Source organism: Triticum aestivum, chromosome 4D, assembly GCF_018294505.1.
Source record: "Triticum aestivum cultivar Chinese Spring chromosome 4D, IWGSC CS RefSeq v2.1, whole genome shotgun sequence".
NCBI lineage: Eukaryota > Viridiplantae > Streptophyta > Magnoliopsida > Poales > Poaceae > Triticum > Triticum aestivum.
Window position 1 is genome coordinate 157,786,958 of NC_057805.1, and position 144,179 is coordinate 157,931,136.

Consider the following 144,179-nt stretch of genomic DNA (forward strand, 5'->3'; position numbering starts at 1 on the left):
CGTCATGAATTTTGCTAGGGGCCACGACCGAAGTGGCGGCCCTGAAGAAGGCGCTGTCCGAGGCCGAAGACAAAGCGGCCAAGGAGCGCATCGAGCGAGAGAAGCAAGACGCCCGAGTAGGCGAGGTGCGGCAAGAGCTCCAGGCTCTCGTCAAGAAACACGAGTCCTTGGAGCGTGACTCTAAGATGCAAGGGTCTGAGCTTGCGAAGGCCCTCGAAAACGCACAACATGCCAAGGCCGAAGCCCAAAAGGCCCTCCAGGAGATTCAGGCGGTTAAGAAGATAGCGGTGGGTAAGGCATTCATTATGCAAAGCAAGCATGTGAAGGAAACTTTCCTTTTACTTACCAGAGTTCGGAGCTCTCCAGGAGCGTTCGCAGATCTACCCCGCAGTGTGTCGGATGCCACGGAGTTCTATCGGGCTGAGGAGGGGAGCTCCTCGGAGAAGTTGTTCTGGTCTCAGTATACTGGGACCGAACATCCGGTGCCCCTGAGCGACCAGTTGAAGCAACTGGTCGATATGCACAAGGCGGCCGAACTGGCCATGAGGGGTCTCATAGTCCGGATGTGGCCTAGCGAACCCCTGCCTGGCAGCTACTTCGGCCTGGTGAGCCGGCTTGTGAATGCCAGCCCCCGGTTTGAAGTCATTAAGCGGTCCGTCTCCATTGAAGGTGCGCTCAGGGCTTTCACCCGGGCGAAAGTGCACTAGGCGAAGCTGGACGATGAAAAGCTGGTGAAGGAGGGGCCGCCGGAGGGCAAGGAGCATCGCCACCCCGAAAAGTATTATGAGAGTGTCCTGAAGGGTGCTCGCCTTGTGGCGGAGGAATGTGCTAAGGATGTAATATTTGAATGAATGTACTCATGTGATCCTGTAATATGAAACGAGTTCATGTGCGCTATGTAATGCTTTATTAATTTAAAATATTACCTTCTGTGCGGCCGTTTACAAAATCTGAGAGTTGGCCAGTCGTCGGCTTCTGCCCCCATGTAACTAGTACTGGGGTGTTCGGGATAAACCTGATCACTCTTTATCCCAGTTTTAGGTCCTTCGAAGGAGGTGTTCAGCACAACGAACCAGGCAATCGGACTATAAGGATGTATCACTCCCACTTAGCCATAGAAGTCTACAATTTTAAATTCTGGCGAAGCCCCTAGTATTCGGAAAGCCGAACTTGGGGTGCTACGTACACCTAAATCGGACAAAGCCGACTCCTCGCCCGAAGCGGAAAAAATCTTTAAGTATTTGAAACCTCTCGAATAGCGACCAGCTCTCACCGCATCATGATAGTGACTTTTCGGCTTTCTCTACTGAGGTGCTCGTAAGGAAGAACCGGGACACAATCGCAGTAGTTCTCCCAGTGCTACCTTAGCCGATATAGCGGAACGTAAGGTACCAAAACATGGGAGCCGGGCAAACCCAACTATTGACCCAAGACATGATTCCGAGCTGATGCATATAATGCTATAAGTTCGGGGTGCCGCACTGTCGAAAGTGTTCGGTCTTTTCACGCCGTGTTATGGGGTACACTGAAGCCCCTGGCGCACTCGTCGTACCAGAATGTACAGGTGCAATTTGTCATAAATAAGCAGACAAGGAAAAAAAGGAAATGCAATAATAGGCTAGTGCTATGCATTGTTATTAAATAATACGTCAAAGCGTACGGATACAAGTAGTGCAATAAGGAAAAAAATAGGACTATTTGACATGTCCTATCCAAGGGCAAGCTGCGTATGGGTATGTAAAATAGGTATATCGATCGTTGTCAGAGACCACCTGGGGATTCCCTTGTATGTTAGAGCGTCTTGCTTCCTTGATATTTCCTTCCCGCGATGGGTCCAACAATCAGACTGCCGGAAAGGGCTTCTAGAGAGTAAGGTTCTGAAAGAGAGAAAATGATAAAGGTATACGGCCCCTGGGGCGGTTGAGCCGCATTGTGGGACGGGCCGTAGTCGTGCCTCCGCCTATGCCCATGGTATCTTGAGTGCGTAGTTATGTACGCGTGGCGCAAATTTCGCCGCTTGACTGGGACTAGGACGGAGGCCGAATTGCTAGGCGAGCTCAAAACGTGCCTCGCGATCCTCCTGCAGGGTACTCTGGACTCGCTTGAAGGTGTCCGGGGTCTTTTTCGCCGAATTGGCGGTTTGCCTAATAAGGCTGCTTTGCGCTTCTGCTGTAAGGGCCGCAGTGTGCTCCTCCGTGCGGAGCAAGCGCTATGTGTTTCCATTAACTGTTATAACCCCTCGTGGTCCTGGCATTTTGAGTTTGAGGTATGCATAATGCGGTACCGCATTGAATCTGGCAAATGCGGTTCGTCCGAGCAGTGCGTGATAGCCGCTGCAAAAGGGGACGATATCGAAGATTAACTCCTTGCTTCGGAAGTTGTCCGGAGATCCGAAGACCACTTCCAGTGTGATTGAGCCCGTGCAACAGGCCTCTACACCTGGGATGACACCTTTAAAGGTGGTTTTGGTGGGTTTGATCCGCGAGGGGTCTATGCCCATTTTGCGCACTGTATCCTGATAGAGTAGGTTCAGGCTGCTGCCACCATCCATAAGGACTCGAGTGAGGTGAAATCCGTCAATGATGGGGTCAAGGACCAATGCGGCAGAACCGCCATGACGGATACTAGTGGGGTGGTCCCTGCGATCGAAGGTGATCGGACAAGAGGACCATGGGTTGAACTTTGGGGCGACTTGCTCCATCACATAGACGTCCCTTAGTGCACGCTTCCGTTCCCTCTTGGGAATATGGGTTGCATATATCATGTTCACCGTTTTCACTTGTGGAGGAAACCTCTTCTGTCCTCCTGTGTTCGGCGGCCGAGGCTCCTCCTCGTCGTCGCTATGCAGCCCCTTGTCCTTGTTTTCGGCATTCAACTTGCCGGCCTGCTTAAACACCCAGCATTCTCTGTTGGTGTGATTGGCTGGCTTATCGGGGGTGCCGTGAATTTGACACGAGCGATCGAGTATGCGGTCCAAACTGGACGGGCCCGGATTGCTTCTTTTGAACGGCTTTTTCCGTTGACCGGATTTAGAGCCACAAAATCCGGCATTGACTGTCGTGTCTTCGGCGTTGTCGCCGTTGTTGCGGCGCTTGTGTCTATTGCGACGTGGTCTGCCGTTAGTATCTTTGGCATCTGAATTGCCAGGATTTCCTGATGTGTTGTTGCTGCGAGCAAGCCAGATGTGCTCACCCGCGCAAAAGCGGGTCATGAGTGTCGTGAGGGCTGCCATGGACTTCGGCTTTTCTTGGCCGAGGTGTCGGGCGAGCCACTCGTCCCGGTTGTTATGTTTAAATGCCGCTAAGGCCTCGGCATCCCGACAGTCGATAATTTGGTTCTTTTTAGTTAGGAACCGAGTCCAGAATTTCCTGGCCGATTCCCCTGGCTGTTGGGTTATGTGGCTCAAGTCATCAACATCCGGTGGTCGCACATAAGTGCCCTAGAAGTTGTCAAGGAATGCATCTTCCAAATTCTCCCAACTGCCAATGGAGTTTGCTAGCAGGCTATTCAGCCAATGTCGAGCTGGTCGTTTGAGTTTTAGTGGGAGGTACTTGATGGCATGTAGATCGTCACCGCGGGCCATGTGGATGTGGAGGAGGAAATCCTTGATCCATACCGCGGGGTCTGTTGTACCATCATATGACTTAATGTTCACGGGTTTGAATCCTTCTCGGAGTTCATGATCCATCACTTCATCGGTGAAGCATAGGGGGTCTGCGGCGGCTCTATGCCGGGCTATGTCACGACGCAGTTCGTACGAGTCTTGTCTGCTGTATTCGGCCCGGCCGGATTTGCTTTTAGTGTATCCGGCGTGACGATCATCGTCATGCATTGGGGCACGCCCCTGTGATCCGTAGATCGATCTTTTATGTCCTGCTTTGTTTTCCAATACATCTCACAGGTCCCGCGTGTTGCCCCGGGCCTTGGTATTTTTGTTTGAATGGCGGTGGGGTGCGGGCTGGACTTCGGCCTGATATGCCACTCTGTCTCGGCCACGAGGTGGCCGATCAGACGCATCATACGCTGGTAATGTAGGTTTTAATGCTTCCTCCTCGAGTTGGGGTAGCAACCTGCGCTTTGGGTAACTCTTGGTTGGGCGTTCAAGTTCGTATTCCTCGGCCGCCAGGACCTCAGTCCATCAATCAGCTAGCAGGTCTTGGTCAGCTCGAAGCTGTTGTAGCTTTTTCTTCAGGCTATTTGCTATGGCAATAATCCGGCGCTTGAAGTGCTCCTGCTCAACGGGATCCTCAGGATTGATAAATTCTTCGTCGCCGAGGCTCACCTCGTCTTCGGAGAGAGGCATGTAATTGTCATCCTCTGATTCTCCGTCTGCTGCTTGTTCTTGAGGGCTAGCTTGCCCATCCTCCCGCTCGAGGCCTGGCTGGAAGGGATTGTCTTCGTCTTCGGCACTATCCGGAGCGTTATTGTCTCTTGTGCCGGTATCGCTGCTTTTGCTATGGCGGGATTTACAGCGGCGCCGCTAACGCCGGTGCTTGGATTGCTTCTTGGAGGGATTATCCTCTATTGCCTTATCGCCATCGCCTTCTTTGGGGGTGTCCACCGTGTATATATCACATGATGAGATGGCAGTCCAGCGCCTTGTGGGCGGTGGTTCCTGTTCGTCTCCTGCATCGTCGTCCATACCGTCGATGTCTTCGGAGCCGAAATCGAGCATGTCGGTTAAGTCGTCGACAGTGGCTATTAAGTGGGTGGTGGGTGGGGAACGAATTTCTTCGTTGTCTGCTTCCCACTCATGCCGGACATAGTTCGGCCAAGGGTCTCCAGACAAGGAGAGAGACCTTAATGAACTTAGCACGCCGCCCAGTGGCGAGTGCTAAAAAATCCGCGGAGGAAAACTCCATGATCGGTGCCCAATCAGATTCGATAGGCGTGGACGCAGGCGGTTCGAAGCCCATGGCCGGGGACGAATCCAGGTGTCCGGCAACACGGGTCTCATAGGGGGTGAAGTCAGTATTCGGCTCTATCACCGCTGAGTGTACGGCCTCCGTGGCGGGGTCCATCCACCCATCCTCGAACGGCGCAATCTGCTCCGGATTGAGGGCCGGAGTAGCCACAGGTGTGATCTCCCGAACACTGTCCGGCGGCTGAGCTAAGTCATGCTCGTCGTGACTGTGCGGCGCACCTGACATGGGCTTGAATCCGTCGAAGATCAAGTCTCCGCGGATGTCGGCAATATAGTTCAAGTTTCCAAACCTGACCTGATGGCCATGGGCGTAGCTTTCGATCTACTCCAGACGGCCAAGGGAGTTGGCCCATAGTACGAAGCCGTCGAATACGAAGATCTGTCCGGGGAGAAAAATCTCACCCTGGATCGCATCGTCGCCGATGATCGAAGGAGCCATCAAGCCTTTATCATGACGACACAGTGGAACTCTCAATGAAAGCACCAACGTCGGTGTCAAAACCAGCGGATCTCGGGTAGGGGGTCCCGAACTGTGCGTCTAAGGCGGACGGTAACAAGAGGCGGGGGACACAATGTTTACCCAGGTTCGGGCCCTCTCGATGGAGGCAATACCCTACTTCCTGCTTGATTGATCTTGATGATATGATTATTACAAGAGTTGATCTACCACGAGATCGTATAGGCTAAACCCTAGAAGCTAGCCTATGATTATGAGGGGGCTAGGGTTACACAGAGTTGGTTATAAGGGAGGAGATCTACATATCTGAATTGCCAAGCTTGCCTTCCACGCAAAGGAGAGTTCCATCCGGACACGGGATGAAGTCTTCAATCTTGTATCTTCATAGTCCAACAGTCCGGCCAAAGTATATAGTCCGGCAGTCCGAGGACCCCCTAATCCAGGACTCCCTCAGCGATCATCACAAGGGGTTGGACAAAAGTAGTTCGTGCCTATGGCATGCAGGAAGGCACATTATGGGCATTCCGCTTCTTCAACACTGTCGGCAGTCAAAAGGATTTACACTTGTCTCTTCACCTTTACCGCCTTTAAATACTACGGTTCATCATAGTTAATTGCTGCCTAATCCTGTAATTACTGAACATATTGTACTGGCAATTTTATTTATGGATTCGTTGTTCAACCATTGTGCTGAGAATTTGAATTGCATGTTTCGTATTTCAAAATTTCCAATTAGAATAATAAATTATAGGCAAAAATAAAAATAGAATAGACGGTCATGGACTTCTGCAAACGGTTCTAGCAGTAAAAGCGCTTGCGATGGATAGCCCAATGCCACACAGTTTTCTACATCAAATCGTGTGTGATGTAGTTAATGAAAGCAAACAGTTAACCAAGGCAGAGCGTGTGTGATAGTTACACCTTTCACACACGAGTGTATGCATTAAACCGTGTGGGATGTACATCCGAACGGAAACGTTTTCCCTGGATTGACTGTGTGGGATGTACATAAGAACGGAAACATATTCCTTGGATTGACTGTGTGTGATATACATACGAACGGAAATGTTTTTCTGGGATTCACGGTGTGGGATGTACATGCCTACGGAAATGATTTATGGGATTCACCGTGTGGGATGTACATACCTACGAAAATGATTTCTGGGATTCACCGTGTGGGATGTACATACCTACGGAAATGATTGGCTTTCGATGCCTCACCCGATCGCACACGGCCCCAGCCTGGGTCCCGGAAGGGCCTATCCTCGACGATTTCTGGGTCGTGTGGCAAGGACACCCTATCACACCCGTGTGGGGTTTTAAACCGTTTGTTTAGGACCGACGCGCACCAGTGAGATTTGAGTGTTGGGGAGACTATCATTTGAAGCACAAGAGCAAGGAGTTCATCATCAACACACCATCTATTACCTTTTGTGAGAGTGGTGTCTCCTAGATTGGTTAGGTGTTACTTGGGAGCCTCTGTCAAGATTGTGGAGTTGAACCAAGGAGTTTGTGCGGGCAAGGAGATCACCTACTTCATGAAGATCTACCCTAGTGAGGCAAGTCCTTCATGGGTGATGGCCATGGTGGGATAGACAAGGTTGCTACTTCATGGACCCTTCATGGGTGGAGCCCTCCGTGGACTCACGCAACCGTTACCCTTCATGGGTTGAAGTCTCCATCAACGTGGATGTACGATAGCACCACCTATGGGAACCACGGGACAAATCTTCGTGTATACATTGCGTTTGCTCCCTCCAAACTCCTTCCTTTTACCTTCAGATGCAATGATTTACATTCCGCTGCTATACTCTTAGAATTGCATGTGTAGGTTGATTGCTTGACTTGTGTTAAGTTGCTAAAACCTGCCAAGACTTAAAATTGGGAAAAGGCTAGATTTTTATTTGGTCAAGTAGTCTAATCACCCCCCCCCTCTAGACATACTTTCAATCCTGCAAGTGGTATCAGAGCTTTGGTCTCCTTTTGCCTTGACTTCCATAGCTTTGGTGATCATAGCATTGGTTTCACAACCTAGGAGAGTATGGCGTCTAACGAGGGAAATTACCACCGTGGAGGTCCTTAATTTGATGGTACTAATTTTGCTAGTTGGAGCATAAGATGAAAATGCAAATTCTTGGACATAACCCTGCCGTTTGGGCTATTGTGTTTATTGGCTTGCAAGGTGAATTCTTCGATGGGAGAGAGCTAAATCGTAAAGCTACCGCGGAAGAATTGAAGATGTCGCAATACAATGCTCAAGCTTGCGATATCATCTTCAACGGATTGTGCCCGAAGAATTCAACAAAATCAGCCGCCTTGAGAATGCAAAGGAAATTTGGGATACTTTGATTGATATGCACGAAGGTACTGACTCCGTCAAGGAACCCAAATTGGATGTGCTTCAAAGTCAGCTTGACAAGTTCAAAATGAAGGATAGTGAAGGTGTCGCTGAAATGTACTCTAGGCTTGCTCTCATCACAAATGAGATTGCCGGCTTAGGAAGTGAAGAGATGACCGACAGATTTGTTGGATCTCGGGTTTCGGCAAAACCCTCAAGGTTCGAACACTGGGCTGCACACGAAGATCTCCCCCTACCAAATCACGCCCTCAGCCTAACCAGAATCTCCAAGCTTAGCTCGACGAACTCGCAACACAAGAGACACAAGATTTATACTGGTTCGGGCCACTATTGTGGTGTAATACCCTACTCCAGTGTGGTGTGGTGGATAGCCTCTCGGGCTGAGGATGAACAGTACAAGGGGAAGAATAGCCTCCTGAGGTGAGGTGTTCTTGTGCTTGGTGGGTGTGAGATGCGTTGGATCTAGTCTCCGATGGGATCCCTCCTGCTGTGGTGGCTAGCCCTATTTATAGAGGCCATGGTCCTCTTCCCAAATATTGAGCGGGAAGGGATCCAACAATGGCCAATTTGAAAGGGGACAGCTAGTACAAGCTATCCTGACTAAAGGTGGTCTTCGCCTGCCAAAGGCTCTGGTGGTGACGCCGGCTTGGGCTCCACGATGACCTCCGTTTTGCCGTCCTGCTGGTCTTGGTCTCGTTGCACCAATATGGAAAACTTTGCCTGAGGCCTCGGTACGCCTCCCATGCACTTGCCTCCTTAGCACCAAAGAGGAAACAAGGACACTGTGCGTGCTGGCGCCCGCCTGGTCTCGATCGTCATGGCTCACGTCATGAGAACCTTGCGAGGTTTTCCTTGCCTTGGTCTCTCCGCCCCTCGCGAGCCAGCCTGGTGACGCCGCTCCCGAGGAGGTCTTGTGTCGTCCGCCTCGCGAAGCTTGGCCCCTCATGAGGGTCTCGAATGCTTGTTGGTGAACATGGGCCGTACGGGCCCGCTCGCAGAGCCATGCCATGGGCCGCAAGTAGGCAAGTCTGGGGACCCCCGTTACCAGAACGCCAGCAGTAGCCCCCGGTCCCAAGGCGTGCTCAGGCTTGGCTTCGAGGTGAAGCCAAAGGGCAAGTGCGGAGCGCCGCGGGCCCCAACGGCCTGCGGCCTTGGTCGACACGTGGCAGTTCATTGGACTTGGGCGTCTCCGCTTCCCCACGCTGCCTCGGCAAGTGCCCGACTTGATGAGTCCCTGCTGCATGCAAGGAAAAACCATCATTACCTGTGATCGTGGGGGCGCTGGTTGGCCTTCTCCTACTATAAATGGGGAGGGGGGCAGAGCCCCCGTCACCCATCTCTTCCCATTCCGCTCGCTTCTCCCCCTTTGCTCCATTGCCAGTAGTAATACCAATGGCACCCATCCAAAGGTTTTCTGCTGCGGAAAAAGGAAATACCCCCCGTGATTAGCCAGGGTCGCTTCCGCCGAAGAAGTGGCCGGTCCACTGCCGTGACGTGGTGGTGATGCAGGAGGTGACAAGGCCGTGGTGCGAGTGGCCTCCTCCGTGGTATCCGCTACCCCTGTACTCCCAAGCCAAGGACTCAGGAGGAAGAGGCAGCGAGCAGCGCCGCGTGCGCCGCGGCCATGGTTGCCGTACCACGGTGGCACGCGTCGCCGCCCCCGGAGTCCACGCCGCGGACTCCTTGCGCGAACTTGTGCTGTGGGCGGCGATGCCTCCGAGCACTTGGTTCCACTTCCCTTCCTTCTTCTCTGCCGAGATGCCGCCAATGGGGGCCCTAGAGCTTTGCCTGCAGCACGCCGACTGCGACGCACCAGCGATTGGAGTGGAAGTTGAGGCCGTCTCCTTGGGCAAGATCTTCATGACCCGAGGCTGGGGTGAGGTTGCTCGAGTGTGCCGTGCGGCAGGCGCCCTCGCGGCCCACTTCGAGTATGACGGCACCTCCACACTGCCTTTCAAGGTGTTCGACGCAGAAGGGCGCCGCCTGGAGTGCTGCTCCGGAAGGGGCCGTCAGGACGGCGTCGCAGCAGGGGCAGGGCCTGCCGTCCGCGTCGCCAATGTCTCCTCTGGTAGCAGCAGCGATGCTTGGGAGTCCAGCGATTCTCCCGAGCTCTACGAGACTCCGGAGACGAGCGATGATAGCTATGTGCCTCCAAGCTCTCTCCGCGCCCAAAGCAAGGCTGCAGCGGCCGGCCGTCGCCACCGCTCATCTGGATGGGGTTGGCGCCAACCTCCCGCGGCCCACTGTTGATGATGGCACAGCCACTGTGGCGTGTGTAGATAGGACTCCTTGAAGCCCTTTCCTTTTGTTCCCTGCGAGGAATCGAGAAGTACCCCGCGGGGGCGTGTAAAGGGTTCGCAGTGTCCTTTGTTGATATTATCCTTATTATGAAATTGTGTGTGTGCGTTTCCCGTTCCGGCTCGGTTTCCCCTTTCCAACCTCGCGATGGCTTGGTGCTCTACGCTGACTGGTCCAGGTCCCCAAGCAGGCTTCAGCCGTCGCTGGTATGCCAGGTCGCGTTGCCGTGGTCAAGGCCAGGAGGTGAGCGGCCCGAGGTCAAGTAAGAGCCCTTAAGACACGATGCTCAGGAGGTCCCCTTTAGCGCGCAAGCGACTGCCGAGAGGTAAGAAAGGGAGATTATGTTGCCGTAGCGAGGCAACACAAATGAGAACTCTATGCCGTAGTGATTGGTTGACCCGAGTGTGAAACTTATCTTGGCAGTCCAAGGTCAGTCCTTCGTGAGGCGCCAAACTCGCGCGTAGTTGGTTGTAGCATCGCCAGGTCAGGCCCGAACGAGTCTCCTCCTCTTCCCCACGCTCTCCTTCGTGCTCTACGTCCTCAAGTCCCGGCCCTCGAGCGAGCTCAGCCTCCGCTGGTATGCCAGGTCGTGATGCCGTGGTCAAGTCCAGGGGGTGAGGGCCGGAGAGCCAGTAAGAGCTCCTGAGTCGCGATGCTTAGGAGCCCCCCCTTTCAACGCGCAAGCGGATTACATGGGAGAAGAGGGAGCCCGCGGTGCCGCCTGCCATGGTCCTCATGAGGTTCCTGCTAGTCAGCACGAGGAAAGGCGCAGATAGCCATTATAATCGCCGACCGGCCACTAGTCACTCCGCAAGAGAATGAAGGCATTGAGGGCCCGGTGAGGTGGCGCATGCGGGGCGTGCCGCGGCCAGAGCTCGACCGCTTAGATTTGTCGACGTTGCAGGGACGGACCCATGCGCAAGCGCCGTGCCAGCGTGTGCAGCTCCCGTGGTAGGTGACAATTAAGCAGGTGATAGTCATGGATAGGTTAAGCATGGAAAGCAAACTGGCTCAAGTAAACGCAGGGGAGATACATGCCACTTGGTCAGGCCCGAGCGACTTGGGGATGATGGAGCCCAAGGGGCGCCCCCAGCAAGGTGAGCGAAAGACATAAAAAGGGATACATACCGCGGAGACGGACCCACGCAGCCTGGGAATGATGCAGCCCTGAGGGTGCTCCCAGCTAAATAAACTTGGAAAATGTCACCTGGTTCCGTTGCTGAAGGGGTGCTGGGGCAGTTGAAGGTGCGCGGCGAAGGGATTGCTCCTCACGAGCCACCGGGGCCCTGAGCCTCGGGAGGCTCCGGGGGTCCATGCGGTTCCTTGAGGACCGTCTCCATCATCGCCAGGACTGCGTGGTGCCTGGCCTTCTGAGCTTCCAGGACGCGCCGTAGGTTGCGTTGGTAGGCAGATGCCACGCTCGGCAGGCCGAACAGCATGCGAACGTAGCTATGCGGTGGGCCCTCGAAGCGCCCCACGCGCGAAGGCCAGAAGAGCTCCTGACACGCGGCCCTGTTGAGCCCTGGGACATTGATGCAGACGCGCAGACCAGCATCCTCACCTGGATGGGGGGCTATGCCAGGTGAGCGGCGATCGCCGCGCATGGCCCTCGCATGCTGTAGTTCCTGAGTGGTCTTTGTAATGATCTCCTGAGCGATGGGCGCTCCTCGCCATGTGTCCTCCTGAGGGAAATGTGCCACGAAGCACGCCTCCTGATGGTGCCCGAGCACCTCCCTCATAATGCTGGCAAGGTCGTGGCCCTCCAGAAGAGAGCCCCCGAGCCTTGCCCGAGGAGGGCGCCGGGCACGCCTTCCTATGCAACAGAGGGAGGCGCCCCAGGCGCGGGCACTGACCTTGATGTGGCACCGCTTGAGGCGCCGCTCCCTTGAGGCCCTGTGCGGGGCAACTGCTTCTTCTTCTTGGGGATGGCCTCAGGAGGGTGCTCGCCCTTGCTGTCGGGGTCTTCGATTGCTACAGCTTGGAAGGCACGCTCGAGGCAGCACACCGCATCCCTTTCTTTGCAGGGGACTGTGATGATTCCACCGCTTCCTGGCATCTTGAGGACGTTGTCGTCGTGGTGGGTCACCGCCATTAACTTGGCCAGGGCTGGATACCCAAGGATGGCATTGTACGGCAGACGGATGTGGGCGACGTCGAAGTCGATGAGCTCGGTGCGGTAGTTGTCGCGCTGTCCGACGGTGGCTGGGAGGCGGACCTGTCCTAGATACTCCACTGTCACCTCAAGTACCCGTGGGTATGATTATACGATATGCATCACACAATCTTAGATTCATCTATTCAACCAACACAAAGAACTTCAAAGAGTGCCCCAAAGATTCTACCGGAGAGTCAAGATGAAAACGTGTGCCAACCCCTATGCATAAGTTCACAAGGTCACTGAACCCGCAAGTTGATCACCAAAACATACATCAAGTAGATCACGTGAATATCCCATTGTCACCACAGATAAGCACATGCAAGACATACATAAAGTGTTCTAAAATCCTTAAAGACTCAATCTGATAAGATAACTTCAAAGGGAAAACTCAATTCATCACAAGAGAGTAGAGGGGGAGAAACATCATAAGATCCAACTATAATAGCAAAGCCCGCGATACATCAAGATCGTGCCGAATCAAGAACACGAGAGAGAGAGAGAGATCAAACACATAGCTATTGGTACATACCCTCAGCCCCGAGGGTGAACTACTCCCTCCTCGTCATGGAGAGCACCGGGATGATGAAGATGGCCACCGGTGAGGGATCCCCCTCCGGCAGGGTGCCAGAACAAGGTCCCGATTGGTTTTTCGTGGCTATAGAGGCTTGCGGCGGCGGAATTCCTGACCCAGGTTATTTTCTAGAGGTTTATGTATTTATAGGATTTTTTGGCGTAGGTCTCACGTTAGGGGATCTCCGAGTCATCCACGAGATAGGGGCCCATGCCCAGGGGGGTAGAGCGCGCCCCCACCCTCGTGGACAGCTCGGGACTCTTCTGGCCCAACTCTTTTACACGGGGGCCTTCTTTTGGTCCATAAAAAATATCAAAAATTGGCACGTCAATTGGACTCCGTTTGGTATTCCTTTTCTATAAAACTCAAAAACAAGGAAAAACAGAAACTGGCAATGGGCTCTAGGTTAATAGGTTAGTCCCAAATATCATATAAAATAGCATATAAATGCATATAAAACATCCTAGATGGATAATATAGTAGCATCGAACAATCAAAAATTATAGATACGTTGGAGACGTATCAGGCAACGCTCCGCATTGCTTGCCGAGCTCGCTCGTGCACTTGGGACAGCTCTTGCAGCAGATCGCCTTGAGATCCGGACATTTCCTCTTCGGGACGGCCAGTCAGCATACGTGCAGACATAAATCTGTCAGCTCATTTCTTCGCTGAATTACACGAAGGTAAGTTCAAAAGCATACTGAATATGCTGCATCGTAGCCTCCCATTTTCCTTTACGGCGTCAGCTAGCTAGGCTCGTACATCTTTTAGCTCTTTGGCCAGCAGGGTGTTGGAATCCTGCAGCTTGTTCTTATCATCCCTGACCCGTGTCAGCACACATTTGCCTGCGGCCAGTTGCCTTTCGGCCTGTTGGTTACCCACATGCGTGACTTTCAGTTCCTCTTTCAGTTGATCTACTGACCCTATCATCGGAAACGCAACAGTATTTATGTTACTTGTACATGATTATACTTTTTCTGGATGGAGAGGAACATTACCATGCGGTGCCTCCCTGGACTTCTCCAGTTCGGTGGTAACAACAGCTTGCTAAGTCCGGCACTTTTCCAGCTCATGAGACAGCATGTTGTTCTTCTCTGTGAGTACCTGGTTATACAATGATCCTTAAATCTGTTGTTTCAACTGTTTCAAGTCTCGAGGGCTACTGGTACATGATTACCAGATTTGTACAATGCATACTTACCCGCATATCTTTCAGATACAGGTCAGTGGCTCTGGTAAGCCCATCCCGAGCAGCTCGGATGTACGCATCAGCCGAGCTGAAGGCGTCGAATGCCTCTTCAGCAAAGCCAGGGTCGCGAAGAGCGGCCCTCCGGCACCGATGATTCATGACACTCTCTACTTCAGAATTTATGACAGACACATTATCTGAATCCTCTGAAGGAGGACAATCCGGCATTACTCCCGTGTCTCCCCTTGCCCTAGAAGCAGGGTCTTGAACCTGACTGGTGGGGGCATGACCGATAGGCTCCTCGGACACGGTCCGACAAACGCTCTTCCTGATAAAACACAGCGGACAATGTCATGGTTCGATGTGACTACCATAGGGCATATTTAAAGCCATACCTCTTTGAGGAAGGTTCGGTCGTGTTGTCATTTGCCTTTCTCTTTGAAGACCCGCCCGGCGCAGGCGCCGCTCTCTTCTGAGATGCCTCTGGTGCAATATGACGCATCGAGCGCCTCCCCTTTGGAGCACAAGATAGTGCGGCGGGTGAGGCAAATGAAGAAACTCCTTTGGAGGAAATGTCTCCTGGTTACTTACACATGAGGCAAGAAGGAGGCCGGGATAATCGGCCGTGATGGCCACTTTTGTGCCATCATAGCTCGCCTGGTAGAAGACTCCCTCCTTGAGATTTAGGAATGTACGGATCTTCTTCGAATCCAGGATCGAGGTCCCGGTTATGGTCCTCCGGCTGTGGAGCGGTGCTATGAATCCCCGCGGCGACCCTCCGCCATTCCTATTTGACGGACGGGTTAATGTCGGTTAAACATGACTCGGGGAGAGGATTGAATAAAGTGGTGGGATTAAAACTCACCCAGCTATGAGGATTGTACATGGAAAATCCCTCTCGGCCCGTAAGACGAGTGAACTCCTCTTTCTCCCCTTTATACAGATCGGCCAATATTGCGACCAGCGCGGTGAGGGAATCCGGACGCTTTCGTCCGCAGCTTGAGGCGTCATCTTCCCCATTGTAGTGCCACATAGGGAGCCCCCTGAATTGGAGCGGCTGAACACCTCGCGCTATGGAAGTTGCCATTACCTAGATTATTGATAATCTGGACTGGGCAAGTATCCTTATCTTGCCCATTAATTGTTGGACTTCTATGCTGTCTTCCTCCTCGAAGCTCCGAGGACGCCAGCTGTGGCGTTACCTCAATGGAGCGCTGGAAAATTCGGGAAGGCCCATTCGGACTGGGTCGGGGAGAGCGACATCTTCAATATAAAACCACTCTGAGGGCCACTCTTCGGATGCCTTCTTCGGCATGCCGGACAAGTATCCGGTCCCGGCTATGCACCATATCTCGGCACCGCCCACCTTGAATACAGATCCCTTTTTGGTACGAGGGACGAGGTAGAAAAGTTTCCTCCATAAATCAAAGTGGGCCTCGCATCCCAGGAATAGCTCGCAAAGAGAGACAAAACCTGCGATATGCAGGATGGAGGCTGGAGTGATGTTGTGCAATTGGAGGCCGTAGTACTCCAGTAGACCTCGGAGGAAGGGGTGGATTGGAAACCCGAAGCCTCTTATTAAGAAGGATATGAAGCACACTCGCTCCCCCCTGGTTGGGTTAGGGAAATTTTCCGCCAGGGCTTCGCCTGTAAAAGAGGTTAATCCTACCCGAACGGGGACTAGATCCACGGGGGGAAGGAATCCCTGCGTTTGAAGCTTACTCAGCTAGTCATGGGATACTAAACATTTCTCCCAATCGCCTTTTTCGGAGCCATGGGGGCGGGTGGAAGAACTGGGAACGCTAGCCATGCTGGAATGGTTTCTCCTAGCATGCTCTAAGGATTTTCCGCCTGGTGTGAGATGGCATCTGAGATCCAATCCACTTAAATATTCACCTTTCTTATACGCAATGGAGGCGCAGAAGCCAATGGGTACGACATTAAATGGAAAGCCGAGTATAACTCTTCGGATCAGACGCTTGAAGTATTCGGAGGAACAACTCGCCTTGCAATGCCGAAGACTATCAGCGCGCCAGACACATCGTCATTGAAGTCTGGTTCGGGGGCTACTAAGTGAGTCCTAGATTAAGGGGTCCTCGGGCGTCCGGCCTGTGTGACGTGAGCCAGACTGATGGGCCATGAAGATACAAGATAGAAGACTTCCTCCCGTGTCCGGATGGGACTCTCCTTTGCGTGGGTGGCAAGCTTGGTGTTCGGATATGAAGGTTCCTTCCTCTGTAAACCGATTCTGTACAGCCCTAGGCCCCTCCGGTGTCTATATAAACCGGAGGGTTTAGTCCATAGAGCAAAATCACAATCATACAGGCTAGAGATCTAGGGTTTAGCCATTACGATCTCGTGGTAGATCAACTCTTGTAATCCTCATATTCATCAGGATCAATCAAGTAGGAAGTAGGGTATTACCTCCATCAAGAGGGCCCAAACCTGGGTAAACATTGTGTTCCCCGTCTCCTGTTACCATCGACCTTAGACGCACAGTTCGGGACCCCCTACCCGAGATCCGCCGGTTTTGACACCGACAGGAGGCTCTAAGTTTATCATTTGCATAAAGCCAATTTTTCCCTACATCAAAGGAAATAGATTTTTATTTAACTACCAAGTTTGTTTGATAATAATGAGAAGTTTCTTCCAACTCAATCCCAAAGTAATAATTATAACCCATCAAATTGATTAAGTAATGTGATGAGATCAAATCAATAATTCAAGTACCAGATACTCAAGATGTCCATAACCGGGGGACATGGCTAACCATGATTAGATTATCCACTTCGCAGAGGTTTGCGCACTTTTCCCCACAAGACTCGATCTCCTCCATTGAATTTCTCGCACTACATGGTGTTTGAGAAATGGATGATCGAGACACAGTCTTTCCGAAGCATTAACTCTTTACTTTGCGTAGACAGTACCACCAACTTTCCCCTACATCTTCTAGCCTACCACTGAAAGAGGTCACGCAACATAATCAACTATGCCAGAGCCCATAATGGCTTGTGGCTGCACACGGAAGTTTCTAGCATGAATAATCTTATGATCCCTTTGAGCTTGGGTGGCATTCCATAGGATGATCACACTGGTACTCTGGGATATCCTAGGACAACATTGGATTGCTCCAGGTGCCCGCAACCAATCTACCTAGATGTGTATTAAAGTAGCCACCTTAAGTTATCCTTAATTAAAATTACTCTCGCAACTTTCATGAATCTCACATACCAAACCACGTCTACGAGCATAGCAAGCAATAAGAGCATAACGTATAATCCCAGGGTTGATAAAGGACAATCGGTTCCTACCTCAGCAACTACTGCCCAAAATACACACAACCAATCCTACTCATGCAATGTTAGGGGGTTGAAACTAATGCATAAAAACTGGGTAATAGAGGGATATGATCAAAGTGTTAGTTGCCTTGCTGACGATCGGAAAACCCTAGAGATTCGTAGTAGCAAGCCTCGCACTCCGGATACTCTATCGTGAACAACAATAGCATACATAAGCACTCAAGCATAAGATGCAAAGGTAAAACCAAATAAAGGATCTAAACATAAAGATCAAGTGAAGAACTTTGATTTGCAAGAAGAATCAATCAAATCGGAATTACGAAACTCAAACTACGATCAAAAGAAGTTTGAAATCAAATCTGCTTGAAACCAAATTTTAAATTTTCAAAATCATGTTCAAGTTGTTTATCTGAACAGAGGGGAACAAGGCGAAGAATTTGGCGTTGGTTTCGTTGGATTTGGATAAGCGAGCAAAGAGTTGTGAGGGTTTAAAGATCAAGGACTAATCTATAAGAAAAGTAATCGTGGATAGGTCCCTGGCCGGAAATAGAATTAAAAAGAAAAATCTAACGAACGAACGTTCGCTGCTGAACCTAATCTAATGAAAACTGTTCGTTACTGAGAACTAACGGACGAGCGTCCGTTAAATAAACTAACCTAATAATAATAATAAATTAACCGATCGAACCGGGAAAAACCGACAAAAAACCGATCTAGTGTTTATACCGGAGAAACCGGCGAGATCCGGCGGCGGCTCCGGCAGCTTCTGCGGCGACGGCGGGCTGGGGCGGTGGCTATGGCGGTGCGGCTACGCGGCGGTGGAGTGCGGCGGCGTCGGCGGCGAGCGACGACGGCTGCGGTAGTCTGGGGCGAGGCGGCGGCGGCGGCTGCTTCGATCAGGAGAGGGGGGGTCGGGCGGGCTTTTAAAGGAGGCGGGGAAGGCGGTGGCTTGGGCAGGGGCAAGGCGGTGACTTCGGGAAGGGGCAAGGTGACAACGATGGGGGATTCCGAGCCGGACTCGGCGGCGGCGGCGAGCGGGAGTCTGTCCCGGGGACGGGGACGAGGCGGTAGCGGCTGGGCCGCGGCCTGGCGCTAGCTGGGCCGGCCCAGTTTCGGCGGAGTCCTTTTTTAAATAATTTCGCCACAGAGAAAATCCAAAATAAAATAAAATAGAAATCCTAAAATTCCAGAAATAATTTTCACCGTCCTCTCCTAATATTTAGGACAAAGTGAACATTTTTCTGGGCTAAATGCAATTTTAAAAAATGCATATTTTTCCCAAATTTAACCGAATAAAATTTTGGATAAAATCCAAATAAAATATAATTTTATTCAAGATTGAATTTCCAACATTTCCAAGCTGTTTTGAAGAAGTCATATTATCTTCTGTCATTTATTTAAATTGAAATAATTGGAAAATTAATTTGAATGAAACCACTTTGATCCAATTTACAGTTTTTAAAAAATTCAAAAATGGATTTTTGTGAAAGCCTCCAACTCTCTCAACTGGTCCTTGAGTTGCTTAAGGTTTCTAGGATCAAAATTAAAACCAATGCAAAAATGCACAAATCATGGATGCATATGATGACCTAATGAATAACATCCAAATTGAAATTTGGGATGTTACAAACCTACCCCCCTTAAGATGAATCTCGCCCTCGAGATTCGGGTTGGCTAGCACAAAGGTGTGGGTGGTCTTTCCGGAGGTCTTCTTCTCGCTCCCAGGTGGCTTCCTCGTCGGTATGGTGGCTCCACTGAAATTTGCAAAACTTGATGACCTTGCTGCGTATAACTTAGTTGGCAAACTCGAGAATCTTGACGGGTTTCTCCTCCTGGTTTAGGTCACTCTCCAACTGAATTGCTTCCAGGGGCACTATATCTCTCAGAGGGATATCGGCCATCTCTGCATGGCACTTCTTCAACTGGGAAACGTGAAACACATCATGAACGCCTGACAAACCATCGGGTAAATCCAACTTGTAGGCAACTTCTCCCATAGTTCCAAAACTCTATATGGTCCTACAAATCTTGGGGCTAACTTTCCTTTGACTCCAAATCGTTTAACTCCTCAAAGTGGTGACACACGGAGATATGCTCTGTCTCTGACTTCATAGGCTACCTAGTTGCGTTTAGTATCAGCATAACTCTTCTGCCTAGACTGAGATACCTTTAGTCTATCGCGAATCAACTTTACTTTCTCCTCAGATTCTTTGATTAAATCTGGTCCGAACAACTGTCGATCTCCAACTTCATCCCTCATCAATGGTGTCCTGCACCTCCTTCCATACAAGGCTTCAAAAGGGGCCATCTTCAAACTGGCTTGGCAGCTGTTGTTATATGAGAACTCTGCGTAAGGTAAATTATCATCCCAACTAGATCCATAATCTAGCGCACAGGCTCTCAACATGTCCTCTAGAATCTGGTTGACTCTCTCGGCCTGTCCATCTGTCTACGGATGAAAGGTTCTACTAAAATCTAGCCTGGTACCCAAAGTCTGGTGTAACTGATTCCAAAACATCGAGGTAAACTGTGTTCCTCTATCTGATACGATGGTCCTCGGAACTCCATGCAGACATACGATCCGGGTCATATATATCTTGGCCAACTTCGCGCTTGTATAAGTGGTTTTCACGGGGATAAAGTGAGCCACTTCGGTCAAGTGATCCCCTACTACCCAGATGGAGTCATAGCCTGATCGTGTCCTGGGTAATCCGGTGATGAAATCCATGCCAAGCTTATCCCACTTCCATTCGGGTATTAGCAAAGGTTGATGTAATCCTGCTGGCTTCTAGTAATCTACCTGAACTCTCTGACATACGTCACATACCGCTACATACTCGGCAATATCCTTCTTCATACCTGTCCACCAGAAACGTTCCTTCAAATCCAAATACATCTTGGTGTTTCCTGGGTGAATCGAGTATGGCGAATCATGAGCTTCCTGAAGAATTAACTTCCTGATCTCTGGGTCATTGGGCACATAAATATGATCCTCAAACCATAAAGTTTCATGGTCATCCTCATGAAATCCCTTGGCCTTTCCTTTACTCATCTCCTCCTTTATCTCCGCAATTTCCTTATCGGTCTTCTGAGCTTCTCGGATCTTTCCCAACAACGTGGATTGAACTTCCAACGTTGCAACAAAACCTCTCGGAACTATCTCCAAGCGAAGTTTTCTGAGATCGTTGGCTAACTCCTGAAGTAATCCTCTGGTTAGGAGAGTATTGACATAACTCTTGTGACTCAAAGCGTCTTCTACAACATTGGCCTTTCCTGGATGATAATGCAGTTTCATGTCATAATCCTTTATGATCTCCAACCATCTCCTCTGCCTGAGGTTCAACTCCTTCTGCGTGAAAATGTATTTCAAACTCTTATGATTTGTGTATACATCACAATGGTTTCCAATGAGAAAATGTCTCCAGGTCTTGAGCGCATGCACTATGGCTGCAAACTCCAAATCATGTGTGGCATAATTCAACTCATGAGGTCGAAGTTGACATGAGGCGTATGAAACAACTCTTCCTTCTTGCATAAGAACACCTCCAAGTCCCTGGCGTGAAGCGTCGCAATATACTTGGAAATTCTTGCGTATATTCGGAAGAATTAGCACTGGGGTTGTAACCAAACGTTTCTTCAACTCCTGGAAACTGGCCTCGCACTCCTTGGTCCATTTAAACTTGGTGTCATTCTTCAATAACTCCGTCATGGGCTTCGCAATCTTGGAAAACTTCTCAGTGAATCTCTGATAATACCCTGCGAGTCCAACGAAACTACGTATCCCTCCAACTGAAGTGGGTGCCAACCACTCGGTGACAAGGGTCTACTAATATTCCTTCTCCAGATATAACATGTCCGAGAAATCCAACTTCCTTCAACCAAAACTCACATTTGCTAAACTTGGCATATAACTGATGTTCCCTGAGCTTCTCGAGAACCAAGCGCAAATATTCCTTGTGTTCTTCTTCATTCTTCGAGTACACAAATATTTAATCAATGAACACCACAACAAACTTATCCAAGAACTCCATGAATACCTTATTCGTCATACTCATAAAGTAGGCAGGGGCGTTAGTCAAACCAAAAGACATGACCGTGTACTCATATAGGCCATACCTTGTGGTAAAAGTTGTCTTAGGTATATCCTGCTCTCGGATCTTCAGCTGGTGATATCCTGATAAAAGATCGATCTTGGAGAATACTTTAGCCCCCTGCAGCTGGTCAAACAAATCATTGATCTTCGGTAGGGGGTATTTGTTCTTGATCGTCACCTCATTCAATGCACGATAATCAACAACCATTCTCAAGGATCCATCCTTCTTCTCAACTAAGAGCACTGGGGCTCCCCACGGTGATGAACTTGGTCGAATATAACCTTTCTCCAATAACTCCTTAATCTGCTTCTTAATTTCCTCCAAATCATTTGCGGGCATCCGATATGGTCTCTTCGATATTGGTCTGGTGCCTGGCAACATTTCGATCAAAAACTCTATGTCTCGGTCCGGTGGCATGCCTGGTAATTCCTCCGAGAATACATCGGGGAAATCCTTCACAACTGGCACCTCCTCTTGAACTACTCCCGAGAGTGAATTTACTTGAGTCCTCCTTGGCGCATGCCTGGATACATACTTGATCCGTTTCCCTTCTGGGGTTGTGAGAAGAATTGACTTACTCGCACAATCGATGTTTCCTCCATACTTCGATAGCCAATCCATGCCTAGTATTATATCCAATCCTTGTGATTCGAAAATAATGAGGTCTGGGGGAAAATGTGCTTACCTATGATCAAAGGCAGCTGAAAACACCATCGGCTAGCCATATATTCCGCTCTTGGTGAGCTTACTAACATGGACGACCTAAGGGCTAGGGTTTCTAGCTCAAACTTATCCACAAATCCCCTTGATATGTATGAATGTGATGCACCAGTGTCAAAAAGAACAAGGGATGTAAATGACTTATCAAAAACTTACCAATAACTAAGTCAGGCATCTCTTCAACTTCCTCCATGTTGATGTGGTTCACTTGACCTCTAGAAAAGGGGTTTGGCTTCTTTCCTGAGCTTCCATTACCATTACCATTCTTTGCTTCAGGACACTCAGTGGCGTAGTGTCCGGTCTTCCCGCATTTGAAACAAGTAATGTGAGTCAGATCCTTCTTAGCGGGTGTAGCAGGGTTGGGATGGTTCTGATTGTTGTTTCCTCCACTCCCATTGCCATTCTTAGGGCAACTGCGGTTGTGTGAATTTCCTCCATTGTGGGAATGGCCTCCATGGTTATGTCCTCCATGGTTATGAGTGTGTCCTCCCGAGTACGGGGTATAGCGAGGCTTCTGCTAAGCTCCAGAGTTGTACTTCCCCTATCCATACTTTCGTTTGCGGCTCTCTCTCTCTTTTGCTTCTTGCTTTCAATCATGAGGGCCCTGTCTACCAGCTCCTGATAGTTGGTGAATGTTGCCACCATCAACTGCATACTCAGCTCATCATTCAGTCCCTCAAGAAACTTCTCCTGCTTTGCGGCATCTGTGGCCACATCATCTGGGGCGTAGTGTGCTAACTTGCTGAATTCATCCACGTACTGCGCCACGGTACGGTTCCCTTGGCGTAAGTTGCGGAACTCACGCTTCTTCATACTCATAGCCCCAGCTGAGACGTGTGCAGTGCGGAAGGCTTGTTGAAATTGATCCCATGTAACATTGGCCACGGGGAAAGTGGCAGTGTAGTTCTCCCACCATGAGGCTGCGGGTCCATCCAGTTGATCTGCCGCAAAGCGCACCTTCTCAGCATATGTGCAACCTGCGGTGGTCAGCTCCCATCCAATCTTGCGGAGCCAGTCATCAGCAACAATCGGCTCGGTGCTACTAGAGAACACCGGCGGATTCAACCTTAGAAAACGGGCTAAGTTGTCAACTAGGGGTGGTGGCGGTGGATTGTTGTTGTTGTTGCCTTGGTTCTGGACTAGCAACTGCATCAAGGCATTCTGTTGTTGGACCAATTGAAAGCTCCGGCGGGAAAATAAATCCGGTGTCACGTCTCGGAGGCTTCTGATAGGTTTATAGGGGTGAGAACAGAATAGAGTAGGGTCTAAAGAGATATTTCACTACCCATATGCACATGAGACAAACATATTCATTCCACACCACTCAATCTCAAACAAGATTCATACAATCAATCTAAACTACCATTACAAAATCCCGCGGACTATTACTATCTACATGGAAGAACTCTAATGGTAATATTGTGGTTGACTAGAAATTTTGATTGGTGGAAGACTCCATAATATCAGCTCCAGCTTCGTCTTCATAATCATCACTGTCTTCATCATCGCAGTCGGGGTCGGAGTCTGTGTCGTCTAGTATGATGTTGTCTTCAGAACGAATGTCCACTTCGGGTTCGGGATCACCCATGAATATTCCTAGCCTCTTCTTCAGGTCTTCATTCTTCTCCAGTAGTACGGCAATTTCTTCTTCATATCCATCGCGCGTAGCTTTCAGTTCTTCCTCCAGCTCCATGTTCCGGGTCATCACCTCCTTCGTGTCTATCATGTTGGCGCACATCTGGTTCTCATAACGACGAATGTGCTGATTCAACTCTTGTATGTAGGCTACAATAGATTTATTCTTCTTGGTGCAAATCATCTCCCATTGCTCATCTCGGCGTCCACATATCTGGTAGATGGTGTCCTTAAGATCCTTGTTGTACACCTCTCCTACGCGTCCAATGGCGATGTGGGCGGCCATGCTCTTTCCTAAACTCCAGGTTGGTGCATCAAAGGAGAACTCGATGGGCTCGGTAATTGGTGCAAAAGTCCTTCCTGGAACACGAACTTGAATCGTCCAGCGCTCCCCTTCTGGTAAAGTGGCGGTGAAGGTTCCGGTGAAGCTTGGTACGCCGATGTTCAGGTACCTACTAACTTCCTTCAAGTGTCATCCGAAAGGGGTGTCATCATCCGGTTGTGTGAACTTGTTCCTTGGGTCTGCCATCTATAGAGTAGAAATGGAGAAGAGTTAGAAATGAGTAGAGAATAGTATCCTATGGCTTTTCCTAGTGGTCGCGTCCTACAGTCAATGTGTGCTCTGATACCATCTTGTAGCGACCTGATCCCAATGGACCATAGTCTCTGTGCTTAAGTGTCATCCCTGGATCGGTATTGCTGACACACACAGTACTCGAGGATTTATAGCAGAGTTCAATCACACACTTATTACATCAAGTGTCTCAAAAAGAGTACTTATTACAATAATATGGCTGAAGGCCATCTAAATAAGATAACTACACAAGCATCAAAGATAAGTGAGTCCATCCAACTCCACGGCAAAAACTGAGTGCACGACAACGACCTAGCGCACCTTACTCTTCATTTGAAAATTCTGCAACATGAGACGTTGCAGCCGTGTAAGTCGGCACATGGAGTATGCTGGCAAGATAACACTATAGAGCAATGAACATATAACAGCTATCACTACATGCATATATGGCTGGTGGAGGCTCTAAGTTTATGATTTGCATAAAGCTAATTTTTCCCTACAGGAAAGGAAATAGATTTTTATTTAACTACCAAGTTTGCTTGATAATAATGAGAAGGTTCCTCCAACTCAATCCCAAAGTAATAATTATAACCCATCAAATTTATTAAGTAATGTGATGAGATCAAATCAATTATTCAAGTACCTGATACTCAAGATGTCCATAACCGGGGACACGGCTAACCATGATTAGTTTATACACTCTGCAGAGGTTTGCGCACTTTTCCCCACAAGACTCGAGCTCCTCCGTTGAATTTCTCGCCCTACATGGTGTTTGAGAAACGGATGATCGAGACACAGTCTTTCCGAAGCATTAACTCTTTACTCTGGGTAGACAGTACCACCTACTTTCCGCTACATCTGCTAGCCTACCACTAAAAGAGGTCACACAACATACTCAGCTATGCCAGAGCCCATAATGGCTTGTGGCTGCACACGGAAGTTTCTAGCATGAATAATCTTATGATCCCATTGAGCCTGGGTGGCATTCCATAGGATGATCACACGGGTACTCCGGGATATCCTAGGACAACACTGGATTGCTCAAGGTGCCCGCAACCAATCCACCCAGATGTGTATTAAAGTATCCACCTTAAGTTATCTTAATTAAAATTACTCTCGCAACTTTCATGAATCTCACATACCAAACCACGTCTATGAGCATAGCAAGCAATATGAGCATAACGTATAATCCCAGGGTTGATAAATGTCAATAGGTTCCTACCTCAGCAACTACTGCCTAAAATACACATGTTACCAATCCTACTCATGCAATGTTTGGGGGTTGAAACTAATGCATAAAAACTAGGTAATAAAGGGATATGATCAAAGTGTTACTTGCCTTGCCGACGATCGAAAAACCCTACAGATTCCTAGTAGCAAGCCTCGCACTCCGGATACTCTATCGTGAACAAACAATAGCATACATAAGTACTCAAGCATAAGATGCAAAGGTAAAACCAAATAAAGGATCTAAACAGAAAGGTCAAGTGAAGAACTTCGATTTGCAAAAAGAATCGATCAAATCGAAATTACAAAACTCAAACTACGATCAAAAGAAGTTCAAAATCAAATCTGCATGAAACCAAATTTTAAGTTTTATGTGGTAAACATTTGCGCCAGGTGGCCTAACCCAAACAGTTTCCAAGAGGATGTCATGTGTGATTGTTCATTAATCTAACACAGTTTATTCCTAGAAACTATGTGCGTTAGTGAATGCATGTGTAACGCCCACGATGCGGCTATATCTCCCACGTGTCGAGGCACGACTTAGAGGCATAACCGCATTGTGGTATTGTCGCAAGAAGGGTCATCTTCACACAATCCCATGTAATGAACAAGAATGGGATAACGAGAGTTGGCTTACAATCGCCACTTCACACAATACATAAATTAATTCATACATCATCCAAATACACACATAGACCGACTACGGTCAAATCCAAATGAAAATAAGATAACCCCAAATGCTAGATCCCTGATCGCCCCAACTAGGCTCGACTACTGATCATCGGGAAAAGAAACATAGTAACGACCACGTTCCTCGTCGAACTCCCACTTGAGCTCGGTTGCATCATCTGCACTGGTATCGTCGGCACCTACAACTATTTTGGTAGAATCTGTGAGTCATGAGGACTCAGCAATCTCACACCCGCGAGATCAAGACTATTTAAGCTTGTAGGAAAGGATGGTGTAATGAGGTGGAGCTACAACAAGCACTAAGCATCTATGGTGGCTAACATACGCAATTGAGAGCGAGAAGAGAAGCAACGCAACAGACGCGAAGCTAGAAATGATCCAAAAGTGATCCTGAAACTACTTATATTCATGCATAACTCAAACCGTGTTCACTTCCCGGACTCCGCCGAGAAGAGACCATCACGGCTACACACACGGTTGATGTATTTTAATTAAGTCAAGTGTCAAGTTCTCTACAACCGGACATTAACAAATTCCCATCTGCGTCATAACCGCGGGCACGACTTTCGAAAGATAATACCCTGCAGGGGTGTCCCAACATAGCCCATTATAAGCTCTCATGGTCAACGAAGGATAAACCTTCTCCGGGAAGACCCGATCAGTCTCGGAATCCCGGTTTACAAGACATTTCGACAATGGTAAAACAAGACCAGCAAAGCCGCCCGAATGTGCCGACAAATCCCGATAGGAGCTGCACATATCTCGTTCTCAGGGCACACCGGATTGTCCAAGCTTCCGATAGGCGAGCCCAGGGTTGCCCCTGGTGGCCACCGGCGACTGACAGGTTGGACCAATACTCAGAGGAGCACTGGCCCAGGGGTTTAAAATAAAGATGACCCTCGGGCTCGCGAAAACCCGAGGGAAAAAGGCTTAGGTGGCAAATGGTAAAACCAAAGTTGGGCCTTGCTGGACGACTTTTATTCAAGGCAAACTGTCAAGGGGGTCCCATAAATCACCCAACCGCATAAGGAACGCAAACTCAAGGAACATAATCCCGGTATGACAGAAACTAGGGCGGCAAGAGTGGAACAAAACACCAGGCATAAGGCCGAGCCTTCCACCCTTTACCAAATATATAGATGCATTAATTAAATAAGAGATATTGTGATGTTCCAAAAAAATCCATGTTCCAACATGGAACCAACTTCAACTTCACCTGCAACTATCAACGCTATAAGAAGGGCTGAGCAAAAGCCGTAACTTAGCCAAACAATGGTTTGCTTGGAAAGGATGGTTAGAGGCTTGACATGGCAATATGGGAGGCATGATATAGCAAGTGGTGGGTAGCGTAGCATAGCAGTAGAACGAACAACTAGCAAGGCAAAGATAGAAGTGATTTCGAGGGTATGGTCATCTTGCCTGCAAGGTTCTCAGAGTTGTCGAAAGCTTGATCCTCATAAGCATGGATCTCACTGTAGACACATGGATACATGGCAACAAAATAACAGCAGGCATAGACTTGAAAACATAAACATCACGAAGCCTAGTTTGCATGCTTGTGCTAGTCACCACAAAGATCACAAAAATACATGGCATACACCTCTGTAAAGATGGCATGGCATAGATCAAAACACCTGTAGAGCTCATGCCCATAAGGTGCACACATCAATTGCAACAAAAATAACAAAACACCAAGTTCTGATAAGTAACAGCAGAAAACATCATATAGCACTCTTGCACCAGATATTTGGGCATCAAGATGAACTCAAACGAGCATGGCACAATGGAACAAAATGAAGAGCATCTCGAGGCGAACATTTCGATATATGATGAACGCAAAACGGAGCAGTATGCAATGAGATATGACGTGATGACCAGAGCAATATAATGCAAACACTTCGGGACTTAGAAGATTTCGGGGGGGAAAAGTCAACCTCCCGATCCAGATCTGGCAGTGTTCGTCGGCGCGGTCGCCGAGGATGGCCGGAGAAGAGGGAGGAAGAGGCGCCGGCGGGGACGAGGACGGTCGCCGAAGAGGCGGATCCGGCGCGGAGGGTCGGCGGGGAAGCCGCGGGGAGGCACGGTCGGCGGCGGGAACCGCGGGAGGAGGCGGAGACGACCGGCGGCGAGCGGAACGGCGGCGGCGGCAGGAAGCCGCGCGGGAGGAGGCGGGGGCGCGCGCAGGGAGATGGGTCGGGAGGGCCCGATCCGGGCTCTCCGGGCCGCGGCGGCGGAGGCGGCGGGAGTGGACACATGGCGGCGGCGGGTTGGGCGAGGGCGGCGGCGGACGTGTCCGGCGGCGGGCGGACGTTTTGTCCGGCGCGTGGAGGAGGAAGAGGCTAGGGTTTCATCCGGGATTTTGGATGGGGAGGGTATATTAATAGGTAGAGGGAGCTAGGAGACTCCAAATGGAGTGCGGTTTTCGCCCACACGATCGTGATGGAACGACCGAGAGCATGGAAGTGACTTAGATGGGTTATTGGGCTGTTTGGAGGGGGTTTTGCTGCAACACCCAAAAGGACTTTGCGGTTACCCGGTTAACCGTTGGAGCATCAAAGGACCTCCAAATGGAACGAAACTTGACAGGTGGTCTACCGGTGGTATACCAAGGCCAGTTGGCAAGCCTCGGTCCATTCCGAGAAAGTTTAACACCCGCTCACGAAAAGAGACAAGAGGGGTGCGCCGGTGCATGTGGGAGTGCCGGATTGCAAAACGGACAACGGGGAAAATGCTCGGATGCCTGAGACGAACACGTATGCAAATGAGATGCACATGATGACATGATATGAGATGCATGACATGAACAAAATGCAAAAAGAGAGACAAAACCCGACCACGAAGGGAATATCATAACACATAGCCGAAAATGGCAAGAGTTGGAGTTACAAATATGGAAAGTTACATTGGCAAGAGAACCAATTAGCAGGCTGATTATCGGATTATTAATAATCCATTTATTAATCTAATTGACATTTCATATTAAGCACACAATATGTTTCATTTTCATAATTGAAATACATCAGAGTACAATATCATACAGCTTCAACCCTCAGCTACCCCATTACACAACTACACCAGCACCAAGTTTCACATGCAACATCTACAACCTTTTGAAATTAGCATCATAGACGGTACATAGACAGATGTATCTCATCTGGAAAACTGTTGAATCAGAAGGCGAATATTGAGCCTTCATTGATGTTGAAGGTCTTTGTAACTTTAGGCCAGTTCCTATGGATTATTGGTCGTCCATCCTTCGTCCTCTTCAGGAACACTTCAATATTGAACCGTGGGTGTTGTCTGATTACCTTCCTTGCCTCCTGACCATACAGGTGGTTTGAGAGGTAATCATAAGTGAACTGCTTTGGAAAGGCCTGAAAACAAGGATGTGCATAAATATCTTCTCTATATTGGAAATGGGGCAAAGGAATAAAAAAGGCAACGTATAATAGTTAGTACCATCCTATAGTGAACTGATGTCTTCTTCATTGTCCAGACAAAGATCTTGTTCTTTTTTGTCGCTAATTTCTTTATCCTAACAATTTTCTGAGTTTCTTGACTTGACTGATATTCATGGACAACTCATTTCCCCATATGCAAAAAGGGTCGAATAGTGGGTCAAAACCTCTGATAGCAGGACCTACATGTGCAAGACCAAATTGTTAAAAACCTAAATATTAGAATGGTTCCCGCAATTGCATAATAATATGCTATTAGACAACGGGCCATGCACGTGCTAACCTTGATTTTAAACCTCAGTGCTTCCCATTGTTTCCCTGCAACACATATAAGGTAGTTAGTCATCAGGTTAAGTAAAGGTTCGCATGCTATCAGTAAAATATGTTGATGAAACATAAGCACATTGCAGATTCATCAGATTAATTCAAGCCACATGGAAAACCCATTTATCCAAACCAAGCATGGTTAAGAACTAGGAAATATAGCACTTGTATATGTTTCTCATGTATTGAGTGCACCCAAATTCGATTTATTCCTCACATGCACAACAATACAAAATTCTACCCACGACAATTGGACATCGTACTGCGGAATTGAACCAAGCAGTTAACTAAATACCGCAACAAATGAACCAAACATTAACTGAGCACCACATTGCACAATATAACATACTCCTAATAGAAGATCAGAGAGTTAACGAAACCAAGCATGCTTAACAACTTGGAAATATAGCAATTGTATTTGTTTCTCATGTATTTAGTACATCTAAATTCAATTTATTCCTCACATGGTATACAATAACAAAATGCACCCACAACACTTAAACATCGCATTGCAGAATTGAACCAAACAAAACAGTTAACTAAACACCACAACGAATGAACCAAATGTTAACTGAGCACCACATTGCACAATATAACATACTCCTAATAGAAGATCAGACAGTTAACCAAACCAAGCATGCTTAACAACTTGGAAATATAGCAAGTGTATTTGTTTCTCATGTATTTAGTACAACCAAATTCGATCTATTTCTCATGTGGTATACAATAACAGAATGCACCCACAACAATTGAACATCGCATTGCAGAATTGAACCAAACAGCCAACTATCGGTGGGAAACGACACCTATAGGATCACAAGAATCCCTACTACGGTTGTCGGGTCGCAGGGTTGTGAGAAGAGCAGGATTAACAGTCAGCACAAGGATCGTTTACCCAGGTTCAGGCCGCGAGGATGCGTAAAACCCTAGTCCTGCTTTGGTGTGTATTTGAGAGAGTTCTTGAGCTCTCGAACTAGCTATGGTGGTTGCGTAGTTCAAAAGAGCCGAATCCCTCTGCAGTATGCCATGGACCTCCTTTTATAGTCGAAAGGGGCTGCCACAGTGGCACACGGGAGGTGGAAAGGCCTACAGTACTGTGAGCTTATCGCCTGTATTACCGGACAAGACGCATTTAATGCGTCGCTTAGGTGTCCCCTAGCTTTATCGGGGACGGGGAGCGAGGCCCATCCCGTCCGTCGCCGCTTCTCTTCGCTTCGACACACGCCCTGGCCAGTGACGCATGCGGCGCCACATAGGCAGGCAAGCAGCTGAGGTGGCATGGTGGTAGGGTCTTCACGAAGATCTGCATGCCGCCACGCAGGCACTTGCTGATCTGGCCTGGAAGCTGCATGTTGCCACGCAAGTGCCAGCCCAACTGGTTGGGCTGGCAGCTGCATGCGAACAGCGGTAGAAACTTGGCTGGTGCGGGCCTGGCAGTGGCCCCGCTGATATCCTCGGCAAGGTCTTGCCGTGGTGCGCAGTCGTCCCCGGCAAGATCCTTGCCGGGGGTCTTGTGCCCTTCCTTGGCAAGGATCTCGCCGAGGGTCGCCGTCTTCTGGTCCTCATCTAATCTTGTGTGTTTATGATCTTGACAAAGATCTGCATGCCACCACGGGGGTGCCTCCCGAGCCCTGGTCCCAACGTAGTTGGTTGGGTTGGAACCTGTGGGCTCAAGGGCGGCTCACTTCGTTGGTGTGGGCGAGCTGCCCCGGCAAGGGTCTTGCCGGGGGAACCTGCTCCGTCCCTCTGCTTCTTTGTGTTCTTGGCCTTGGCGTCGTCTTGGGCTTTGGCTTCTCTCCGGCCCCCCTCCTCTGCCCTACTTAGTGTGGCCGTGGCGCGCGGCTCCGACTGCCCGTGCACAAGTAAAGGGGTACAAAGGTGTGCCCCTACTTTTGTACACCGACAGGAGCCCCTGGGCCTGGGCCACACATAAGCGCGACACGTTGTTGGGCCAGGCCCAGAACGGTGTGCGGGTAGGCGGGCGGATTTTCACCACAGTAACTCTTCGCCCACTGGGGTTCCCCACGACCCGCGTTGGACGCGCGTCATGGAGGATCATGCGTCACGTGGGCGGCATGCGTGGGGTGGTTTCCGCACGCATGCGTCACATCATGGTAAAGAGGCGGCTTGCGCCTTCCCCATAAAAAGACGGAGGCGTGGAGGCGCGGCTCATTTACTGAATGGGATTGGGTTGCAGTCTTCGAGGCGTCCACGCCCCATGATCACGGGGCGGGGAACGGTCGCCTCACCCGTCTTTTCAGTCCTACTCGCCCGCCACGCGTCCTCCATGCAAGTGGCAGGTGGCGGAGGCGGGAAACCGGTCGTCGCTGATTGGGGCAGCGGGTCGGTCCCGATTCCCAGCGCCTCCGATGGCTGGATTTGCTGAGTGGGGCGGCCGAGCCTCGACCCCGCCTTTTTATAAGGAGGGGGAGGGAGGGCGTCATCCCACATTCCTTCCGCATCCATCTTTTTTCACCTTTGCTCCTTCCCTCCATCTACCATGGTGAGAGGAGGTGATGGGCCTTCGACGGTGGCGGCGAGGGTCGCTGCTCGCCAGTACGTCCCTCCTTCCCACGAGCCCGCGGTGGCGGAGCTAGCCACGAGAGGAAGGGGGAGGGGGCGTGAACGTGGTCGCCACGGCGGTCGGGGGAGAGGGGGATGAGGTGGCGTGGCGGCCGTGCCTCTGCCAGCGGTGCCTCCCGTGATGGAGGGTCACGTCGGGGACCAGCCCCGCGAGTTCTTAATCAAGCTGCACCGGCCACCGCGTCGTGGTCTCCGTCTCCCCACCCCCTTTGCCCAGGAGATGTCCCCACCCCCTTTGCCCAGGAGATGGAGCTCGATCCGCCCCAGGCCCTCAGATTGCACATGAGGGGGCTGCGGGACCGGCAGTACGCGGGTCGATGTCGACTTCCCCGCTCCGCATGTTATGTATCTCTGTCGTGGATGGAAGACATTCGCTCGGATCCATAGCTTGACGGTGGGGCTCGTCCTCTACTTCAAGTTGATGGAGGGCGGCCTTCTCTCCGTCAAGGACTTCGGAGATCTTGGAACTCGCCTGAAGTGCTACGTAGAGAGCTCCTCCGACGATGAAGATTCCTCCTCGAGCAAGAGCGACGAGGAGGACAACGACAGCGACGACGTGGGTAGTAGGCGGGAGGATGACGGGTTCGACTAGGTGTCGGACCCGCCGTCCCGGGGCGGTGTCGGCAGCAGCGGCATCTGCACCGGGCCCCTTGAACTTCTCGGGGTCGCCTCCTTGGGCGACTGGCGTAGGAGGCCCGGAGAAGGCAAAGAAGGCAAGTGGCAGGCCTTCAAGTCGGAGTACGCGGGCACCGACGCCTTCGTCGCGTATTGCCGATCCTGCCACCTCGTCTTCCAGCTCTTCTCCCATCATCATCATCACCAGCCTCTCCCCGGGATGGCCACCGGGATGTGCTCCTGCTATCTTCTGCTTCTCGCACCTCGCCTAGGCGCTCCTTTCACCCTCCTGCTGTCTTGTTTCACCTCCTGAGGAGAGGGACAAGAAAGGGATTACGGGCACCTTATCTCTTTTTAGTTTGTAAGCCTGCGGGCACTTGTTAGATTTGAAACTTGTAATCCCCTTGCTCGTGTTTTTCTTTCCGTACGAACTGTACCTGTATGGGACGCTTTTAATGAAAAAGGGTGTTTGTCGGGTTCTTTGTGCGTGAGCGAGGCCCATGCCAAGGATGAATCCTTGTTATTTTTAAGATAAACAGTGTCGCCCGGCAACAGGCCTTGTCGTCTCCCCGCTTTGGCCGACCGTTCTCACGCTTTCGGCGGAGGCAGGGGCGAAGCAGGGTTATGCCTCTCGTTCATTTCTCTTGCCACCGCGACTACGACCAAGTTCCGACCCAGGGGATAGCCCTTGGGTACGGGAAAAGGGGAGCACGGTGGTTTTAAGAAAATGGACGAGGTTTCATATGTCCCAGTTCTGTACGGAAGTGCATAACAGGGGATAAAAGACATATCTGAATCCGCAGCCCCCGGCAACATTGGCTTGCCGTGGTTGGATCCTTGTGTCTTTAGGCCCCGGCAATCTGTCTTGCCGGGGCCGGAGCGCCGGTCCGTCCTCTTTCTCCCAAGCGGCTCAAGAGTCCACGTGCCCTGCGAACCAGAGAGGACAGAAAGACGCACACTCGACCTCTAGGCTAGGGATTAGTCGCCGCTAAGCACTATCAACCCTAACCAAGGAAGAGACTTAACCTAGCATGCATGCTATAACTTAGGGCGCCAGCGCTTCATTTATTTATGCTCAGGTTCTGCGCCTGGCTTTGTACAGAGGGTTACATGCCTTACCGGCAAAGCTTGTACAAAAGGTGGCTTGCCGGGAGGCCCGACAAGCCGCGCCTCACGGGTAAAACTTGCAAAGATGCTCGATGTTCCAGGAGTTGCTCACTAGGATAGCATCTTCGGTCTCCAGGCGGACTGCGCCGGGCCTGGTGACTCGTATTACCCGATAAGGGCCTTCCCACTTCGGCATCAACTTGTTGGAATTCTTGGCCGACTGAACGCGCCAAAGAACAAGGTCGCCTTCCTCAAAGCTTCGGGCATGGACCTTGCGGCTATGGTAGCGGCGCAAGGCCTGCTGGTAGCGTGCTGCTCTCACAGCCGCCCGAAGACGATCTTCCTCAAGGAGCGTTGCGTCATCTTGCCACAATTGCTCTTGCTCAAGCTGATCATAAGCGAGCACTCGAGGTGACCCGTATATGAGTTCAGTGGGGAGAACTGCGTCTGCCCCATATACTATGGCAAAGGGCGTCTGGCCGGTGGCTCGATTTGGCGTCGTCCTGATCGACCAAAGAACCGCCGGCAACTCATCAATCCAGCGCCTCCCGCTCTTGTGCAGCTTGTCAAAAGTCTTCGTTCTCAGGCCTCGCAACACTTCAGCATTTGCCCTCTCCGCTTGGCTGTTCCTCCGTGGATGTGCCACGGAAGAAAAACAGACCTTGCTGCCGAGGTCTTGAATGTATTGCATGAAGGTGTGGCTTGTGAACTGCGTGTCATTGTCGGTGATGACTCTATTTGGCACACCAAAACGGCAGACTAGTCCCTTGAAGAACTTGACGGCTGACTGTGCTATCACCTTCCTCACCGGTTCCACCTCCGGCCACTTTGTGAACTTGTCGATTGCAACGTACAAGTACTCAAAGCCCCCGACAGCACGGGGGAAGGGACCCAGTATGTCGAGCCCCCAGACCGAAAATGTCCAGGAGAGAGGGATTGTTTGGAGAGCTTGAGCTGGTTGATGAAGCTTCTTTGAATGGAACTGACACGCTTCACACCTGGTTACTAGTGTCGTTGCATCCTGAAGGGCGGTGGGCCAGAAGAAGCCTTGCCGGAGTGCCTTGTCGGCAAGGGTCCTTGACCCTATGTGGGAGCCACATATGCCTCCATGTATTTCTGCCAATAGCTCCAGTCCTTCCTCCCGGGGGATGCACTTCAATTTCGCACCGTTCGGTCTTCTTCTGTACAGGACGTCATCGACGAACTGGTACAAGGCAGACCAATGGGCTACTTTTTCTGCTTCTTCCTACTCCTCAGGAAGTTCCCCTGTCTGGAGGAAATGGACGGTATGTTGTGCCCATGCTGGACCCAGGGGCTCGACGGCAAGGACCAAAGGCATCTCCTCCGCCACGGCGGCAGCCGTCTCTACGGCCAGGGCTTGGCGCCCTGCCGGAGCCAGCCGTCCCTCGGCAGGCTCAGGATTCGCGGAAACACCCTTGCCAGCAGCCCCTGGGGGCTCGGCGGGAAAGTACCTGCTGGGGCCTGACTTCCTCCGCTTGTTCTGCTCTGTTGATGGCTCGACGGATGGTTGAGTTAACCGAAGCAAAAAGGTACTTGGTTCCACAGGTAGCTTGAATGCCGCGCGCTTTGACAGGTAGTCAGCGATGTCATTCTCCGCACAGGGAACGTGCTCCGCTTGTATACCGTCGAAGCGCTCCTCCAGTTTCCTCACCTCATCTACGTAGGCCTCCATCAACGGACTCTGATAATCCTTGTTAACTTGTCTGACGACAAACTATGAATCACCCCTGACGATGAGCTTTTTCACCCCGAGGTCCGCCGCGATCCTAAGACCGGCAAGCAGCTCGTCGTATTCAGCTATGTTGTTTGTGGACATCGCCCTGGGAAAGTGCATCTGGATCACATACTTGAGGTGCTCTCCGGTGGGCGCCACAAGAAGCACACCGGCACCGGCGCCTTGCAGCGAGAAAGCCCCATCAAAGTACATGATCCAGTTGCGGCTTGCTTCCTTGCCGGGGAGAGCGGTCTCCTGGATTTCTTCGTCGGGCGTCGAGGTCCATTCTGCAATGAACTCCACCAAGACTCTGCTCTAGATTGTCGAGGTACTTTCAAACTTCAACCCAAAGCTCGACAACTCCAAGGCCCATTCCACAATCCTTCCAGTCGCATCTGGGTTGTGCAGTATCTGTTGCAACGGGAGGCGAGTGACGACAGTGATCTCATGGGCTTGGAAGTAATGATGCAGCTTCCTTGAGGCCATAAGGAGGCCGAAGAGCAATTTCTGCACACCGGAGTACCTCGACCTAGCCCCCTGCAAGAGGATCTGACAAAGTAAACCGGGTGCTACATCACCTTCTTCTTCTGCACCACTTCACTTGACTGCGCGGGCACTGCTCCGATGGCGTTAGACTCTGCCGGTGGCCTTGCCTTGCCGGCGCCAGGCCCTGCTGGGGGAATCTCTAGCTTGCCATCCGCCAGTCCTGCCATTGCCACTGCCTCCTCATCGACCTCTCTATGTGCTACCAGTGCGGCGCTGACCACTTGATTCGTTGCCGCTAGATACAGCAGCAACGGCTCTTGTGGTTTAGGCGCAACCAGTATTGGCGTGGAGGAAAGGTATTTCTTCAGATCCTGCAATGCTGCCTCGGCTTCTGGGGTCCACTCCATTGGACCTGCCTTCTTCAAGATTTTGAGAAAGGGGAGGGCGCGCTCCGCAGACTTGGAGATGAATCGGCTCATGGTTGCAACGCAGCCAGTGAGCCGACGCACATCCTTGATCCACTTAGGCGCCTCAATCTGTTCAATAGCCTTGATCTTGTCTGGGTTTGCCTCGATCCCACGCTGCCACACAAAGAACCCGAGAAGCTTGCCGGACGGAACACCGAAGACACACTTCTCAGGGTTCAGCTTGAGGTTGATCTTGCGCAGGTTGGCAAACGTCTCTTCCAGGTCTTGTACAAGAGTTGCCCTGTCCTTGGTTTTGACCACTATGTCATCCATGTATGTTTCCATATTTCTATGGAGCTGGGGTTCAAAACCAATTTGGAGCGCTCTTGCAAACGTCGATCTAGCACTCTTCAACTCGAAAGGCATCCGTAAAAAGCAATATGTACCTCATGGGGTGATGAATGATGTCTTCTCTTCATCTTCTCTTGTCATGAAGATCTGGTGGTAGCCCGAGTAGGCGTCGAGGAATGACAAAAGATCACACCCGGCCGTGGAGTCAACAATCTAGTCGATGCGCGGCAATGGGAAGGGTTCCTTGGGACAAGCCTTATTGATATCTGTGTAGTCAATACACAGCCTCCACTTCCCATTTGCCTTGTGCACCACCACCGGATTGGCCAACCATGTCGGATGGAGAATCCTCTCACCAAACCTGCCGCTTCTAACTTCCTGATCTCCTCTGTGATGAACTCCTGCCTTTCCAGAGCCTGCTTCCTGGCCTTCTGCTTGACGGGCCACGCATGAGGACAGACAGCTAGGTGGTGCTCAATCACCTCCCTGGGAACACCGGGGATGTCGGATGCTTGCCATGCAAACACGTCGACATTCGCCCGCAGGAAGGTGACGAGCGCGCCTTCCTATTTGCTGTCAAGGGTGGAGCTTATGGTGAAAGCCCCTCCCATGCCATCCTCCCTAACGGACACCTTCTTGGTCTACAGCGGCTCAGCTCTGGATATCTTGCTCTTGCCGGTGGAGCTCTCTGGCACGTCCTCGACGGTAGCACAACACTCTGAAGAGGTGCGCTTGCCGGAGTGGGTGCGAGAGGTCTTGCCGGTCTTTGATAACCCAAAAGTATAGGGGATCAATTGTAGCCTCTTTCGATAAGTAAGAGTGTCGAACCCAACGAGGAGCTAAAGGTAGAACAAGTATTCCCTCAAGTTCTATTGACCACCGATAAAACTCTACGCACGCTTGACGTTCACTTTACCTAGAACAAGTATGCAACTAGAAGCACTTTGTAGGTGTTTTTGGATAGGTTTGCAAGAATATAAAGAGCACATAAATAAAAAGTAGGGGCTGTTTAGATGAAAACACAATAAAGCAAATATAGCGAGTGTGGAAAAGTGGTGGTAGGACTTGCGAGATTGTCCCTAAGCAATTGACTACTTCACTAGACCGATAGCAAGTATTATGTGGGAGAGGCCACTGCTCGCATGTCATCCCTGACTTGGAATTCCATGCACTTATGATTGGAACTATTAGCAAGCATCCGCAACTACTAATGTTCATTAAGGTAAAAGCCAACCATAGCATTAAGATATATTGTTCCCCCTTCAATCCCGTATGCATCAATTTCTATGCTAGGTTGAAGCTTCTGTCACTCTTGCCCTCCAATACATAGTCCTATCAACATACAACTAACCCTATGGTGTGATCCACGCGCGCACTCATATGATGGGCACCAAAGGATAGCAACATAACCACAAGCAAATTAAACCAATCATAGCAATTCATCAACCACCGATAGGACAACGAAAATCTACTCAGACATCATAGGATGGCAACACATCATTGGATAATAATATGAAGCATAACGCACCATATTCAAGTAGAGGGTACAGCGGGTTGCGGGAGAGTGGACCGCTGTAGATAGAGGGGGAAAGGTGATGGAGATGTTGGTGAAGATGGCGGAAGTGTTGGTGAAGATCGCGGTGATGATGATGGCCCCCGGCGATGTTCCAGCGCCACCGGAAGCGAGGGGGAGAGAGCCCCCCTTCTTCTTCTTCTTCCTTGACCTTCTCCCTAGATGGGAGAAGGGTTTCCCCTTTGGTCCATGGCCACCATGGCATGGGAGGGGCGAGAGACCCTCCGAGATTGGATCTGTCTCTCTGTCTCTCTCTGTTTCTGCGTTCTGGTGTTCTGCCCTTTCACCGTTTCGTATATATATGGAGATCCATAGCTCCGATTGGATTGAAACCTTCGCCGAGATTTTTTTCCGAAAATTAGCTTTCTTGCGGCCGAAGAAGAGCAGCAACCGCCTTACGGGTGGCCCACGAGGGTTAGGGCCGTGCCCGGGGGGGCAGGCGCGCCCCCTGCCTCGTGGCCACCTCGGGCACCGTCTCGCGTTGATTCTTCCTCCCATATTCTCCAAATATTCCAATAATATTCTCCGTCCATTTTTGTCCCGTTTGGATTCCGTTTGATATGGGGTTTTGCGAAACATAAAACATGCAACAAACAGGAACTGGCACTGGGCACTGGATCAATATGTTAGTCCCAAAAATAGTATAAAAAGTTTCCAAAAAGTATATGAAAGTTGTATAATAATGGCATGGAACAATAAAAAATTATAGATACGACGGAGACGTATCAGCATCCCCAAGCTTAATTCCTGCTCGTCCTCGAGTAGGTAAATGATAAAAAAGATAATTTTTGATGTGGAATGCTACCTAGCATAATCTTGATCATGTATCTAATCATGGCATGAATATTAAGACACGAGTGATTCAAAGCAATAGTCTATCATTTGACATAAAAACAATAATACTTCAAGCATACCAAGCAAGCAATTATGTCTTATTGAAATAACATAGCCAAAGAAATCTCATCCCTACAAAATCATATAGTCTGGCTATGCTCCATCTTCACCACACAAAGCATTCAAATCTTGCACAACCCCGATGACAAGCCAAGCAATTGGTTCATACTTTTTAACGCGCTTCAGCCTTTTCAACCCTCGTGCAATACATGAGCGCAAGCCATTGATATAGCACTATGGGTGTAATAGCATATGAAATGGAGGTTTGGTGGAGAAGACAAAAAGGAGAAAGTCTCACATCGACGCGGTTAATCAAAGGGCTATGGAGATGCCCGTCAATTGATGTCAATGTGAGGAGTAGGGATTGCCATGCAATGGATGCACTAGAGCTATAAGTGTATGAAAGCTCAAACTGAAACTAAGTGGGTGTGCATCCAACTTGCTTGCTTATGAAGACCTCGGGCATTTGAGGAAGCCCGTCATCGGAATATACAAGCCATGTTCTATAATGAAGATTCCCGCTAGTATATGAAAGTGATAACTCAAGAGACTCTCTATATGAAGAACATGGTGCTACTCTGAAGCACAAGTGTGGTAAAAGGATAGTAACATTGCCCCTTCTCTCTTTTTCTCTCATTTTTTTCTTTTCTTTTTTTTTGGTGGGCTTCTTTGGCCTCTTTTTTTGGGGGGGCTTCTTTGGCCTCTTTTATTTTATTTTGAAAGTCCGGAGTCTCATCCCGACTTGTGGGGGAATCATAGTATCCATCATCCTTTCCTCACTGGGGCAATGCTCTAATAATGATGATCATCACACTTTTATTTACTTACAACTCAATATTACAACTAGATACTAGAACAAAGATATGACTCTATATGAATGCCTTCGGCGGTGTACCGGGATGTGCAATGATCTAGCGTAGCAATGAAAACATCATGCTAGCTATCTTACGATCATGCAAAGCAATATGACAATAAATGCTCAAGTCATGTATATGATGATGATGAAAGTTGCATGGCAATATACCTCGGAATGGCTATGGAAATTCCATAATAGGTTGGTATGGTGGTTGTTTTGAGGAAGATATAATGAGGTTTATGTGTGAAAGAGCGTATCGTATCACGGGGTTTGGATGCACTGGCGAAGTTTGCACCAACTCTCGAGGTGAGAAAGGGTAATGCATGGTACCGAAGAGGCTAGCAATGATGGAAGGGTGAGAGTGTGTATAATCAATGGACTCACATTAGTCATAAAGAACTCATATACTTATTGCAAAAGTTTATTAGCCCTCGAAGCAAAGTACTAATACGCATGCCCCTAGGGGGATAGATTGGTAGGAAAAGACCATCGCTCGTCCCCGACCGCCACTCATAAGGAAAGCAATCAAAGAACACCTCATGCTCCGACTTCGTTACATAACGGTTCACCATACGTGCATGCTACGGGATTGCAAACCTCAACACAAGTATTTCTCAATTTCACAATTACTCAACTAGCACGACTCTAATATCACCACCTTTATACCGCAAAACTATTGCAAGGAATCAAACATATCATATTCAGTGATCTACAAGTTTTATGTAGGATTTTATGACTAACCATGTGAATGACTAGTTCCTGTCATCTCTCTAAATAGATATAAGTGAAGAAAGAGGGTTTAATTCTTTCTACAAAAGATATGCCCACGCTCTAACAAGTATAAGTGAAGCAAAAGAGCATTCTACAAATGATATAAGCGAAGCACATGAAGCATCCTATAAAGCCATACTCAAAAGATATAAGTGAAGTGCAAAGAGCATTCTATAAATCAACCAAGGACTATCTCATACCAGCATGGTGCATAAAAGAAAAGTTAAAACTAAATGCAAAATACGCTCCAAGATTTACGCATATCGCATGAACGAAACGAATCCGAAAACATACCGATACTTGTTGAAGAAAGAGGGGATGCCTTCCGGGGCATCCCCAAGCTTAGACGCTTGAGTCTCCTTGAATAGTTACTTGGGGTGACTTGGGCATCCCCAAGCTTGAGCTCTTGCCTCTCTTCCTTCTTCTCACATCGAGACCTCCTCGATCATCGAACACTTCATCCACACAAAACTTCAACAGAAACCTCGGTAAGATCCGTTAGTATAATAAAGCAAATCACTACTCTAAGTACTGTTGCAAACCAATTCATATTTTGTTTTTGCATTGTAGCTACTGTAATATAACTTTTTCATGGCTTAATCCACTGATAGAAATTGATAGTTTCATCAAAACAAGCAAACTATGCATCAAAAACAGAATCTGTCTAAAACAGAACAGTCTGTAACAATCTGAACATTAACCATACTTATGATACTTGAAATATTTTTCCAAAATTAGGAAAAATAAAACATTTGTATAGAAAGACAGTGAAAAAAAGAATCAGAACCATTTGATGTTCCAGTAAAAAAATAAAAACTCGCGCACTACAGCCAAAGTTTCTGTCCTGCATCGTACAGACCAACAAGCATTGTAAACATCCTAAAGGCAAACCTTGGCACATTATTTTTATAATACAATGGAATTGTACAAGGGGATAATTATTTTTGTTGAAAAGTTTCTGTAATCAAGATTGACAAAGTTTCCGTGAGCATGAACAAAGTTCAAGGCTAGCTCCCACTTCAACAATGCTCGTCTTTCTCACTTTCGCTTTTCTTTTTGAAAAGTTTCAGGTTCCCCTCTTTATTTATTTTGTTTTTAAAATATATAAAAGCACTCAACAGCAATAAATGACTCTCTAAAACTTCCGGGTTGTCTCCCTGGCAGCGCTTTCTTTAAAGCCATTAAGCTTGGCATATAGTGCTCAAGTAATGGATCCACCCGGATCCCAAGGTATATCAAAGCCAATTTTAATTAGCAATGATTTATAATTTAGGAGTGAGCAAAAAGCAACATATATCAAGCAATGACGAAGTATAACTCTCTTCCTATGCATTGGCATGTCATAAAAGAACAATTCATGCACACATAGTAAAGGCCAATGCATAGTATAAACAGTTTCTTGCAATTTTTTTGTGTTGGAAACATAAAGGGGCGAAGATGTAGTTCCCCTCTCATAATAATTGCAAGTAGGAGCAGAAAGCACATGCATATTATATTCATAAAAATCATCAAGTGCAACGGTAAAAGGCAACCCATCAATATAATCCTTAATAAGGGCAAACTTCTCCGATATAGTGTAGTTTGGAGAATTCAAAAAGATAATAGGACTATCATGTGTGGGTGCAATAGCAACAATTTCATGTTTAACATAAGGAACTATAGCAAGTTCATCTCCATAAGCATCATTCATATTGGCATCTTGGCCATAAGCATAGCAAGCATCATCAAAAAGGGATATTTCAAGAGAATCAACGGGATCATAACAATCATCATAGCGATCATCCTTCGGTAAGCACGAAGGGAAATTAAACAATGTATGAGTTGAAGAGTTACTCTCATTAGAAGGTGGGCACGGGTAGCTAATCCGCTCTTTCTCCTTTTGTTCTTCGCTCTCCTCCTCATCTTTTTCATCCAATGAGCTCATAGTTTCATCAATTTCTTCTTCCATAGATTCCTGCAAAATATTAGTCTCTTCTTGGACAGCGGAGACTTTCTCAATAAATGCATCAATATCGGAATTGAATTCATAATTGGCATAGAAATATTTAAGGATAGCTAAATTTTTAGGTCTATAAACAGCATCATAAAGATTTTCAAACTCTTTGAACATAGATTCAATTTCATAAGCACCCATAAAAGCAACAAATTCTTCTATTTGTTCCACATCATAGTAATCATATATACTCTAGCATAAGAAGCCAAGGTTTCATTATCATTAAATTTGCATGAAAAGGGAAGGTGTGGAGCCTTCATCCTAGAGCAACAAGTATAATCATATCTCAAGCATACTTGCCGAGCATACCACTTCAACATATAAATTTGATCCCATAATAGTTTCCCTTTTTGAGTCAAGCGATAATCCCTAAAGTATTCATGTTGGTCCAACATGTCTCCCATTACATAATTGAATGAGGTTTTCTAAGGATTATCAAAGTGGTACAAAATATTTTTCACATAATAATAATCGAGGGTTTTAGGAGGTTCCCCATCTCCATGAGTAGCAAGTACACCTAAATTTTTTGTTATTTTGTGTTCCATATCCATAACTAAAGATAGAGAACAACTAAGAACAGCAAATAAAAATTACTTAGTGATAAAGCAAACAAGCACACACGAGAATATTCACCCCACGCTATGACTCCCCGGCAACGGCGCCAGAAAAAGGTCTTGATAACCCACAAGTATAGGGGATCAATTGTAGCCTCTTTCGATTAGTAAGAGTGTCGAACCCAACGAGGAGCTAAAGGTAGAACAAATATTCCCTCAAGTTCTATCGACCAGCGATACAACTCTACGCACGCTTGACGTTCACTTTACCTAGAACAAGTATGAAACTAGAAGTACTTTGTACTTGTTTTTGGATAGGTGTGCAAGAATATAAAGAGCGCGTAAATCAAAAGTAGGGGCTGTTTAGATAAAAACACAATAAAGTAAATATAGCGAGTGTGGAAAAGTGGTGGTAGGAGTTGCGAGATTGTCCCTAAGCAATTGACTACTTCACTAGACCGATAGCAAGTATTATGTGGGAGAGGCCACTCCTAGCATGTCATCCCTGACTTGGAATTCTATGCACTTATGATTGGAACTATTAGCAAGCATCCGCAACTACTAACGTTCATTAAGGTAAAACCCAACCATAGCATTAAGATATATTGGTACCCCTTCAATCCCGTATGCATCAATTTCTATGCTAGGTTGAAGCTTCTGTCACTCTTGCCCTCCAATACATAGTCCTATCAACATACAACTAACCCTATGGTGTGATCCACGCGCGCGCCCATATGATGGGCCCCAAAGGACAGCAACATAACCACAAGCAAATTAAATCAATCGCAATTCATCAACCACCGATAGGACAACGAAAATCTACTCAGACATCATAGGATGGCAACACATCATTGGATAATAATATGAAGCAGAAAGCACCATGTTCAAGTAGAGGGTACAGCGGGTTGTGGGAGAGTGGACCGCTGTAGATAGAGGGGGAAAGGTGATGGAGATCTTGGTGAAGATGGCGGAGGTGTTGGTGAAGATCGCGGTGATGATGATGGCCCCCGGTTGTGTTCCGGCGCCACCGGAAGCGAGGGGGAGAGAGCCCCCCTTCCTATTATTTTTCCTTGATATTCTCCCTAGATGGGAGAATGGTTTCCCCTCTGGTCCATGGCCTCCATGGCATGGGAGGGGCGAGAGCCCCTCCGAGATTGGATCTGTCTCTCTGTCTCTCTCTTTTTCTGCGTTCTGGTGTTCTACCCTTTCACCATGTTGTATATATATGGAGATCCGTAACTCCGATTGGATTGAAACCATCGCCGAGATTTTTTCCAAAAATTAGCTTTCTTGCGGCCGAAGAGTAGCAACCGCCTTACGGGTGGCTCACGAGGGTTAGGGGCGGGCCCAGGGGGGCAGGCCCGCCCCCCTGCCTCGTGGCCACCTCGGGCACCGTCTCGCGTTGATTCTTCCTCCCATATTCTCGAAATATTCCAAAAATATTCTCCGTCCGTTTTTACCCCGTTTGGATTCCGTTTGATATGGGGTTTCTGCGAAACATAAAACATGCAACAAACAGGAACTGGCACTAGGCACTGGATCAATATGTTAGTCCGAAAAATAGTATAAAAAGTTGCCAAAAAGTATATGAAAGTTGTATAATATTGGCATGGAACAATCAAAAATTATAGATACGACGGAGACGTATTAGTCTTCTTCTTCCCTCCCAGGGCTTCAGCGGCAGGAGCGTGCCTTGGCGGCAGCTGCTACAACTGCTTCCCGGTAGAGTAGGTCGGCACAGATCAGCGCATCCTTCTTGTCGGAGGGGACAGTGATGATGTTCATCGGCCCAGGCATCTTCAGCGTGTTGTAGGCGTAGTGCGATGCCGCCATGAACTTGGCCAGTGCCGGGCGGCCGAGGATCCCGTTGTAGGGCAAGGGGATCTCAGCTACATCGAAGGCAATCCTCTCTGTCCTATAGTTCAACTCTCCTCCAAACATCACGGGCAGTGTGACCTTCCCCTTCGACTGGATCCTCCCCAGATTGACCCCTTGAAATGTGCCCGTTTCCTCGAGGTCTCCATAAGGGATTTGCAGCCTTTTGATCATGACAGGCGAGATCAAGTTCAGGCCGGCCCCGCCGTCAACCAACATCTTGTTCACCTTGAGGTTGCGTATCATTGGCGAGACCAACAAAGGCAAACACCCGACCACGGTTGTGCGGTCGGGGTGGTCCTCGGCGTCAAAGATGAGGGGCGTGCTGGACCACTTCAGCGGCTTCTGAGCGTCGAACGACGGCTCCGCTACTGTAATCTCACGCGCCCACTGCTTGAGCTGGCGGTGAGAAGTATGCAGCAAGGCGCCACCATTGACGCACATGGCCTCCGTAGCCTTCTGGAACTCTTGCTCGCCGGACTCGTCGTCCTCATCATGATCATCGTCTTCTTGCTTCTTGTCACGGCCCCGGGCGGGCCTCTCTTGCTGGTTGTCCTTGCCGCGGTGGCCTCCTTGCCCGCCGTGCTTCTTGCAGGATCCCTCGGCACCGTCCTAACCCTTCTCCTTGTCCCGCCTCTCATACTCAGCCTTTTGCTTCTCAGCAAGCAGCTCGACTTGCCGGCAGTTCTGGAGGTCATGGCCCTTGGTGCGGTGGATCTTGCAGTACTGCTTGTCGGAGCCCCCTGGCTTGTCGGCAGCCGCCAAGGCCCGGCAAGCGGCGCACCTGGCGATTTCTTTGCCGGGGTCGTCTGCCTTGGCCTTCTTGGCGGCACCGGTGCTGTCGGATCCCTCGACGGCAAGCACGGCCTTGCCCTTGCGTTTCCTGTTGCGACGCCGGCCCTTCTTCGTTGGGGCGGTGGTGTCTTCATCAGTAGAGTTGGTTTCCGCGCCGGCGTCCTCGCCGAGGTACTTCCTTCCCTCTTCAGCCCGGGTGCACCTATCGGCCAGAACATAGAGTTCGGCCACATCCTTAACCATGGTCATCGCCAGCTCTTCGCGCATCTTGCGGTTGCGCACGTTCTGATGGAACGCGCTGATCATGTCAGCGGGATGAACATCGGGGATGTTGTACTGCACCCGGCTGAATCTCTGGATGTACTTGCGTAGGTTTTCCCCTTCCTTCTGGGGAATGATATGCAAATCACTGGCCTGGCCATGAGCTTGGTGGCCTCCAGTGAAGGCGCCAACGAACTCATGGCACAGATCCGTCCAAGAAGAAATGGAATCTGTCGAAATTGCATCAACCAAGATATGACATTAGGCTTCAGTGCTAACGGGAAGTAATTGGCAAGCACCTTGTCGTCGCGAGCTCCAGCAGCCTGCATCGCGATGGTGTAGATGCTGAGGAACCCTGACAGATGGGTCTTGCCAGTGTACTTCTCGCTGACCTCGGGCTTGAACGTGCGGTGGGACGGCCACTAGAACTGCCGCAGCTCGCGGGTAAAGGCTGGGCAGCCCACCTCATAAGGTAGGCCGCCGGAGCCCCCTGGTGCTGGGTGGTGCATAGCGGGCCCCGCCCGCTTATCCGACTGGTGGCGTGTATCACGCCGGCGCTCGATAGTGGTTCGAGCATCTTCGTGAGCTCGTTCTCGAAGAACTTGGCGCTGGTCGCGGTGGGTCCGCGGGTCGGACGACGCTATAGAGATGTTATCACAAGCGTCATCACGACGGGCCGACACCCGTGGTGGCTGGCGAGGAGGAGGAGAGTGCACCGTGACCGCAGCACCCCCAGTCCTCCCGGCGCTGGCATGTGGTGGCTCGGTGGAGCGCCGGCCCGAGGGCCCCGCCAGTCGCGGATCATGTTTGTTGGCGAGGGCGACGAGGCTCCGGATGGTGGCTCTCCACTCGTCGAGCTTCTCTGCAGAACGAGGGAAGTCGAGGAGCAGCGACGCGCGCGCCAAAGCTTCCGCTGGCGTGGGTGGTGGTGACAGCTGCGTGGACTGTGGCGCGCTTCGACTTCTAACTACGTTAGAAGGAGCTCTACTCCGGCCCAGCGGCTGCGTGCCATTTTCGCCAGCACTTCGGCGAGCATGCTGGACTCCTTCGTCCCGCAAACGATGCACAGGGCTCTTCCCACGGCGGTGTCCGGGGTCTCCAGCGTGGTGGCGCTGCTCGTCGCGCGCACCCTGGGAAGAGCGCACTGTGGGCGCCGGCGTGGGCGTCATGGAGGTTGCTGCGCCACCCATGGGTGGCACAACGACACTCCTGGAGGGCCCCGCGCTGCCTGAGTAGGGGCCAGCTCCGTATTTGGATTTGGCGGTGTGCGGCCCGTCGCCTGGTGCACGCACGATGCCGCTCGCCAGGCTCCGACTGTCAGAGCGATGCTGGTGCTCGCGGACCACGGCCCGGGTCCTGTCTGCGACCGGCCCGCTGCCCGTCCGCACTGACATGGGCCGTTCGGCTCCCAACGAGCAGATCGCCGTGATCGTCTTCTTCTTGGGAGCCATGGCGATGAAGAACTGCTGGGCTAACTACTAGACCAGATTCCCACAATTGCGCCCCTACCTGGCGCGCGAAAGATGTCAGTGGGAAACGACACCTATGGGATCACAAGAATCCCTACTACGGTTGCCGGGGCACAGGGTTGTGAGAAGAGCAGGATTAACAGTCAGCACAAGGATCGTTTACCCAGGTTCGGGCCGCGACGATGCGTAAAACCCTAGTCCTGCTTTGGTGTGTATTTGAGAGAGTTCTTGAGCTCTCGAACTAGCTATGGTGGCTGCGTAGTTCAAAAGAGCCGAATCCCTCTCCAGTATGCCATGGGCCTCCTTTTATAGTTGAAAGGGGCTACCACAGTAGCACACAGGAGGTGGAAAGGCCTACAGTACTGTGAGCTTATCGTCCGTATTACAGGACAAGATGCATTTAATGTGTTGCTTAGGTGTCCCCTAGATTTATCAGGGAAGGGGAGCGAGGCCCGTCCCGTCCGTCGCCGCTTCTCTTCGCTTCGACACGCGCCCTGGCCAGCGACGCATGCGGCGCCACATAGGCAGGCAAGCAGCTGAGGTGGCGCGGTGGTAGGGTCTTCACAAAGACCTGCATGCCGCCACGCAGGCACTTGCTAATCTGGCCTGGAAGCTGCATGTTGCCATGCAAGTGCCAGCCCAACTGGTCTGGCTGGCAGCTGCATGCGAACTACGGTAGAAACTTGGCTAGTGCGGACCTGGCAGTGGCCCCGCTGATATCCTCGGCAAGGGCCTTGCCGGGGGTCTTGTGACCTTCCTCGGCAAGGATCTCGTCGAGGGTCGCCGTCTTCTGGTCCTCATCTGATCTTGTGTGTTTATGATCTTGACAAAGATCTGCATGCCACCACGGGGGTGCCTCCCGAGCCCTGGTCCCAACGTAGTTGGTTGGGTTCGAACCTGTGGGCTCAAGGGCGGCTCACTCCGTTGGTGTGGCCGAGCTGCCCCGGCAAGGATCTTGCCGGGGCAACTGAGGCTGCCTCGGCAAGGGTCTTGCCGGGGGAACCTGCTCCGTCCCTCTGCTTCTTTGTGTTCTTGGCCTTGGCGTTGTCTTGGGCTTCGGCTTCTCTTTGGCCCCCCTCCTCTGCCTACTTAGTGTGGCTGTGGCGCGCGGCTCCGACTGCATGTGCACAAGTAAAGGGGTACAAAGGTGTGCCCCTACTTTTGTACACCGACACCAACCCCATCGTTTCGTCGGCGCGCGAGGAGTCAACGGTGGCCTCAACGGCGAGGTGCTCCTCAAAGATCTGGGGGGTCGACATGAATGGCAGCCATCGCGACCTCATCCACGCATGCGGCCGCGATTTGCTTCTCCGCTGCCAAATGCTCCTTGAGATCCTGGCTATACTACGCGCACCATGGCTTAGGGCGGCGCTTATTTGGTGGAGAGGTCGGTGATTTGGGTGGAAGGTGTCGCGCCGGCGGTCGGGGCATGTGGGATGCAGAAGGAGGAGGAGGATTGGGGTCGGGTGTGGATTACCTGCCTGGATAGGCGAGGCCGAGAAGCGTGAAGGAGGGTTGCCGGCGAGGAGGCGGCGCTGCAACCAAGGAGTGAAGGTTTCAACTTGGAAAGGCAGGTGGAAACAGAGGAAATGTGGCTTTTGGTAAGCGGGACGTGGCGGGGAGGTAGATATTTCCGCAGAAGCCAAAATTTTGGAATCGCTTCAGCGAAAAAAATGGTGTGCAAAGTGTCATCAGACACGGTCCCTTATTCAGAACTGTGTACGATATGTGAACATCACAAACAATTCAGATAGCTTAACCCGTGTGTGATGAGTTTGAACATCAAAAATTTTGGTTCGAATTTCCCTGGTTAAAGTGGTCATCCATGTCACTACAGCACACCCACACTTCTTAATCGAGCAAGTTCAGCAATTAAACAAAGCTAGCTGACCTAAACATTACTCAAACAAATTAAAGACTGGCACTCTTAATTAAACAAAACAAAGAGTACTAGTACGACTGGTGCTTGTCAATCTCCGCTGCCAGCTCCATGTCTAGCTCGCGCCCGACGCTCTCTTGGGGAAGGGGCTCCATTGCATCAATTGCACCATACTCGGCAAGCATCTCGCCATCTGTGTCCGCCATACCTTTGGAATAGGATGCCACGAGCTGGGCGTGGGCGGCCACGATCTGGGCTTTGGTGGGCTCTGTCGTGGCAAGGTATGCCGCACAGGAACGGATGGCTGCTCGAACTCTCTTGGTGATTGCCAACTCTTCGGCCATGGGTTGCCTACCATTGTCGGAGAAGCTTCGTTCGATTTGTGCGGTGACCGCCACAAGCTGGGCGTGGATGGCCTCAACATGGTCGTGGGCGGCCTCCATCATAGCTAAGGCCGCCGTTGTGGAACGGACAGCTGTTGTGCCGCTCTGGCCAGTAGCTATCCCCGAGGCACATGCTATCGCCGCCGCTTGAGAAGCAACAGTGGCCGTTTGGGCTGCCTTGGCCGCCCAGACGCAGATTGCGGTCGCCCTAATGAAGCTTGTTAGCACGCGCCTGGCGGCTGCGGCCGCGCTCTCGCCGGAGTGGGCCGCCGAAGTTGCCCTCACGATGTGGGTCCACGTCCCCATCTTTCACCGGCGACGATTGAACAGTGAAATGATATTTGAGGAGCGAGCTAGTGTGCTTGACACTCCGACGGTGCTCCAAGATATTTTGTGCTGCATCTCACACGGTTGGTGATAATAAACTGTGTGCGATCCACTTGATTTTTCATCTTGATTTGAATTACGTAATGGGGTCACAGCTGCAAAGGATAGTGTTTGAATTGCTAGAACTTTTATCTATAGTGAACATGCAACTATAGGTGTGTCGTCAAAAAATTGGAATTATTCAGGGTTCGTTTGGACATTTTTATACATTAACTTGGTTTTGTAGGCATTTCAGGTGCATAATCAAATTTGAACTACATACACATGCTCAAGTGCATATAAACGGGTTGAAAAAACAAATTTGTGTCCTTGGTTCCATTCTTAGGTCCCATGCAAGAAATGGGAATGAATGTCAAACACCCTGTCACCATCACTCGGGCGCAAGCATTGAGATACCTTGTTTTTAAATTCTAGTAAATACAAAACTCGTCTGAAATTCATGAAACTTGGCATGCTATCATGGAGCGGCATCAACATGTCGTGGTGAAAATTTTATCCCATTTGGGGCAAGTTTGGGTATAAGCTTCTCCCAAACCACAGCTTTTGACAACAAGCGTGATGGTTTCGGCAGGGAACATGCCACCTTTGGGGATGAAACGATGTATGTTGCCTCTTATTGCTTTCAAAAAAATTCTAGTGTCAACATAGAACAACAGGAGTGTTGTGTTTAATTTTGGAATTTTTTGGGGTTCGTTTGGACATTTTTATAAATTAACTGGGTTTTCCAGGCATTTTATGTGCATAATTCAAATTTGAACTACGTGCATATGCTCCAGTGCATATAAATTGGTAGAAAAATCAAATATGTGTCCTTGGTTGCATGCTTAGGTTCCATCCAAGAAATGGGAATGAATGTCAAACACCCTGCCACCGTCACTCGGCCGCAAACATTGAGATACTTGGTTTTCAAGTTCTAGTAAATCCAAAACTCTTGTGAAATTCATGAAACTTGGCATGCTATCATGGAGCGGCATCAACGTGCCATGTAAAAAAATTGTCCCATTTCGGGCAGGTTTGGGTATAAGCTTCTCACAAACCAAAGCTTCTCACAACAAGCGTGATGGTTTTGGTAGGGAACGTGCCACCTTTGGAGACGAAACGATATCCGTTGCCTCTTATTGCTTTCAAAAAAATTCTAATGTCAACATAGAACAACAGGAGTGTTGTGTTTAATTTTGGAATTTTTCAGGGTTCGTTTGGACATTTTTATACATTAACTTGATTTTGTAGGCATTTCAGGTGCATAATTCAAATTTGAACTACATACACATGCTCCAGTGCATATAAACTGGTTGAAAAATCAAATCTGTGTCCTTGGTTGCATGCTTAGGTCCCATGCAAGAAATGGGAATGAATTTCAAACACCCTGCCACCGTGATTCCTCTCCAACGTATCTATAATTTTTGATTACTTCATGCTATATTATATTCTGTTTTGGATGTTTAATGGGCTTTATTATACACTTTTATATTATTTTTGGGACTAACCTATGAACCGGAGGCCCGGCCCAGAATTGCTGTTTTTGCCTATTTTAGTGTTTCGCAGAAAAAGAATATCAAGCGGAGTCCAAACGGAATGAAACCTTCGGGAACGTGATTTTCGGAACGAACGTGATCCAGAGGACTTGGACCCTACGTCAAGAAAGCTACCAGGAAGGCACAAGGTAGGGGGAGCGCCTACCCCCCAGGCGCGTCCTCCACCCTCGTGGGGCCCACGTTGCTCCAGCGACGTACTTCTTCCTCCTATATATAGCTACGTCCCCCAAACCAACAGAAGCATCCACGAAAACCTAATTCCACCGCCGCAACTTTCTGTACCCGTGAGATCCCATCTTGGGGCCTTTCCGGCGTCGTGCCGGAGGTGGCATTGAACACGGAGGGCTTCTACATCAACACCATAGCCTCTCCGATGATGTGTGAGTAGTTTACCTCAGACCTTCGGGTCCATAGTTATTAGCTAGATGGCTTCTTCTCTCTCTTTGGATCTCAATACAAAGTTCTCCATGATTCTCATGGAGATCTATTCGATGTAATCTTCTTTGGCGGTGTGTTTGTTGAGACCGATGAATTGTGGGTTTATGATCAAGTTTATCTATGAACAATATTTGAATCTCCTCTGAATTCTTTTATGTATGATTGGTTATCTTTGCAAGTCTCTTCGAATTATTAGTTTGGTTTGGCCTACTAGATTGACCTTTCTTGCAATGGCAGAAGTGTTTAGCTTTGGGTTCAATCTTGCGGTGTCCTTTCCCAGTGACAGTAGGGGCAGGAAGCCACGTATTGTATTGTTTCCATCGAGGATAACAAGATGGGGTTTATATCATATTGCATGAGTTTATCCCTCTACATCATGTCATCTTACTTAAAGCGTTACTCTGTTCGAACTTAATACTCTAGATGCATGCTGGATAGCTGTCGATGTGTGGAGTAATAGTAGTAGATGCAGGAAGGAGTCGGTCTACTTGTCTCAGACGTGATGCCTACATACATGATTATACCTAGATATTCTCATAACTATGCTCAATTCTGTCAATTGCTCAACAGTAATTTGTCCACCCACCGTAATACTTATGCTCTCGAGAGAAGCCACTAGTGAAACCTATGGCCCCCGGGTCTATTTTCCATCTTATTAATCTTCCAACACTTAGCTATTTTTATTGCCTTTTATTTTACTTTGCATCTTTATCATAAAAATACCAAAAATATTATCTTATCATATCTATCAGATCTCACTCCCGTAAGTGACCGTTGAGGGATTGACAATCCCTTTATCGCGTTGGTTGCGAGGTTCTTGTTTGTTTGTGTAGGTGCGAGGGCCTCGTGCGTGGTCTCCTACTGGATTGATACCTTGGTTCTCAAAAACTGAGGGAAATACTTACGCTACTTTACTGCATCACCCTTTCCTCTTGAAGGGAAAACCAACGCAGTGCTCAAGAGGTTGCAAGAAGGATTTCTGGCGCCGTTGCCGGGGAGATCTATGCCAAGTCAAGTCAAGACATACCAAGTACCCATCACAAACTCATCTCCCTCGCATTACATTATTTGCCATTTGCCTCTCGTTTTCCTCTCCCCCACTTCACCCTTGCCGTTTTATTCGCCCTCTCTTTTCCGTTCGCCTCTTTTTCGCTCGCTTCTTGTTTGCTCATGTGTTGGATTGCTTGCTTGTCACGATGGCTCAAGATAATACTAAATTGTGTGACTTTACCAATACCAACAACAATGATTTTCTTAGCACTCCAATTGCTCCTCTTACCGGTACCGAATTTTGTGAAATTAATGCTGCTTTGTTGAATCTTGTCATGAAAGATCAATTCGCCGGCCTTCCTAATGAAGATGCCGCTACCCATCTAAATAGCTTCGTTGATTTGTGTGATATGCAAAAGAAGAAAGATGTGGACAATGATATTGTTAAATTGAAGCTATTTCCTTTTTCACTTAGAGATCGTGCTAAAGCTTGGTTTTCGCCTTTGCCTAAAAATAGTATTGATTCTTGGAATAAGTGCAAAGATGCTTTTATCTCTAAGTATTTTGCTTCCGCTAAAATCATCTCTCTTAGAAACGATATTATGAATTTTAAGCAACTTGATCATGAACATGTTGCACAAGCTTGGGAGAGGATGAAATTAATGATACATAATTGCCCTACACATGGTTTAAATCTTTGGACGATTATACAAAAAATTTATGCCGGATTGAATTTTGCTTCTAGAAATCTTTTAGATTCGCCCGCGAGAGGTACTTTTATGGAAATCACTTTAGGAGAAGCTACTAAACTCCTAGATAATATTATGGTTAATTATTCTCAATGGCACACTGAAAGATCTACTAATAAAAAAGTGCATGCGATAGAAGATATTAATCTTTTGAGTGGAAAGATGGATGAACTTATGAAATTATTTGCTACTAAGGGTGTTTCTTCTGATCCTAATGATATGCCTTTGTCTACTTTGATTGAGAATAATAATGAATCTATGGATATGAATTTTGTTCGTAGGAATAATTTTGGTAACAACGCGTATAGAGGAAACTTTAATCATAGGCCGTACCCTAGTAATTCCTCTAATAATTATGGTAGTTCCTACAACAATTCCTATGGAAATTTTAATAAGATGCCCTCTGAATTTGAGACTAGTGTTAAAGAATTTATGAATTCTCAAAAGAATTTCAATGCTTTGCTTGAAGAAAAATTGCTTAAACTTGATGAATTGGCTAGGAACGTTGATAGAATTTCTCTTGATGTTGATTCTTTGAAACTTAGATCTATTCCTCCTAAGCATGATATCAATGAGTCTCTCAAAGCCATGAGAATTTCCATTGATGAGGTCAAAGAAAGAACCGCTAGGATGCGTGCTAAGAAAGATTGCTTTGTGAAAGCGTGTTCTTCTAGTTTCTATGAAAATAAAGATGAAGATCTAAAAGTTATTGATGTGTCCCCTATTAAATCTTTGTTTTGCAATATGAATCTTGATAATGATGGGTCTGAATATGATCCACCTTTACCTAGAAGGCGTTCCAAAAATTCAGAGTTTTTAGATCTTGATGCAAAAATTGGTAAAAGTGGGATTGAAGAGATCAAAACTCTAGATATTAATGAACCCACTATTTTGGATTTCAAGGAATTTAATTATGATAATTTCCCTTTGATAGATTGTATTTCCTTGTTGCAATCCGTGCTAAATTCTCCACATGCTTATAGTCAAAATAAATCTTTTACTAAACATCTTGTTGATGCCTTGATGCAATCTTATGAAGAAAAACTTGAGTTGGAAGTTTCTATCCCTAGAAAACTTTATGATGAGTGGGAACCTACTATTAAAATTAAAATTAAAGATCATGAATGCTATGCTTTCTGTGGTTTGGGTGCTAGTGTTTCCACGATTCCATAAACTTTGTGTGATTTGCTAGGTTTTCGTGATTTTTATGCTTGCTCTTTAAACTTGCACCTTGCGGATTCCACCATTAAAAACCTATGGGAAGAATCAATGATGTTCTTATTGTTGCAAGTAGGAACTATGTGCCCGTAGATTTTATTGTTCTTGACATAGATTGCAATCCTTCATGTCCTATTATTCTTGGTAGACCTTTCCTTAGAACGATTGGTGCAATTATTGATATGAAGGAAGGGAATATTAGATTCTAATTTCTGTTAAAGAAAGGCATGGACACTTTCCTAGAAAGAAAATTAAACTATCATATGAATCTATTATGAGAGCCACTTATGGATTGCCTACCAAAGATGGCAATACCTAGATCTATCCTTGCTTTTATGCCTAGCTAGGGGCGTTAAACGATAGCGCTTGTTGGGAGGCAACCCAATTTTATTTTTAGTTTTTTTACTTTTTGCTTATGTTTAGGAATAAATATTTGATCTAGCCTCTGGTTAGATGTGTTTTTATGTTTTAATTAGTGTTTGTGCTAAGTTAAACCTATAGGATCTTCTTGGATGATAGTTATTCGATCTTGCTGAAAATTCCAGAAACTTTCTGTTCACGAAATCAATTGTTAGAAATCACCAGAACATGATAAAATATTGATTCCAATTGCTGCTGATCAATAAACAAATTTTATAGGTCGTCCTATTTTGGCTGAATTTTTTGAGTTACAGAAGTTTGCGTTAGTTACAGATTACTACAGACTGTTCTGTTTTTGACAGATTCTGTTTTTCGTGTGTTGTTTGCTTATTTCGATGAATCTATGGCTAATAAAATAGTTTATAAAGCATAGAGAAGTTGTAATACAGTAGGTTTAACACCAATATAAATAAAGAATGATTTCATTACAGTACCTTGAAGTGGTGTTTTGTTTTCTTACCTAACGGAGCTCACGAGATTTTCTGTTAAGTTTTGTGTTGTGAAGTTTTCAAGTTTTGGGTAAAAGATTTGATGGATTATGGAACAAGGAGTGGCAAGAGCCTAAGCTTGGGGATGCTCATGGCACCCCAAGATAATATAAGTACACCAAAAATCCAAAGCTTGGGGATGCCCCGGAAGGCATCCCCTCTTTCGTCTACTTCCATTGGAAACTTTACTTGGAGCTATATTTTTATTCACCACATGATATGTGTTTTGCTTGGAGCATCTTGTATTATTTGAGTCTTTATTTGTTAGTTTTCCACAATCGTCCTTGCTGTACACACCTTTTGAGAGAGACATGCATGATTCATAATTTATTAGAATACTCTATGTGCTTCACTTATATATTTTGAGCTATATAGTTTTTGCTCTAGTGCTTCACTTATATCTTTTAGAGCACGGTGGTGGATTTGTTATAGAAAATATTGTTCTCTCATGCTTCACTTATATTATTTTGAGAGTCCTACAAAACAGCGTGGTAATTTGCTTTAATTATAATAGGCATCCAATTAAAAAAATCTTATGAGTGTGTTGAATACTATGAGAAGTTTGATGCTTGATAATTGTTTTGAGATATGAAGATGGTGATATTAGATTCATGCTAGTTGAGTAGTTTTGAATTTGATAAATACTTGTGTTAAAGTTTGTCATTCCCGTAGCATGCACATATGGTGAATCGTTATGTGATGAAGTCGGAGCATGATTTATTTATTGATTGTCTTCCTTATGAGTGGCGGTCGGGGACAAGCGATGGTCTTTTGCTACCAATCTATCCCCCTAGGAGCATGCGCGTAATACTTTGCTTTGATAACTTGTAGATTTTTGCAATAACTATATGAGTTCTTTATGACTAGTGTTGAGTCCATGAATTATATGCACTTTTCTTCCTTCCACCATTGATAGCCTCTCTAATACCGTGCACTTTTCGCCGGTATCATACACCCACCATATACCTTGCTCAAAACAGCCACCATACCTACCTATCATGGCATTTCCATATCCATTCCGAGATATATTGCCATGCAACTTACCACCATTCCATTTACTATGACACGCTCCATCATTGTAATCTTGCCTCGCATGATCATGTAGTTGACATTGTATTTGTGGCAAGGCCACCGTTCATAATTCTTTCATACATGTCACTCTTGATTCATTGCATATCCCGGTACACCGCCCGAGGCATTCACATAGAGTCATATTTTTTTTAAGTATTGAGTTGTAATTGTTGAGTTGTAAGTAAATAAAAGTGTGATGATCATCATTTTTAGAGCATTGTCCCCAGTGAGGAAAGGATGATGGAGACTATGATTCCCCCACAAGTCGGGATGAGACACCGGACTAAATAAAAAAAGAGGCCATAAAAAAGAGAAAAGGCTCAAATAAAAAAAATAAAAAAATGAGAGAAAAAGAGAGACGGGACAATGTTACTATCCTTTTACCACACTTGTGCTTCAAAGTAACACCATGATCTTCATGATAGAGAGTCTCCTATGATATCACTTTCATATACTAGTGGGAATTTTTTCATTATAGAACTTGGCTTGTATATTCCAATGATGGGCTTCCTCAAATTGCCCTAGGTCTTCGTGAGCAAGCGAGTTGGATGCACACCCACTTAGTTTCTTTTGTTGATCTTTCATATACTTATATCTCTAGTGCATCCGTTGCATGGCAATCCCTACTCACTCACATTGATATCTATTAATGGGCATCTCCATAGCCCGTTGATACGCCTAGTTGATGTGAGACTATCTTCTCCCTTTTTGTCTTCTCCACAACCACCATTCTATTCCACATATAGTGTTATGTCCATGGCTCACGCTCATGTATTGCGTGAAGATTGAAAAAGTTTGAGAACACCAAAAGTATGAAACAATTGCTTGGCTTGTCATCGGGGTTGTGCATGATTTAAATACTTTGTGTGGTGAAGATAGAGCATAGCCATACTATATGATTTTGTAGGGATAACTTTCTTTGGCCATGTTATTTTGAGAAGACATAATTGCTTAGTTAGTATGCTTGAAGTATTATTATTTTTATGTCAATATTAAACTTTTGTCTTGAATCTTTCGGAACTGAACATTCATACCACAAATAAGAGAATTACATTGAAATTATGCCAAGTAGCATTCCGCATCAAAAATTCTGTTTTTATCATTTACCTACTCGAGGACGAGCGGGAATTAAGCTTGGGGATGCTTGATACGTCTCCAACGTATCTATAATTTTTTATTGCTTCATGCTATATTATATTCTATTTTGGATGTTTAATGGGCTTTATTATACACTTTTATATTATTTTTGGGACTAACCTATTAACCGGAGGCCCAACCCAGAATTGCTGTTTTTGCCTATTTATGTGTTTCGCAGAAAAAGAATATCAAACGGAGTCCAAACGGAATGAAACCTTCGGGAACGTGATTTTTGAAACGAACATGATCCAGAGGACTTGGACCCTACGTCAAGAAAGCTACCGGGAAGGCACGAGGTAGGGGGCGCGCCATCCCCCCCCCCCCCAGGCGCGCCCTCCATCCTCGTGGGGCCCACGTTGTTCCACCGACATACTTCTTCCTCCTATATATACCTACGTACCCCCAAACCAATAGAAGCATCCACGAAAACCTAATTCCACCGCCGTAACTTTCTATACCCATGAGATCCCATCTTGGGGCCTTTTCCGGCGTCCTGCCGGAGGGGGCATTGATCATGGAGGGCTTCTACATCAACACCATAGCCTCTCCGATGATGTGTGAGTAGTTTACCTCAGACCTTCGGGTCCATAGTTATTAGCTAGATGGCTTCTTCTCTCTCTTTGGATCTCAATACAAAGTTCTCCACGATTCTCGTGGAGATCTATTCGATGTAATCTTCTTTTGCGGTGTGTTTGTTGAGACCGATGAATTGTGGGTTTATGATCAAGTTTATCTATGAACAATATTTGAATCTCCTCTGAATTCTTTTATGTATGATTGGTTATCTTTGCAAGTCTCTTCGAATTATCAGTTTGGTTTGGCCTACTAGATTGATCTTTCTTGCAATGGGAGAAGTTCTTAGATTTGGGTTCAATCTTGCGGTGTCCTTTCCCAGTGATAGTAGGGGCAGCAAGCCACGTATTTTATTGTTGCCATCGAGGATAACAAGATGGGGTTTATATCATATTGCATGAGTTTATCCCTCTACATCATGTCATCTTACTTAAAACGTTACTCTGTTCTTTTGAACTTAATACTCTAGATGCATGCTGGATAGCGGTCGATGTGTGGAGTAATAGTAGTAGATGCAGGCAGGAGTCGGTCTACTCGTCTCGGACGTGATGCCTATATACATGATTATACCTAGATATTCTCATAACTATGCTCAATTCTGTCAATTGCTCAACAGTAATTTGTTCACCCACCGTAATACTTATGCTCTCGAGAGAAGCCACTAGTGAAACCTATGGCCCCGGGGTCAATTTTCCATCTTAATCTTCCAACACTTAGCTATTTTTATTGCCTTTTATTTGACTTTGCATCTTTATCATAAAAATACCAAAAATATTATCTTATCATATCTATCAGATCTCACTCTCGTAAGTGACCGTTGAGGGATTGACAACCCCTTTATCGCGTTGGTTGCGAGGTTCTTGTTTATTTGTGTAGGTGTGAGGGACTCGTGCGTGGTCTCCTACTGGATTGATACATTGGTTCTCAAAAACTGAGGGAAATACTTACGCTACTTTACTACATCACCCTTTCCTCTTCAAGGGAAAACCAACACAGTGCTCAAGAGGTAGCACACCGTCACTCGGCCGCAAACATTGAGATACTTGGTTTTAAAGTTCTAGTAAATCCAAAACTCGTCTGAAATTCATGAAACTTGGCATGCTATCATGGAGCAGCATCAACATGCCGTGGTAAACAATTTGTCCCATTTGGGCAGGTTTGGGTATAAGCTTCTCACAAACCAGAGCTTCTCACAACAAGCATGATGGTTTCGGTAGGGAACGTGCCATCTTTGGGGACAAAACGATATCCGTTGCCTCTTATGACTTTCAAAAAATTTCTAGTGTGAACATAGAACAACAGGAGTGTTGTGTTTAATTTTGGAATTTTTGGGGTTTGTATGGACATTTTTATACATTAACTTGGTTTTCTAGGAATTTTATGTGCATAATTCAAATTTTAACTACATGCACATGCTCCAGTGCATATAAATTGGTTAGAAAATCAAATTTGTGTCCTTCGGTGCATGCTTAGGTCCCTTGCAAGAAATGGGAATGAATTTCAAACACCCTGCCACCGTCACTTGGCCGCAAACTTTGAGATACTTGGTTTTAAAATTCTAGTAAATCCAAAACTCGTCTGAAATCATGAAACTTGGCATGTTATCATGGAGCGGCATCAACATGCCATGGTAAAAAATTTGTTCCATTTTGGGGCATGTTTGGGTATAAGCTTCTCACAAACCAGAGCTTCTCACAACAAGCGTGATGGTTTTCGTAGGGAACGCGCCACCTTTGGGGACGAAATGATATATGTTGCCTCTTATTGCTTTCAAAATATTTCTAGTGCCAACATAGAACAACAGGAGTGTTGTGTTTAATTTTGGAATTTTTCGGGGTTCGTTTGGACATTTTTATACATTAACTGGGTTTTCTAGGTATTTTATGTGCATAATTCAAATTTGAACAACATGCACATGCTCCAGTGCATATAAATTGGTCGAAAAATCAAAGATGTGTCCTTCGGTGCATGCTTAGGTCCCATGCAAGAAATGGGAATGAATTTCAAACCCCCTGCCACCGTCACTCGGCCGGCAAAACATTGAGATGCCTGGTTTTTAAATTCTAGTAAATCCAAAACTTGTCTGAAATTCATGAAACTTGGCATGCAATCATGGAGCGGCATCAACATGCCGTGGTACAAATTTTGTCCCATTTGGGGTAGGTTTGGGTATAAGCTTCTCACAAACCAGAGCTTCTCACAACAAGCGTGATGGTTTCGGTAGGGAACGTGCCACCTTTGGGGACGAAACGATATCCGTTGCCTCTTATTGCTTTCAAAAAAATTCTAGTGTCAACATAGAACAACAGGAGTGTTGTGTTTAATTTTCGATTTTTTTTGGGGTTCGTTTAGATATTTTTATACATTAACTGGGTTTTCTAGGCATTTTATTGTCGGTGTACAAAAGTAGGGGCACTCTTTTGTACCCCTTTACTTGTGCACGGGCAGTCAGAGCCGCGCGCCGTGGCCACACTAAGCAGGGCAGAGGAGGGGAGCCGGAGAGAAGCCAAAGCACTAGAAGCCCAAGGCAACGCCAAGACCAGAAACACCAAAGAGCAAGAGGGCGAGGTGGACTCCCCCGGCAAGGCCCTTGCGGGGGCGGCCCCCGCGGCCCCGGCAAGAGCCTTGCCAGGGCGACTTGCCCGACGCCAACAGATTGAGCCACCCTTGAGCCCACGGTTTCCAACCTAACCAACTACATTGGAACTAGGGCTCGGGAGGCACCTCCGTGGTGGCATGCAGATCTTTGTCAAGACCATAGATATGCGAGATCAGATAAGAACCAGAAGACGCCGACCCTCGGCGGGATCCTTGCCGAGGAGATCCACAAGCCCCCCGGCGAGCGCCTTACCGGGGACAACTGCAATGCCACGGCAAGACCCTTGCCGGGCCCCCGGCAAGGCCCTTGCCGAGGGCGTCAGCGGGGACACTGCCAGGCCCGCACCAGCCACGACTCCACCATCGTTCGCATGCAGCTGCCAACCCAACCAGCTGGGCAGGCACCTACGTGGCGACGGGCGGCTTCCGAGCCAAGTCAGCAAGCACCTGCGTGGTGGCATGCAGATCTTCGTGAAGACCTTACTACCGCACCACCTCAGTTGCCTGCCTGCCTACATGGCGTCGCATGCATCGCTGGCCTGGGCGTGTGTCGAAGCAAGGCGAGGCAGCGACGGACGGGACGGGCCTTGTTCCCGCCCCCGATAAAGCTAAGGGGCACCTAAGCTACGCATTAAAGGCGTCTTGTCCTGTAACACGGGCGATAAGCTCGCAGCACTGTATACCTTTCCACCTCCTGTGTGCCACTCTGGGGGCCCCTTTCGACTATAAAAGGAGGCCCATGGCGTACTGGAGAGGGATTCGGCTCTTTTGGACTACGCAGCCACCGTAGCTAGTTCGAGAGCTCAAGAACTCTCAAATACACACCAAAGCAGGACTAGGGTATTACGCATCCTCGCGGCCCGAACCTGGGTAAATGATCCTTGTGTTGACTGTTAATCCCGCACTTCTCACAACCCCGCGCCCCGGCAACCGTAGTAGGGATTCTTGTGATCCCATAGGTGTCGTTTTCCACCGACATCTTTGGCGCGCCAGGTAGGGGCGCAGTTGTGAGAATCTGGTTTAGCAACCAGCTTAGCAGTTCCTCATGGCCATGGTTTCTAAGGAAGAAGACGGCCAAGAGGATGGCGCTGCCTGCATACACGAAGGGCGCCGGTTCGGCGACAAGAAAGCTAAGTCATGCAAAACTTTAGATATTCCATTTTATATAAGGTTATTCCCCTTGGAGATCTTGTTCTTTGTATGGAAAACCTGCACACAAAGGGTCCCTCCCGCGATTGGCAATGCCTTTGTTCTGTTTTGAGTCCGCTCAATAGCTCAAGCGGCCGCATCGAGAGTGGTAGGGTAGCCTTCCGCAATTGGCAACGCTCTCGATTCTGACTCGAGTCAAGCTCGACAGTTCGAGCGGCTGCGTTAAGGGCGGTAAGGTGGTTTGCCCGGCAGCAAGCACGCCCGGCAGGCCAATGGGGATCCATCCTCAAGACGCCGCCCTGGGTTTATGCGCCGGCAAGCCTACCCGGTTAACGTAGGGTGGACATACAAAGGAAAATCGAACAGGAAAATAACATGCATCATATCAAAAGTACTACAGAGTTATATTACATCAAATTGTTGCTACAGTTCTAACTAAAGATAGAAATTGTCTTGGTCATGAACCTGCAGCGGTGATAAGAAACGGGGTGCCTAATCCCGGCGCTGGCCCTCCACCCTTTGAATTCCGTTGATGAGGCTGATGATGGGCTCGATACGCTCCTTGAGCGGCGCGAGGTCGGTACCCTCCGGCAAGCTCTCCAGCGCGGCGTCGAAGTCAAGGGTGGGGTTCCAGTATGCCACCTTGGTGAGGACCTTGGTCATGGCACCCCGGCAGAGCCTTCAGTTATCGTCGGCCAGTAAAGCCGCCCTTTTGGAGTGGAACTGCTCCAGGGCCCCGAGGACCCCCTCGAAGAACAGGGTCAGCTTGGCGTTGGTAGTCCCGCTGCACTCTGGGGCGTACCTCACATTTGGCATCCCCATGGTAGCCAGCTGCGAGGTGATCCTGCCAGCGACGTCCACGAGACACCAGCGGTTCACACCCTCCATGGACTCCTTTTGGTTGGCGGCCTCGTTCTTCCGCAGCTGCTTCTCGGTCTCCAGCTCCTTGGCCAGGGTACCCTCCCGGGCCTTGGCCTCCAAGAGCATCCCCTCAAGACCTTCCTGTCGGTGTCAAAACTGGCGGATCTCGGGTAGGGGGTCCCAAACTGTGCGTCTAAGGCGGATGGTAACAGGAGGCGGGGGACACAATGTTTACCCAGGTTGGGGCCATCTCGATGGAAGTAATACCCTACTTCCTGCTTGATTGATCTTGATGATATGAGTATTACAAGAGTTGATCTACCACGAGATCGTAGAGGCTAAACCCTAGAAGCTAGCCTATGATTATGATTGTTGTTGTCCTACGGACTAAACCCTCCGGTTTATATAGACACCGGAGGGGGCTAGGGTTACACAGAGTCGGTTACAAGGGAGGAGATCTACATATCCAAATTGCCAAGCTTGCCTTCCACGCCAAGGAGAGTCCCATCCGGACACGGGGCGAAGTCTTCAATCTTGTACCTTCATAGTCCAACAGTCCAGCCAAAGGATATAGTCCGGCTGTCCGAGGACCCCCTAATCCAGGACTCCCTCAGTAGCCCCTGAACCAGGCTTCAATGACGATGAGCCAGCGCGCAGATTGTCTTCGGCATTGCAAGGCGGGTTCCTCCTCCGAATACTCCATAGAAGATTTTGAACACAAGGATCGTGTCCGGCTCTGCAAAATAAATTCCACATACCACCTTAGAGAGTATAATATTCCACAAATCTAATCTGCTGACAAGTTTTATAGCGTAACATCACGCCACGGCCCGGTCATTATTCGAATCGTTTTTCCCAACCAGCTGCTTCACATATTGCGAGGCGGTTTTCTTGGCACGTCTTGTCGAAGCAGAGATCGTGTCCCCTTATCACGGGATTCTCATCAATACGGGTGTGGGTTACCCAACCGTGCCATCAATTATGGCGCTTGGGGAATAAGTGAGTTTACCAGGCAAGTGGGGAGGCGCAGAATCCCTGCTGCCTTTATAAAGGGATAAGGGCTCCCTTTCGTACCCACGCTTTCTTCTTCCTGATCCATTCCCCTTCGCTCGAGCTCCAGCGCCAGAGTGTTCATCTTCGCCGCCCACAAAGGCCTTCCGAAAATGTCCGGATCCGGAGCAGGAGGCAAGTAGATGGCCTCTACCATCTGGGAGAAGGATATCAAAAAGCTTCGGGAGGCCGGGTACCTGGCCATGAAAATCAGCCACCATCTCCTGACGGTGGGACAGATCATCCCTACTCCGGAACCCCACGAGAGGGTTGTATTCCTCCCTCACTTTGTCCGCGGGCTAGGGTTTCCCCTCCACCCGTTCGTTCGCGGCACCATGTTTTATTAGGGGATCGATCTTCATGATCTGTCCCCCAGTTCCTTCCTCAACATCTTGACATTCATCGTCGTGTGCGAGGCTTTCCTCTGCATCTCGCCATATTTTGGCTTATGGCTGAAGATTTTTAATGTGAAGCCCAAGGTAGTGGGCGGAGAGCACGCTGAGTGCGGGGGTGCTATGGTGAGCAACATGCCCAATGTCACATCGCCAACAGGCACCTTTAATGATTCCGTGAAGGAGTGGCAATAGCAATGGTTTTACATCACCGAGCCGCGCGACACGGAATGGGCCGCTACTCCCGAGTTTCGATCCGGAGCCCCCCTGCGGCTTACATCCTGGGTCAAGAAGGGCCTGAACTGGTCTTCGTCCGATGAACTGTCGGTGCTCCAGGCGTGCGTTAACGATATGGAAGACAAGAACATCGAACTTGTCAATGTAGTCCAGGTGATGTTAGTTCGCCGGATCCTTCCTTGTCAGCACCGGACTTGCAATCTATGGGAATTCGATCCGGCCAAGCACCAAACCCTGCGAGAGCTCTTTGGCTCCTTGCACAAAGACTTCTGGAAGGTGCTTTTCAAGTCCGGCAAATCATGGCCGGACACAACCGAGGACCGCGGGTACCAACTGTCCCGCCCTGCAAGCTTGGTAAGTCATCATATTTTATCCGCATAACCCAAAGGAAATGCTTAATGTGTTTTTCCACAACTCTCCTAGGACTGGACGAAGAAGGCGGAGCGGATCCACTGTCCGGCCCCGCTGCCCGAAGAACCGGCCGTCCCACTTCTGACGAAGATGCTGGTCCCAGTGCCTTCCAAGGTGCCGAAGAAGACGGCCGAGAAGGAGGCCAAAAAGACCCGGGGCGGCCTTCGTCGCCGCGGCACTTCGGACACAATATCCTAAGGCTCCAATGCCCGTTCCGCCTCCGAAGAGGACGAGGAGCAGGAGGAAGACGAATCCCCCGCGGGGGGAAGAAAAAAGAGGACGGCCTCCGCAGACTTGGAGGCCAAGTCGCCTAAAAGGGGAAAAGCTCCTCTTCCGAAAGAGTCCACTGCCGCTGCCGACAGCGGCCCGGCGTGGGATCCCAGGGCCCAGCCCCTGGTGAACTCGTGAGTATATAAAGTCCGAATACGTTTATGTGTCCAGACTCATCATGGCATAATATTTTAACCTGAGCCATATTTTTTGTAGTCGGGCGAGGTCCCGCACCGAACGATCCTCATCAGAGGACTTGCTGAGTTCGGATGCTATGGAGAGCGGGACGCCCCCGAAGGCCCCTTCCCCCAAACAGGTGGATAACACCGAGGCTTCATCCCAAAAGGACCCCGGCCAAGGAGGGGAAGAAAAGATCGTGAAGGCGGCGCCTAGAGGTCACACTTCAGGGGCCGGACACATGGGGGAGAAGATTCCCATGGGAGTTGACGGCGGAGGCCATCTCGAATTCGGCTCCCAGCCGGATGCAATTCCGGAGACCAATACGGCTCCAGAGTCAAGCAGGCGGCCTCCCTCGGCTGGAGGGGGCGTTCCTGTTCCACTGGCAACCTCTGTCCAACCAGAGGTGTCGGATGCTTTATTGGCGGCGCTGAAGAGCACCTCCATCGTCGATGCACACCGTGCCCTTATGGGTGCGGTGATTGAGAAGATTCAGTCTGCTAAGAGTGGACTGAATGAAGCCTGTATCCGCCTTATAAAAGGTTTTGAGGTATGTTTTATGAGGTTTCGAAGAGTGTCATGGTATGGATAGTAGCCCCTGATACACTGTTCGGTGAAAGAAAGAACCGGACAGAGGATCAAATTTATGTTCGCGGGGAGACTCACTTGATGATATCTATCTCCCTTTTTTATAAGCAGGCGTCTGTAGCAGCTGCCGCCTCTCATACTGCGGAGGTCTCCGGAGTGAATCAAAGCCTGGTGCGGGCCAAAGAAGAACTTGGCCAGTTGAAAATGCAGTTGGGAGATAAACAAGGTATGCGCAAGGATTGTTCGCGTTTATTGCGAACAAATTTTTAGTATCATAAAATATGTTTCATGATTTACGCTAGGGATGATGACCGAAGTCGAGGCTCTTAAGAAGGCTATGGCCAAGGCCGAGGAAAAGGCAGCTATAGAGCAGGCTCTTCGTGAGAAACACGAGGCCAGGGTTGTTGAAGCTGAGCAGGAGCTTCAAGAGGCCATGAGGAAATGCGAGACCTTGGAGCAGAGTTTAACGGAGAAAGAATCCGAACTCACCAAGGCTCATCAGGCCACGAGCGATGCCCGGGGGGAAACCCAGAGCGCCCTGCAGGAGATCCAAGAGGCGAGGAAGATCGCGGCGGGTAAGGCTTTTTTCCATGTAAAGCAAGTATTTGAGGAGAAAATTGTGTTTCCAATTTTAAATTCGGATTTCTCCAGGGGCATTTGCGGAGCTGCCCCGCAGCATATCGGATGCCGCCCAATTCTACTGAGCTGAAGAAAGGAACACTGCGGATAAGCTCTTCTGGTCGCAGTATTTGGCACCGAATTATCCGGTGCCTTTTGTCGATCAACTGAAACAGCTGATCGAACTGCATAAGGCGGTGGAACTAGCCATGAAGGATTTGATTATCGGGTTATGGCCCGCCGAGCCGATTCCGAGCAGCTACTTCGGGCTCGTGAAGCGGCTTATGACCGCCCGCCCTTGACTTGACGTCATCAAGCGGTCAGTCTGTATAGAGGGTGCGTGAATGGCCTTCGCGCGCGCGAAGGTGCACTGGGGGAAGATGGATGCTGAAAAGCTGATGACCGAAGTACCGTCAGAGGGGAAGGAACACCGCAAGCCCGAATTATATTATGAGAGTGTCCTGAAAGGATCCTACCTTGCAGTGGAGCTATGCAGCCAAGGACATTATATTTCCATGAGTGCAAATCATGTTGTCCTTTGCAATGTTTGAACAGGGTCATTTATATTATTTATTGCCTGATATATAAAAGTTTACCCTCCTGCGCGGCCGTTTTATATATTAATCCTGAGAGTTGGCCATTCGTCGGCTTCTGCCCCCACGTAAGAAGTACGGGGGTGTTCGGGATAAACCTGATCAGTCTTTATCCGATTTTTGGGTCCTTCGAAGGAGGTGTTCAGCACAACGAACCAGGCAATCGGACTATAGGGCTTTATCACTCTCACTTAGCCATAGGAGCGTTAGTAAGGTAGGTGCAGCCCCTGGTGTTCGGAAGACCGTACTAGGGCTCTATAAGCACCTGATCGGAAGAAAAACCGATCCATCGCACGCTGCATTGGTTATGGCATTATGCGGAGAAATCCTTAAAGATTTTACGACCTCTCGAACAGCTGACCAGCTCTCGCCGTATCATGACAGTCAGTTTTCGGCTTTCTCTACTGAGGTGCTCGTCCTGAAGAACCGGGACACAATCGCAGTAGTTCTCCCAGTGCTACCTTAGCCGATATAGCGGAACGTAAGGTACCAAAACATGGGAGCCGGGCAAACCCAACTATTGACCCAAGACATGATTCGGAGCTGATGCATATAATGCTATAGGTTCAGGGTGCCGAACTTCCGCGAAGGTGTTCGGACTTTATTACCGTATTGTGGGTAAAATGAAGCCACTGGCATGTTTAAAGGCATATCGCGGTGTACGAATGCCACTCGACAAAAAAAATTAATGAGAAATAACAGCAGAAAAGCTTCATATAAATCTGCATGTTGTATTTGAATAGTACGTCAATGCGTATGAGTACAGGTAATGTGATAAAAAAGAAATATGACTGTGGAACCTGCTGAGACCAGGGGGAAGAAGCTATGTGCGGATCCGGAGTATAGTCGGATGGTCATCGCGGGGAATATCTAAGGATTCCCTTGCACGTTCGAGCTGCCTTCATATCGCCCATCCTGGTCAGCGCAAAGGTGAACCTGCAAAGGAAATGTAAGAAATGTTTGTGTGCCGGAGAGCGGTTGAGCCGCTGTATGCGGCCTGTCCTGACGTTCGCCGGAGTGTTTAATTGAGCTCTAGACAAGCCGGGCTATCCTGCCGCGAAGTAGTTCGGTGTCCTTTGCCGGTGTCCGGGAGCCTGGTCGTCGACTCGAGGTTCGGCTGCAAGGTGCTGCTCGTTGGTTCTGCTGTTAAGGCCGCGGAGTACTCGTTGGTGCCGAATGAAAGTTTGGCCTTGCCCTTAACTGTGATGACGGCGCGTGGACCGGGCATCTTGAGCTTACGGTAGGCATAATGTGGCACCGCGTTGAATCGAGCGAACGCGGTTCGTCCGAGCAGTGCCTGATAATCACTGCGGAAAGGGACGATTTCGAAGATTAACTCTTCGGTATGGTAATTTTTTGGTGATCCGAAGACTACCTCAAGGGCAATGGAGCCTGTACAGCTGGCTTCCACACCTGGTATAATGCCTCTGAAAGTGGCTTTAGTGGGTTTGATCACCGAATGATCGATGCCCATTTTGTGCACTGTGTCTTGGTAAAGCAGGTTTAGACTGTTGCCTCCGTCCATAAGGACTCGTGTGAGGTGGAATACATCCATTATTGGGTCGAGGACTAGTGCGGCTGGATTACCCTGGTTAGCGTTAACCGGACAATCCGTGCGGTTGAAGCTGACCGGCCCTAGTTTATTTTGCGGGACGACCAGTTCCGTTAAGTCGGCGTCCCTAACGGTGTGCATCCAGACCGGATTAGGAATGTGGGTGTTGTTTACCACGTTCACCGTTTGGATTTGCTGGGGAAATTTCTTTTGCCCTCCTGTATTTGGTGATCTGGGCTCTTCGTCGCCATCATCACTTTGGGACCCCCCATCTTTGTTTTTGGCGCCTGCCCTGCCGGCTTGTTTGAAGACCCAGCATTCTCTGTTGGTATGTGTGACTGGCGTTCCTGGGGTGCCATGAATTTGGCATTGGCGGTCGAGTATCCGGTCCAGACTGGACGGACCCAAATTATTATTTTTAAGTGGCCCTTTCCGCAGACCGAACTTCGAGCCACTAAATCCGGCATTAACTGTCGTATCTCCGGTGTTTTCACCATATTTGCAGCACTTGTTTTTGTTGCGTCGGGGTTTGCCGTTGCTATCTCTGGCCTCTGATGTGCGAGGGTTGCCTGCTGTGTCGTTGCTATGGGCCAACCAGCTATCCTCGCCCGCACAAGAGCGGGTCATGAGTGTCGTGAGGGCTGCCATGGATTTTGGCTTCTCCTAGCCGAGATGTCGGGCGAGCCACTCGTCACGGATGTTATGTTTAAAGGCCGCTAGGGCTTCGGCATCCGGACAATCGACAATTTGGTTTTTTTTTAGTTAGGAACCGAGTCCAGAATTTCCTGGCTGACTCTCCGGGCTGTTGTATTATGTGACTTAAATCATCAGCATCCGGTGGTCGCACATAAGTGCCCTAGAAGTTGTCCAGGAATGCGTCTGCCAGGTTCTCCCAACTTCCGACGGAGTTTGTCGGCAGGCTATTCAGCCAATGCCGAGCTAGCCCTTTGAGTTTTAGTGGGAGATACTTGATGGCGTGCAGATCGTCCCCGCGGGCCATGTGAATGTGGAGGAAGAAGTCTTCAATCCATACCGCGGGGTCTGTAGTGCCATCATATGATTCAATGTTCACGGGTTTAAACCCTTCTCGGAATTCATGATCCATCACTTCATCAGTGAAGCATAGGGGGTGTGTGGCGCCTCTGTGCCGGGCTATGTCACGACGCAGTTCATACGAGTCTTGTCTACTGTATTCGGCCCGACCCGATTTGCTTTTAGTGTATCCGGCATGACGATCATTGTCACGCGTTGGGGCGCGCCCCCTGATCCGTAGATCGATCTTGTATGTCCCGCTTTGTTTTCCAATATGTCTCGCAGGTTTCGCGTGTTGCCCCATGCCTTGGTGTTTTTGCTTGAATGGTGACGGGGTGCAGGCTGAACTTCGGGCTGATATGCCACTCTGTCTCGGCCACGAGGTGGCCGATCAGCCGCATCATACGCCGGTGATGTAGGTTTTAATGCTTCCTCCTCGAGTTGGGGTAGCAACCTGCGCTTTGGGTAACCCTTGGTTGGGCATTCGAGTTCGTATTCCTCGGCCGCCAGGACCTCAGTCCATCTATCTGCTAGCAGATCTTGGTCAGCTTGAAGCTGCTGTTGTTTTTTCTTCAGGCTTTTTGTTGTGCTATAAGCCGGCGCTGAAAGCACTCCTGTTCGACGGGATCCTCAGGCATGATAAATTCTTCGTCACCGAGGCTCACCTCATCTTCGAAGAGAGGCATGTAATTGTCATCCTATGATTCTCCGTCTGCTGCCTGTTCCTTAGGGCTAGCTTGCCCATCCTCCCGCTCGAAACCTAGCTGGAGGGGATTGCCTTCGTCTTCGGCAATATCTGCAGCGTTATTGTCTCTTGTGCTGGTATCGCTGCTTTTGCTATGGTGGGACTTAGAGCGGCGCCGCTGACGCCGGTGCTTGGATTGCTTCTTGGAGGGATTATCCTTCGTTGCCTTATCGCCATCGCCTTCTTTGGGGGTTTCCACCATGTATATATCATATGATGAGGTGGCAGTCCAGCGCCCTGTGGGCGGTGGTTCTTGTTCGTCTCCTGCATCGTCGTCCATACTGTCGATGTATTCGGAGCCGAAATCAAGCATGTCGGTTAAGTCGTCGACAGTGGCTATTAAGTGGGTGGTGTGTGGGGAACGAATTTCTTCGTTGTCCGCTTCCCACTCAAGCTGGACATAGTTTGGCCAAGGGTCTCCAGACAAGGAGAGAGACGTTAATGAATTTAGCACGTCGCCCAGTGGCGAGTGCTGAAAGATATCCGCAGAGGAAAACTCTATGATCGGTGCCCAATCAGATTTGATAGGCACGGATGCAGGCGGTTCGGAGCCCGTGGCTGGGGACGAATCCAGGTGTCTGGCAACACGGGTCTCATAGGTGGTAAAGTCAGTATTCGGCTCTATCTCCGCTGAGTGTGTGGCCTCCGTGGTGGGGTCCATCCACCCGTCCTTGGACGGCGCAATCTGCTCCGGATTGAGAGCCGGAGTAGCTACAGGTGGGATCTCCCGAACACTGTCCGACGGCAGAGCTAAGTCATGCTTGTCGTGACTGTGCAACACACCTGACATGGGCTCGAATCCGTCGAAGATCAAGTCTCCGCGGATGTCGGCAGTATAGTTCAAGCTTCCAAACCTGACCTGACGGCCAGGGGTGTAGCTTTCGATCTGCTCCAGATGGCCAACTGAGTTGGCCCGCAGTACGAAGCCACCGAATACGAAGATCTGTCCGGGGAGGAAAGCCTCACCCTGGATCGCATCGTTGCCGATGATCAAAGGAGCCATCAAGCCTTTATCATGACGGCACAGTGGAACTCTCAATGAAAGCACCAATGTCGGTGTCAAACCGGTGGATCTCGGGTAGGGCGTCCCGAACTGTGCGTCTAAGGCGGATGGTAACAGGAGGCGGGGGACACAATCTTTACCCAGGTTCAGGCCCTATCGATGGAGGTAATACCCTACTTCCTGCTTGATTGATCTTGATGATATGAGTATTACAAGAGTTGATCTACCACGAGATCGTAGAGGCTAAACCCTAGAAGCTAGCCTATGATTATGATTGTTGTTGTCCTACGGACTAAACCCTCCGGTTTATATAGACACCGGAGGGGGCTAGGGTTACACAAACTCAGTTACAAGGGAGGAGATCTACATATCCGAATTGCCAAGCTTGCCTTCCACGCCAAGGAGAGACCCATCCGGACATGGGACAAAGTCTTCAATCTTGTATCTTCATAGTCCAACAGTCCGGCCAAAGGATATAGTCCGGCTGTCCGAGGACTCCCTAATCCAAGACTCCCTCACTTCCAGCTTCAGCTTCAAGTCCCGGATGGAGTTTTTGGCCATGGAGAGCAGCTCGCCCTTGCCGAGGACTATGGCCTGCGCGTCAGCCAAGGCGCCCTTGGCCGCGTCCCTCTCCCCGTCAGCTCCAGGGCCTGCTTCTTCAGCTCGTCCTGCGCCACCTCCAGCTCCTTCACCTTGCTGGCGTGAACCAAAGCCTGGGCATCGAGCGCCTCTCTGTGCATCTGCTCCAGCTCCTGGGTCTGCTGCACGACGAGCTTCTCCACCTCTTCATCCTTGCCATGGAGTGTTGCGGCAAGCTTCTCCTCACGCACGGCAAGGTCTTCCTCCTGGGAGTTCAGCGCGGCCTGGTGCTGGGTCCGAGCGGCCTCGGCTGCGGCGGCCAAGATCTCCGCCGTCTCCAGGGCCTTCTCGATATCGGCCAGCTTCATGGTGAGCTCCATGTCGCGCTTGGCCAGCTCGCCCTGGGCGGCCTTCAGCTCTTCGCTAGCTTGGCGGAACCAAGTCTGCGCCTCGGCGACGCGCACCTTGAGGTCCGCCTCCACCTTGTCCACCGTTGCCCTCCTGGACTTGGCCTTGTCCAGGCGGGCGCGGTGGAGCGCCTGGAGCTTACGGAAATTGGCGCCCATGGCCTGGAGAAGCCGCTCCTCCTGAGAGCCGTCGCCACCGGTGCTCGGTTCGTCCACAACCTCGAGCCCGGCGGCAGCAAGCACCTCCTCGTCGAACACCTCTCCCTCGATGGGCGCCCTGGAGCTTGACAACCCCGGGAAGTGGACAAAGAGGTCGTCAGTCACCCTCAGATACCTGCCGGAGCCGGAGGCAGCGGAGGAGGAAGGCTGGTCATCGACCACCTCCTCCTCGGCGGCGTCCTTGCCGGCCTCCCCGGCAGGCCCCTTGGCGGCGTCTTCGGCGGCACCCTTGGCGGTCACCTCAGCAGCGATCTTCTCAGCCTCTGTCGCGGTGTCCTTGGCGACATCCTCGATGACAGCGTCTATGTCCTCCTGGTCCGCTGACGGACGATCTGGATACCAAGAAGGGGATGAGACAAAGCCAAGACCAAGAGCCAGCAAGGAAAGAAAAAGAACAGGAGTGAGAGGCGAACAGCTTACCAGCACCGGGCTGGGAAGCAGAGGTCCCCTCCCCGCCAACATTTGGCCCCGAGGCGAAGCCACCGGCTCCCGAGTTCTCCTCCTCCTCCATGTGTGTGGGCTTGGTGCTTGGCGCCCTTGCCGGGGATGCCCCTCGGGGCGGCGTGGTCGATGGGGGCGGCGTGTTGGGGGTAGCCCTCTGTGGCTCCTCCTGCTGCTGTCCTCCTCCTACGACCACGACAAGGTCAGCACCAAGAGATTGTGTTCCCAACACATGTTGACGAGGGTGAGTGATGAACTTACGCTGGGGGCTGTGCCGGGGGCTGCTGTCTGATACGTCTCCAACGTATCTATAATTTTTTATTGTTCCATGCTCTATTATATTCTGTTTTGGATGTTTAATGGGCTTTATTATACACTTTTATATTACTTTTGGGACTAACCTATTAACCGGAGGCCCAACCCAAATTGTTGTTTTTTTGCCTATTTCAGTGTTTTGAAGGAAAAGGATATCAAACGGAGTCCAAACGGAATGAAACCTTCGGGAACGTGATTTTCGGAACAAACGTGATCCAAAGGACTTGGAGTCTACGTAAAGCAATCAACGAGGAAGGCACGGGGCAGGGGGGCGCGCCCACCTCCCCCAAGCACGCCCTGCACCCACGTGGGCCCCTCGTTGCTCCACCGACGTACTTCTTCCTCCTATATATACCCATGTACCCTGGAAACATCAAATACGAAGCCAAAAACCCTATTTCCACCGCCGCAACCTTCTGTACCCGTGAGATCCCATCTTGGGGCCTTTTTCGGTGCTCCGTCGGAGGCGGCATTGATCACGGAGGGCTTCTACATCATCACCATAGCCTCTCCGATGATGTGTGAGTAGTTTACCTCAGACCTTCGGGTCCATAGTTATTATCTAGATGGCTTCTTCTCTCTCTATTGATCTCAATACAAAGTTCTCCTCGATCTTCTTGGAGATCTATTCGATGTAATCTTCTTTTGCGGTGTGTTTGTCGAGATCCGATGAATTGTGGGTTTATGATCAAGATTATCTATGAACAATATTTGAATCTCCTCTGAATTATTTTATGTATGATTGGTTATCTTTGCAAGTCTCTTCGAATTATCAGTTTGGTTTGGCCTACTAGATTGATCTTTCTTGCAATGGGAGAAGTGCTTAGCTTTGGGTTCAATCTTGCGGTGCTCGATCCCAGTGACAGAAAGGGAAACGACACGTATTGTATTGTTGCCATCGAGGATAAAAAGATGGGGTTTATATCATATTGCATGAGTTTATCCCTCTACATCATGTCATCTTACTTAAAGCATTACTCTGTTCTTATGAACTTAATACTCTAGATGCATGCTGGATAGCGGTCGATGTGTGGAGTAATAGTAGTAGATGCAGAATCGTTTCGGTCAACTTGTCACGGACGTGATGCCTATATACATGATCATACCTAGATATTCTCATAACTATGCTCAATTCTATCAATTGCTCGACAGTAATTCGTTTACCCACCATAATACTTATGCTCTTGAGAGAAGCCACTAGTGAAACCTATGGCCCCCGGGTCTATCTTCCATCATATTAATCTTCCAACACTTAGCTATTTCTATTGCCGTTTATTTTACTTAGCATCTTCATTTACTATTTATCATAAAAATACCAAAAATATTATCTTATCATCTCTATCAGATCTCACTCTCGTAAGTGACCGTGAAGGGATTGACAACCCCTTTATCGCGTTGGTTGCGAGGTTCTTATTTGTTTGTGTAGGTGCGTGGGACTCGAGCGTGGTCTCCTACTGGATTGATACCTTGGTTCTCAAAAACTGAGGGAAATACTTATGCTAGTTTACTGCATCACCCTTTCCTCTTCAAGGGAAAACCAACGCAGTGCTCAAGAGGTAGCAAGAAGGATTTCTGGCGCCGTTGCCGGGGAGTCTATGCACAAGTCAAGACATACCAACTACCCATCACAAACTCTTATCCCTCGCATTACATTATTTGCCATTTGCCTCTCGTTTTCCTCTCCCCCACTTCACCCTTGCCGTTTTATTCGCCCTCTCTTTTCCGTTCGCCTCTTTTTCGCTTGTTTCATGTTTGCTTGTGTGTTGGATTGCTTGCTTGTCACGATGGCTCAAGATAATACTAAATTGTGTGACTTTGCCAATACCAACAACAATTATTTTCTTAGCACTCCTATTGCTCCTCTTACTGAAGCTGATTCTTGTGAAATTAATGCTGCTTTGTTGAATCTTGTCATGAAAGATCAATTCGCCGGCCTTCCTAGTGAAGATGCCGCTACCCATCTAAATAGCTTCGTTGATTTGTGTGATATGCAAAAGAAGAAAGATGTGGACAATGATATTGTTAAATTGAAGCTATTTCCTTTTTCGCTTAGAGATCGTGCTAAAGCTTGGTTTTCGTCTTTGCCTAAAAATAGTATTGATTCATGGAATAAGTGCAAAGATGCTTTTATCTCTAAGTATTTTCCTCTCGCTAAAAGCATCTCTCTTAGAAACGATATCATGAATTTTAAGCAACTTGATCATGAACATGTTGCACAAGCTTGGGAGAGGATGAAATTAATGATACGTAATTGCCCTACACATGGTTTGAATCTTTGGATGATTATACAAAAATTTTATGCCGGATTGAATTTTGCTTCTAGAAATCTTTTAGATTCGGCCGCGGGCGGCACTTTTATGGAAATCACTTTAGGAGAAGCTACTAAACTCCTAGACAATATTATGGTTAATTATTCTCAATGGCACACCGAAAGATCTACTAGTAACAAAGTGCATACGATAGAAGAAATTAATGTTTTGAGTGGAAACATGGATGAACTTATGAAATTGTTTGCTAATAAGAGTGTTTCCTCTGATCCTAATGATGTGCCTTTGTCTACCTTGATTGAGAATAATAATGAATCTATGGATGTGAATTTTGTTGCTAGGAATAATTTTGGTAACAACGCGTATAGAGGAAACTTTAATCCTAGGTCGTTCCCTACTAATTCCTCTAATAATTATGGTAATTCCTACAACAATTCTTATGGAAATTTTAATAAGATGCCCTCTGAATTTGAGACTAGTGTTAAGGAGTTTATGAATTCGCAAAAGAATTTCAATGCTTTGCTTGAAGAAAAATTGCTTAAGATTGATGAATTGGCTAGGAACGTTGATAGAATTTCTCTTGATGTTGATTCTTTGAGACTTAGATCTATTCCACCTAAGCATGATATCAATAAGTCTCTCAAAGCCATGAGAATTTCCATTGATGAGTGCAAAGAAAGAACCGCTAGGATGCGTGCTAAGAAAGATTGCTTTGTGAAAGCGTGTTCTTCTAGTTTCTATGAAAATAAAGATGAAGATCTAGAAGTTATTGATGTGTCTCCTATTAAATCTTTGTTTTGCAATATGAATCTTGATAATGATGGGACTGGAGATGAGTCACCTTTACCTAGAAGGCGTCCTAAAAATTCGGAGTTTTTAGACCTTGATGCAAAAATTGGTAAAAGTGGGATTAAAGAGGTCAAAACTTTAGATATTAATGAACCCACTATTTTGGATTTCAAGGAATTTAATTATGATAATTGCTCTTCGATAGATTGTATTTCCTTGTTGCAATCCGTGCTAAATTCTCCTCATGCTTATAGTCAAAATAAAGCTTTTACCAAACATATCGTTGATGCTTTAATGCAATCTTATGAAGAAAAACTTGAATTGTAAGTTTCTATCCCTAGAAAACTTTATGATGAGTGGGAACCTACTATTAAAATTAAAGATCATGAATGCTATGCTTTGTGTGATTTGGGTGCTCGTGTTTCCACGATTCCGAAAACTTTATGTGATTTGCTAGGATTCCATGAATTTGATGATTGTTCTTTAAACTTGCACCTTGCGGATTCCACTATTAAGAAACCTATGGGAAGAATTAATGATGTTCTTATTGTTGCAAATAGGAACTATTTGCCCATAGATTTCATTGTTCTTGACATAGATTGCAATCCTTCATGTCCTATTATTCTTGGTAGACCTTTCCTTAGAACGATTGGTGCAATTATTGATATGAAGGATGGAAATATTAGATTCCAATTTCCATTAAGGAAAGGCATGGAACAATTTCCTAGAAAGAAAATAAAATTACCATATGAATCTATTATGAGAGCTACTTATGGATTGCCTACCAAAGATGGCAATACTTAGATCTATCCTTGCTTTTATGCCTAGCTAGGGGCGTTAAACGATAGCGCTTCTTGGGAGGCAACCCAATTTTATTTTAGTTTTTTTTTTTTGCTTCTGTTTAGGAATAAATATTTTATCTAACCTCTGGTTAGATTTGTTTTTATGTTTTAATTAGTGTTTGTGCCAAGCTAAACCTATAGGATCTTCTTGGATGATAGTTATTTGATCATGCTGAAAATTCCAGAAACTTTCTGTTCACGAAAACAATTGTTAAAAATCACCAGAACGTGATAAAATAATGATTCAAATTGCAGTATATCAATAAACAAATTGTCTAGGTCGTCCTATTTTGGTAGAATTTTTTGAGTTCCAGAAGTTTGCGTTAGTTACAGATTACTACAGACTGTTCTGTTTTTGACAGATTCTGTTTTTCGCGTGTTGTTTGCTTATTTTGATGAATCTATGGCTAGTAAAAGAGTTTATAAACCATAGAGAAGTTGGAATACAGTAGGTTTAACACCAATATAAATAAATAATGAGTTCAATACAGTACCTTGAAGTGGTGTTTTGTTTTCTTTCGCTAACGGAGCTCACGAGATTTTCTGTTGAGTTTTGTGTTGTGAAGTTTTCAAGTTTTGGGTAAAGATTTGATGGATTATGGAACAAGGAGTGGCAAGAGCCTAAGCTTGGGGATGCCCATGGCACCCCAAGATAATCTAAGGACACCAAAAAGCCAAAGCTTGGGGATGCCCCGGAAGGCATCCCCTCTTTCGTCTTCATCTATCGGTAACTTTACTTGGAGCTATATTTTTATTCACCACATCATAAGTGTTTTCTTGGAGCGTCTTGTATGATTTGAGTCTTTTATTTTTAGTTTACCACAATCATCCTTTCTGTACACACCTTTTGAGCGAGACACACATGATTCGGAATTTATTAGAATACTCTATGTGCTTCACTTATATCTTTTGAGCTATATAGTTTTTGCTCTAGTGCTTCACTTATATCTTTTAGAGCACGGTGGTGGATTTGTTTTATAGAAACTATTTTTCTCTCATGCTTCACTTATATTATTTTGAGAGTCCTACAAAACAGCATGGTAATTTGCTTTAATCATAAAAATTAGTCCTAATATAATAGGCATCCAACATTAGTAAAAAAATTCTAATGAGTGTGTTGAATACTATGAGAAGTTTGATGCTTGATAATTGTTTTGAGATATGAAGATGGTGATATTAGAGTCATGCTAGTTGAGTGGTTATGAATTTGAGAAATACTTGTGTTAAAGTTTGTGATTCCCGTAGCATGCACGTATGGTGAACCGTTATGTGATGAAGTCAGAGCATGATTTATTTATTGATTGTCTTCCTTAAGAGTGGCGGTCGGGGACGAGCGATGGTCTTTTCCTACCAATCTATCCCCCTAGGAGCATGCGCGTAATACTTTGCTTTGATAACTTGTAGATTTTTGCAACAAGTATATGAGTTCTTTATGACTAATGTTGAGTCCATGGATTATACGCACTCTCATCCTTCCACCATTGCTAGCCTCTCTAATACCGCGCACTTTTCGCCGGTATCATACACCCACCATATACCTTCCTCAAAACAGCCACCATACCTACCTATCATGGCATTTCCATAGCCATTCCGAGATATATTGCCATGCAACTTACCACCGTTCCGTTTACTATGACACGCTCCATCATTGTCATGTTGCTTTGCATGATCATGTAGTTGACATCGTATTTGTGGCAAAACCACCGTTCATAATTCTTTCATACATGTCACTCTTGATTCATTGCATATCCCGGTAGACCGCCGGAGGCATTCACATAGAGTGATATTTTGTTCTAAGTATTGAGTTGTAATTCTTGAGTTGTAAGTAAATAAAAGTGTGATGATCATCATTATTAGAGCATTGTCCCAAGTGAGGAAAGGATGATGGAGACTATGATTCCCCCACAAGTCGGGATGAGACTCCGGACGAAAAAAAGGGCCATAAAAAAAGAAGGCCCAAAAAATGAGAGAAAAAGAGAGAAGGGACAATGCTACTATCCTTTTTCCACACTTGTGCTTCAAAGTAGCACCATGATCTTCATGATAGAGAGTCTCCTATGATATCACTTTCATATACTAGTGGGAATTTTTCATTATAGAACTTGGCTTGTATATTCCAATGATGGGCTTCCTCAAAATGCCCTAGGTCTTCATGAGCAAGCGAGTTGGATGCACACCCACTTAGTTTCTTTTTTTGAGCTTTCATATACTTATAGCTCTAGTGCATCTGTTGCATGGCAATCCCTACTCACTCGCATTGATATCTATTAATGGGCATCTCCATAGCCCATTGATACGCCTAGTTGATGTGAGACTATCTTCTCCTTTTTGTCTTCTCCACAACCACCATTCTATTCCATATATACTGCTATATCCATGGCTCACGCTCATGTATTGCGTGAAGATTGAAAAAGTTTGAGAACACCAAAAGTATGAAACAATTGCTTGGCTTGTCATCGGGGTTGTGCATGATTTAAAAAGTTTGTGTGGTGAAGATAGAGCATAGCCAGACTATATGATTTTGTAGGGATAACCTTCTTTGGCCATGTTATTTTAAGAAGACATAATTGCTTAGCTAGTATGCCTGAAGTATTATTATTTTTATGTGAATATTAAACTTTTATCTTGAAACATTCGGATCTGAATATTCATACCACAAATAAGAGAATTACATTGAAAATTATGCTAAGTAGCATTCCACATCAAAAATTCTGTTTTTATCATTTACCTACACGAGGACGAGCAGGAATTAAGCTTGGGGATGCTTGATACTTCTCCAACGTATCTATAAGTTTTTATTGTTCCATGTTATATTATATTTTGTTTGGATGTTTAATGGGCTTTATTATACACTTTTATATTATTTTTGGGACTAACCTATTAACCGAAGGCCCGGCCCAAATTGCTGTTTTTTGCCTATTTCAGTGTTTCGAAGGAAAAGGATATCAAACGGAGTCCAAACGGAATGAAACCTTCGGGAACGCGATTTTCGGAACAAACATGATCCAGAGGACTTGGAGTCTACGTAAAGCAATCAACGAGGAAGGCACGAGGCAGGGGGGTGCGCCCACCTCCCCCAGGCACGCCCTCCACCCTCGTGGGCCCCTCGTTGATCCACCGATGTACTTCTTCCTCCTATATATACCCATATACCCTGGAAACATCATATACGGAGCCAAAACCCTATTTCCACCGCCGCAACCTTCTGTACCCGTGAGATCCCATCTTGGGGCCTTTTCCGGCGCTCCACCGGAGGGGGCATTGATCATGGAGGGCTTCTACATCAACACCATAGCCTCTCCGATGATGTGTGAGTAGTTTACCTCAGACCTTCGGGTCCATAGTTATTAGCTAGATGGCTTCTTCTCTCTCTTTGGATCTCAATACAAAGTTCTCCTTGATCTTCTTGGAGATCTATTCGATGTAATCTTCTTTTGCGGTGTGTTTGTCGAGATCCGATGAACTGTGGGTTTATGATCAAGATTATCTATGAACAATATTTGAATCTCCTCTGAATTCCTTTATGTATGATTGGTTATCTTTGCAAGTCTCTTCGAATTATCAGTTTGGTTTGGCCTACTAGATTGATCTTTCTTGCAATGGGAGAAGTGCTTAGCTTTGGGCTCAATCTTCCGGTGCTCGATCCCAGTGACAGAAATGGAAACGACACGTATTGTATTGTTGCCATCAAGGATAAAAGGATGGGGTTTATATCATATTGCATGAGTTTATCCCTCTACATCATGTCATCTTACTTAAAGCATTACTCTGTTCTTACGAACTTAATACTCTAGATGCATGCTGGATATCGGTCATTGTGTGGAGTAATAGTAGTAGATGCAGAATCGTTGCGGTCTACTTGTCACGGACGTGATGCCTATATACATGATCATACCTAGATATTCTCATAACTATGCTCAATTCTATCAATTGCTCGACAGTAATTTGTTTACCCACGGTAATACTTATGCTCTTGAGAAAAGCCACTAGTGAAACCTATGGCCCTCGGGTCTATCTTCCATCATATTAATCTTCCAACACTTAGCCATTTCTATTGGCGTTTATTTTACTTTGCATCTTTATTTACTCTTTATCATAAAAATACCAAAAATATTATCTTTTCATATCTATCAGATCTCACTCTCGTAAGTGGCAGTGAAGGGATTGACAACCCCTTTATCGCGTTGGTTGTGAGGTTCTTATTTGTTTGTGTAGGTGCGTGGGACTCGAGCGTGGTCTCCTACTGGATTGATACCTTGGTTCTCAAAAACTGAGGGAAATACTTACGCTACTTTACTGCATCACCCTTTCCTCTTCAAGGGAAAACCAACGTAGTGCTCAAGAGGTAGCACTGTCCGGGCTGCTCAACACCACCAGCGGTGCGCCAGCAGCGCCCGCCGGGGGCTGGCCGCCCACCGAAGCATTGGCCCTCTTCACCCTCTGGGCCAGCGTCTTCGCGTCCCTGCAAAGATGAACACAAATCGAGATAAGTAGCACGGTTTGAGGGGGGTGGAGATGACAGAAAGGAACAATACTTACTCGTCCTCCTCCTCCTCCTCTGCTGCTTTCCTCTTCCTCCTTGGGCCGAGGTACCCCAAGTCGAAGGTGACCCCTGCGTCATCGTCTGCCGGAGGAGGGGAAGCTGATTGAGTCCGAGGGTGTTTGGACGAAGAAGAGGCGATCGCCCTCTTCTTCGCCACCGCGGCCTTCACCGACTTCTTCGCCGCCGCGGCCCTTGTCTGGCGCCCGGATCCCTCCTGGTCTTGCCGCGGTTGAACGGCCCTGCCGGGCCGGACCGGCTCGCCAGAGGTGGCCCGCCGCAGGACTCGCCCTTTCCCCATGACCGGAGGATCGACAGCCTCAGCCTCCTCCTCCGACGACTCGTCAACCACGTCCTCGAAGAGAAGAGCCCCGGTGCCGGCACTGCTGGCCTCCCCGGCAGCCTCCGCCCACTGGGCGAGCTCCTTCTCCTCCGCTTCTGCCGTGGCCTTGTCCTCCATGCCATCGGTGCTGCCCGCCTCCTCAGCAAGCATCGCCTCCATCGCCCTGGCGACGATGTAGTCCAGCTCCGCCTGGGTGGTGTCCTGGATGAGTCGCGGCTCGGCGGTGACGTACCCCTCATGCAAGGTGTCGAAGAAATCATGCACTTGAATTTCCTCCGGCTCGACTTAGCTCGGGTCAAGGCCATGCGCGTTGAAGTCTGGCATCATGGCGATGATTTTGGTCCGGCGCGAGTTATTGCTCAGCGGGACCACTCCTGCCGGCAGCTTGAACAAGGGCCCCTTGGCGACCTTGCCGGCCTTCGCGGCGGCCCTCGCGGCCTTGTCGGTCCGCTCGACCTCACCGTCGCGGTTCATGTCGAGCTAGAAGAGCCGCTAGCAGAAGTGGGTGTGCCCCATCACCGTGAAGTTGTGGTCGAGGCAGGGGCGAAGCCTCATGATGTCGGCGGCGTTCATGAAGAGCCAGGCCGGCCTCCCCTTGTTATGCAGCGGAGCGATTCGGCGGCGGATGAAATCCGCCCCGATCATCTCAAGGGTGAGCCCAGCCTCGGTAAGGCGAAGGATCCTGGTTGTGGCGACCGTGAGCTTCGCATCGTCGGCGTCGACGTCGCTCTAGTCACCCCGGCGAACTGGCGGCGCATCGTGGACCCGGCAAAAGTTCGGCGGGTCCTTCTCTTCAATCCAGCACCACTGGCCCCACCATTCTTCCCACCGCTCCTTTATGGTGCCCTCCGAGTATGACCCCTTGGCCCGTGGGATCCAGGCGACGCAACCGGAAATGGCGCCCCCTGGTTGGATCCGAGAGAAGAAGTAGTGGCGGAAGAGCGCCGTGTTGGGATGCACCCCGGCAAAGCCCTCGCAGAGGTGCGCGAAAAGAGCCATGCACGCCATGGCATTCGGAGTAAAATCCAAAAGGTGGAAGCCGTAGGTGTGCATGATGTCATTAAAGAAATCAGAGAAGGGGGGACAGATCCCGCAGGAGAAGTAGTCGACAAAGAAAGGGTACCGATTTGAGGCGGCCTCGGCGCAATTGGCGGGGATGACGCGAGTGGCTGGATGCCCCGTCGTCTCTCCCCCCGTCTTCACACCCCACAGGGGTTGAAAGCCTCCCGGAGCTCGAACACGTCGACCGTCGAGGGGAAGTAGGCGAGCTGCGTTGATACGTCTCCAACATATCTATAATTTTTTATTGTTCCATGCTATATTATATTCTGTTTTGGACATTATTGGGCTTTATTATACACTTATATATTATTTTTGGGACTAACCTATTAACCGGAGGCCCAGCCCAGAATTGTTGTTTTTTGCCTCTTTCAGAGTTTCGCAGAAAAGAATATCGAACGAAGTCCAAACGGAATGAAACCTTCGGGAACGTGATTTTCGGAACGAACGTGATCCAGAGGACTTGGACCCTACGTCAAGACATCAACCAGGAAGGCATGAGGTAGGGGGCGCACCTACCACCCTGGGCACGCCCTCCACCCTCGTGGGGCCCACGTTGCTCCACCGACGTACTTCTTCCTCCTATATATACCTACGTACCCCCAAACTACCAGATACGGAGCCAAAAACCTAATTCCACCGGCGCAACCTTCTATACCCGTGAGATCCCATCTTGGGGCCTTTTCCGGAGCTCCGCCGGAGGGGGCATCGATCACGGAGGGCTTCTACATCAACACCATAGCCTCTCCGATGATGTGTGAGTAGTTTACCTCAGACCTTCGGGTCCATAGTTATTAGCTAGATGGCTTCTTCTCTCTTTTTGGATCTCAATACAATGTTCTCCCCCTGTCTTGTGGAGATCTATTCGATGTAATCTTCTTTTGCGGTGTGTTTGTTGAGATCGATAAATTGTGGGTTTATGATCAAGTTTATCTATGAACAATATTTGAATCTTCTCTGAATTCTTTTATGTATGATTGGTCATCTTTGCAAGTCTCTTCGAATTATCAGTTTGATTTGGCCTACTAGATTGGTCTTTCTTGCAATGGGAGAAGTGCTTAGCTTTGGGTTCAATCTTGCGGTGTCCTTTCCCAGTGACAGTAGGGGCAGCAAGGCACGTATTGTATTGTTGCCACCGAGGATAACAAGATGGGGTTTATATCATATTGCATGAGTTTATCTCTCTACATCATGTCATCTTACTTAAAGCGTTACTCTGTTCTTTTGAACTTAATACTCTAGATGCATGCTGGATAGCGGTCGATGTGTGGAGTAATAGTAGTAGATGCAGGCAGGAGTCGGTCCACTTGTCTCGGACGTGATGCCTATATACATGATCATACCTAGATATTCTCATTACTATGCTCAATTCTGTCAATTGCTCAACAGTAATTTGTTTACCCACCGTAATACTTATGCTCTCGAGAGAAGCCACTAGTGAAACCTATGGCCCCCGGGTCTATTTTCCATCATATTAATCTTCCAACACTTAGCTATTTTCATTGCCTTTTATTTTACTTTGCATCTTTATTATAAAAATACCAAAAATATTATCTTATCATATCTGTCAGATCTCACTTTCGTAAGTGATCGTGAAGGGATTGACAACCCCTTTATTGCGTTGGTTGCGAGGATTTTATTTGTTTGTGTAGGTGCGAGGGACTCATGCGTGACCTCCTACTGGATTGATACCTTGGTTCTCAAAAACTGAGGGAAATACTTACGTTGCTCTACTGCATCACCCTTTCCTCTTCAAGCGAAAACCAACGCAGTGCTCAAGAGGTAGCAAGAAGGATTTCTGGCGCCGTTGCCGGGAAGTCTACGCAAAAGTCAACATACCAAGTACCCATCACAAACCCTTATCTCCCGCATTACATTATTTGCCATTCGCCTCTCGTTTTCCTCTCCCCCACTTCACCCTTGCCATTTTATTCGCCCTCTCTTTCTGTTTGCCTTTTTCTCGTCCGATCTATTGTTTGCTTGTGTTACCATGTGCCTTCTATTTGCTTGCATCTTTGCTTGCTAAAAGTCTATTTTTATGGATCCACTTAAAGTGTTTTACTTGGATCATCTTCGATCCTTATGCGCTCGTGCTGAAACCCCAACTAGCCTAGTTGATGGGAAATCTTTAGATGAGCATGCTCATTTTGTGTGTCACCGTTTGTCTGAAAAAGGGAGACTCTTATGGAATCAAATAAACAGATTGTTGTGTTATGCTTGTAATATTTGTGAAATTTGTGATTTTACTTGTTGCTCTAAGAACCCTAAGAAACACCTTCCCTACCTTTGTGAGTTTAATGAAAATGAAATCTTATCTTCTTATGCAAAGGGTGTTTATAGTTACTGTGATATCGAACAAATTGAAGAATTTGTTGCTTTTAAGGGTGCTTATGAAGTTGCTTCTTTGATTTAAAAGTATGATATTACTCTCTACGAATCTGAAAATTTTGACATACTTAAATATTTCTATGAAAACTATGCTCATAATGTCTATGTCAAATAATTTATTGAGAGAATGACCGTTGCTTTGGAAGAAAATAATGATATGCATGAATCTGTAGATAATGATGATTCTGATGATTTGATTGAAATATCCCTTGATGAACATGATGCTTGCTATTCTTGTGGCCATGATGTCAATATTTATGAAGATGAATTTGCTATAGTTCCTTATGTTAAACATGAGATCGTTGCTATTACACCCATACTTGGTAGTTCCTTCGATGAAAAGCATGATTGCAATGATGTTATTATAAATTCTCTTAATGCCAATTGTGTTAATAATATGCAAAACCCTAAGCTTGGGGATGCTAGTTTTCTATGTCTACTATTTGTTGCAATGATCATGATTGGGGCGATTCTTTTTATGATCTTGAAAATTTATTTAAGCCCCATGATGAGTATGAGATTGATATTAGTATTCGCAATAGTATTTAAAGTGGGTTTGGAAGAGTGTCAACTTTAGATCCCACATATTTAGAGGATGTTCAATCTTATGAATTTTTTGATAAAAGTGGGTTTGGAGAGGGCATGACTTTAGTTAATGTTAATCCCACTATTTTGGAAGAGTGTCAACTTTGCATACATGTGGATCGTGTTAAGAATATGCTTTGTGATAGCTATATTGTTGAATTTTCTTATGATCCTACATGTAATTATTATGAGAGGGGAAAATATGGTTGTATAAATTTTCATGTTACTAAATTACCTCTCGTTATGTTGAGATTGCTATCGTCTCTTTCTTCTTCCTGGCATATGCTAGCTTTTGCTTGTCTTGATAATTTGTTTGCTTATCAGATGCCTATGCATAGGAAGTGTGTTAGACTTAGATGTGTTTGTAACATGTTTCATGATGCTCTCTTTGCGCTTCAATTCCTGTCTTTCATGTGAGCATCATCGAAATCTCAATGCCTAGCTAGGGGTGTTAAACGATAGCGCTTGTTGGGAGGCAACCCAATTTTATTTTAGTTTTTTTACTTTTTGCTTCTGTTTAGGAATAAATATTTGATCTATCCTCTGGATAGATGTGTTTTTATGTTTTAATTAGTGTTTGTGCCAAGTTTAACCTATAGGATCTTCTTGGATGATAGTTATTTGATCTTGCTGAAAATTCCAGAAACTTTCTGTTCACGAAAATAATTGTTAAAAATCACCAGAACGTGATAAAATATTGATTCCAATTGCTGCTGATCAATAAACAAATTTTCTAGGTCGTCCTATTTTGGCTGAATTTTTTGAGTTCCAGAAGTTTGCGTTAGTTACAGATTACTACAGGCTGTTCTGTTTTTGACAGATTCTGTTTTTCGTGTGTTGTTTGCTTATTTTGATGAATCTATGGCTAGTAAAATAGTTTATAAACCATAGAGAAGTTGGAATACAGTATGTTTAACACCAATATAAATAAATAATGAGTTCATTACAGTACCTTGAAGTGGTGTTTTGTTTTCTTTCGCTAATGGAGCTCAGGAGATTTTCTGTTAAGTTTTGTGTTGTGAAGTTTTCATGTTTTGGGTAAAAGATTTGATGGATTATGGAACAAGGAGTGGCAAGATCCTAAGCTTGGGGATGCCCATGGCACCCCAAGATAATTATGGACACCTAAAAGCCAAAGCTTGGGGATGCCCCGGAAGGCATCCCCTCTTTTCGTCTACTTCCATAGGTAACTTTACTTGGAGCTATATTTTTATTCACCACATGATATGTGTTTTGCTTGGAGTGTCTTGTATTATTTGAGTCTTTATTTGTTAGTTTGCCACAATCATCCTTGCTGTACACACCTTTTGAGAGAGAGACACATGATTCGGAAAGTGTTAGAATACTCTATGTGGTTCACTTATATTTTTTGAGTTATATAGTTTTTGCTCTAGTGCTTCACTTATATCTTTTAGAGCACGGCGGTGGATTTGTTTTATAGAAACTATTGATCTCTCATGCTTCACTTATATTATTTGGAGAGTCTTAAAATATCATGGCAATTTGCTTTAATTATAATATCATGAGAAATTTGATGCTTCATAATTGTTTTGAGATATAAAGGTGGTAATAGCATAGTTGTGCTAGTTGAGTAATTGTGGAATTGAAAAATACTTGTGTTGGAGTTTGTGATTCCCGTAGCATGCACGTATGGTGAACCGTTATGTAACGAAGTCGGAGCATGAGGTATTTATTGATTGTCATCCTTTGTGTGGCAGTCGGGATTGCGCGATGGTTAACTCCTACCAACTCTTCCCCTAGGAGCATGCGTAGTAGTACTTTGCTTCGAGGGCTAATAAATTTTTGCAATAAGTATATGAGTTCTTTATGACTAATGTGAGTCCATGGATTATACGCACACTTACCTTTCCGCATTTTTCTAGCCTCTTCGGTATCGTGCATTGCCCTTTCTCACCTTGAGAGTTGGTGAAAACTTCGTCGGTGCATCCAAACCCCATGATATGATACGCTCTATCACACATAAACCTCCTTATATCTTCCTCAGAACAGCCACCATACCTACCTATTATGGCATTTCCATAGCCATTCCGAGATATATTGCCATGCAACTTTCCATTGTTTCGTTTATCATGACACGCTCCATCATTGTCATATTGCTTTGCATGATCATGTAGTTGACATTGTATTTGTGGCAAAGCCACCATTCATAATTCTTTCATACATGTCACTCTTGATTCACTGCATATCCCGGTACACCGCCGGAGGCATCCACATAGAGTCATATTTTGTTCTAAGTATTGGGTTGTAATTCATGAGTTGTAAGTAAATAAAAGTGTGATGATCATCATTATTAGAGCATTGTCCCAAGTGAGGAAAGGATGATGGAGACTATGATTCCCCCACAAGTTGGGATGAGACTCCGGACTAAAAGAGAAAAAAAGAGGCCATAAAAAAGGAAGAGAAAAAGGCCCAAATAAAAAAATTAGAGAAAAAGAGAGAAGGGACAATGTTACTATCCTTTTACCACACTTGTGCTTCAAAGTAGCACCGTGATCTTCATGATAGAGAGTCTCTCGTTTTGTCCTTTCATATACTAGTGGGAAATTTCATTATAGAACTTGGCTTGTATATTCCAGTGATGGGCTTCCTCAAATGCCCGAGGTCTTTGTGAGCAAGCAAGTTGGATGCACACCCACTTAGTTTCTTTTTGAGCTTTCATACACTTATAGCTCTAGTGCATCCGTTGCATGGCAATCCCTACTCCTTGCATTGACATCAATTGATGGGCATCTCCATAGCCCGTTGATTAGCCTCGTTGATGTGAGACTTTCTCCTTTTTTGTCTTCCCACATAACCCCTACCATTATACCTATTTCCACCACAGTGCTATATCCATGGCTTACGCTCATGTATTGTGTAAGAGTTCAAAAGGCTGAAGCGCGTTAAAAAGTATGAACCAATTGCTTGGCTAAAACAGGGGTTGTACATGATATGAATATTTTGTGTGGGGAAGATGGAGCATAGCCAGACTATATGATTTTGTAGGGATAACTTGCTTTGGCTGTGTTATTTTGATAAGACATAATTGCTTGGTTAGCATGCTTTAAATATTATTGTTTTTATGTCAATATTAAACTTTTATATTGAATCATATTAAATATGAACATTCGTGCCACAATAAGAAGAATTACATTGAAATTATGCTAAGTAGCATTCCACATCAAAAATTCTGCTGTTATCATTTACCTACTCGAGGACGAGCAGGAATTAAGCTTGGGGATGCTTGATACGTCTCCAACATATCTATAATTTTTTATTGTTCCATGCTATATTATATTCTGTTTTGGACATTATTGGGCTTTATTATACACTTTTATATTATTTTTGGGACTAACCTATTAACTGGAGGCCCAGCCCAGAATTGTTGTTTTTTGCCTATTTCAGAGTTTCGCAGAAAAACAATATCAAACGAAGTCCAAACGGAATGAAACCTTCAGGAACGTGATTTTCGGAACGAACGTGATCCAGAGGACTTGGACCCTACGTCAAGACATCAACCAGGAAGGCACGAGGTGGGGGCGCGCCTACCCCCCTGGGCGCGCCCTCCACCCTTGTGGGGCCCATGTTGCTCCACCGACGTACTTCTTCCTCCTATATATACCTACGTACCCCCAAACTACCAGATACGGAGCCAAAAACCTAATTCCACCGTCGTAACCTTCTGTACCCGTGAGATCCCATCTTGGGGGCTTTTCCGGAGCTCCGCCGGAGGGGGCATCGATCACGGAGGGCTTCTACATCAACACCATAGCCTCTCCGATGATGTGTGAGTAGTTTACCTCAGACCTTCGGGTCCATAGTTATTAGCTAGATGGCTTCTTCTCTCTCTTTGGATCTCAATACAAAGTTCTCCACAATTCTCGTGCTCTTCGAATTATCAGTTTGGTTTGGCCTACTAGATTGATCTTTCTTGCAATGGGAGAAGTGCTTAGCTTTGGGTTCAATCTTGCGGTGTCCTATCCTAGTGATAGTAGGGGCGGGAAGGCACGTATTGTATTGTTGCCATCGAGGATAACAAGATGGGGTTTATATCATATTGCATGAGTTTATCCCTCTACATCATGTCATCTTACATAAAGCGTTACTCTGTTATTTTGAACTTAATACTCTAGATGCATGCTGGATAGCGGTCGATGTGTGGAGTAATAGTAGTAGATGCAGGCAGGAGTCGGTCTACTTGTCTCGGACGTGATGCCTATATACATGATCATACCTGATATTCTCATAACTATGCTCAATTATGTCAATTGCTCAATAGTAATTTGTTTACCCACCGTAATACTTATGCTCTCGAGAGAAGCCACTAGTGAAACCTATGGCCCCCGGGTCTATTTTCCATCATATTAATCTTCCAACACTTAGCTATTTTCATTGCCTTTTATTTTACTTTGCATCTTTATTATAAAAATACCAAAAATATTATCTTATCATATCTATCATATCTCACTTTCGTAAGTGACCGTGAAGGGATTGACAACCCCTTTATTGCGTTGGTTGCGAGGATTTTATTTGTTTGTGTAGGAGCGAGGGACTCGTGCGTGGCCTCCTCCTGGATTGATACCTTGGTTCTCAAAAACTGAGGGAAATACTTACGCTGTTCTACTGCATCACCCTTTCCTCTTCAAGGGAAAACCAACGCAGTGCTCAAGAGGTAACATGCATCCGCTGCGCCGCCAACGCACTCTCCGGCGGCTCCGCCGCTCCGGCGACCTTGGCCACTCCCTTGCCCTTGGTGGATTTGGGCGGCATGGCGGCTGGGGGGAGCAAGAGACAGAAGACGGCAGAGACGCAGCGGCGGCGAGCAAAGGCAAGAGCTCGAGAAGGAGGAAGAAAGGGGGCGGCGGCTCTGAGGTTGGAGAAGACGCATGAAAGGGGGTAAAGTGAGCGGCGCGCCCACGATTATTCCTTTTTACGAGGAAGGCGCGGGCCGCGTCCTTTCCCATTAACTATGATGTGACGCATGCGTGCGAGAACCGCCCCACGCATGCCGCCCACGTCACACATGACCCCCCACGTCGTGCGTTCAACGCGGGTCGTGGGGAAGCGCAGCGGACGAAGAGTTACCGCGGTAAAAATCCGCCCCGCCTGCCCGCGCACCGTTTTGGGCCTGGCCCAACAACGTGTTGCGCTTATGTGTGGCCCAGGCCCGGGGGCTCCTGTCGGTGTACAAAAGTAGGGGCAGTCAGAGCCGCGCGCCGCAGCCACACTAAGCAGGGCAGAGGAGGGGAGCCGGAGAGAAGCCAAAGCACAAGAAGCCCAAGGAAACGCCAAGACCAGAAACACCAAAGAGCAAGAGGGCGAGGTGGACTCCCCCGGCAAGGCCCTTGCCGGGGCGGCCCCCGCGGCCCCGGCAAGAGCCTTGCCAGGGCGACTTGCCCGATGCCAACAGAGTGAGCCACCCTTGAGCCCACGGTTTCCAACCCAACCAACTACATTGGAACTAGGGCTCAGGAGGCACCTCCGTGGTGGCATGCAGATCTTTGTCAAGACCATAGATATGCGAGATCAGATGAGAACCAGAAGACGGCGACCCTCGGCGGGATCCTTGCCGAGGAGATCCACAAGCCCCCCGGCGAGCGCCTTGCCGGGGACGACTGCAACGCCACGGCAAGACACTTGTCGGGCCCCCAGCAAGGCTCTTGCCGAGGGCGTCAGCGGGGCCACTGCCAGGCCCGCACCAGCCAAGACTCCACCGCCGTTCGCATGCAGCTGCCAGCCCAACCAGCTAGGCAGGCACCTACGTGGCGACGGGCGGCTTCCGAGCCAACTCAGCAAGCACCTGCGTGGTGGCATGCAGATCTTTGTGAAGACCCTACCACCGCACCACCTTAGCTGCCTGCCTGCCTACATGGCGCCGCATGCATCGCTGGCCTGGGCGCGTGTCGAAGCAAGGCGAGGCGGTGACGGACAGGACGGGCCTCGTTCCCGCCACTGATAAAGCTAAGGGACACCTAAGCTACGCATTAAAGGCGTCTTGTCCTATAACACGGGCGATAAGCTCACAGCACTGTATACCTTTCCACCTCCTGTGTGCTACTGTAGCGGCCCCTTTCGACTATAAAAGGAGGCCCATGGCGTACTGGAGAGGGATTCGGCTCTTTTGGACTACGCAGCCACCGTACCTAGTTCGAGAGCTCAAGAACTCTCTCAAATCCACACCAAAGCGGGACTAGGGTATTATGCATCCTCGCGGCCCGAACCTGGGTAAATGATCCTTGTCTTGACTGTTAATCCCGCTCTTCTCACAACCCCGCGCCCCGACAACCGTAGTAGGGATTCTTGTGATCCCATAGGTGTCGTTTTCCCCCGACATTTATGTGCATAATTCAAATTTGAACTACATGCACATGCTCTAGTGCATATAAATTGGTTGAAAAATCAAAGATGTGTCCTTTGGTGGATGCTTAGGTCCCATGCAAGAAATGGGAATGAATTTCAAACAACAGGGCACTATTGATTGCCGGCAATACGTTGAGATACTTTGTTTTTAAAATCTAGTAAATCCAAAACTCATCTGAAATTCATGAAACTTGGCATGGTATAATGGAATGGCACCCGACATGCTGGGGTATTTTTCATGTCCATTTTGAGAGAAGGCACACTCAAATAACTGCCAACAAAGGCATTTTGAAACAAATAGATGCCACTGTAACATCTGAAACATTTTGTATAATTTAAATTGTGTGTGTTCTGTTAACCATTCACTTGACGCCACACCTCACTCTTTTAATGGCTAGGAGGTGCCGTGCGGACAGGTGCTTGAGTGCTTGACTAAACAGGGGGCCGTGCGAGCTGTACTCCAATGTAGAGGCTCACTGGGAAGCATGCGAGCTGTACGCCGCGTAGGCTCACCGGGAAGCGAGCCCTTTGACTTCCATGGCCGCCCGTCTTGCTCGCATCCTCTCCATTAATGGCGCCCAAGCTGCAGTTTAATACGGTTTTAAATATAAAACACTCATCGCAAAAGTTTTAGTTAGAACACCCGTATGCAAAACCGACAACTTCCCAAGGAAGCCAAGGGAAAATGTGCCTAGCAGGATTTTTGCAGCTCTTGATCACAAACATTTTAGTTAGAACACCCGTATGCAAACCAACAGCTTCCCCAGGAAGCCAAGAGAAAATGTGCCGAGCAGGATTTCTGTAGCTCTTGATCGCAAACGTTTTAGATAGAACACCTGTATGCAAAGTGAGAGCTATGGTCTTCCCCCTCAAGTCAAGGAAAATTCGCAGCGTAGGATTTGTGCATCCCTTCAACGCAAACGGTTGTTTTGGATGACCCATGTGCAACCACGTACAAATAATTTGGTAAGATTTGCATCTGTCATATTGGGTATGTTGCCATTTGTCAAACTGGAAAAGTTGACATTTGTTGATCTAGTAACATTGCCATTTGTCAATCCTTGTAACACTGCGATTTGTCAAAATATGCAGCTAAAAATCACTAGCACTATCTAATTTTTGCAACTAAGATTCAGTAATTAGGCATAGATTTCATTCATAGATTAAGAAGTCATTCTTAATTTATACAAACAGTTCAACTCGACAACTGAACCGACCAAACTTTTTCCCAATTGTTGCCAACGACGTACTGAAATAGCTAGTTCAACCATATATACTAGCTAATTTTAAGTACGTTGTACAGTTCCACCACACATCTATAGTCAGATGAACTGAACAAAATATCCCCTAAATACTACTACTACGGAGGGGCTTTGTGCTACTTCCGGCAGCCTCTCCTCTGCCGAGCGCGCTCAGTAAGAGGCAGAGGCGGAGGAGGAGCCTGCCGACAAGCTGGACAAATGAATACGGTGCCTGCCGCAGCTGCACGTTCAGCGACCCTCGCTAGTTCAAACGCCCACTGTCGCTCCAGACGATCCCTCTCGAAGCGGCCAGACTGCTCGTAGATTTCCTGATTCCTCGCCTCTGCGTCGGCGTGTGCTGCGGGCACAGCTGTGGTAAGGCTCTTTGCGTGCTCGACGAGGCGCTCCTCCTCCTCCTCCCGCAGGAACTCGATGTAGCGTGCAAGGTCGCTGGCGCATGTGCGGGCCTCCACCTCCGCCTCCCTCCTTCAGGTGGCGGTGGCGGAGCGGGTGATGATCCCGGCGGTCCATGGTGGGCAGGCGGCTACGGCGGCCGACGATGGGGTGGAGGACACGACGGCCACCTCCCACCTTCGGGCCGCGGTGGCGGAGCAGGTGATGGCCGGCAGTGGGCTTGCGGCCACGACGGCCACCTCCCGCCTACGGGCCGCGGCGGCGGAGCGGGCGATGGCCCTGTCTTTTGACGGTGGTGTGGCGGCAACAACGGCCGGCAAGAGCTATCGACGGGCAGCGGTGGCGGAGCGTGTGGTGGGTGTTCCGCGCACACCCAACAGGGACGCCACGCGCACTACACTACGTCGGGGACTGAGCCGCCGCCGCGGTGTAGCCTCCTAGCTGGAGCTGTCCTCTGATGGCGGCGGAGTGGCTGAGCGACGACGACGGACCGGTGTCATTGACGATTGTGGGAGAAGCAGATGAGATAAGCTACAGGGAGGGAGGGGAAATGCGACGCAGGACTCGCCGGCCATGAGGGCTTATATAGCAGGCCGGTAAGCATTGGGATTTTGCGGGATTTCACCGAGTCGGACCGTGCCACTTGCGCTGTAAGCCGTCTGCGGCAGCGGGGTGACAAGACGTGCGAGAGGAGGATGAAAGGACACGTACACATACGGTTAATACAAAAAAATGTTTGCGATTTAATTACCTACTATATCCCCATCCTGGTTTGTAAGTAGGATTTAACTAATAAAATACGAATGAATGGCGCCAAAGATTATATCGTTGGATTCGTATTTGAACATAGTTTCCAGGTATACAATTTTTGTAACATGCATTAACACTTTTTTGGTTAAATTTAAGGTTATATACCTGCAAGCGTTTGCCCGCAACACACACGGCTTATTCAATCACAAACAGCTCGGATGGATCAACTGTAAGCCACGTATCTCACACGCAGCTCTAATCTGATTCGTGCTTGATGTCTCCGACATCACTCGCACAGTTCGTCTTATTTACCACGTATCACTGTGTCGGCCTCTACTCGCTTCCCTCGGCAAGCTCTGCTTGCCGTTAGGCGCCGCGACGCGCTCAGCTCGCGTCCCTTGGTGTGCTCTGCTCGCGTCCGTCGGCGCGCTCGGCTTGTGGACAGCTTTTCCTTGCGTGTTCAACTGCTATATGCACATATATATTGTTGTTCGCCGTTGAGGCGACCGTGGAGCGCTCTGCTCACGTCCCTCCGCGCGTGCTCTGCCAGCGGTTGGGCATGCGCATGATCACGTCGGGGCCCCCATACGGATGCGGTTACGCCACGTGCATTGCCACGCGATACAGTTACATGCGGCACGATGGAGTTACGCGCTGCAAATTAGAACTGCCATCAGGGCCTATCGACATTCCTGGTCGTCCGGCTTCCCCTTTCATTCTCGCGGCCATTATAAACTTAGTCTCTTCAACCTTTCGATCGCGCCCCACAATACAACAAGCACACCCATGACGACACATAGAGAGGGGATGTCTAGCGGCGCTCCAATGGAGTTCGGTGAGCATAGAGTGGAGACCCACGCGAGGAGACGGATCTCTTAGTGGTGTACACCATCGACCCGGTCGTGGTGGACGACTACGTCAACAGCGTTGAGCAGTTACTTGCTTGAGACAAGTACAAGGTGGTCGGCATCGACCTCCAGTACACCGCCGGTCATCCTGGCATAGATCGGAAGGTTGTCGTCGCCCAGTTGTGCGTGCGCCATCATGTCCTCATCTACCACTCCATGGCCATAGAGCCTTGCGACCGTTTCAACAGGTTTGTCAACAGCACCGACTACAAGTTCGCCACGGTGGAAACCACAAACGATATAAAAGCGCTCAGTGTTACGGGCTTGGCCTGCAAGAACCTTGTCGAAATCTGTGACCACTACAAGGTCTGGGGCAGCACGAAGGACTCCCTGGTTCAACTCGCCTCGGCCATCATCGACCCCTACTACGAAAAGATGAAGCAGGATTCCTAGAGAACAAGTCCGGTATCCTGGCACAGGGCCTGGACACGGCAACTGGATGAACCTCACCTCAGGTTTGCGGCCAACAGCGTGTACACATGCTACAAGATGCATAGGTGGATCGTTGACATGATGAAGTGCCTCGTTACCCAAATCGACGAGCCCGGATCGAGCCACAAGCAGAGCAAGCGTCACAAGAAGTAGATGACGATCAAATGATCATTTATGCTAGCTAATCATGCATGTAATATATAGTTTACTTTATTGGTGTGTGGAAATGTCATGTGTGTAGTATCCACCTATGTAATTATGCATGGAATAGTTTATTTTGGTGTGTGCAAATGTCATGGTTGTAGTAGCCACCTATGTAAGTGGATGTTTAATTTGGTTATGCAACCATGTCCTTATAAGTGTGTGTGTGTGTGTGTGTGTGCATATATATATATATATATATATATATATATATATATATATATATGTTGTTGTTCTGTATGCAATCCCATCGCACAACACACACATCTTATTAGCAACAACCGTCTGTGTTATTATCGGTCTTCACACACATTTCCGATTACAGACCTGTTTGCCGCGTATCACACACATCTTGTTATATTGAACTGTTTCTGTTCTCTTGTCTCAACACAAACAGTTCATCTGAGTGAACCGCATGACGTATATCACACACACCTTGATCTGGCTGACTGTTTCTTTTGTGTTGGCTAATCACAAACAGTTCATTTGAGTGAACCGTATGTTGTATATCGCACACACCTTCATCTGCCTGCCCGTTTCTTTTGTTCCTCCTCATCGCAAACAGTTAATTGAACTGAACCGTATGCCCTGCATCGCACACGCAACTAAAATCTGAACCGTGTTTGATGCATTCGTCATCACAAATGTTTTGCACCTTTTTTGGCGGGTTTTTTACACCACCGTTTGTGATTATTGCATCACACACAGTTTCGTCGAAGGGTCTCTGACCGTAGTGTCGCGTTAGCAGCATCCTGCAGTAGTGACGGTCTTCAGAAAAGATCGTGCTACCCGTCGATGTAGATAGAACCACAGTTGTACTTGCCCCACCAACCAGCCCCACCACACATAAACCAGACTCAGGTAGATTGTACCCTAGTTGGACAGAGAACTAGCTACACCCCTTCTAAATCCAACCCCAGCAAATAGTAACCCAGTTCCATTTGACATAGCATTGTCTCCACCGCAGAGCACCCAAACACGAGCAGTTAATAAGGCAACTACAGTGCCCAAAGCACGAGGACCACCACTCCGAACCCCAAGCCAACGCTTAAAGCAGAAGAAGAATTGTTCTCAGATCAGGTTCCGTAACTATGGTTCATACTCCTTTGCTCTTGCATCACTATATTTACTCAAACCAACTAATTTCAAATTTGAAGGATGCAATTGAAACTCCAATGGTGCAACATGTATGTTTTAGACCTGTTTCTTTAACGTGTTTGTTATTGTAACTTGCTCTATGTTGATTTCAGTTTCAATTGAATAAACAGTTATGTTCTCATGTCATTGCACATTACAAGTGTTGTTAGTGTTGTGTACTTTCCCACACTTATATTCTGTCTATGCGGCTTTGTCTTAAACAGATATGATTTGAACTATCTCTATCTTGATTTAGCAACATAAACTAGAATGATATAGACCATACAGTGACCAAACTACATAGATATATGTTTGTTTCATGTTGTTATCCTATCCATCTTACTACTAAACTGGTTTACCAAAATGAGTTTCATATACAACATGGTAAACTTGTGATGTGTCTGCTTGCTTCTGTTTTAGAACACGGACAAAATATTGGAGAAGAGTACCCCGTTATGCAATGGTAAAGGAAGTAATGCAGATAAGGTGCAAGATAGTGAGACATCCCTGTTGGTCTCCAAGAAAGCTGATAAAAACTATCTTGAAGACAATGAGACAACCCCAAAGTCCTGTCTTGATGTAGTGTTCAAGTTACTAGCCACTACTGCTGGCACCAGCTCTTCGAACTCGCTGCCTAAATTAGTTCGGCTTCTCGAGTCTCAACTTCATGTTGAAAGACGTCGATCAGATGTGCTGTGACAGGAAGCCGAAGGACTGAGGAAGTCCCTGCAGAATTCAGATGCATACTTTTTGGTGCAACAGCAAGTGTTGGAGGATTTAAGCTCCAAACAAGAGAAAGCTAATACGCTTGTTAAGCATCTTGCCAGGATGGTGGATACCCAGGATATTGTTTCTTGAGCTCTTGTAAAGTGGTTTCAGTGTTGTACTTGTTCTGCTGGCGCGTTGATTTGCACTGGTCGCCAACTTTGACAACCAGTGTATGTAATATGCTGCTTTGTTCCCCATATTTATACTGGTGGCAAACTTTGATGCCCAGTGGATGTAATATGTGTAATAGCCATAATAGCCTAGCGTAAGTTGCTTGCTTGTTTATTTCCTTATTGTCTTGTTTAGTTGTTTGCTTGTAGTCACTGCAGTTCTTTTTCTGCGTTTTTCGAGTGGCCATAATAACCTACTTTTTATAACTAGTCCACAATAACCATGGGCTACATACGGACTGTTGCCACCATGGTCTTGCTATCTGTTGTAGTGACCATGGGCCTCCTACGGGCCTTCAATGGGCCGTAGAGTCAATGGGCCTTATATGGGTCGTATGATCGATTGGCAAACATGGACCAATAACGGACCGCATTATGGGCCGTAAACGGGCTAGAGTGGGAAACGTCCGTTCATGGGCCGACCATAACGGGTCGTTAATAGGCCGATGAGTATAACGGGCTTGATTCTATCGACGGGCATAAGGGGTCATTAATGGGCCGTACTTTATGGAGCTATGAAAACGGCCCAACGAATTAACGGGCCACAAACAGGCCGACTTTAACCACGGGCTGAATTTGGCCCACAACGGGAACGGGCCAGTAACGGACCTAAGTAATCGAATGCTGCAAATCAGCCCAAGAATAAATGGTCCCTTAGAAGGCCGAAGATAACACGGGCTTGAAACGGCCCAATGGAATAATGGGTCGTTAATGGGTATAAAGCGCTACACTGTTCATTACGGGCCAGTTTCACCATGGGCCGTTAATGGGCCAAGAGTTACAAAGGGCCTCATATGGGCCGAAAGACTTCATGGGCTATACATGGACCGGAGGTTACAACGGGCTGGAATCATATTTAGCGGCCCAGATGACGCTACTGGGCCTAATTTGGATAGGACATAATGGGTCGTGAGTTAGCGGGTTGTAAATGGGCTATAAGCGAACAGGCCGCTAACAGGCTTTAAGTGGGTCGGCCGTTACCTTTTGACCAGGTCAAACGAGCCGGCCTTTTGACCTAAATGGGCCACTGTTGGGACGAGCCACGTGTCGACGTATCATAGAAGCGTCCCGTCCATTAGCTAGATGACAATTGTCCCAACGCTGAGCCGACACGTGGATCCGCCGGCGAATGAGAATTTTACACGTGGAAAATCCCGATTGGTCCAGGCTTTTAACGGGTTATCGGATCCAAACCGAAACTCGATAGCTTAACGGTGACCCGTTCCTGTGGATGCCACATGTCGGTTACCCTTGATGAAAGAGCTTCCATGACGCGCCATTTATCGTCATGGAAGTGGACACTTCTGTGATGATAATTATTGTATTGTCATGGAACACTTCTACGAAAGAACATGTATGACTATCTTGATTCTGTCATAAAATCGTCATGGATGTACATGCATGACAGAAAATGTGACCTACTGTGACAAACACGTATCATCACAGAAGTGGTTTTTTTCTAGTGTAAGCAAATGATCAGGGGGGCATAAAACCCCACACATGTTTGGAGCGCTCATCATGGAACATAACACCAATATTACGGAAACTAGGGCGGCAAGAGTGGAACAAAACGCCAAGCAAAAGGCCAAGCCTTCCACCCTTTACCAAATATATAGATGGACTAATTAAATAATAGATATTGTGATATCCCATGATATCCATGTCCCAACATGGAACAACCTGCAATGCACCTGCAAGTAGGAAAGCTATAAGAGGGGTTGAGCATAGCCAAAGAAAGGTTTGCTAGGAAGGAGGGGTTGGAGGCTGTATAATGGCAATTTGGGAGGCTGACAAACAAGTGGTAGGTAGAGAGACATAGTGATAGCATCGAGACAACTAGCAAGGAAAAATAGTAGTGATATCCAAGGTAATGACAATCTTGCGTGAAATCCCGCTTGGAAGAAGATTGAATCCGTGAAGTAGTCGAACAAGCATAGTTGGAGAAATCCTCACACTTCAAAATGTAATGTGAACTATCAATAAGAAGTACAACTGGAAAGAAGCAAAGAAAACAGTAAAGAAACATCACATAATGATGGCATGGTACATGTCCATTTAAAATGCATGTCATGGCAAAGTGCAACATTCAAATACTACACCTTAGGTGAATCTCAATATGCAACGAGTTACATGTTGACAAAACTCCACGTTCGAATTGTTTAGTTCACTCTTGTTTATGTACATGAAAATATTAAATGTTTGTTAACATGGAAAGAGGTGGAGCACAAGTAAACTAGCTATCTAGGCAATTTAAATGAGGCCGGAAACAACAAACGACAATTCCAAAAACATCCCACATGTAATTTCGAATTTGCTACTGATCTGCCTAAGACACAATTGTAATGTACTTAAACATGCAAAGTTAGTGCACCATGTTAATCTACACCTTTTTCTAATCAAGTTACATATATAATTCATTTAATTCGGAGCTACGGTTATTTAGTTATGAAATAAACCATTTTAGCATGTCATTTATATGCAAATTAATGCAAACAACAATTCTAAACATTTTTAGCATGGACGAAAGTTGGATATTATGAAACTACACAAAATTATAAGCATTTGTCATATATGACATGTGTTTATTTGGATGCATGGTTATTTAGTTATTAACATGTCCAATTAGTGGCATTTTTGTAACATGGATAAATTGGCAATATTGTTCCGAGGAAAAAAACACAATGGGCTGAATCTAAACAGTGAACTAGGCGGGGTATAGCGCGGGGCTCACCATGGGCTCTGGCCTAGGTAGGTAGTGGCAGCAGGCCGCGAGGCTGGGCTGCAGATGAGGTAGTGGGCCAGCGCGGCTTGCGGGCGGCTACGCCTTGGCACCTGGTCAACAGCAGCGGAGGTCCTAGTCAGTGCCTTCGGCGCCAACTAGGGGTTCCGGCGCCCAGGCTGCCGCGCACTTGGGCCGGCCCAAAACAGGGGCGCGACCAAAAAGGAAAATAACAGAAAAATTAGCGCGCCTGAGGACAATCGAACAAGAGACCTCTCGTGTACTGATAAACTACGCTAACCACTCCACCACTTAGGCAGATCTGATAGCCTTAATCTTTTTCCGTCTTTTCTTGTTTCTACTTTTCTTTTTTCCATTTTTCTATTTATGTTTTTTCTTTTTTATCTGATGAATGTTTTTCAAATTCATGAACTCTTTTCAAATCGATGAACTTTTTCATTTTTTCATGAACTTTTTTCAAATTCCATGATTTTTGAAAAAAGCTCATCGAATTTAAAAAAAAGTTCACTGGATTTGAAACAAAGTGCATAACATTTGAAAAAAGTTCGTCAAACTTGAAAAAGGTTCACTAAATTTGAAAAACGTTCATCGAATTTGAAAAAAATATCATCAAATTATAAAAATAGTTCATCAAATTTGAAAAAAAGTTCATCGAATTTGAAAAATGTTCACAAAATTAGAAAAAACTTCATCCAATTTTAAAAAGTTCATCGATTTGAAAAAAGTTTATCAATTTTTATATAAAAACGCAATAATGGAAAATCATCGATTAGAAACACGAATTTGAGAAAAAGAACAAAAAGAAAAGGAAAAAACCCAATTAAAAACCGGCCCAGAAATAACCACGAACCGGGAAAAAACCGGTTTGGGAAGAGAATAATTAGAGGAAAAAACAAGTCATAAATCGCTTGTGGTTCTGTGGCGTGGTGGTTACGTCCTTGTAGAAGAAGGCAGTGATGGCGAGTTCGACTCCAGCAGCGCACCTTTTTTGAACGTTTTTCTAGAATAAAATTGACCGTATATGGGCCGGCCCAGCGCGCCTGCGGAGGGGGCGCGCTGCAGGCGCCCGTTCGCGAACGGGCGCATAATCGCCAAATAGGATCCACCAACAATAGTAGCAGGCCGGCTTGGGTGGTCATGGTTAACGCTCGAGAGGCGGGTGAGCTTGTCCTCGATCAGAGGCCGATGGTGGTGGCACGGGCACGGCAACTGCCAACCGATGAGGCAGGCAACGAGGACAGACGTGGTGAAGGCGGATCTGGGCGGTGGCACGACAAAGGAGGCCGGCGGCGTTGAGCTCCTGTAGGTAGCCATGGGGATTCCCTGCGGGACATACATGGGAGAAAGAGAAGCCTTGAGCGAGAGAGAGAGAGAGAGAGAGAGAGAGGGAGAGAGAAGCAGGGAAGAAGGTAAGGAAAGAACGAGAGGAAAATAGGGGCGGAGGTGGAGCTCCGGCCGGACCTTGAAGTTGGCGAAGCAGGTCCTAGCAGCTATGCCTTGGCGCTTGCGCGCGCATCCTGCATGTGGATAGATACCGGGAGATGAGCTCCGGCAGAGGAGAAGAAAAGGAGGAAGAAGAAGGACGGGAGAGCAGTGGCGGCAAGGGAGGAGCTCTGCTCCAGCGGCGAGGGGTGGCCACCTACCAGGTGGAAGGCGATGCTCGGGTGGGAAGGAGAAAGGGTAGAGACTCGGGGCTGAGGAGGCCATCGTGCGCGGGTGCAAAAGCAAGGGCTCTCGAGGCTACAATGGCTGGTGCGGCATGGAAATTTAGGAGGAGCGGTGGCGGCTGTGGTTGGTGGTTTGGATGGGGGATCCCGAGGTGGAGGAGACAGTGGGTGGCGGTGCGCTGGGACAGATAGATGGGATAGCCGGCCTAAAATTTAGGGTTGGACAGATTGGGTTAGAGGTTGCACTACTATTTATAACATGTGGATTTGGGTAGAAACTATATGGTCCCTCCAATCGTAATCGGATGGTCCGGGACAAATATGTTAGGGAAGTTCAATGAAGAAACCAAAGATGTTTGGGGATGTTTGGGGTTGATTGGATCCACCGGTCATGACAGCCTGATTCGGGTCCGAGGCAGTTTTTGGACTAGGTTACGAGTGGGTCTGTGGCTGTGTAGAGAGATAAGGCAGTCGCGTGCAAGTGTGTGGTTAGTCTCATAACAGACAATGAAGGCAACGAGGAGAATTGGTAACTACGAACGGATGGAAGTTTTGCAAAATGACGACAACGGAGTGCCGATGCAATGCGAATGATGCGATGATGAATGCAAGAAACATATAAGACACACGGTGATAACAAAAATAAAAGGAAGGCAACTGAAGTGTCGGGCTCAGGATGTTACAGCATAGCCCCACAAACAAGTCACGTACTTGCTGATATACATCGTTGATAGTGTCCAAAGACTATCCTTATTCATAAACACATAGGAAATATGATCATACATTATTGCCTCTAGGGCATATCTCCAACAAGTCCATCTGACTGGGGAGTCCAATTGTGCCATGCTACTCTACCACAATCATAGGACTGTTACTTAGGTGCACAGAAGCAAACCATTATAATGACATGTTTCATTCTATCATGTCCCCTGATATATTGCAGATCTTCTCTACTTGTGTTCCCCGCCTTAGGATTATCAAGACCTTCATTGCTTTGATGAGATTTGGAGAAGAACTCTCTCTCAAGAACTACCCTTATATCTTTATTATCTTATTGTTCTTGGACCTTGATGCACCTCTTGTATTGCTTGTGATTTGATAAGTAATTGGTGTGGATCTTGTTCAATAGAGTGTTTTCCTCCTTGATTCTCCATGTTTTTCCCCGTGTTCTTCGTGTTCCTCCTCAAACCGCTCTCGAATCCGTGAAGATCGGGCAAACAAAGGTCTGGCCCTACATCACACATGTACATCTGAATGGCCATGAACAGATACACCATCCGCAAGAAGCACGACACCCATGTCAGTGGTAACAAATCTAGAATGGGTGGTGTCGAACTCAGGCTACCACCACAAAGGCCACCTCGTTGAATACAATAGACTTATCATACTCCAAGTAGGAACTTGAAATTGGTCATAAATTATCAATCAAGTAACAACAACGATCTGATTCTTATTTTTCATCTTTAATTTGCAATGAATTGCACAATTTCGCATCCTTTCATCGCCCAAGACATAATAATAATAGAAAAGGACGAAAAAAGGAAGAACATGGGCATGGTGTTGGTGTTGGTGTCCAAGATGAATGGATCGAAATCCAAAACAGGAACCTAGAGGCGACGCCCGCATATGCACCTCCACACGTGTGGACGGTGTAACAGCCCGAGACCGACGCTCCAGACGCCTTCCAGTTATTCTGTTGTTGCCATGTGTTTCATTTATTTGTTCCATTCATCATGGCATCATTCACATTGCATCGGCACTCCATTGCCGTCATTTTTCAAAACATGCATTCGTTAGTAGTTGTTGTTTCTCTCTTTTGTCTCTGTTGACCTTTCTCAGGCTAACAAGGTTTTTGTTCCCCTCTTGCCAAGCCACCTTCCCTTTCTCAGCCCAAGCCACCCTTCATAGCCCACTACACCCATCTACCCTACCTCTCTCGTCGGAGCCGTCCGATCTCGATCTGATGGTTCGAAAGTGACCCAAATCAACTCCCCTACCTATTTAAGCAACACCTCTCCTTCCATTAGTGGCTAACCCTAGACCCTAGACAGACAAACTCCCTCCAATCCCGAGTGTGCCGCCGCCCACCTAGTTTCCTCCTCGATTTCCCCTCCTGTCCAATCCAACCAGGTCCAATGCAGAAACATCCACCTGCTATGAGCCGTCGGATCGAGGATCCAATGACCCAGATAGCCCGCAAGCCCCAGGCTCGCACCGCCCCGTCCCTGTAGCCTCTTCCTTGCTCGATCCCGAGCAAGAGAGCAGCCCCGCCGGCCAGCCAGGCTACCGGAGTCCCAACCTCGCATTGCCCGCACCGCTGCCCTTCTCCTCCTTCCTTCCCTTCTTCCATTCCTAACCTCTCGGCTCTCCCTCTCTCCCCTTCGCAGGAACCTCACTAGAACCATGAACTCCACCGCGCCGTCGACCGCATGCGGGCCAGTGCCCTCGTTCATCGCTTGGTCCGGGGACGCCATACCCGGATCCATCCGTTCTCGGCTTCGACGACAACGCCGCCGCCTGCTAGCCGGAGATCGAGTGCTTCGCGTCCTTTTCGTCCCTGCATCGCGCCGCAAGCCAAGTTCTCATCGTCCTCGCTGTTCCGCTGCCCATTCCTAGCCTCCCACGTGTACTACTCGCCGCCTGCAGCCTTCAGTTGTGCCCCTGCCTCGCCATGGACGTGCCTTCCCTGCGTCCCACGTGTCGCGGGAGCCCGCCTGCAACCTCCTCTGCTTCGAGCTTCATCCTGCATCGAGCGAACGCTCGTCCTCGAGCGTTGACTGCATCGCCCCGAGCCGGCCTGCCTCCATCTCCTCACCGATGGTCCATGGCCCAACGTGAGAATCTCCCCCAGCCCAGTACAATTCAGTTTCAGCCCGGTGCGTTTTTTTCCTATTGCGAATTTAGTTATTGTCACCAGAAAACGGTTTTTCAGAAAAACCATGCATGCTCATGCATTAATAATTCACAAACCGGGCATCCGATTAAAATGATTTATATATGTAAAATGCTTAGAATTTCATGTAGTTTTATAATATCCAATGTTCATCCATGTTAAAAATGTTTAAAATGTTGTTTGCATTTAATTTGCTCCCGAGACCGAGCTACAAACGCCTTCCAGTTATTTTGTTGTTGCCGTGTGTTTCATTTATTTGTTGCATTCGTCATCGCATCATTCGCCTTGCATCGGCACTCCGTTGTCGTCACTTTTTAAAACTTTCATTCGCTCGTAGTTGTTGTTTCTCTCTTTTGTCTCTGTGGACCTTTCTCAGGCTAACCAGGTTTTAGTTAACCTCTTGCCTTGCCACCTTCCCTGTCTTCTCAGCCCAAACCACCTTTCACAGCCCAGTACACCCATCTACCCTACCCTGCTCGCCAGAGCCGTCCGATCTCGATCTGATGGTTTGAGACTGACCCAAATCAACTCCACTACTTCCATTAGTGGCTAAACCTGGACCCTAGCCATACAAACTCCCTCCAATCCCGAGCGTGCCGCCGCCCACCTGGTCTCCTCCTTGATTTCCCCTCCTGTCCAATCCAACCAGATCCAATGCAGAAGCCTCCACCCGCTATGAGCCGTCGGATCGAGGATCCAACGACCCAGATCACCTCCAAGCCCTAGGCTCGCTCCGCCCCATCCCTATAGCCTCCTCCTTGCTCGATCCCGAGCAGGAGAGCAGCCCCACCGGCCAACCAGGCTACCGAAGTCCCAAACTCGCGTTGCCCGTGCCCATGCCCTTCTCCTCCTTCCTTTCCCTTCTTCCATTCCTAGGAACCTCCCTGATGCCATGAACTCCGTCGCACCGTCGAGCGCATGGGGCCACGCGCACTCGTTCGTCGCCGGATCCGGGGGCGCCATGCCCGGATCCATCTGTTCCTGGCTTCGACGATCCCGCAGCCGCCTGCTGGCCGGTGAAAGAGTGTGTTGCATCATGTTCGTCCCTGCATTGCACTGCAAGCCAAGTCCTCGCCGTCCCCGCTGTATTGCCACCCATTCCCGGCCTCCCCCGCATACAGCTCGCCACCTGAAGCCTTCAGTTGCGCCTCCCTGCATCGCGCGCGTCGTGGGAGCTCGCCCGCAACCTCCTTTGCTTCGAGCCCCATTCTGCATCGAGCGAACGCTCGTCCTTGAGCGTTGACTACATCGTCCCGAGCCGGCCTGCCTCCACCTCTTAACTGATGGACCAAGGCCCAACAAGAGAAGCTCCCCCAGCCCAATTCAATTCAGTTTCACCCTGATGTGTTTTTTTCATCTTGAGAATTTAGTTATTGGCAAGAGAAAACAGTTTTATAGAAAAACCCTTCATGTTCATCCATTTATAATCACAAGCCAGGCATGAGATTAAAATGTTTTATATATGTAGAATGCTTAGAATTTCATGTAGTTTCATAATATCCGACTTTCATCCATGTTAAAAATGTTTAAAATGTTGTCTTCATTTAATTTGCTCCCGAGACCGACGCTCTAGACGCCTTCGGTTATTTCGTTGTTGACATGTGTTTCATTTATTTGTTGCATTCATCATCGCATCATTCGCATTGCATCGGCACTCCGTTTCCGTCATTTTTTAAAACTTGCATTCGCTCGTAGTTGTTGTTTCTCTATTTTGTGTCTGTCAACCTTTCTCAGGCGAACCAGGTTTTTGTTTCCCTCTTCCTGGCCACCTTCCCTCTCTTCTCGGCCCAAGCCACCCTTCACAGCCCACTGCACCCATCTACCCTACCCCTCTCGCCGGAGCCGTCCGATCTCGATCTGATGGTTCAAAACTGACCAAAATCAACTCCCCTACCTATTTAAGCAACACCTCCCCTTCCATTAGTGGCTAACCCTAGACCCTAGCCAGACAAACTCCCTCCAATCCCGAGCGTGCCGCTGCCCACTCGGTCTCCTCCTTGATTTCCCCTCCTGTCCAATCCAACCAGATCCAATACAGAAACCTCCACCTGCTATGAGTCGTTGGATCGAGGATCCAATGACCCAAATCGCCCCCAAGCCCCAGGCTTGCACCACCCCATCCATGTAGCCTCCTCCTTGCTCGATACCGAGCAAGAGAGCAGCCTTGCTGACCAGCCAGGCCATCGGAGTCCCAACATCGCGTCGCCCGCGCCCCTGCTCTTCTCCTCCTTCCTTCCCTTCTTTCATTCCTAACCTCTCGGCTCTCCCTCTCTCCCCTTCACAGGAACCTCCCTCATGCCATGAACTCCATCGCGCCGTCGACTGCATGGGGCCCAGCACCCTCGTTCATCACCGGATCCGGGGACGCCATGCCCGGATCCATCTGTTCCCTGCTTCGACGATCCTGTTGCCGCCTACTAGCCGGAGATCGAGTGCACCGTGTCCTATTCGTCCCTGCATCGCGCCATAAGCCAATTCCTCGCCGTCCCTGTTGTTCCGCCACCCATTCCCGGCCTCCCCCGCGTACAGCTCGCCGCCTGCAGCTTCCAGCCACGCCCCTCCCTCACCATGGACGTGCATCATCTGCATCGCGCGCGTCGTTGGAACCCGCCTGCGACCTCCTCTGCTTCGAGCTTCGTCCTACATCGAGCGAACGCTCGTTCTCGAGCGTCGACTGCATCGCCCCGAGCTGGCCTACCTTCACCCCCTCACTGACGGACTAAGGGCCAACATGATAAGATCCCCCGTCCCAGTTCAATTTAGTTTCAGCCCGATGCATTTTTTCCTCCTGCGAATTTAGTTATTATCAGGAGAAAACCGTTTTATAGAAAAACCCTGCATGTTTCCATGCATTAATAACTCACAAATCAGGCATCGGATTAAATTGTTTTATATATGTAAAATGCTTAGAATTTCATGTAGTTTCATAATATCAAACTTTCATACATGTTAAAAATGTTTAAAATGTTGTTTGCATTTAATTTGCTCCTGAGACCGACGCTCCAAACGCCTTCCAGTTATTTCGTTGTTGTCGTGTGTTTCATTTATTTGCTGCATTCATCATCGCATCATTCGCATTGCATCAGCGCTCCGTTGCCATAATTTTTGAAAACTTGGATTCGTTCGTAGTTGTTGTTTCTCTCTTTTGTCTCTGTCATCCTTTCTGAGGCCAACCAGGTTTTTGTTTCCCTCTTGCCTGGCCACCTTCCCTCTCTTCTCTGCCCAAGCCATCTTTCACAGTGATGGAAATATGCCCTAGAGGCAATAATAAAGTTGTTATTATATTTCCTTATTCATGATAAAGGTTTAGTATTCATGCTAGAATTGTATTGACAGGAGACTTAAATACATGGGTGGATACATAAACAAATATTGTGTCCTTAGTAAGCCTCTATTAGACTAGCTCGTTGATCAAGAGATGGTTAAGGTTTCCTAAACATAGACATGTGTTGTCACTTGATAAGGGATCACATCATTAGGAGAATGATGTGATGGACAAGACCCATCCGTTAGAATAGCATATGAACGCTCAGTTTATTGCTACCGCTTTCTTAATGTCAAATACATATTTCTTTGACCATGAGATCATGCAACTCACGGATACCGGAGGAACACCTTGTGTGCTATCAAACGTCACAATGTAATTGGGTGATCATAAAGATGCTCTACAGGTATCTCCGAAGGTGTCTGTTGAGTTGGCATCGATCAAAATCGGGATTTGTCAGTACGTGTATCGGAGAGGTATCTCTGGGCCGTCTTGATAATACACATCACAAGAAGCTTGCAAGCAAAGTGACTAAGTAGTTAGTTACGAGATGATGTATTAAGGAATGAGTAAAGAGACTAGCCAGTAACGAGATTGAACTTGGTATGAAGAAACCGACGATCGAATCTTGGGCAAGTAACATACGGGGAATTATGTATGTTGTCATTAAGGTTCGACCGATAAAGATCTTCGTAGAATATGTAGGAACTAATATGGGCATCTAGGACCCGCTATTGGTTATTGATCGGAGAGGTGTGTTGGTCATGTCTACATCATTCTCGAACTCGTAGGGTCCGCACGCTTAACGTTTGTTGATGATATAGTATTATATGAGTTAGGTGAGTTGGTGACCGAATGTTGCTCAAAGTCCTGGATAAGATCACAGACATGAAGAGGAGCTCCGGAATGGTTCGGAGATAAAGATTGATATATAGGACGATGTTATTTGGTCACCGGAAAGGTTTTGGGATGTACGGGGTATTCCTCGCAGTGCCGGAAGGGGTTCTGGGAGGCCACTGATAAGTGGTGGGCCTTATGGGCCAAAGGGGGGAAGCACACCAGCCCACAAGGGGCGGGCGCACCCCTCCACCCCTTCCCATGCACCAAGGAAGGCATAGGCGCCCTAAGGCAGCCAGCCCCCCATTCTTCCACTACAAAAAACCTCCTTACCTGTGACGGTTTTTGGGTGACGGTCCTGCAATTCGTCACAGTCTATGACGGTCTTCACTTTGTCGTCACGGAAACTGTCACCGATCAGTGAGCTGTGGATGGGCCTGCGTTGGGCATCCCCGCAATGACAGCCCGACAGAAACTGTCACGCAAATCGTCAGGGATTGAACAATTGGGCCTGATTGGGCTTAGTTTTATTTTATATATATAAGTCAGACCATCATGGATTATCACTTATGCTGATGTGGCATGCATCGCCTTGTTTCGCCCACATGTCAGTTGGATAATACAAGAGGATTAATAAAACAGTTCGTGTATATTCCTCAATTATCCTGAGACCAGAAGAACGAAAAAAAACCACCGCTCAATCCCCTCGGTCGTCGGTGCCGCCAGCGCTGCCGCCGACTGCCCCCTCGGCTGTTGGTGCAGCCAGCGCCACCGCCGACTGCCCGGGCGAGGGTCCTTAGATCCGGCGAGTTGGGAGTGTGGGCGCCATTTTCCAGATCCTGTCCAAGTCGCCGTCAGCACTGACGAGCCAATCGCCAACCGCCGCCCACCATTGTCTCGTGCGTAGGAGTCAACCACCGCCGCCGTTTCTGCAACAGTCACTCCTCGTTGCCCCGCCTCAACATCGGCCCAGTTAGGTACGTCTCAGATTAAAATCTGAATTTGATCTGTTTTGAATGCTTGAGCGTACAGAGAGAAATAAGATGGTTTTCTCCTTGGTATTGTTATTCCATTGTACTAGTTGATTTATTGAGCCGAATGTCTTTTTGGGTACTGCAAATTCGAGTGGTGCCGTTCAAAAACAAATTCCTCTTGCTGATTCTAGCACTACTAGGGAAAACCTTACCAGTAGCGCTGGTTTTTGAGCTACCAGTAGCGCGGGCGCCAACGCTACTGCTATGGCGCTACAGCTATTTTGTAGCAGTAGCGCTTTTTTAGGCCAGCGCTACTGGTAAGTTCAGGTACTAGTAGCGCGGCACCGTAGAGCGCTACTGGTAAATGAGCGCTGCTGGTAATATTTTGGCCCGCGCCACTGCTAAAATTTATGTTTTTTAGCATTTTGGCGATGTACATGTTTAAACACATATATCTTTTATACAATAACAACTCATCATGAACTAGTCTGTTTAAATAGCATATTCATTACCACTTGTCATCACCACCAAACAATGTTCGTCAATGAGACATCATATAACAAGTTGGTCACTAGTCATAATCACAACTCCTCATCATCATCATCAACTCTAACACATTGTAGCACATAATAACACATTCTAGCTACGACCTACTCCTCTCATAGGACCTACTCTACCCTCTCTTAGGTAAAATATCATAAAACAAGATAGGCATTGACTCTCCATTAAGGAAAATTGACTCTCCATAATAAAGAACGGAGATCATCCTGTCTCCAAGTCTTGGCCTACGCACAATGTTGCTTCCAAGTAGCTCTCTACGATGGTTCAAACATTTTTTGAAATCATTTATTATCATGGCTTCCTCGCTTTTAGAAATCCGGTATGGACAGGAGTGATGTGGATACTGCGGCTGACCTGGCCGTGGTGGCCATAAGCTCATAACATCAACACGACCTCTCAGCAACATCAGATGAGGCACACAATCCATCGGGATTTTCTGTTCAAAAACATAGTAATAACTTTGTAGTTAGCAATGTAGTTTAGTTTTAGAAGAATTTATGCAAAAGATGCACGGATGTCGTAATAGTAGAAAATCTTACCATGCTATCTCCATTGATGTTACCGTAGTTCAACACGTGCACTAGTGGCACGTATTGACCATAATGTGGAGGAGTTTGATAATAGCTATTGTAATTCTCAAGATCAGTAAAAAAATGCTATAAGACCATCTTTCTCCTTATAAGTTAATTGTGCTTCATCATTGTAGTAGTAGGTTCTGTCTACCATTTTCCGTACATTTTTTGAAGAATGAAAATAAGCTGTCAATGGAAATAAGCTGTCAAATATTTTGAAATAAAAATTATAAATTACTTAATAAATATGTTTGAGAAACTCACACAGCGGTAGAAATGGAAGCGTGTCAACAAGGACCCAAATGGTCATATTATTTTCGTCGATGTCAGGATCACCAAGATCGAAGGTGAGAAGCATACCCTCATGAAAATCATACGCCTTGCAAAGGGCTTCCCAATTCAGGTAACCAAAATTGGATGAGTTCACAGAATTGTATAGATTTACAGCAAAATCATAACCATGATGGGTCCTTAGTTGAATTATCTTTGTCTCCATGCTTTCATGATCTTCAAAACCCATCTTCTCCAAGACATAGCGTCTTGCATGGCATGGGATAAGCTAGTCGAATTGTAAAAGATGGAAATTACACGTTGAAGAAACAGAGAAGTCATGCAAAAACAACAAAAAACACTTGTCGTCGTTGCGTACCGTTTCAACATCGAAGGTCTCTTGGACCTTGATGCTGAAGCACCGACCTTCTACCAGGTGAGGCCTGTCGCACAGACCGCACTCATCTTTGCAGTACTCGCACATAGCGAATTCCCTTTCGTCGTCAAACATTTCCTAATAGGTAATTAATAATCCATCATCGAATACATATATAGTAGTTTGTAGCAAAGATCATCATATAACAACTAAAACACCTAAAATTTGTAGATTGTAGTAGTTTGTAGCAAACATCATCATCGAACCTAGTTTGTAGCAAAGATCATCATATAATCCATCATCGAATACATATATAGTAGTTTGTAGCACAAACCGCACTCATCTTTTGCATTCAATAAGCAAATAACTAATAGGTAATTAATAATCCATCATTGAATACATATATAGTAGTTTGTAGCAAAGATCATCATATAATATCACTAATACATCTCGAATAATAGCTCCTCTAGGTTCAGTGGGCCGCGGTGGACACCCAAAGAGAAGGAACCATCACCGAATCATAGCTCCGGTAAGATCCCCAAAGAATCTGCCGGGTATTGGAGAACCGGTCGTTCGCCAACGCAACCATGTAGCGCTGGACGTGCACGTTCTCCTCCGTGACACGGTGCTGTACCACCTGCGCGGGGGACTCAAGCCTCTCCACCGATGCAGGCCCACGTGACCGCCACCAAAGAAGCTTCGGGTCGACGACGGGCTGGCTCCTCACTAAGCTGCGCTCACCAGAAGGTAGCACAACCCAGTACCAGCCCGGCGGAGCCCAGTCCCGGACATGGCCCCTTGGCTCAAGCAGGAGTCCTCCGCCGAGTCGACGACGAGGATGCAGGGTAGGCATCGTCGACGTCGAGAACAAAATGCTTAATTATGAAAACAAAATTAATAAACACTTAGCAAAATTCGGCATGACCTTTGCTAAAAGCAGGACATATCGAGCGCCTGAAATTTGCCAGAACGTAAATGAATCGACATTTCTGGCAAAACATAGGACACTCGGAAAAATATGACATGTCCAAAATGTGACATGTTCAAAATATGACATGTCCACTGCAAATTTGCATATAACAGGAAAAATTGCTTTAACTAAAAAAATAACAACAATTGCTTTAACTTAAAAAATACCTAGAATTCTGTTAACTACAACTAAAACAACTAAAACACCTACAATTCTGTTAACTACACCTAAAACAACTAAAACACCTAAAACTCTTTTAAATACACTTAACACGCCTAAATTCTATTAACTACACCTAATTAAAAACCTAGCTAAATTTCTGTCCTAACTTTAAAACCTAGCTAAATTTAAAAACCTAGGGTTCATACGAATTAACTAGGGTTCATACCTAATCTGTCCTAGCTAGGGTTCGATCATAACCTACATTATCCTAAGAACCTACATTTTTTCAACTACATAGGAGTCAAAATAACTACTCTCTAATAACTATAACTAGGGAGGGAGGGAGGAGGAGGAAGGAGGGAGGAGTACCTCTCGGTGGAGGAGGGCCAGCGCGGGGGGCGGCCAGCGCGGGAGGAGAGCCGGCGCGGGGGCGGGGCGGCCGGCGGGGAGGAGGCCGACGCGGGGGAGGGCGGCCGGCGGGGAGGAGGGCCGGCGCGGGCGAGGGCGGCCGACACAGGGAGGAGGGCCGGCGCGGGGGACGGCAGCGTGCGGGGGTCGACGGCGGCGCGTGGGGGATTGAGGGAGGAGTGTGGAGTGTGAGTGAGCTGAGTGATGAGGGGGCGCGTGAGGGAGAGAGTGGGCTTAACAGCAGCGCGGGTAATGGGCCAGCGCTACTGCTAAGCCCACTAGCTGTAGCGCTGGCGCAAATCACACGCTACAGCTAAGTGGCCCGCCCTTTTGGCCCCGGCGGCCAGCTAAACAGCAGCGCGGCCCGCGCCAACCAGCGCTGCTGCTATTCAGTAGCAGTAGCGCCTGTTTTGGCCAGCGCTACTAGTAAATACCAGTAGCGTGGGCGCCCAAACAGGCGCAACTGCTAAAATTCTATGTATAAGCATTTTCCTAGTAGTGCAGTGGTGTTGATAGACTGTAGAATAGGAAAAGTACTTTGCAGTCACCATGTTCTCAGTTTCTCACAGATCACCAATATTATGTGTTAGTACAGACGAGCCAATTCGTATTAAAGTTTATCGGTTTGAACTAATCTACATGTAAGATGGAGCGATTGTGTCGTAGCTTATAATAATACTACCAGTCAGTTAGTAGTATCCACATGTAAGATGGAGAGATTGTGAAGTTTCAGAAATACACCTACTGGAGTATGCTTCAGAAATACACCTGCAGTTTGTTCTTTTTTTAGCCATATTCATTCCATTAACCAAAAAGCTCAGCAACATCGCTGGCTATCAATTCATGCACAAATCCAGGGGCACCATCCGGCCATACGGATGTGGATGAGAGACCTGACACTGCACCATACATCGCAAGAGCATCTGCGACTTTATTACATACCCTCGAAGAGGATCTCATTTATTGCCAAATCAATATTAACTTTCAATACATAATATCCTGGAGGAATCCATCTGTCCTGTAGCAGCGTAGTAGTATCCTTCTTTTCCTCAACCAACATAATATCCTATACTGCACTCTTGACTCGCTTGATTACCGTTGTGGTATTTCTCAGCGGCTTGCCTGCGTTCCTTTTATTTCTTGTGTCCCACCACACCCAAAGCATCGTGATGCACTTAATTTTCTTTTTGTCAAGTAGCCCTAGAATTTTGGTAACTAGCTCCTTCGGCCCCTGCTCATCCAGAAGCTGAATTCTTATTTTGCTCCAATTGCATCTCCCTGCATAGTGGCTTGACATTTTTGCATCAGTCCATGTTCTTCCGAGCTGCTACCTAATGGAGTATGCGCCTTTATATAACTTTATGCAAGTGATACACCTGGTACTAGACTCATAAATATTTCAATTTTGCTATACGTTTGTGTTGTGATTTTGTACATTATGTAACAGTAAGTGAACTTGCTTTTCCTCCTCTGTGCAAGTTGTTTTTGTAGGTCATGTATCTTATTGGGAGTTGATGTTTTGCAGAGCATGTTTCCTGGGAACTGCTAGTAAACATGTTTCCTCATTGGTTATTTACCTTTGATTAAGTTGGTCCTTTTTCTATAATGCAGATGGATAGATCTTGGATTCGTGGCACGCTGTTCTCTCGAGAGTACGTCAATGGTGTCAAAGAGTTTATGAACTTAATTCAAGCAAAATTTAGTGAGGATGAAGAAATACTATGCCCATGTAGAGAATGCCTTAATCGCAAATACTGGCATGAAGCTGTTGTGAACAAGCACATATTGACGCATGGCATGGAAAGTACATATACTCACTGGATATATCATGGAGAAGACTTCAATGCAGATGTTATTGAACATCTTGTTGATGTGCATGACTCCGAGGATGGTAACAATGGTGCTGACCGATTTCAAGAGATGTTTGGCGACCTACGCACATCAGTAGAACAAGATCAGAAGGAAACTAAAAATGGAGACGGTAACAATTATGCAAATCCTTCTGAGATTGAGTCCTTTTTGAAGAACGTGAGGCAAGAGGCAAAGCGGCACCTTTATCATGGTTGTACCAAGTTTTCAAGGTTCTCATTTGTGGTGAATCTTCTTCATTTGAAGTCATGCCATAGGATCACAAATAGTGCATTTACTGACATTTTGAAGCTACTGGCTGAAGCATTCCCTCAACCCAATACACTCCCAAAATCTTATGACGAAGCAAAGAATCTTCTAAAGGAATTAGGCCTTGGGTATGAGTCTATACATGTGTGCATCAATAATTGTGTTTTGTTCAGAAAGCAATATGCCAGGCATGATAACTGCCCAATTTGTGGCATGTCAAGGTGGAAAGACCCTGCTAGAAAGAAGATACCACAGAAAGTTTTGAGGCATTTTCCATTGTTGCCTAGGCTGGAGAGGATGTTTCTTTCCAAAAAAGCATCACGAGAAGCACAGTGGCACAAACCAAAGAGGCAACCCAGTGAGAAGGAAATGAGCCATCCAGCTGACGGTGATTCGTGGCAAGATTTTGATAAAAAATATCCAAAATTTGCAGAAGATGCTAGAAACATGAGGCTTGGCATTGCCACTGATGGGTTCAATCCTTTCGGAAACTTTAACACAACCTATAGTATGTGGCCTGTATTTGTTGTGCCATACAACCTTCCACCTTGGGCATGCATGGATCAGCCAAATTTCATGATGGCTCTGTTAATTCCAGGTCCTAAATCACCTGGCAAGCACTTTGATGTCTTCCTACAACCACTTGTAGAAGATTTACTTGAGCTTTGGAAGGGGTGCATACATATGATGCTCGTGAAGGAAAAATGTTTGATCTTCATGCTGCAGTTCTATGGTGCATTCACGATTACCCAGCTCTGAGCACTCTTTCAGGGCGTACCACAAGAGGCTATGTTGCATGTATTCATTGTGACAAACACCCTCTTTCCTACGGCCTAAGGCACAAAACTGGGTATATTGGGCATTATCGTTTCCTTCCAAAGGGACATCGTTTGCGAAGAAATAATGAATTTGTTGGTCTTCATGAACGCAATAATGAGCTGGGTAAATTCTCAAAGGAAGAGCTACAAGCAGAATTGGAGAAGGTTAGACCTAGGCGACAAGAAGAAAGCAGGAAAAGAAAGCGTTCTGACTTGGGCAGCAAGAAGGCTCATGTGCCAATTTGGAGTCGGAGGGTTTGTTTGTGGGATTTGGATTATTGGGATAAATTGAAGCTGAGACATAATCTTGATGTCATGCATATCGAGAAAAACATTTGTGAAAACCTCATTGGGACAATTCTCAACATGGAGGGGAAGACGAAGGACACACTTAATGCTAGGCTTGATCTCCAAGATTTGAATATTAAAGAGGAGTTGCATTTGAGGAAGGATGGAAACTCATATGAGATGCCTCAGGCCCGGTATACCTTGTCTAAAGAACAAGTGGTTGCATTTTGTCAATTTTTACAAGAGTTAAAGTTTCCAGATGGGTTTGCTTCCAACATATCCAGATGTACAAGTGCTGATGGAACCAAGGTCCAAGGCCTAAAAACACATGATTGTCACATTCTTTTGCAAAGAATCTTACCTGCTGGCATGAGAGGATTTCTGGATAGTGATATATATGAAGCAATAGCTGAGTTGGGCAACTTCTTCAGGGAACTGTGCAGCAAAACTCTTAACAGGGATGTGTTGGCTGAAATGAAGAAAGAAATCCCTATAATTTTGCGCAAGCTTGAGAAAAAATTTCCCTCCTGCTTTCTTTGATGTGATGGTGCACCATGCCGTACATTTACCCGAAGAGGCATTACTCCAAGGTCCCGTACAATATGGGTGGATGTACCCGGTTGATAGGAGGTTGCATACTTTAAAGCGGTATGTGAGGAATAGGGCAAGACCAGAAGGTTCAATTGCTGAGGCATATATTGCCGATGAATGCCTGACATTTTGCTGCAAGTACATGGATGATTTCGAAACCATATCTTATCAGAAACCAAGAAATGTAGGTTATTCAGATGAAGAAGCCTATGGTGTTGACGTTTTTGGACATGGAGTAGATTGTACTTCAGGATATGAATATCAATATGTATATGACAAAAAAGAATTTGATCAAATGATGTGGTATGTGTTGAACAATTGTGGTCAAGCTCAGAAATATATCGAGTATGTTCCCACCTCTGAACTTGCGTATGTTGCATTTTTGTGGTACACATGTATTCTGTTGACTAATATGTTTTATCCTATTTTACAGAATGTTCAGAGATGAGTTAAAAATAAAACGAGTGCCAAACATTGCTAAAGAGCTTCAGAAAGAATTCCAGACATGGTTCAAGAACTATGTTAGTTCTCATTCACATCTAGTTATAATATTTGGTTTTTAGACTTCACTACAGTTTCTAATGTATGAATTTGTGTGTTGTAGATCATGAGGTTGCGGGATGAACATAGCGAAGAAATAGATGAAGATCTATTTTCCTTGGCATGTGAACCTAATCGGAGAGTCAGAAAATACTCATCATGCATAGTGAATGGTATTAGATATAGCACTCTTGACCGTGATAGCAACAAGAGAACACAGAACAGTGGAGTCATGGCCGAAGGTGAACATGGCAGTAAGGTCATAGATTTTTATGGAACCTTGAAAGAGATCATCCAATTGGACTATAACTCCAACTATAGCTTGGATGGCAGGTCAGTTATTTTGTTTAAATGTGACTAGTTTAAACTTGATGGAAAGAAGAAGGAGCTAAAAAATGACCGGTTTTTCAAAAGCATCAATGTTGAAAGTTTATGGTACAAGGATGATTCTCTTATTCTGGCTACTCATGCAAGAAACATCTTTTATTTGCCAGACACAAAGTATGGGAAAAATTGGCAAGTTGTGCAAACATTTGACCATAGGCATCTCTTTAATATTAGTGAAACTAAGGGTGCACCTTTTACCGGTCTTGCATATCAAGAGGAGGAGTGTTGTGATGAGGAGGGTATGAGAACGCCAGTTTCTGAACATACATCTGAGAAGCCTTTGCATAGAGACAATGAGCAAGGCATTATTTTTGAAGCTGATGTAATTGCACGCTTGATGAAAGAAAAGAACACAGAAGTGTATGAAGGTGGCAATGAAGATGAAGATGATACAGGTATGGAGTATTGCAGCAAAGACAAAGGAGGCGGCATGATGGATGTTGACAGCGATGATGAGTAGATGATTTACATTGATTTTGTGTCAGATTTTGTGCACTTCCGTTTTTATCAAAAGATGTTGTGTCACTTTTGTTTTACTGAAAGATGTTGTGTCACTTTGCAAAGCCTGCATGATGTGGATGTTGTTATCTAAATGTTCCTGTTGGGAGATGATTGTTAGCTGCTGCACACTTGATTTTTTTTTTGTGTATTTGAATCCCTTATGTGGTTTCTTCAGTGCATACAGTATGTGAATATCTAAATGTGTGATGTGCATATCTGAATGTGTGGTGTGCTGAACTACAGCAATGCACCAAGTCAGACACCTCGTATGGTTAGGCGCGCGAGCAGCCGAGAGCAACGCACCAAGTCAGACACCTCGTCTGGTTAGGCGTGCAAGCAGCCGAGAGCAACTCGTCTCCCTCCCCGGCCTCGTTAGTAATTAACACCTCTGTTGACCCAACATAGACCACATACGAACTGGTGGCGTAGTGGCTACAGGTTTTTTCTCACCCACCTCATCACCTCACCCACCTCACCCATCTCCTTCATGGGCCGGCCCGCGGGGCGTGGTATCCCTGTTTTTTTCATTAAGTTTTTTGTCTTTTCTTTTCTTATTTCTATTTTTAATTGCTTTGAATTAATTCGAGACTGACAAATTTTAAAAAGTAGCGACTTTTCAAAAAAATGGTCGGGAAATCATAAAATTTGTACTAATTTAAAAAATGTTCAAAAAATCATAAAGTTATCGTGGTTTCAAAAAATGTCGGTAATTTTACAAAAAAATGGCAAATTATAAAAAAATTACAATTTGGAAAAAAATTGTTGGGAAATAAAACCATGTTCCTGGTTTTGAAAAAAATGATCATGTATACAAAACATATTCACGAATCTAAAAAAATATCCATGAAATTTTAGAAAATTCTCAAAAAAAGCAACTTTTCTGCGAATTCAATTTTTTCCCTAATTTAAGAAAACCATCGATTCAAAAAATGTTTGTCAATTCAAAAAACTTTTCGATGTTTTCGAAGTCTTTTATATCGGGGTTTTGATCATTTTTTGAAAGTCTTTATATGTCTAGACATATAAAGGATGCTGATTGAGTCATACTTATATGACCAGCGTGTAAATTTTGTATCTACCGTTGCAACGCACGGGCATGTTTGCTAGTAATTTATATATGAAATATCATCAGAAAACTTTGCTCTATCAAACTGTGTCATTTTCATGCACATAAAAACAACTCAAAACGGTGAAACAGTCGAAACTACAATAAGGGCTTTATTGCATTCCTCCTCACCATGCAAGGTGCCGTCACGCCAATCCGAAGTGCCAAGGTGTAATCAAGTGATTCTTGTCTTCTTCTTTGATGTGGGCCATAGTAGCCGACTATCCAAGATTGTACATGTGTTCTCGTGTGCGATGAGGAAGATGTGGGTTGATCTGTTGCCGCTCGGTGGGTGACACAACGACAACCACCTCTCCGTACTACAACCTTCGAGTGGTGGGACACCCCAGTATCCTTACCCTTTTTGGCGTTCCTCCTCACCATGCAAGGTGTCTTCACACCAATCCGAAGTGCCAAGGCGTAATCAAGCAATTCTCGTCTTCTTCTTCGATGGGGGCCATAGTAGCCGACGATCCAAGATTGTACATGTGTCCTCATGTGGGTGAGGAAGGCGTGGGTTGATCCGCTGCCGCTCGGCTGGTGACACAGCGACAACCACCTCTCCATACTACAACCTTCAAGTGTTGGGACACCCCAATATCCTCTCCGCCTTTTGTGTTCCTTCTCAGCATGCAAGGTGTCGTCACACCAATCTGAATTGCCAAGGCATAATCAAGTCGATTCTCATCATCTTTTTTGACATGGGCCATAGGAGTCGACGATCCAAGATTGTACATGTCTCCTTTTGTGCGGTGACGATGCCGGTGTCATGGCGATCGATTTGAGAAGGCGTGTCAGTAACTAACTTCATTGGAGTTGGCTAATACATAGTGTGTAAACAACCATATGCTTTACCAATTCTAGTAACAAATAAAATTCTTGTGCTATACATATATATATATATATATATATATCCTTTGTAATGTTCTAAATATCATTTGGCGGCAAGAATACCCGCGCACATGTACAATTTTAGCTCCAACGGCGCCAGGCCAAAAAGTCCACCATCGTAAATTGACCGAATGACCCATCAAGGTGCCAGACAATTGCACAGAACCATTCTTCCACCAGGTGCCATGCGAAGGGCATGTTAGTAATTTGACACGCAAGAAATACTTAATCCCCACCGCACGCCCGCCCCTACCCCACAGTTCGCCAAATCCGATCCCCATTCCCCTTCCGCCTCCACCGCCGCCGGCCACCGCTTCACCTCCTCCACCGCCGGCCACCGCTTCACCTCTTCCACCGCCAAGCACGACTGTCCTCCCTCTTCCACATCCACAGCCGGTCACGACCCCACCCCAACTGCCGGCCAAGACCCCCCTCCTCCCCACCATCCGCCTCCACCGAACCCTAGAACACACCGTCACCTCCTCCACCGCCGAGCAAGACTCCCTCTTCCGCATCCGCTGCAGGTCACCACCCCACCCGACTATCGGCCAAGACTCCCCCTCCCCCCTCACCTTCCGCTCCACCGAACCCTAGAACCCCGACCATGGGGAAGAAGACTGCAGGGAAGAAACACCGAGGAGGCAAGACAGCAGTAGCAGGTACAACCCCTCCCCACGCCTTTAATATTCTCTGTTTTTGCTTGTGCTTGATTTAAATTGATAGTGCTTCTGGTTCTAATACTGTACTGCTAGTGTTCTAGTTCTAGTAAATATTGCAATGCCAAATTGATAGTGCTTCTGGTTCTGGCCAAATTGATAGTGCTTGATTTAAATACACACTGAACATTTTTATGGTGCTAGTGCTTCTGGCCAAATTGATAGTGCTTGATTTAAATTGATGGTGCTTCTGGTTCTAATACAGTATACAAATTGATAGTGCTTCTGGTTCTAGTAAATACTGCAATGGCCAAACGCCTCTCGGTTTTGCCAATACTGAAGAATACCAAAGTATTTGTGTAGTCTGGTATTTCTTGCCTACAAGTTCTAATACTGTGGTTTCTTAATACTATGGTTTTCTAAATATTGTGCATCCAAACATAGCCGAATAAGATCCTTGTGCTTCCAAGTATAGATTTTGTTCCCATATTGATGCAAACTCAATAAAAAACAGTAATTTGTTATTACTCTTATGCACATAGTAATTCGTGTTTACATCTGTACTCGTCTTAGAACGACCACTACATCCTATGGAAGTGTCGCGCCTCAAAATGTTCATGAGGAACAATGCAAGGCTGTAATCACTTGGACTACCTACATTATCAACATTGTTTGCAAACAAAGCTGTCATTTCACCTGAAAAAAGAAAGCCCGAGCATACTTGTGATGAATCTGAAGCTGAGTACCATCCTAACGAGGAGGATACCAGTGAAGGAGACTCATCTGATGATAGTTTAATAGATGAGAGGGAAGTACTGCAAGACTTAAAGTCCACACCATCTCCTAGCTCAAAGTTGAAGGTGCTAAAATCCTCCAACTAGTCATTCCTAGATATGTTGCTTGTTTGCTATTGCAGCAGAATTTTTGTTACATTTTGTTGATTTAACCATGTTTTCATTTCTATAAGGGGTTGAACGACTGTAAGAAGACCAGTCAGGAAATAAATAAGAAAAGATCCGCAGACATGGCCCCTGGTGGAATCAAGCCTCGGCCTCCTAAAAGAATTCATGCGGAGCTTCCAACAAATGCGCGAGTGACAAGGTCAAACAAAAGACTATTACTAGATGTTGATGCAAGTCCTCAAAGTGAAGGGGTGTCGGATCCTAAACACCAAACACCAATTGCAATCCAGAAGCCATCTGTTTCTGTGCCTGAAGATGAAGAAACCGTTCCCAACTTTGATAACAACACACATGGTGTTGAAGGCAAGTTTTTCTATCATACTCATGTTCTGCCTTATGGATCATTAGCCCTGTTCATTAAATTTGATTGAAGATGAGCATACTCTCATCGGATGCCTTTTTTAATAGATGGCGACCGTGCCCATTCTGATGACGACCACTGGATGACCAATGGATCTGATCTCATTGCCCGTCATGATGATGGCAACTAGATGCACTTCAAAGCAGGTGGTAGTGGCGAACCTTGCGAGCGAACACAAAGTGAACCTGATAATGACACTCAAGGCATGTTATAAAACCCAGAATATTTCTAGCATGTTATTTGAGTTACAATAGTGGTGCTTTTGTTAAACTGAACTAATGATTCATGGAGCTTAAAACATTTCTCTAAAATTAGACTAAAGCTATGAGCTTAATTCATGTTGTTCTAGTTACTGATTTTGAAATGATGTTCTCCATTTATCAGTCCACTTTTGTACTTTCTAATTTTTATTGATATATGTATCCATTCTTGATTTACCTTCTTTGTAGGGCCATGCTCCTATGAGGAGTCAAGGGAAAGGGGGTCAATATTGGAAAAGGCCTTGAAAGGATCAGTCGACGTCGGGGGGGCAAACTGCCGCTCGTCATTCCAGAAGGGAGGTTAAGGCCGGAGACACCTCTTCTTGCTGCAAAGTTTGCAACCGAATGCAACGTCACAGTCAGAGGCCATGTGCCAGTGTCTAAACACTGGAAGGATTACAAGGACCCAGATGGAAATGTCCGAGAAGGGATCCTCCAGAACTTTGTAGGCAAAGTTGGTGTAAGTACACGATCCAACCCTTTCTCAATCAAATCGCTAGTAACCTGTCCATTTTGTGCTATTTTAATTGTGTGCAATCATGATTCTTACACATCTTCTTTCATCTTACTAGAACAAGTTTGAGATGGACGTACAAGCTGTGCCAATTAGGAAGGCTTGTACGCAAATGCTAAAAGGTGCGATTCACCAACAACGATACAGGCTCAAGCAGAAGTATTTCGATCCTTTCCTACTCAATTTGGTGACGAAAACTTCTCCAGTCCGCTCGATGACTGATGAACAATGGAATGAGCTTGTGGAAAGCTGGAAGGATCCCAAAAAATGGTACATTTCTTCTTGGAGACAAATAATATCTTGGTGCTGCCAACCACCCTTTCTTGCCAGATTCAAAGAAGGAAAAAATAGAAACAATAAGCATGTATATCAGCAACTTATTATTGTTTCTTGTACTTCAGTACCGAACACAACACTCCACTACATCCTCTATTAGCTAGTAGCATCAAAATTGGATGGTTCTGACTCATTACTCATGAGTCAAAGGTCCTGCAAGGTACCAGACTTACATTTAGGAAATAATATAAGTCAATATATATGTAAAGCCAAAAAATTATGACTTATTTACTTCTTCGCGTGCTTGTCAATTAGCTTTGTCATCCATTGTTGATTATGACAACTCAACATATGATCAAAATGTCTACTCTGGTGTAATACACTGCCATAAAGGTCATGATCTGGAACTACTTGAAAACAGCCTTCTGTGTAATATAGCTCATATTTTAGCATGAGGTTGTCTATCAGAAGATCAATCAATTAAAGTTACAATGTTATTGTGTGAGCATCAACCTCTGAAATGTCGGGGCGTGTATATAAGATGAATCCTTCTTGAATGTTTTATTTGTTTCCATAATAACTCTCAAATAAATGCATTTAGCTAACCAAATCACTGATCCATGCAGGAGATATGTGGAATTAAAAAATAACCGTGCTCAAGTCAAGTTTCACCAAACTACTGGTTCGCGCAGCTACCCCGTGCACTGTGATAACCTGGTAAGTTAAACATGTGTCTGGATGTGCAAACTGTTTATGTAAAAGTAACTGGCAACTGTTTTCATGAGATTTTTTGCATGGTCTTGACGAATGTTATTGACCATAAGTTCATGTAAAACTTACCATTGCGACTATTGTTCTTCTCTATATTAATTTTTTTATGCTAGCATGTTAAGGTTCAATGTTTTGGGCTCGAACTATATCTGACCTCTGCTGCTCCTGCTATTGTTAGGTACATTAGGTACGATATTTTCTTAGTTTGCTAGCAATAATGAATATAAATGTATATGATGCTCCCTTGCCTACAACCCATACATGCTTTTTCCCCTTAATGGTATATCATACTGAATAAATGAATAAACTAGAGTTCAATATTGGTACTATACATGTTGTTTCTTCACAAATGTTAGCTTGATGCATATCTGTTGTTTTCAGGGAGACAAATACAAGGATAAAGAACCTACTGCACTAGATTTATTCAAGGAGTGCCACTACAGCAGCAAAAAGAAAGGCTACACTGATGATGTGCAAGCTGCAATTGTAAGTCAGCTTTCAAAGATCACCAACCATCAAAATGTTAACCTTTTGCCACATATCCAGTAGTAGGATAATAAATAATTGCAAAAAACTACATGTTATTTTCTGTCCTTGTGCTAGAATACTAGCTGTGTTCTGTCCTTGTGCTATAATACTTGCCACATTTTGTCCTTGTGTGAAGTACTTGCTATTTTCTATCCTTATGCTAAAATACTTGATGTCCTTGGCCTACAGTACTTGCAGCATACATGTAGTGACTAGAGTATAACTACATGTCTACATCTGTACATGGAAATGTGGCATACCAATAGGCAAATAACATATTTGTCTCCTGTTTTGCTCACCGTGTTTCTTTGCTTGCATGGCTAGGTTGAAATGGAAAAGAGTGCATCTCAGCCTACAGAAGATGGCCAACAATCCAACTCTGCAGCCAAGGTTGTGGCTGAAGTTCTTACTAAGCACACTAGGAAGCCAATGTTTCTTAAGCATGTGGGGGTCCAGCACGTGCATGAGAGATCCAGTCGTAGCGACCGTGAGGCAGAACAGGAAGCGCAGAAGAGGGGAACAGCCAAGCTTCAGGCCCGTGTTGAAACCTTGACCAACCAGTTAAAGGAATCAGAAGAAGCAAGGATCAGGCAAGAAGAAGCAAGGATCAAGCAAGAAGAGGAGACCAAGAAAAAGCAAGCGGAGATGGAAGCTAAATTAGACTTCTTACTAAATCAGATTACTCCAAGTGAGCTCAAGAGTAAGTTGTTTGTCCAAGCAAAATTCTGCTGGAAGCTCTGAATGTGTTGGAACCTGCCTTTTGCTAAATGTTAGTTTATAGTGGAAACTGCTTATGATGTTGCTGGATGCAAACTATTTTGCTGGTAGGTGGAAGTTGTGTTATGTTTGATGGTTAGTGGATTTGGACAGGAAGTTTATTTATGTTGGATGTGTAATGCTGGATCAGTACTTATCTTATTGCAATACTGGAGTTTAATTTGTGTTGTGTGATGATGTGAATCTTTTCTGTCTATTTGACATTGTTGTTGTACCGAAAGAGAAGTTCTTCATTGTGATGGAGCAAAATTGGTTATTGAGCACTAATGGGCTGGAGTATAAATGTGCTGACAAACAGCATAATGGACCGGAAGAAACAGGCTATCAGATAGAAGTTAAAAAAATATGGGTCTGAAAAAAATTAATGGGCCAAATACTCCTGTATGCCTTCACTTTTTTCGGCTATTCGGCCTGGCTTGACAAATTAACTGGGCCAAAATTATATAGGCCCAAAGGCTAGAGGCCCAGATGATGCCACATCAGATCCAAGTGGATGCCATGCAATACATCAGGGCATCCAGACCCACGACGGATTTGTCCATCACCGAAACCCGGGCCGAGAGCGGGCCAAGAGGGGCCGGGGGCCGGATCAGTGACGGTCCGACACCGTCATAAATCTGTGACGGCTAGGCATTTCCGTCACAGCTTGTGCTATTGGCAAATTATGACGCGTGATACATGACAGATCTCATATCCGTCACTGATGCCAAGGCCTGACGGTTTTCTGCTCTGCTGTGATGGTTTGTATCTGTCACAGATAAGAAGGTTTCTTGTAGTGTTCCCCTCATGTCTACTACACAACCTTCTTCTTGTAGACGTTGTTGGGCCTCCAAGTGCAGAGGTTTGTAGGACAGTAGCAAATTTCCCTCAAGTGGATGACCTAGGTTTATCAATCCGTGGGAGGCCTAGGATGAAGATGGTCTCTCTCAAGCAACCCTACAACCAAATACCAAAGAGTCTCTTGTGTCCCCAACACACCCAATACAATGGTAAATTGTATAGGTGCACTAGTTCGGCGAAGAGATGGTGATACAAGTGCAATATGGATGGTAGATATAGGTTTTTGTAATCTGAAAATATAAAAACAGCAAGGTAACTAATGATAAAAGTGAGTGTAAACGGTATTGCAATGCTAGGAAACAAGGCCTAGGGTTCATACTTTCACTAGTGCAAGTTCTCTCAACAATAATAAAAAAACTGGAACCTTATAACTATCCCTCAACATGCAACAAAGAGTCACTCCAAAGTCCCTAATAGCGGAGAACAAACAAAGAGATTATGGTAGGGTACGAAACCACCTCAAAGTTATTCTTTCGGATCAATCTATTATAGAGTTCGTACTAGAATAACACCTTAAGACACAAATCAGCCAAAACCCTAATGTCACCTAGATACTCCAATGTCACCTCAAGTATCCGTGGGTATGATTTATACAATATGCATCACACAATCTCGAATTCATCTATTCAACTAACACATAGAACCTCAAAGAGTGCCCCGAAGTTTCTACTGAAGAATCAAGATGAAAACGTGTGCCAACCCCTACGCATAGGTTCATGGGCAAAACCCGCAAGTTGATCACCAAAACATACATCAAGTGGATCAATAGAATACCCCATTGTCACCACGGGTATCCCACGCAAGACATACATCAAGTGTTCTCAAATCCTTAAAGACTCAATCCGATAAGATTACTTCAAAGGGAAAACTCAATCCATTACAAGAGAGTAGAGGGGGAGAAACATCATAAGATCCAACTATAATAGCAAAGCTCGCGATACATCAAGATCGTATCACCTCAAGAACACGAGAGAGAGAGAGAGATCAAACACATAGCTACTGGTACATACCCTCAGCTCCGAGGGTGAACTACTCCCTCCTCGTCATGGAGAGCGTCGGGATGATGAAGATGGCCACCGGTGAGGGATCCCCCCTCCGGCAGGGTGCCCGAACAGGGTCCCGATTGATTTTTGGTGCTACAGAGGCTTGCGGCGGAGGAACTCCCAATCTCTTCTGTTCCCCGAAGGTTTTAGGGTATATTGGTATATATAGGAGGAAGAAATACGTCAGGGGAGCCACGAGGGGCCCACGAGGGCGGAGGGCGCGCCCAGGGGGGTGGGCGCGCCCCCTGCCTCATGCCCTCCTCGTTGATTCCCTGACGTGCACTCCAAGTCCCCTGGATTGCTTCCGTTTAAAAATAACTTTCCCGAAGGTTTCATTCCGTTTGGACTCCGTTTGATATTCCTTTTCTGCGAAACACTGAAACAAGGGAAAAAACAGAAACTGGCACTGGGCTCTGGGTTAATAAGTTAGTCCCAAAAATAATATAAAAGTGTTTAATAAAGCCCATAAACATCCAAAACAGATAATATAATATCATGGAACAATCAAAAATTATAGATACGTTGGAGACGTATCAGCATCCCCAAGCTTAATTCCTGCTCGTCCTCGAGTAGGTAAATGATAAAAACAGAATTTTTGATGTGGAATGCTACCTAACATATTTCTTAATGTAATTTTCTCTATTGTGGCATGAATATTCAGATCCATAAGATTCAAGACAAAATTTTAATATTGACATGAAAATAATAATACTTCAAGCATACTAACAAAGCAATCATGTCTTCTCAAAATAACATGGCCAAAAAAAGTTATCCCTACAAAATCATATAGTCTGGCTACGCTCTATCTTCATCACACAAAATATTTAAATCATGCACAACCCCGATGACAAGCCAAGCAATTGTTTCATACTTTTGATGTTCTCAAACTTTTTCAATCTTCACGCAATACATGAGCGTGAGCCATGGACATAGCACTATAGGTGGAATAGAATGGTGGTTGTGGAGAAGACAAAAAGGAGAAGATAGTCTCACATCAACTAGGCATATCAACGGGCTATGGAGATGCCCATCAATAGATATAAATGTGAGGCAGTAGGGATTGCCATGCAACGGATGCACTAGAGCTATAAGTATATGAAAGCTCAACAAAAGAAACTAAGTGGGTGCGCATCCAACTTGCTTGTTCACGAAGACCTAGGGCATTTTGAGGAAGCCCATCATTGGAATATACAAGCCATGTTCTATAATGAAAAATTCCCACTAGTATATGAAAGTGACAACATAGGAGACTCTCTATCATGAAGATCATGGTGCTACTTTGAAGCACAAGTGTGGTAAAAGGATAGTAGCATTGTCCCTTCTCTCTTTTTCTCTCATTTTTATTTTATTTTATTTTTTGTTTGGGCCTTTTCTCTTTTTTATGGCCCTTTTTTTTCTTTTTTTTCTTTTATTTTTCGTCCGGAGTCTCATCCCAACTTGTGGGGGAATCATAGTCTCCATCATCCTTTCCTCACTGGGACAATGCTCTAATAATGATGATGATCACACTTTTATTTTCTTACAACTCAAGAATTACAACTCAATACTTAGAACAAGATATGACTCTATATGAATGCCTCCAGCGGTGTACCTGAATGTGCAATGACTCATGAGTGACATGTATGAAAGAATTATGAAAGGTGGATTTGCCACAAATACGATGTCAACTACATGATCATGCAAAGCAATATGACAATGATGAAGCGTGTCATAATAAACGGAACGGTGGTAAGTTGCATGGCAATATATCTCGGAATGGCTATGGAAATGCCATGATAGGTAGGTATGGTGGCTGTTTTGAGGAAGGTATATGGTGGGTGTATGATACCGGCGAAAGGTGCGTGGTATTAGAGAGGCTAGCAATGGTGGAAGAGTGAGAGTGCGTATAATCCATGGACTCAACATTAGTCATAAAGAACTCATATACTTATTGCAAAAATCTATTAGTTATCGAAACAAAGTACTACACGCATGCTCCTAGGGGGATAGATTGGTAGGAAAAGACCATCGCTCGTCCCCGACCGCCACTCATAAGGAGGACAATCAATAAATAAATCATGCTCCGACTTCATCACATAACGGTTCACCATATGTGCATGCTACGGGAATCACAAACTTTAACACAAGTATCTCTCAAATTCACAACTACTCCACTAGCACAAATTTAATATCACTATCTCCATATCTCAAAACAATCATCAAGTATGAAACGTCTCTTAGTATTCAATGCACTTATATGAAAGTTTTTATTATACCCATCTTGGATGCCCATCATATTAGGACTAGTTTCATAACCAAAGCAAATTACCATGCTGTTCTAAAGACTCTCAAAATAATATAAGTGAAGCATGAGAGTTCAACTATTTCTTCAAAATAAAACCACCGCTGTGCTCTAAAAGGATATAAGTGAAGCACTAGAGCAAATGACAAACTACTCCGAAAGATATATAAGTGAAGATCAATGAGTAGTTGAATAAATATTGTAACTATGTGAAGACTCTCCCATTTAATAATTTCAGATCTTGATATTTTATTCAAACAACAAGCAAAACAAAAGAAAATAAAATGACGCTCCAAGCAAAACACATATCATGTGGTGAATAAAAATATAGCTCCAAGTAAAGTTACCGATGAACGAAGACGAAAGAGGGGATGCCATCCGGGGCATCCCCAAGCTTAGGCTCTTTGTTGTCCTTGAATATTACCTTGGGGTGCCTTGGACATCCCCAAGCTTAGGCTCTTGCCACTCCTTATTCCATAGTCCATCGAATCTTTACCCAAAACTTGAAAACTTCACAACACAAAACTCAACAGAAAACTCGTAAGCTCCGTTAGTACAAGAAAATAAATCACCACTTTTGGTACTGTAATGAACTCATTCTAAATTTATATTGGTGTAATATCTACTGTATTCCAACTTATCTATGGTTCATACCCTCCGATACTACTCATAGATTCATCAAAATAAGCAAACAACACATAGAAAACAGAATCTGTCAAAAACAGAACAGTCTGTAGTAATCTGTATCAAACGTAAACTTATGGAACTCCAAAAATTCTACCAAAATAGGAAGACCTAGATAATGTGTTTATTGATCTTATGCAATTGGAATCAGTATTTTATCACGTTCTGGTGATTTTAAACAATTGTTTTCGTGAACAGAAAGTTTCTGGAATTTTCAGCAAGATCAAATAACTATCATCCAAGAAGATCCTATAGGTCTTACTTGACACAAACACTAATTAAAACATAAAACCACATCTAACCAGAGGCTAGGTGATTTATTTATTCCTAAACAGAACCAAAAAGCAAAAGACTAAAGTAAAATTGGGTTGCCTCCCAACAAGCGCTAACGTTTAACACCCCTAGCTAGGCATGATGATTTCAATGATGCTCACATAAGAGATAAGAATTGAAACATATAGAGAGCATCATGAAGAATATTACTAGCACATTTAAGTCTAACCCACTTCTTATGCATAGGGATTTTGTGAGCAAACAACTTATGGGAACAAGAATCAACTTGCATAGAAAGGTAAAACAAGCATAACTTCAAGATTTTAAGCACATAGAGAGGAAACTTGATATTATTGCAATTCCTACAAGCATACATTCCTCCCTCATAATAACTTTCAGTAGCATCATGAATGAATTCAACAATATAACCAGCACCTAAAGCATTCTTTTCATGATCTACAAGCATAGAAATTTTATTACTCCCCACATAAGCAAAATTCTTCTCATTCGTAATAGTAGTGGGAGAAAACTCAACAAAACAACTATCATGTGATTGAAAATTAAGATCAAGATGACAAGTTTCATGGTTATCATTATTCTTTATAGCATACGTGTCATCACAATAATCATCATAGATAGGAGGCATGCTTTCATCATAGTAAATTTTCTCATCAAAGCTTGGGGACAAAAAATATCATCTTCATCAAACATAGCTTCCCCAAGCTTGTGGCTTTGCATATCATTAGCATCTTGGATATTCAAAGAATTCATACTAAAAACATTACAATCATGCTCATCATTCAAAGATCTAGTGCCAAACATTTTATAGATTTCTTCTCCTAGCACTTGAGCACAATTTTCATTCCATCATTCTCACGAAAGATATTAAAAAGATGAAGCGTATGAGACAAACTCAATTCCATTTTTTTGTAGTTTTCTTTTATAAACTAAACTAGTGATAAAACAAGAAACTAAAGGATTCGATTGCAAGATCTAAAGATATACCTTCAAGCACTCACCTCCCCGGCAACGACGCCGGAAAAGAGCTTAGTTGACGGGGTGTGAGTGCCGCTTACCTAGCCTCCCGGGCAACGGCGCCAGAAAAGAGCTTGATGTCTACTACACAACCTTCTTCTTGTAGACGTTGTTGGGCCTCCAAGTGCAGAGGTTTGTAGGACAGTAGAAAATTTCCCTCAAGTGGATGACCTAAGGTTTATCAATCCGTGGGAGGCGTAGGATGAAGATGGTCTCTCTCAAGCAACCCTACAACCAAATAACAAAGAGTCTCTTGTGTCCCCAACACGGTGCACTAGTTCAGCGAAGAGATGGTGATACAAGTGCAATATGGATGGTAGATATAGGTTTTTGTAATCTGAAAATATAAAAACAGTAAGGTAACTAATGATAAAATTGAGCGTAAACGGTATTGCAATGCTAGGAAACAAGGCCTAGGGTTCATACTTTCACTAGTGCAAGTTCTCTCAACAATAATAACATAACTGGAATCTTATAACTATCCCTCAACATGCAACAAAGAGTCACTCCAAAGTCACTAATAGCGGAGAACAAACGAAGAGATTATGGTAGGGTACGAAACCACCTCAAAGTTATTATTTCGGATCAATCTATTATAGAGTTCGTACTAGAATAACACCTTAAGACACAAATCAACCAAAACCCTAATGTCACCTAGATACTCCAATGTCACCTCAAGTATCCGTGGGTATGATTATACGATATGCATCACACAATCTCGGATTCATCTATTCAACCAACACATAGAACCTCAAAGAGTGCCCCAAAGTTTCTACCGAAGAATCAAGACGAAAACGTGTGCCAACCCCTATGCATAGGTTCATGGGCGGAACCCGCAAGTTGATCACCAAAACATACATCAATTGGATCAACAGAATACCCCATTGTCACCACGGGTATCCCACGCAAGACATACATCAAGTGTTCTCAAATCCTTAAAGACTCAATCCGATAAGATTACTTCAAAGGGAAAACTCAATCCATTACAAGAGAGTAGAGGGGGAGAAACATCATAAGATCCAACTATAATAGCAAAGCTCGCGATACATCAAGATCGTATCACCTCAAGAACACGAGGGAGAGAGATCAAACACATAGCTACTGGTACATACCCTTAGCCCCGAGGGTGAACTACTCCCTCCTCGTCATGGAGAGCGCCAGGATGATGAAGATGGCCACCGGTGAGGGATCCCCCCTCCGGCAGGGTGCCGGAACAGGGTCCCGATTGGTTTTTGGTGGCTACAGAGGCTTGCGGCGGCGGAACTCCCGATCTCTTCTGTTCCCCGAAGGTTTTAGGGTATATTGGTATATATAGGAGGAAGAAATACGTCAGGGGAGCCACGAGGGGCCCACGAGGGCGGAGGGCATGCCCAGGGGTGGGCGCCCCCCCCTACCTCGTGCCCTCCTCGTTGATTCCCTTACGTGCACCCCAAGTCCCCTGGATTGCTTCCGTTCCAAAAATAACTTTCCCGAAGGTTTCATTCCGTTTGGACTCCGTTTGATATTCCTTTTCTGCGAAACACTGAAACAAGGGAAAAAACAAAAACTGGCACTGGGCTCTGGGTTAATAAGTTAGTCCCAAAAATAATATAAAATTGTTTAATAAAGCCCATAAACATCCAAAATAGATAATATAATAGCATGGAACATTCAAAAATTATAGATACGTTGGAGACGTATCATCCCCCCATGTCAATATATGGAAGGGGGCGCAGCTAGGCAGGCCCTAGGGCTGGCCACCAGCCCTTTGGGGGTGCCCTAGGGCTGCCTCCTCTCCCCTCTCCACCTATATGTATGAGAGGAGGGAGAGGGGCAACACACACCACGATTCCCAAGCCGTGTGCGGCGCCCCTCTCCCTCTAGTTTGTCCTCGGTCATAATTTTCGTAGTGCTCGGCGAAGCCCCGCGGAGATAGTTGCACCACCACCGTCATGCTGCCGGAACTCGTCTACTACTTTTTCCATCTTGTTGGATCAAGAAGGCGAGGACGTCATCTAGTTGAACGTGTGCTGAACGCGGAGGTGTCGTACGTTCGGTACTTGATCGGTTGAATCGTGAAGGTGTACGACTACATCAACCGCGTTGATAAACGCTTCCGCTAAACGGCCTACGAGGGTACGTAGACATACTCTCCCCTCTTGTAGCTATGCATCTCCATGGATATATCTTGCATGTGCGTAGATTTTTTTTCATGCAACATTCCCAAACAGTGGTATCATGAGCCAGGTCTATGCGTAGATGATATGCACGAGTAGAACACAAAAGAGTTGTGGATGGTGATGTTCATATTTCTTACCACCAACTTATTATTTTGATTCAGCGATATTGTGGGATGAAGCGGCCCGGACCAACTTTACATGTGCACGCACATGAGACCGGTTCAACCAACTGACATGCAACTTGTTTTGCATAAAGGTGGCTTGCGGGTGTTTGTTTCTCCTACTTTAGTTGAATCAAATTTGACTACGGCCGATCCTTGAAGAAGGTTAGAACAGCAAACTTGATAATCACCGTTGTGGTTTTACGTAGGTAAGAACGGTTCTTGCTAGTTGCCCGTAGCAGCCACGTAAAACTTGCAACAACAAAGCAGAGGACGTCTAACTTGTTTTTGCAGGGCATGTTGTGATGTGATATGGTCAAGATATGATGTGATATACGTTGATGTATGAGATGATCATGTTTTGTAATAAGTTCATGACTTGCATGTCGATGAGTACGACAACCGGCAGGAGCCTTAGGGTTGTCTTTAATTATTGTATGACCTGTGTGTCAATCACTAAGCGCCATGTAATTGCTTTACTTTATCGCTATGCGTCAGCAATAGTTGTAGAAGCAATAGTTGGCGAGACGATCCCGACGCTACGATGGAGATCAAGGTGTCGAGCCGGTGAAGATGGAGATCATGTCGATGCTTTGGAGATGGAGATCAAAAGCACAAGATGATGATGGCCATATCATGTCACATATTTTGATTGCATGTGATGTTTATCCTTTATGCATCTTATTTTGCTTAGAAGAATGGTAGCATTATAAGATGATCCCTTCACTTAATTTCAAGATAAAAGTGTTCTCCATGAGTATGCATCGTTGCTAAAGTTCATCGTCTCGAAGCACCTCGTGATGATCGGGCGTGATAGACTCTACATTCAGATACAACGGGTGTAAGCCAGTTTTGCACATGCAGAATACTTGGGTTAAACTTGACGAGCCTAGCATGTACAGACATGGTCTCGGAACACAGGAGACCAAATGGACATGAGTCATATAGTAGATATGATCAACATATAGATGTTCACCATTGATGACTACCCCACCTCACGTGATGATCGGACATGGGTTAGTTGATTTGGATCATGTATCACTTAGATAACTTGAGGGATGTTAATTTAAGTGGGAGTTCATTAGTAATTTGATTAATTGAAGTGAATTTACCATGAACTTAGTCTTAACAGTTTTTTGCATATCTATGTTGTAGATCAATAGCCCGTGCTACCGTTCCCTTGAATTTTAATGCGTTCCGAGAGAAAGCTAAGTTGAAACATGATGGTAGCAACTACACAGACTGGGTCCACAACTTGAGGATTATCCTCATTGCTGCACAGAAGAATTATTTCCTTGATGCACCGCTAGGTGACAGACCTGCTGCAGGAGCTACTAAAGATGTTATGAATATCTGGCAGGCTCGATCCTATGACTACTCAATAGTTTAGTGTGCCATGCTTTACGGCTTAGAACCGGGACTTCAAAGACGTTTTGAACACCACGTACCATATGAGATGTACCAAGAGCTAAAGCTGATATTTCAAGCTAATGCCCGGGTTGAGAGGTATGAAGTCTCCAACAAGTTCTATAGTTGTAAGATGGAGGAGAACAGTTCTGTCATTGAACACATACTCAAAATGTCTGGGTATCATAACCACTTGACTCTGCTGGGAATCTTCCAGTTGAGATCATTATTGATAGAGTTCTTCAGTCACTGCCACCAAGCTACAAAGAAAAAGGGCAAGGGATGACGAAAATTATTCCCGAGGTGTTCGCAATGCTTAAGGTCGTGGAGGTAGAAATCAAGAAGGAGCATCAAGTGTTGATGGTTAACAAGACCACTAGTTTCAAGAAAAAGGGCAAGGGAAAGAAAGGAAACTTCAAGAAGAATCGCAAGCAAGTTGTCGCTCCCGTGAAGAAGCCCAAAGCTGGACCCAAGCCTGAAACGGAGTGCTTCTAGTGCAAAGGGAATGGTCACTGGAAGCGGAACTGCCCCAAATACTTGGGGGATAAGAAGGATGGCAAAGTGAACAAAGGTATATTTGATATACATGTTATTGATGTGTTCCTTACTAGTGCTCGTAGTAGTGCCTGGGTATTTGATAATGGTTCAGTTGCTCATATTTGTAACTCGAAAAAGATTGGCTAAGGACGAGGTGACCATGCGCGTCGGGAATGGTTCCAAGGTCGATGTGATCGTCGTCGGCACGCTACCTCTACATCTACCTTCAGGATTAGTTTGAGACCTCAATAATTGTTATTTGGTGCCAGCGTTGAGCATGAACATTATAACTGAATCTTGTTTAATGCGAGACGGTTATTAACTTAAATCAGAGAATAATGGTTGTTCTATTTATATGAGTAATATCTTTTATGGTCATGCACCTTTGATGAATGGTCTATTCTTGTTCAATCTTGATCATGGTGATACGCATATTCATAATATTGATGCCAAAAGATGCAAAATTGATAATGATAGTGCAACATACTTGTGGCACACCGTTTAGGTCATATTGGTGCAAAGCGCATGAAGAAACTCCATGTGGATGGACTTTTGGAATCACTTGATTGTGAATCATTTGATACTTGAGAACCATGCCTTATGGGTAAGATGACTAAAACTCTGTTCTCCGGAACAACGGAGCGAGCTAATGACTTATTGGAAATAATACATACCGATGTATGCGGTCCGATGAGTGTTGACGCACGCGGTGGGTATCGTTATTTTCTAACCTTCACAGATGATTTAAGTAGGTATGTGTATATCTACTTAATGAAACACAAGTCTAAAACATTTGAAAAGTTCAAAGAATTTCATAGTGAAGTGGAGACTTATCGTAACAAGAAAATAAAGTTCTACGATCCGATCGCGGAGGAGAATATTTGAGTTACGAGTTTCACCTTCATTTAAAACAATGTGGAATTGTTTCACAACTCATGCCACCTGGAACACCACAGCGTAATGGTGTGTCCGAACGTCGTAACCATACTTTGTTAGACATGGTGCGTTCTATGATGTCTCTTACCGATTTGCCTTTATCATTTTGGGGTTACGCATTAGAGACAGCCGCATTCACGTTAAATAGGGCACTATCTAAATATGTTGAGACGACACCGTGTGAACTTTGGTTTGGCAAGAGACCTAAGATGTCGTTTCTTAAAGTTTGGGGATGCGACACTTATATCAAAAGGCTTCAGAAGCTCGAACCCAAATCGGAGAAGTTCATCTTCATAGGATAGCCTAAGGAAACTATTGGGTACACCTTCTACCACAGATCTGAAGGCAAGATCTTTGTTGCCAAGAATGGGTCATTTCTAGAGAAGGAGTTTCTCTCGAAAGAAGTGACTGGGAGGAAAGTAGAGCTTGATGAGGTAATTGTACCTTCTCTCGGATTGGATAGTAGAACATCAGAGAAAACCGTTCCCGTGATGCCTACACCAACTAGAGAAGAAGCTAACGATGATGATCATGAAACTTCAGATCAAGTTACTACTAAATAACGTAGGTCAACCAGAACACGTACCGCACTAGAGTGGTACGGTAATCCTATCCTGGAAGTCATGTTGTTAGACAACGGCGAACCTACGAACTATGAAGAAGTTATGATGAGCCCAGATTCCGACAAATGGCTTGAGGCCACAAAATCTGAGATACGATCCATGTATGAGAATAAAGTATGGACTTTGGTGGACTTCCCCAATGATCGGCAAGCCATTGAGAATAAATGGATCTTCAAGAAGAAGACAGACGCTGATGGTAAATAACCGTCTATAAAGCTCGACTTCTCACAAAAGGTTTTCGATAAGTTCAAGGGGTTGACTCGATGAGACTTTCTCACCCATAGCGATGCTTAAGTCTGCCCGAATCATGTTAGCAATTGCCGCATTTTATGATTATGAAATCTGGTAAATGGACATCAAAACTGCATTCCTTAACGGGTTCCTTAAATAAGAGTTGTATATGATGCAACCAGAAGGTTTTTTCGATCCTAAAGGTGCTAACAAAGTGTGCAAGCTCCAGTGATCCATTTATGGACTGGTGCAAGCATCTCGGAGTTGGAATATATGCTTTGATGATGTTATCAAAGCATATGGTTTTATACAGACTTACGGAGAAGCCTGTATTTACAAGAAAGTGAGTGGAGCTCTGTAGCATTTCTGGTGTTTAATGTGGATGACATATTACTGATTGGAAATGATATAGAATTTCTGGATAGCATAAAAGGATACTTGAATAAGAATTTTTCAATGAAAGACCTCGGTGAAGCTGCTTATATATTTGGCATCAAGATCTATAGGGATAGATCGAGACGCTTAATAGACTTCCACAAAGCACATACCTTGACAAAGTTCTGAAGAAGTTCAAAATGGACCAGTGAAAGAAAGGGTTCTTGCTTGTGTTGCAAGGTGTAAAATTGAGTCAGACTCAATGCCCGACCACGGCAGAAGATAGAGAGAAAATGAAAGTCATTCCCTATGCCTCAGCCATAGGTTCTATTATGTATGCCATGTTGTGTACCAGACCTGATGTGTGCCTTGCCATAAGTTTGGCAGGGAGGTACCAAAGTAATCCAGGAGTGGATCACTGGACCGCGGTCAAGAACTCCTGAAGTACCTGAAAAGGACCAAGGATATGTTTCTCGTTTATGCGGGTGACGAAGAGCTCGTCGTAAAGGGTTACATCGATGCTAGTTTCGACACAGATCCGGAAGACTCAAATTCGCAAGTTGGATACGTATTTATATTCAATGGTGGAGCTATCAGTTGGTGCAGTTCCAAGCAGTGAGTCGTGGCGGGATCTACGTGTGTAGTGGAGTACATAGCTGTTTCGGAAGCAAGGCATGAAGGAGTCTGGATGAAGGAGTTCATATCCGATTTGGGTGTAATACCCAGTGCATTGGGTCCAATGACAATCTTTTGTGACAACACTGGAGCAATTGCCTTGGCGAAAGGAATCCAGGTTTCACAAGAGAACCAAACACATCAAGAGACGCTTCAACTTCATTCGTAAAAAGGTCAAGGATGGAGACATAGAAATTTGCAAAATACATACGGATCTGAACGTGGTAGACCCATTGACTAAATCTCTTCCATGGGCAAAACATGATCAGCACTAAGACTCCATGGGTGTTAGATTCATTACTATGTAATCTAGATTATTGACTCTAGTGCAAGTGGGAGACTGATGGAAATATGCCCTAGAGGCAATAATAAAGTTGTTACTATATTTCCTTATTCATGATAAAGGTTTATTATCCATGCTAGAATTGTATTGACCGGAAACTTAAACACATGTGTGGATATATAAACAAATACCGTGTCCTTAGTAAGCCTCTACTAGACTAGCTCGTTGATCAAGACATGGTTAAGGTTTCCTAACCATAGACATGTGTTGTCACTTGGTAACGGGATCACATCATTAGGAGAATGATGTGATGGACAAGACCCGTCCATTAGCATAGCATATGATCATTCAGTTTATTGCTACCGCTTTCTTAATGTCAAATACATATTCCTTTAACCATGAGATCATGCAATTCCTGAATACGAAAGGAATACCTTCTGTGCTACCAAACGTCACAACGTAACTGGGTGATCATAAAGATGCTCTACAGGTATCTCCGAAGATGTCTGTTGAGTTGGCATGGATCAAGATCGGGATTTCTCACTCCGCGTATCGCAGAGTTTCTGTGGGCCCTCTCAGTAATACACATCACAAGAAGCTTGCAGGCAAAGTTGCTAAGGAGTTAGTTACGAGATGATGTATTACGAATGAGTAAAGAGACTTGCCAGTAACGAGATTGAACTAGGTATGAAGATACCGACAATCGAATCTCGGGCAAGTAACATACCAACAAACAAAGGGAATTATGTATGTTGTCATAAAGGTCCGACCGATAAACATCTTTGTAGAATATGTAGGAACCAATATGGGCATCCAGGTCCCGCTATTGGTTATTGACCGGAGAGGCGTCTCGTTCATGTCTACATCATTCTCGAACCCGTAGGGTCCGCACGCTTAACGTTCGTTGATGATATAGTATTATATGAGTTATGTGAGTTGGTGATCGAATGTTGTTCGAAGTCCCGGATAAGATCACGGACATGACGACGAGCTCCAGAATGGTCCGGAGGTAAAGATTGATATATATATATATATATATAGGACGATGCCATTTGGTAACCGGAAAGGTTTCAGGATGTACTGGGTATTCATCGGAGTGCTGGAAGGGGTTCCGGGAGGCCACCTGTAAATGGTGGGCCTTATGGGCCAAAGTGGGCAAGCACACCAGCCCAAAAGGGGGCTGGCGCACCCCTCCACCCCTGCGCATGCTCCAAGGAAGGGGGAGGCGCCCTATGGCAGCCTGCCCCCCTTTCCTCCCCCCATGTCCATATATGGAAGGGGCGCAGCTAGGGAGGCCCTAGGGCTGGCCGCCGGCCCTTTGGGGGCGCCCTAGGGCTGCCTCCTCTCCCCCCTCCACCTATATATATGAGAGGAGGGAGAGGGGCAACACATACCACGATTCCCATGCCGTGTGCGGCGCCCCTCTCCCACTAGTTTGTCCTCGCTCATAATTTTCGTAGTGCTCAGCGAAGCCCTGCGGAGATAGTTGCACCACCTCCGTCACCATGCCGTCGTGCTGCCGGAACTCATCTACTACTCCGCCCGTCTTGCTGGATGAAGAAGGCGAGGACGTCATCAAGCTGAATGTGTGCTGAACGCGGAGGTGCCGTACGTTCGGTACTTGATCGGTTGGATCATGAAGGTGCACGACTACATCAACCGTGTTGATAATCGCTTTCACTAAACGGTCTATGAGGGTACGTAGACATACTCTCCCATCTCATAGCTATGCATTTCCATGGATAGATCTTGCGTGTGTGTAGAATTTTTTTGTTTTCCATGCAACGTTCCTCAACACGCAGCCCACTACACCCATCTACCCTAACCCTCTCGCCGGAGCCGTCTGATCTCGATCTGATGGTTCGAAACTGACCCAAATCAACTTCCCTGCCTATTTAAGCAACACCTACCCTTCCATTAGTGGCTAACCCTAAAGCCTAGCCAGACAAACTCCCTCCAATCTCGAGCACGCCGCCGCCCACCTGGTCCCCTCCTTGATTTCCCCTCCTGTCCAATCCAACCAGATCCAATGCAGAAACCTCCACCTGCTATGAGCCGTCGGATCGAGGATCCAACGACCCAGATTGCCCCCAAGCCCCAGGCTCGCACCGCCCCATCCCTGTAGCCTCCTCCTTGCTCGATCCTGAGCAGGAGAGCCGCCCCGCCGGCCAGCTAGGCCACCGGAGTCCCAACCTCGCGTCGCCTGCGCCCCTGCCCTTCTCCTCCTTCCTTTCCTTCTTCCATTCCTAACCTCTCGGCTCTTCCTCTCTCCCCTTCGCAGGAACCTCCCTGACGCCATGAACTCCGTCGCGCCGTCAACCTCACGGGGCCCATCGCCCTCGTTCGCCGCCAGATCCGGGGACGCCATGCTCGGATCCATCCGTTCCCGGCTTCAACGATCCTACCGCCGCCTGCTAGCCGGAGATCGAGTGCGCCGCGTCCTGTTCATCCCTGCATCGCGCCGCAAGCTAAGTCCTCGTCCTCCCCGATGTTCCGCCGCCCGTTCCCGGCCTCCCCCATGTACAGCTCGTCGTCTGCAGCCTTCATTCGCGCCCCTGCCTCACCACGGACGCGCCTCCCCTGTGTCGCGTGCTTC